The sequence below is a fragment of the Zootoca vivipara genome, chromosome 10 (assembly GCF_965207765.1).
Source record: "Zootoca vivipara chromosome 10, rZooViv2.hap1.1, whole genome shotgun sequence".
Lineage (NCBI taxonomy): Eukaryota > Metazoa > Chordata > Lepidosauria > Squamata > Lacertidae > Zootoca > Zootoca vivipara.
Genome location: NC_142593.1, coordinates 3213289 through 3357093, shown reverse-complemented (window position 1 = coordinate 3357093; position 143805 = coordinate 3213289). Strand labels below are relative to the sequence as shown.

The following is a 143805-nucleotide window of genomic DNA, read 5'->3' as shown; positions in this document are numbered from 1 at the left end:
AGACCAGTGGTCAGGAATGATGGGAATTGTAGTCCAAAAACAGCTGGAGGCACAAGGTTGGGAAACACTGGCCTAGAGCACAAGCCGCATTAGGATGGTGTTACTGAGAAGCTCATTTCAACTGCAAATCTGAGCGTGCCCACATGTGTTTCTTTTGCTTTTGCTCTGAGCCATGTGGCTGGCTCTACTGCAGTTGTGGGGAACCTTTGTCCCTCAAGATATTTGCCAAATTATAACTCCCACCATCCCTGGCCATTGGCCATGCTTTACTATGGCTGATGGGAGTTGTAGTTCAGCATCCTTTGGAGGGCCAAAGGTTCCCCACTTCTGTTCTATTGTAAGGAATGAGAAGAAGTTACAGTAGTTCAAGCTAAAAATTCTCTCAGCAGAGGGTAACACAATACAGGGCAGCTTCTGGGCAGGTGCGCCAACTCGGGTAGGAGATGGGGGGGCTGATGTTATGTGACATCACATCCAGGCGTTGCATGGCAGCTCATTTTCCATGGCCTGTGGTACCAGCAGCTTCTCCTCCTCCTGCCGTTGCCATGGGCTGGGGGCTGCTTCCCCTCTGCGGCTGGAGGAGGAGGAGGAAGAGCCACTGTGACCTGCTGTGAGCCACTGCAGCTGCACTACCACATTGGTGTTGGTGTTTTAGCAGGCCTTCCTTAGGATGTCCCTGTTTTCACTGGAGAAATGTTGGAGGGTATGGGACACTGGTTTACCCTCACATAGCTACAGTTTCCAGCATCCTTAAATAGCAGCTTCAGTCCCCTGGATTCTTTGAAAGAAACCATGTAATTTAAATGTGATTTAATTGTATGCTGTGGATATGATCTCATATCCCAATTTAAAGTAGGCTTTTTTGTTTTCAGAAAACAACTCTTCTGGGCAGCAAGCCAGTGCCCTAGAAGCAATGGTGCTTTCATTGGGCCCACTCTGACTGTACCAATGCTTGTGTGTCAACAATCCAAAGGAGATGCTTAGGTGCAATGGAGGCTGCTCAGATACATATTTGATATTATTCCTCTTATCAACTGATAGTTGCAGTTCCTAATCAGTTCCCAGTGGTTTCAAAATGATTTTGTAGAAATGACCAGAGGGTGAACATACCAAGTCAGTCAGTCTTAGCTCAGCATTGACTACACTGACTGGTAGCACCTCTTCAGGCAAGGGAAGCTTCCAGGCTTACCTGGAGATGGCCAGGGATTGAACTTCAGGCCTTTTCTACCACAGTGCTACATCCCTTCAAACTATCAATTGTTCGAGCTGACAGGTTTGTCTGTCTATCATGTCCTTCCTCCAAGGAGCATATAGAATCATAGAGTTGGAAGGGACCCAAGGGTCTTCTAGTTCAACCCCCTGCAATGCAGAAAATGTGTTGCCCCCTTCAAATTTATCTTCACAACAGACCTGTGAGGTTCATTCCAGTGGACGGCCCGTGAGCTTCATGGCTGTGCAGACATTTGACCTTGAGTACTACATCACTGCCCACCTAGCAGTTCGAAAGCACCTCAAAGTGCAAGTAGATAAATAGGTACCACTCCAAGCAGGAAGGTAAACGGCGTTTCCGTGCGCTGCTCTGGTTCACCAGAAGCGGCTTTGTCATGCTGGCCACATGACCCAGAAGCTGTCTGCGGACAAATGCCGGCTCTTTAAAATAAATAAATAAATAAATAAATATCTCCAAGGGGCGGCCAGTGTGTTAATAAAATAAAATACTTTGACTTGGTACACATCCTTTTGAAGGGAAAATAGATCATTTGGGGATGACATTACTTTTTTAAAAAACCAAGTTTGATCGTTTAACAGAGCAGTGTTCCCAAATCACCTTCTGTGTTTGTGGTAAAGCTAGAAATATTCTGTTAATGTTCCTCTTCCTCTCCCCATCCCACCCCTATTTTTCCTTTGGAATATCCCACGGACTTCCTCTTCCTCCTCAGAGTGCTAATGATTCAGAACCTGCAGTCTCAAATAATTCTCAATGAGCATGCAGAATAAGGGCTTATAATAATGTTGACTTCACTGGCTGGCGCCTCCTGATCCAAGAATAACATCCCATTCTGAAAGAACAGCACCAGATGTTATTCTCCTCACCAGACATTAGAGCTAACTCTGCATAGGGAATAATATATGCTAGTTTAGCTAGAGAGCATCCTATAATCCTCCTCTTTATGAGTCCCATGTGCTGAACTCTGCACATAGCCTAGAGTATTATCTCACCCAGGACGATGTGTGTGGCTTAGATGGTGAACCTGCTCATTAAATAAGTGCACACCTTTGCCGAGATGAGTGAAGGCTGGCATCTTCCCTTTGTGCTTTGTATCTCTTATAGGAAAAGAGTTTTGAATGAAAACCCCTTTCCCACATCCAGGGACTAATATACATGTGCCACACTCTGACCTAGTCCTAAATGGGACAGGGCCTTAATACACAAAAACAGGCACTTAGAGTCATTTCAGGTAACACGTCCCTCACCCCAAGTTAGCTAAGTATATCTAAAAAATGTTGCAATCCCTAACTGGAAGAGGCAAAGCAATAAGATTATATCAGTACTTTAAAAATAAATAAGCATCTGGTTACGTTGATCAAGAGAAAACGGAAAGTTGGACTGATAAAGCAAATCAATTTCCTCCCCATAACATCGTAGGTACAGTGGAACCTTGGTTTATGAACACCTCGGTTTAAGAATTTTCAGTTTACGAACGCCGCGGACCCACCTGGAACGGATTAATTCACTGCCCATTACTTTCAATGGGAAAGTTCGCTTCAGTTTATGAACGCTTCAGTTTATGAACAGACTTCCAGAACAAATTACACCCATGCTTCGAGTTAAGTACGCTTCAGGTTGAGTACTCCGCGGACCCGTCTGGAATGGATTAATCCACTTTCCATTACTTTCAATGGGAAAGTTCACTTCAGTTTATGAACGCTTCAGTTTATGAACAGACTTCTGGAACCAATTGTGTTCTTAAACCGAGGTACCACTGTATAGCATGCATCATTCAAGTCATATCCCCAGATGGGTGTTATAGTAAGAGTAGTACACACCATTGCTGCTTTGAGGGAGGCAAAGTGTACTCAAAACTGACAGAACGCAGCTGCTAAAATATGTAATTGTAAGACATGCAGCACAACCCTATGTTTACTCAGAGGTGCATTCAATGGGATTAATTCCCATGTAACTACCGGTAAATTTAGAACTGTGCTTGATGAATAGAAACTGGCCATAAAGGATGTCTTGCATCAAGAAGCCAGAACAGGGGTAGCAAAGATGCAGAAAAGGAGGGATATTACCTATTGCTTAAGGTGGGGCACTGTTGAAAGAAGAAAGATAGGCTTTAAAAAGGCATACTTGATGGACATTCTTGTAGCCTTAGGCCGGGCCACACTGACTTGTGATAATGATAAGGGTGTGAATTCTGTCACAGCATTTAGGAGGCCAAAATGATCCTCATGATGTTTGGCAAGCTGTTTTCAAAGCAGTAGAGATTCACTTGCAAATCATCTTTTTAGGTTGTCTTGTGCTAAGGACTGTGTAAACTGACATTCTGTAAAATAATAGTGTTAGTGACCCTCTCTCTCTCTCTCTCTCCCCCCCCCCACGCTTCTGAAACCTCATCATTGATCATCCAGACCAGTCAGGAATTGCCTTTTATAAGGCTCATCTGTAACAAAAGGCAAACAATGGACAGAAGTTGCCAAACTCAGCTGTGCAACTGTAGCAGCTTTATTTGTTTTTCCATGTTCAAATGGCCTCAGTAGATGTAGGGCTGAGTAAGCACACTAGCCAATCTCTTCCACATATAATCGCCTTGCCTGACCTCTGCTTGCTGCTGCTGCTGCTATCTTTTCCCTACATTTAGGTCACTTCTATGGATCCCAGAAATGCTGAGCTGCCTTCCTGAAATGCCAATGGATTTCTACTGCTGTTCTCAAATGGAATGGGAATGTGTAGAAGTTTATTTTAGGAAAAATAATATAAAAACTGAGTTAGCGATCTGTTGGGATTAGAGTAGCATGGGGAAATATATATCAGGGGAACTATAAGGATGGGGAAAGTTAGATCTAGTAGAAGAACAACAAAAATGGTAATGCAAGTAATAGGAGAATTTATAAGGAAAGCGATATATAATTGGTTTGGAAGAAATTTTAATTTGAGTGTATTAATGGTTTTTTGTAGAACTGTATTGTTTGTTTGTTTGTCTTTTTTGTATTTATATCTTTTTTGTTTGTAGGTTTGTATTGGTTTGTCTGTTGATATTGTTGGTTTTAAAAGTGAGAAATAAAGTTTATTTTAAAAAAAAATTAAAAAAAGGATTTCTACTGCTGTTTCCCCACTTGGCCAAACATTCCTTAGTTGACAGCCTGAAGTCATGGAAACCACCTGCCTTCTGTAAACTACAGATGCAAATAAACTGCTTCTCTTTGCAATGACCTCCCTCCAGCGCCCAAGGAGTGACCAATTAATAATATAAAAGAATAAACAAAATCTGAGGGAGCTGATTTTGCTAAAATAAATCAAAGCTAGAAATTCAAAATAACCAACACTTACTACAGAAAGTAAAACACTTCCAATAATGCAAAGACAGAGCTATCTAGTGCTAGTCCTACTCAGAGTAAATTGAAATTAATGAACCTAGGTTAGTCAGGTCCACTAACTTCCATGGGTCTAATCTGAATAAAACTAGCATTGAATACAACCCACAGAATTGTATGATTGCAGGTGAATCATAGTGTTGTTTCATATCCAAATGCCCCTAAAAGATTATACCAAATTCAAATGACAAAATTGTGGTGTTGAAAATATAAAACCCACCTGGGTTAAGGTGAAAGATTATTTTCTTGAAAGGTACATCCTTCTGGCTTGCCCAGCTCCCAGGCAGAAACACTCAGTCAAACGGCTGCAGTGCTAGCCCAGAAAATGCCACCTCCTCTGCATGTACTCAAGAAGCATAACAAACAGGAAAAAAAATTGGTTTCTTAAATAAGTGAAATGCCAGGGTTAAAGATGTGATTGTATTGATGACTACAGCTGAGAACAGAGTCATGAATGAATCCACAGATGTAAGTGGGACTTAAATGCCCACAACTATGCCAGCTCCCCAGATGGTGCAATGAAGAGGCCCAAATCAGGTCCATTGCTGTCACATGGTGGAAGAAAAATTGGCAGATGATCCTGCAGGTTCTGTGCTATCCCTGTCATTCTTCAACCCCCCCCCCCAAAAAAAACCTGCTTGGATTTATGTGTAGCATTCACTGGGGTGATATAATTCTAGTAAGAAACCAAATACAAATTATTATGAACTTCTGTTTCCATTGTTTAGTTTCCAAGACTTTCATTTTTTTTAAAAAAACAGTAGATGAGCTAGTAATCTGTATATTATTTTAATTCTGTATATGGGCATATATATTCTTCCTTTTTGAATATATTTCATTAATGCTTAAAAGAAGACATACAACAATTATTTTCAACTGCAAAAAATATTTTTATAATGCAACAAAATTAAAAAGGTAACACCCAACTATTGTACTTTCTATAAACCAGTATTTTCTTCAATCCTCAAATTCAGATATCACAAGTTCACTTTCTTTTCCACGCAAAAAAGTCCATAAGGGGTTTCTAATCACTGATAAATATCAGCAATGATTTTTTTTCTAATTAAACAGGCCATTTCCGCCAATAATTTTAGCAATCATTCCTCCATAGTAGGCATTGATAAATCTTCCCATAGTGCATATTCTTCCTAACAACTTCCTAACAACAGAATTTTGAGTGAACCTGAAATCCTTATGCTTCCAATGGCAACCTAGTCACTTGTGTAATCCACAGGATTCTATCCCAATTCTATTTTCCTAAAGAAAACCCACTGAATGAACTAAAATTTGTTCAGTTCTTTGTGCTCACTGATAGTTCACTGCTTTGTCAATTGTTTGAGATAGCATTAAAATAACACTGTTATTGCACACATTCTGTTTTGCAGTTGCACAACACCAAGGTTTGGCAGAGAGGAGCATGTCTCTGAAGGTTGTTTTACTCTGCTCTATAGTTTTGCATCTGTTGGATGCCTTGTGTTGCTACCCTTTCTTGCAGTTCAAAAAATATTAGAATCAAAATTAGGTAAACATCTGACCACAGCTGTATACATGTGGTTGTGGGGACAGGTGTTTCCAGGTGGGGATGTGTGGATCCAGAATTGGCCTCCACAGTCACTTACGGACACACTGCTATTCATGGAAGACAATTTTACTTGGCTACGAGTGGTCGCCAAAGAAGAGCATACGGTTGTGCTTATTGTATTGTATCGTGGTGCTTGTAAAAGATAAGGAAAAATCTGAAACACCCAAGCTGATGGGATATCTACCCACTTGCCTTGTAAGAGAACAAAAAGACACTGGAGTATAATTGTGCATACACATTGTATGTGGCTGATGTCCCCAGTGCGGGCACCACAGGACCTTCAGACCCCACTGTTGGACCTGCCCCTTCCCATATTTTTAAAGGAGGGCTTGAGATAGATTGGTTGCTATTGCCTCTTTTATGGCTGGAGTGTCTCCTACTTCTTTGTTTTTGGGAGGTGTAGTTGCTTAGCCTGTCTGGATTATTTGGAGGAAGTGTTAAGCAGCACTGGATTTTGTGGTGCCCACAACAGTTTATGAGATTTCCAAATCTGCTCCTTGTACTGAAAAGTTTGGGAACCCTTGGTCCATGGTTTCCAGGCCTCTGTAGAGATGTCCCATGGTATTACTTACAATGATCTAAAGCCAACAATCTCCAGGCACTATATTTGAAATGCCACTTGGCTCTAGCATATTCTTTTTGGTGGGCAGTTTTCTATTCTGCACATCTTCTCCATGTCATTAGTCTTATGCTAGCATATGCCCTGCTCAGTCACACAGGTGTTAGGTATTGGCAAGTACTGTGTATACAGCTTTCCTCTTAAGCAAGCATCAAACTCAAATATTTCTTTGATTTCAGCACACTTCATGCTGGTTGGATTGCTAGCATTTTCTTGAGGTGGCTGCTGCTTCGTTTGCTATTTTATCATACTTCTGAAGCAATAACTTTGCATTGTGAGGCTAACCATCTCTTTGTTTTCATTACACAATGCACAACATTTTTAGCAGTGCCTTCTGAGAACAAATATTCCCTGTTCCAGGAGATTACCAGCACTCTAGAGTTTGATAAAAAAAAAGCAATAACTCATTGAGGGTGAAAGTATTTTCCTGCTGGACTTAGAAATCAACATTAGTGAACCAAATTGCACTTTTTACACATCTGGAAAAGTTAAATATATTTTACACACCCTTGGTTGACAAAGATATCCTTCTGCAATCCACCTTTCCACCTTTTAACATTTTTATTCTTCCCTGATGTTCTGCAAAACTACAATAAAATCATAGACCTACAGCCCTTAAGTAACACTGGCCCCAGAGAAGGGCTGCCTGGCCACTTTCTTACAAATAAATATAGTTTTATTTGTGCTGCTTACTATAGATGCAGCAGTCAGGTCTACGACCCAAGCAAATAGGCAAGTAGTTCTGAGCATGCACATGCCATGCAGCTTTTTAGAGCAATTGCTTGTGACTAAAAAAAAGTGTAAAGAGTAAAGCTGATGAAATCTCCATCTATTAAAGGTGAGGAATCCTACCCTCTTTTCCACCTGGCCACCGTATTTTCAAATACTTTTGAAGGCTAAGGTATACTGCAGTAGAGTAATATTGAGCAGAAGTTAGATGGGAAAATGTAGTTGCTTCTAAGCTACTGATAAATAAAAACAAGTATTTCTTTACTGTCATTAGCTAAAATCACATCCAATATGGATCAAATGTTTTACTTGACTATTCCTCTTTACTGTATTTGGCCTAGGGAAATAGTTTAAAGAGCTTCTGAGCTACATCTTTCTGACAATATTAGTTTGCAGTGAAACAGCAAATAAATTAGCTTCTCTCTAGGCTTAAACTTTCATTAGTGATGCTTTATCATTGCATAGAAAAAAAAAACCTTAGAAAACATCTATTTAGATAAATATCCCTATCACAGGTAGAAGGACAACTTTTATTCTGGTGGTTGTGAGGCAATTCAGGATTAATAATAAAACGGCCAAGGACATTTGAGGTTGAATTGTGCCTTCTGATTATTTTGAAATAAACGTTTCTTGTGCTGTAATCCTAGAGCAAGGCATCCTGAGCCAGCAATTCCCTTCTTCACACTGCATGAAACATCTTCCACACATGCTGAATCCCACTGTACAGAGAAAACAAGATCGGCTTCATTGCTCTGACTTCCTCCTTGCATAGAAATGTACATGGGATCTCACTAATCAAAAGAAAGGAATCCCATGTAGCATCTCAGGGAGGCAGTCATTTCCTTCAGACTGTATCAATCCATATTCATAATGGTAGTGCAAATACATTTCCACATTGAAGTGCAATCTGACGTAAGCCTAACACACAAGGCTTCCTGGGTAACGTCATTGCAGTAATGTCATTGCTGTCAATAGTAAGTCTGTCCTACAGAAAATGGATCAGCATCTCAACGTTATTATTTGGTTCCAGATTAAGGCACAATAGGAAATTCATCTCTGAGGTTTGTGGGAATGTTAAGGATAGTTTTGAAGATGCCTGTGTGTGAATTTGTTTTATTGGTGGAGATCAGAGCACGCTGACCAACGCACAGTCTTCACAGTAAGGCGCTATTCTGATGGCATGAGTATCACAATGGCCAGTAGATTCCTATCTGCTGCAGCCTTCATCCGCCTTCACAGCCATTGTAACATACTGCTTGTTATCTTCCACCTGTTCTGCCATTGGATCATTCTTTCTAGCTCCTTCCCTTTGACCTTACCACCTTGGGTGACCCTGATGGGAGTATGAGACTGCCGATGGCTTCGCTCACAGGGATAATAGAAACGGGCAAGCCCACTCACCATAAGGTGGTGATCCTGCAAGTGAGCATACAATGAAAAACAATAACCAGAAGAGAAACTTTACAGCTTCTATTCATGGGAATACTTATTTTGGTGTGAGCATACAGAGGTTATTTTTTACTGAACCTACCTTTGGAGCCCAAACATCAATCTAGCATTGCAGCCTTGTTTCTCTGACCTTATCTGCGGAGTGGTACACTTTAAAATAGTTCAATGTTTAGATTAGTTAGCAGCAGTTGAAAAAAACCAGTGTGCTTCTGTGACAGATGTGTCAGACTAAGACCAGGAAACCTGGATTAGAAGTCCAGCGATAGCTCAGTCGGTGGAGCATGAGACTCTTAATCTCAGGGCCGTGGGTTTGAGCCCCACATTGGGCAAAAGATTCCTGCACTGCAGGAGGTGGCTCTCGATGATCCCTTCCAACTCTACCGTTCTATGATTCTCTCTCAATATGAACCTGCCTCTCAGTGTGTCATGGGGATATTATGAGGGCTGGGAAGAAGAATCACGTACGCTGCTCTGACTTCTCTAGAGTACTGGAGGCACTCTTTTCAGCCTCAGAGCCACTTTCCCTTCTGGGCACCCTTCTGAGGGGCACATTTCTGTGGAAGGCAAAGAGAGAGAGGGAAAGCGGGTGGGAAGAAAATGTGAATTTTACTGGTAAATTTTACCAGTAGGCTTGTTTTGATACACACTCACAAACAACTCTGTATCTTCCATTAAGATAAGCAAGGTGCTTCAACAGAGTTCAAACACACATTCCAGTCAGGCAGAAACTCTCATCAAAGTGAGATGAGTGAGGGGTATGGCCTGCAGAGAGAGGCCAAGGGCCAGAGAGAGGGAGAGCTGGAGGGCCACATTCTGTCCCTGGGCCTGAGGTACCCCTGCTCTGGAGGAAGGATAGGCTTTTAAGGGGGAAATGTAAATAAAAGATAAAGAGTACTTACATATAAATTGAACCTAAATATATAGATATATTTGTAAAACTTCCTATTAAATTCATATATAACAACATTTTCTTTCTCTCTGCTCCTTCCTTCTGTTTAACACCAGGACTACTGTCCCATGTTAATCTCATTCTTATAATGCATCACTGTGCTCTAGAATTTGATTTATAATGCACATATTTATCATCAAACCACTAGCAAATGGGAGAGTTAATTAGCAGATCCATTTCTTTTATCACAGTTCACATCCCAGTGCCATCTAGGCAATATTTCAACTTGATATATTTAAATGATAATCAACTGTATAGCAGTCTATAAATGAAGGATGAGCAGGATCCTGCGCATCATAGATGAGCATAAAAACTAATCTTTGGGTGGCTTCTGGAGCTTGAAAGCAGCCCAGAGAAGGGTCAGAATTATGGTATGAGGTGCCATGCAAGGTACCTTAAAAATGCAGGTTGGGCTTTTCCAGCCCCTCTTGTAGATCTTTCCTGCATCAGGCAGCCTGCCAGCTACCTGGTAAGAACCTGGTGGGGCTGAAGCTGAACTTGTGCTGGGGAGTCGCCCCCCCCAACATGGATTGGATGCCACAACCCTACACAGGCCACAACTGGGAGAGGTGCATTGGCCCATTGGTGCCCCAGTGGACGGAATGATCCCTCCTGGACCCCTCTAATGGGGTACCCATGTGACTAAGGTTCCAGCCTAATGCCTAGTCGAGCTGGAAGATGGCAGCCTCCCTGGACCCTCCACAGCCACTTCATGCAGCAACGGCCGTTCTCCCAGAGTCCCAGGTGAGTGGATATTTCAGTCCAACTGCTCAGAAAACACTTGTGGAGAATTAAGTGATCCATTGTTTACCCGCCTTAAACTGTAATGGCTGTCATTGCAGAAAAAGCAACTTCTGAACTCTGGCAAGATTCATGTTCTCTGAGGAGGTGACAGTATCTGCCAATTTCATCCAATCCCACCCCCAAAGAAAAAGATTTTTAGACATTTCCTTTTAAAAGATAAAGCTTTAAAGTTGTCCGGCCCCAAAGCCCTTGGACCTATTTGCCTGTAATTTTTCACGCTTTATCTACCCTGTTTCTCATATTTTAAGACATACCCATAAAATAAGCCATAGCAGGATTTTTAAGCATTCAAGGAATATAAGCCATACCCCGAAAATAAGACATAGTGATAGGCGCAGCAGCAATGCCGGCCACGGCAGGAGGAGGAGGAAAAAAATAAGACATCCCTTGAAAATAAGCCATAGTGTGTTTTTTTGAGGAAAAAATAAATATAAGACATGTCTTATAATATGAGAAACACGGTAGTCTGTAGAGGCTACTATTACTTCACATTTCATCCACTTTTGTCAAAAAGGAAAAAAGGTGTAGCCTTCTTTTATTTCCCAATGGGGTGGGGGGAATGAAGCAGACTTGAACAGACATCAAGCCAAATCAGGCATCCTACAAAACACTTTGGGTGGAGGTGAGCAGTTTTCTGAAGTGCCAAATTAGGGTGCAAACAAACAAACAAACAAACAAAGCCTCCCAGGGCAGCTTAGAAAAGCAAGACATTTCCCCTGGTTATGCTATTGTTTGTTTTGCAGCTTTCCTGTTTCCAGGTTTCCTGGTGTAAAGTATAATTCTTCCTTATTTTACTCAAGAGTCAAACGAGCATGGCTAGCATGGAAGGAAACTCAATTAAAATGAATAGATGTATTTATTGTTGCCACCAGCAAACAGTCTGAAAGAGTTTGAAATCCTAATATAGGATTGCACAATGAAAATAACAAAATAGAACAGTATTATTTGATCAACCATTTCCAAAGTCACAATACCAAAATACCCCTCCTCTTTCAATAGCAGCAGCAGGAACTCCCAGATTAAGTCAGAGTGACACAATTCTCTCTTTTCCCCTGAAAGCAGTGTGGCAAAGAAGACAGCCAGAAGCCCCCCAAACAGAGAAACCTCGCTGGGTATGTGCAGCTTGAAGTGATTACTGCCTTCTATAATCAAAGGGCAGGGTTACAAAAGCTGTTAGGTGTGCTCCCAAAAAATTATTTCCCAACAATTTGCCGTTGAAAGCAATTGGCTCAGGAACTATCTTCTGCTTTATCTCGGAGAGTGCTAGAATCTAGTTTTACATTCCTCTGCTTCTAGGTTTGCTTATTTTCAATGTTTCTGTGCCAGGCTTTTCAGCCTTATCTGCCTCTAAAGTCAGTTCATTTCATGGAAGAAAAGAACACAATTCACTAAACTCATTTTCTACTGGACAGCTGACGCTATCAGAAAAAGGCACCATCATCATCATCATCCTCAGAAAACCCAAGCACCAATGTAGAAACTGAGGTTGACATAACATCAAGAAAAGCATGTAAGCACAAAAACTTTTATACCCCAAAGAAAACATGGAAAACCCCCTGGGTTTTGCACTACCACATGAAGGTCTGCAAGATGTCTGGGGAGTGGGGATTAAAATTTAAACATTCACAAACATCAGGAGCTTTGGGTCTAAAGATCTTTACATGCAAAAATCATACAAGCTTTTTTTTCCTTTGGGGGACAAAAATTAAGGAGCATACTAATAATATTACAAAGCATGGCATTGTGTTGGCAGGCTCAGCCTTGAGGTACATGCATTCTTTCTCACGTCTGCAGTGTGCCTTCACACATTGCATGTTGTAACATCTGGTCGAATGCTTGCATGCTGGATGCAGAGCCTGGCCACCCCCCTGTGCATGAGGATATAAAAGGATATTGGCTTGGATAACTAGCATCGCTTATTCCCCATGTGCTGTGGAAGCTGACCCATTAGGCCAAATGGGTCTGTCCTCAGCCAGCTCCCACCTGCCTGCCTTCTTACTAGTGACATAGTTGTCTGGGGTTTGGCTCCGGCTCTCAGCTTCATCCTTCTTAGTCTCAGTGTTGCCATTATAGAACTCAGCAGGGGCAAAACCTGAATGAGTTGGCTTGCTCTTGGCTCGCCCTGCCTCTCTATTTTCCACCCTAGTGGTTCCAATGGGCCTCAGGCTTGTGTCATACGTGGATCACACTGGGCTGTCCATTCCAACAGAAACTACAGGAATCTGAAAACAGTAATGGAAGGATAAGGAATAGAAGAGCCCCAGGAGCTCGAAATCTGATTCTTTCCAAACTCTTTCACTACAGCTTAATCTTGCTCATTTTCAACTGTTTCTGTTTTTCTACTTTTTCCCTATGTGTTATTGTCACTGTGTAGAAGTCCCAAATGTCTTTTTGGCCAGAGCACTCAGAATAAGGAATTACCACCCACAGAGTCCCTAAAAAGACCATCTGGGTAACAACATCAAACATGAGCCAGGAGGTCTTCACAGCTGGCCTAGTGCACAAACCTTCTGCCACTTCATTGAACCTTTGCAGACTCTCCTCTGGTTCCTTTACATTAGTCACTTGTCTTTTTCTCACCCTGGAAATTCTTTAAGTCACTTGTCTTTATAAAGTTGTCTCTCCAGTAACCTTTGGAGTGGCATCTTATTTGTTGAAGTGGAGAGGTGCACATGGAAGCCTTACTCCTGACTTATCACCATCCGTTTTGGCTGTGGATGGAGTCTCATCTTAGCAAAAACCATTAAACAGCTCAGAATGTGGTTGGGCAATCTGTGCCTGCACTAGTACACCTCTATTAAAAACCCTATAATTTTTGCTCCGTTCCTTGTTTTCCCCATGTTGTAACTGCTGATGAGGGTGGGGGAGCATTTTTGGAAGGGGGTTAACCCTTTCTTCCCCAGATACATTGCTCCAGAAAATGCCCCCCCCAAATTAGGCTTGAAAAATGGTTTTCAATGGTTTTTTTCTTTTATTTCTGCAGGGAGGGTGGGTGAGGGTTAGGATGAGGCTAGTGATGGGGCTGGTGCTGTGGCTGCCAATGCTTTTTTTCCTCTCTCTAGAAAAATAGGTGCTGGTATTCACCATGAAGTTGTTATAGTAAGTGCCATACTTTTTAACAACAAAAAGGGTGCTGGTACTGCGTACCCTTTAGCACCTCCTGAAAAAAAGCCCTGGTGGCTGCAATGGGCTTATTCAACACTATTTATTCAACAATCACTCTGTTTTGCTTTCACAGAGGTTAGACTGCTACAGTCCCCATTCCACAAATAAAGCATATTTTCACTATCAAGCTGTCATTGCCTCCTAAAAGAGGAAGAAAAGCACTCTCACCCTGTGTATGAGCTCTTGGCTTGATTTTCTGTGCACTTCCCAATTGTTTTGCCTTGAAGAGCACTCGCAAGGAACAGCACTGAAAAGATGGCCATTCTGACTATGTCCATAGAATTTCAACATACTCTCATTACATTGCATAGAACTACTAAATTTCAGCTGCCATCTGGTATCAGGCCATAGCTTTTATATACTTTGCATGAGTGTTCTACTTGGCAGAAGTAACAGGCACATAATTCAATCATTTTTCATGAGATCACCAGTTTGGAAAATGATCCAGGTTAACTGTATACTATTGTCCTTATTTTGGGATGGCTCCACAGGGCTCTCTGTAAACTGAACAGTGTAGCTTAGACAGACACCTATGGGCAGGTAACCATGTCACAAAACTATTCTTACTCTATAATTGATATCTTGTGGGCTTGCATGAGACAAGGATACTGAACTGCATCATTATCCTTTTTCAGTTTCTTCATTGATAAAAAAACTGGTGTACTTTATAGGCCTTTGGGAGCAGATACACACAGCTGCTGTCATTTGCCTAGACATACTTTGCATTGATGTGAATTTCTAAACTAGGAATGTCAGCTCAGCATTGCTCAAAATATTTAGTCATGGGGCAGGGGGCTAACAACCCACATACATCATTAGCCTCAATGCCAGTGGTGGTTGGTAGCTATTGGCCATGACTTCATTTCAGCTGCAGCCTCATTTTGTGTGTGTGCATCCTATTCAACCTAAGAAGAGCAACTGCTGGATCAGACCCATGGGCCATGTAGTCCAACATGCTATTCTCACAGTGACCAACTGAGTTTCTTGCCACTGAGTTTCTTGCATACTACTTAGAAAGAATTGTAATTCAGCGGTATATAATTTGTTAAAACAAACAAACAAACAATTGGAAGTAAGAATCCTGATCTACCTCCTGCCTGCCTACCCCCAGTGTCAATTGCAGATCTGTTTTCCAAAAATGATATATTAATTGTTATTAAACTAAATGGTGACAGAGTCTGTCCTGGGTTTACAGGCAGTGTTGGGCTTTGACTACAGGAGGAATCAAGGAATGAGATTCACAGGGAGACAGTTCAGTGGGTTGACCCAGTGTCACCAGAGTTCAAGCTGGGGTCAATAGCCAGGAGGTATGTCCAAGGGGTTGGGGGTTGGGAATGTGAAGCAAGTCTTGGCAGACAGGTAAACAGAGAAGAATAGCTGTTGAGGGACAAGCCAGCAAGGCTGAGTTGGAGAGAAGCAGCAGAAATCTGCTTTGGGACAAAGTTGATGCTATGACAGCATCTAATGGCGGGGCAGTGGCCACTTAAATCGCAGCCTAGGTAGCAGGAATGAAATGCTGGATCCCCACCTGTACATTTTGCAATGAAATCTTTAATATGGATGGTGTTATCTTGGTTCTTATACCTATACCAGAAAAAAGCACCTAGAAAGAGGCAGTTGGGGATGGGGGCACATGGTTCAGACCCCCCCCCTCCAGGGTGCTAATGTTGACCTCTAAATCACCCCAGGGGTGTAGCATGGGGGGGATGGACCAGTCGGTCCATGGCCCCAGACATGATTTTTTTTTTAGTGGGCACAAAGCAGGCACCCCACACATAACCCAGCATGGCCTGGCCCAGCCTAACCCGGCACTCCTCTTCCGGCATCGGAAGAACTGATGCTCATGGAGAGGAGCACTGGGCTGGACCACACTAGGGCAGCCAGTGTGGGATTGCCTGGTTTGCACCAGCCAAGTTCCGCATCAGCTGTCTGGGCTCTCCTCTGCGCAGGTGGGAGGTGGAACAACACAGCTCTGCTTGGCTCCAGGGTGGGTGGGTTTCTCCCGTGGTGTTGGTGTCGAGGGCTGGGGTGTCGTGGTAGGATCCTTCACCCTCCGTGGTCTGTGCCCTGCCCCCACATGCATACCCCACCCAGCATGCATGCTTGACCCCCAGTTTGTGCATGTGGGCATACCACCACTTTATTTAAAATCAAAGGCAACTCTGACACACACCGATCTGCCACGATCAAATGTAGTTTGCCTCTGTGTTCACTGTGGAGAATCTTAGGCCCAGCGAGTAAGATTCAGTCTTCCTGTCTGGCCCTAGAGACTCTTGCTAAGACTCTTCATTTCCCAGAACATCTGCCTCTCCTCACACCATGCCTCTCCTTGGCCCTCCTCCTTGAGCACTGTTGACTGGCTGAAGTGTGTCATGGAACTGGAATAATGTCTCTTGCTTGTCTGGATGGAGAGAGTGGTGTGTGCGTTTAAGCATCTTTGATTTTTGCATGACTGGAATGTAAGCTACTATATAAGGAAAGAGGCACTTAGATTACTCCACCTACCATTGGCACTTGCCCGTTGGAAATGTTTGTTGTTGTTGTTTAGTCGTTTAGTCGTGTCCGACTCTTCGTGACCCCATGGACCAGAGCACACCAGGCACTCCTGTCTTCCACTGCCTCCCACAGTTTGGTCAGACTCATGTTCGTAGCTTTGAGAACACTGTCCAACCATCTCATCCTCTGTCGTCCCCTTCTCCTTGTGCCCTCCATCTTTCCCAACATCAGGGTCTTTTCCAGGGAGTCTTCTCTTCTCATGAGGTGGCCAAAGTATTAGAGCCTCCGCATCAGGATCTGTCCTTCCAGTGAGCACTCAGGCTGATTTCCTTCAGAATGGATAGGTTTGATCTTCTTTCAGTCCATGGGACTCTCAAGAGTCTCCTCCAGCACCAGAATTCAAAAGCATCAATTCTTCGGCGTTCAGCCTTCTTTATGGTCCAGCTCTCACTTCCATACATCACTACTGGGAAAACCATAGCTTTAACTATACGGACCTTTGTCGGAAAGGTGATGTATTTGCTTTTTAAGATGCTGTCTAGGTTTGTCATTGCTTTTCTCCCAAGAAGCAGGCGTCTTTTAATTTCGTGACTGCTTTCACCATCTGCAGTGATCATGGAACCCAAGAAAGTAAAATCTCTCACTGCCTCCATTGCTTCCCCTTCTATTTGCCAGGAGGTGATGGGACCAGTGGCCATGATCTTGGTTTTTTTTATGTCAACCTTCAGACCATATTTTGCGCTCTCCTCTTTCACCCTCATTAAAAGGTTCTTTAATGTCACTTTCTGACATCAAGGTTGTGTCATCAGCATATCTGAGGTTGTTGATATTTCTTCCAGCGATCTTAATTCCGGCTTGGGAGTCATCCAGTCCAGCCTTTCTCATGATGAATTCTGCATATAACTTAAATAAGCAGGGAGACAATATACAGCCTTGTCGTACTCCTTTCCCAATTTTGAACCAATCAGTTATTCCGTATCCAGGTGGAAATGTTCCCCTCCACCAAAGCTAGAAAAGATTCACTACCTGTGCTCTATGTTGACTACTGTTCAGGCAAGCTCATAAAACTGCTCCATAACCATAGAGATGAACCAACCATTTTTTCTTATAAAAGAATTGAGTCCCTTCTCCTGAAAGCCATGCCTTAACTTGGCTCAACAGGGAGGAGATCCTGACTGAGTTGCAGAACACCTGGTCCTGATACAGAAAGAGAAAGGAGGCTTTGCTATATTTCTAAAATTAATATGATTATCAGTAGATTGATCTTTAAAACCGGGCTGAGAAACCAGCAACCCTCCTGCTGTTGGTGGAGCTCCTCCCGTCATTCATGACATTTGGTCATGTTGGGTTTTGCTGTTGGGAGCTGGAAAGCCACAGGTTCCACATCCCTCCCATAAGAGAACATAATTCTGATATTTTAAAATACAAAGCCAATTCAGTATTTCGAAAATACACTCAAATGTCTATTAGGGCCATGCACTTTGTCTCATCCTCTCAATAATTTCCCCATTGTATACCCCGTCTCCTTTAACTTTGCAGCATTTTCTTCCACTGCTATTTTCTCATACAACGAAAACAGATTTTACTTATGACATCCTGGTAACAAAAGCATCCAATGATGAGAATACTAGCATAGCAGCTGTAGTGAAGAAACTGCAGGGAAGTCTGATTCAGAGGAGTGAAAGTGAATTGTTCATGGTGCACATACTCATCCCGTTTAATTTAAAGCACGTGTTTGCTGGATAAGCATGCTCAGTATCACACAATAGGCTCCTAAGCTGCCTAAAGGCCATTGCTTGCTTTGATCTGGGTTATTGTTCTTTTGCCAGACAGATGTACTGTGAGAAGCCAACTTTAGAAGCAACGACTTTGGAATCTGCACAGCGCATTTATTATGTCTCAGACAGGAGATATGCAAACGTGCTTTGTATTAGGTAAAAAAAAAAACGAGCAAAGCCAGGTGCAGGAATGGCTAGACAACAGCAAGTCTTTCTGCATCACATAATGCCATTTGAAAACACTTTCATATTCAGACGAAAGTCATGATGATAAGTTATCACTGCAGCTGGCAAATCCCCCTTTCCTAGGTTCGCAATTCTTGCTTTCTTTCTTGACTTGAGGAACACTCATTTTAATCAGACACAGTAAACTCCAGGCTGCCCTTTCTTCCATTAGCATGTCTTGATGCTGAGGGTTACACATATCATTGGAACGGTTCTTTTGCTTAGATCTCCACACAATGCCATTTTTTTGACATGACTTGTTTTTTGTGTGGCTTACGTGAAGTAAATATAAATACCAAGACAACCTTACTATAGAATCATAGAATTGTTGGAAGGGAACCTGAGGGTCATCTCTGCAATGCAGGAATCTCAACTGAAAGCATCCAGGACAAGTGGCCACCCAGCCTCTGCTTTAGAATCTCTATTCTTTCTTGAGGCCCTGAGGATCATGCCGTCTGACCCCCTGCAATGCAGGAATATGGAATTGAACCTGTGACCTTGGCGTTATCAGCACCAGCTCTAACCAACTGAGCTATGCATAATTGTCTGCTTTTGTGTCTTCAATATTTCACCTTTAAGAAATTCCCATCCTTCATAAGCCAACCCAATAAAAAAACTAATCTAAACAGAAACAGAAAAAGGAAGAGGAAGAGGAAGAAGAAGAATGCAAAGCCCTCTCTCCCAGGTAGATCTTAACCCTCGCCTCACACAGAAAGAGGTGGACCCAGCCTGAGAAATCTCCCCTCCCTGTTTCTCTCACACACAGTCCCTTACCAGCCTTTCATCACCTTCATCTGCATACAATCCCTTCATTAACCCAGAGTCGAGGACATCAAAAACACAAAATAGAAGCAAGAGCAAAGCAAAGCAAAGAAGGGAAAGAAAAAGTAGCAGTAAGACAGAAATAATAAAGAAATGAAAAGAGGGGAAATATAAGGAAATAAAAAGAGATAAAAAGGGTTTCCAATTCTCCATCTGTCAGTTGTGTATATGAAAATTATTCAAAATATTCAAAGTGTCCACTGCAAGATTTCTACTTCTGCTAGGTGATGTTTTTCCAGTCTTTAGATCCAGACATCTCAAGTTCATTCATTTTCCCTTCCACACAAAATAATCTAAAAAAGGTTCTCCAATTACTATAATTGATAAATGTCAGCAATAGTCTTCCTCTAGTGCAACACAACTTTACCTCCAATACTGAGAAAAAATAAATCCTTTATCTTTATTTCCACAGGAGTCTCTTCACTGCGGTCATATATTAAAACAGTAACCCATGGTTATTTACTTACTGTATATTCATTAATTTACACCCAGTTCTGTATCTTCCAATCCCATTTCCTGTAGGCTGTGGTTTTCCATCCTAATTTAGAAAAGAAAAAACTTTCATTTCCTCATCTTCCATTCCCCCCCCCCCCCGCCCAAGAGTGTTGCTAGAGGCTTGGTAGCATTTTCTTTTAAATTCACTCTGAACTGTACATAAAGTCCTTTCTAGCTCTGCCAGCTCAGGATATTTCTTAATCTCGCTGTCCATGGTTTCATTCCACTCCTCCAACACCATAATTCCACTATTTGGCTGTTTCATGGTCCTCTCCATTTCCTGCTTCCAACTTAACCATTCTTATCTCCTTCTTCTGGCAGTCCCCCATCAATGTTTTCCAAAGGCTCTGTGTCTTCTTTAGCTTCAGCTTTGTCTGGTACATATTTATCCACCATTTTATACATATCTGCTCTGATGTCAGAGACATGGCCTGCAGAGGGAAGGAAGAGGCAGAGGAAAACAGGAACTTGGTTCATTCATACCACGAAAGTGAGATAAGCCCTTCTCGCTCTGGATTGCTGCCTGTAAGTTTTCGCAGCAACACAGAGATGAAGGAGCAGGATGCAGGTGGTAGGAGGGGTTTGGATTCAACTCCAGAGGAGGAGGAATTGGCTGCACCTGAGTCTCCAAGAAGTAGGAGGCGGAGCAAGCGATTAGAACAAAGGAAGACCATCAGGAAGCAGGGGCGGGCTTGTCGTATATCTGGCTTTGAAAGGGGCCGGAAGCCAATTGAGTCAACTGACTCCGATAGTGAAGTATGAGTTGTGGGAAGCCTGGATTGCTGAAAGTCTGTTGTGAATAATAAATCTCAACTAGTTGAACTGCCAGCATGTCGTGTCTTCTGTGGGAGAAGTGCTAAACCTGACATCTGAGCTCTTTCAGTTGCTCATCCAATAGTTGTTGCATGATACCAATGGTCAGTGAGGTGTCCAACAGTATTTTTGCCATACCAAGTGCTTTCAAGATCTGACAGTCTTTGCTTATCAAAGTACGATCCTTGCGTTTGTTTTTCACAGTGACATAGTGATGTAGTTTCACTTTGCAATCAGCACATTCACCAATGAGGCAGAGGATTTAAAATAAAATAAAATAAAGATTTCTCATAGTTGGAACACCTCTTAGCTGTTTAGAATCTTTATTAGGTACAGTTAAAACATGCTTTTTGTTTTGTTTTCAGCCTTTTAGTTGCCATCTATTCTTAAGCCAGCAGTCGGGTAGCCTTTCAGATGCACATTTCAATTGACAGATAACCACAGTCTCACAAGTAATTGAAGAAAGGGAGGTTTAGCTGACCCTTAGGATTATTATATGGTGTTCAGGCAAGATTGAGGTTCTTCTTCTGGTCTTGATCACCCACTCCCCCCCAAAAAAATCTGAGTCCCTTAAAAGTTTCTCAGTCCCTTGGCATGGCAAGCAATCTTTTCAGAGCATTGGAAGTTAATCCCTTTTATCTCTATTTTCCCAGATAATGCAATAACCAAGGTTTATGGCTTTACTACCATTAATCACTACATAATCATCTTTGTCGACGGAGTGTCCACAGAAGACAACTAGTCCATCATGACTCCTCCCTAGAAGTATTTCTGACCATGGGACTTCACCCAGTAGTTCCTTCAGCTTTTTGAAATCAGACTTCTTAAAGTCCAAGTGCATATCCAACTATAGTCAGCTTTTCCTTCCCTCTATATAATGAAACTCAAGAGGATTTGATCACTTCCTCTCAAAGTTCCCTCTACTTTACTTCATCAATCAGTTCCTCCCTGTTGGTGAGGACTGTGGGAATGTTCAGGGATGCAAGAGAGGTTATATTGTTTGATTATATCCTTTCCAACTTGTGTTACCAAGTTCTACAATTTAGCAGAATAACATTCCCCTTTTTAAACTTGCACAGCGGATGTGTTTGCTCAGGCTCGCTAAAGCCTCTAAAATAAGTTACCTGGTTATTTTACCTTATTCCCTCACAAAAGATAAGACATGACGACACAGTCTTCTATAAAAGTATAAAAAGAGTTTGCTCACACATTCTGTTCACAAATGGATCCCAGAAGGCAGACTTAAGTTAGAAAAGTAATATAGACCTGGAAACTATCCCATAAGGAGACAGCTCCTTTGTCCTCTCTTAGCTGGAAGCCGAGAGAGCATCTTAGGCTAAGCAGATGTTGCTTCTTTGACGAATGTGGTCAGAGAGAGAGAGATGGCTGACCAGTCCTGCTCTTTTGTTACCTGGGCATGTGAGGTCACACCCACCTCTAGTCACATGCAGAGGAAGTCTGTCCCAGCCCAGGAGAAACAGGAAGTTCCAACTGGCTGGTCCAGACATCCCCTTTTATGTCCACTCTAGGGGTATTGTACTTGACTGCTCTTGTGTTTCACATCCCACAAGGACCAGGTCCAAGAGAGATGACCCCCACCTGTTGCTTCATATATTTTATAGGAAATGAAATTGTCAGTGAGGCAATAGAGGAATTTGTTGGACCTTACATTCTTACACACACTCACACACTCCAACAATGGTGTTACCTGCATGAAGGAGAAACATGCATATGAAGTCTTGAAGGGTGCATTTAGCCTTGCCCCATCACCCTAAGGCTTATTGCCACAGGAGGCCTTCTGAAACAGGGAAACTATGATATGAAGGCCCTGCAACCCATTCCACTGACTCTTCCAATGAACACTAATGTGATGTAGTCATGTAGGAAGCTGACCTGCACAATTATGAGGTGACTCAAAAGGTGATCAAACTGGCATCCAGGAACCTTCTATAAGCCAGTCAAGGATGAATACAGGGTATAAAAGGGGGAAACTATACATGTGACGCGGTTAAACCACAGAGCCTAGGGCTTGCCAATCAGAAGGTCGCAGTTCGAATCCCCCCAATGGGGTAAGCTCCCGTTGCTCGGTCCCAGCTCCTGCCAACCTAGCAGTTCGAAAGCACGTCAAAGCGCAAGTAGGTAAATAGGTGGGAAGGTAAACAGCATTTCCATGCACTGCTCTGGTTCGCCAGAAGCAGCTTAGTCATGCTGGCCACATGACCTGGAAGCTCCCTCGGCCAATAAAACGAGATGACTGCCGCAACCCCAGAGTCATCCGCGACTGGACCTAATGGTCAGGGATCCCTTTACCTTTATACATGTGAAATGAGTTATAATTGTAACTGTTAGGTTTAAGCAACTATTCTGACTTCTACCACTTCTGTAAGTGAATTCCTATTCCTGTGCCACATAGCTGTTTAGAAGTGAAGTGGGACTAGTTACCCAAAGGTCCCTACTTCACTCACACAAAAATTATGTTCCTGTTCTGTATTTCTCTGCTTTCCTTTCAGCCTTCTTTTACACAGAGCCACCCACCACAAATCAGTACCAGCTTTTGAGATCCTGTAACATAATACCATACTCACAAACCCTTATGCAATTATTCTGTACATGATAGGTTTAGAAAAATAAGCAAGTTTGAAGAAACATAATTTTGAAAATAACAGGTGTCTTAATGGCAAGAAGGGTGGTCTTTAATGTTTTATAGCAAGCCTGCATTCTCCCTTCTGTACCAGGAAGGGAGCAGTAAGACAGTGTCTGCCTGAGCCCAAATGCTTCCACTCTTTGATCTCAGAAGTTCTATTTTTCTTTTTCTTCACAAGATAAAAGTGGAACCATTTGATTAAAGATGCACTGACTGTGTTTTGTTATGCTGGGATTCAGGGCATACTAAGACACTTTAAATACAATATTTCATTTAACAGCATGACCGGGATGAGTGAATATTTATTGAGCTTTTTTTCTCTTCGCCTTGAGGTTTCCTTTGTAAGCTCTCAGATTTTTTTTCATTGATATAAATTTCTTATTTACCATATCAGAGCAGGTAATAGCCATGGTTGCTGATCTCTACTGAACAGGTGTTATGATATGGCGCTCTGTTTGTTACTTTTATTGTAGACAGCAAAAGAACATCTGCAACAGCTTGCATAACTAAAGATACATAATCTGTGGCATAATTTATAAATACCAAATATAAATATAATTATAATTATAAATAAATAGAAATAGTTGAAAACAGCTGGAGTTATGTTTTTTCCTTGATACACTCTGGCACACTAGTCCTAAATGCATTTGTGTGGCATTAAGTCTTGCACCCAGGCTTACTTGCATCTTCTGAATAAAGGGATCAGGGCGGGACAGCAGCTTCAAACTATAGTTGCTGCTTTTGAGCATCCTCAGATGCTTTCAGGATGCTCAGGGTACCCCAATATGACAAATAAAGAGTTTCCTGACACTCCACTTCTCCCTCATGTGGCAAACATACTTCTCAGCAGGCAGTGTATAGCGTACTGCCCTGCTGCTGAACCATAGTGACCTCTAAATCTTTCAACCATTGTTTTGGGGTTGGTTTTTTTTACTTGCTGGTTGACTGTGGAGCAGCTCCCTGCTGATCCTTTAGTGCTGGGTCATAGCAGAGGTTCTGTGCAACATCTTTTTTTGTCTCCCAGAAAATTTATGTCAGGCTGGATTCTATAACATTGTGTCCATCTACTTTTGTGGACCTCTAGTTGTTTGACATGGGCTGTTAAGGAGTCTTCTGGTGGAACAACTTCATTTGCACATTAGAATTACTTAGAACACAAGATGAGTGACCATCTGCTCAGAAGTAATAAGGCTGTATTTCTCTTTAGCTCATTCTACTGCAGTAGGAAGGCTGAAGCCGTGATCAATTAATTAGTGTGATTAATCAATTCACTCAGTTACAGGTTAGAACTGTGGGTTTTAATTGCTGTTCCCTGCTGTGAAAGGATATTCTCTGTGGATGCATTTATTGTGACTTGCAGACCTCCTTAGTCAGTAAAAGAGGGTGTGACTTGATTTGTTTCTCAAACAATAAATTGTTCATTTGTGGTGTTTACGTACAAGGCACTTCTTAAAACATTACCCACTCCAGCATGTAAAAATAACACAGCAAAGCAGTTAAATTAAAATATTTAATTGGTTTGGCCTCCCCACTGACTCCTTTTAGAAGGGCAATTAGAAGTCATTCTGATTCCCGCAATGTGTGCAAATGAGGGTGTTGCAGAAAATAGAAATATATAGACTGTCTGAAAGGCTTGGGGCCCTCCAGAGCAGAGTTGGAAGTTGTGCGGAGAAAGGAGAGGGAGGGATTATGCCCCAGCTTTAGATACAACCTATTATATGATGAAATAGTTCCTGCTTTCTGTCTCACTTCCGCCTGGACTGGGAGAGCACAGCCCTGCTGTCTTCAGCTAGTGGCTGAAGGTGGCTCATTAATTGTGCCTAGAATATTTTTATATGTTTAGGGGAAATTGTATGGTCTGAAAGCACATGGAGGTACCACCTTGGTGAAACTGGTCTGCATGGGAGTGCCTGCATGGGAGACCACTTGTGGCCTAGGGTTCCATGAAGAAAGGTGGGATATTATTAATACATGGGAATAAAGAAATAAAACACTTAGGACTATTTTATGGTACCTGTCTAATCACAGTTCCCTGTTTTTGTGAGCTTCTTTGGACAAGCTGCATATAAATTGTGGATGAGTTTCAGTTAATTTTATTGGCTGATGATGCATTTTGTATATGCACAGCATGGCAAAAATGGCTGTGTCCATTTTATGACAGTCTCTTTTCCTGTCATAAAATGGACACAGCCAATTTTGCCATGCTGTGTGCACTGCATAGGGCCACGGGCAAGATAGAAGATTAATGGGGTGCTGAGGTGAAACATGATGGAAGAGTCTTCAGAGTGATATGCTAAGGGAGAAAGGTCTCAGAGAGATGCCAGCTAACACAGCAAGAAGAGCCCTACTGGGTCAGGCCAAAGGCCCATCTAGCCCAAATTTCACAGTGACCAGCCAGATGCCTATGGAGAGCCTGCAAGCAGGACCTGTGTGCAATTTGTGATTCCCACAACTGTTATTCAGAGGCATATTCCAATACTAGTAATAATGTCCCTAGATTGCTCCTACCCCTTTTATGTGGAGTTGCCTTAACAAGTAGTCCAGAAAGATCAGTTGTCATATACTAATGACTACTGGATTGGAATGTTAACAGGGTCTAGGAGGCCATATGAACACATTCTGCCCATGCTTTGTCATCTCCCCAAGTTCCCAGTCTTTGTCCAGACCCAATTAAAAGTTCTAGTTTGAACTTTAAAATGCTTCATGGCTTAGGACCTTGCTGACTGAAGAATTGCCTCCTTCCACATGTTCCTACCCAACCACTAAGGTTGCTATCTCTGGGAGCTTTCTCTGAATGCTGCCACCAAGTGTTGTGTGGCAGGTGGCAACAAGCGAAAAGGACTTCACAATACTGGCTCACCAGTTGTGGAATGTCACCTGGTACCTAAATGTCATTTCAGTATAAGAGGCACAAAAAACGGGACTGTCAGGAGCCATGGTGTGGAGCCACGCCCTTACCCTGGACACTGATTCTCAGCCAGAGAAGCAAGCATAGTACGGTAGTTACAGACTTCAGAACACGCCTTAGTGGCATTGGAAGATACAGGGTACATGATTCCTGCTGCTCACCAGAGAAGGAAGAGATGTGTGGTGGCAGGTTATTCTTGACGGAAGGGACAGAGACAGCAGTGTGTGGAGGAATAACTTGTGGTTTCAGTTTTCTCTACATGAATGCACAGAGTATGGGAAACAAGCAAGAAACACTGAACGATGGTGAATTTGACTTCATAGGTGTTACTGTAACCTGGTGGGATAAGACTCTTGACTGAGTGATACAACCTGTTCAAAAGGAATAGGTTTATATGTAATAGCATTATATGTAAAGAATGTCTACACTTGTGAAAAGATTCATGGTAAGAACCATTCCAGAGTGGAACAGTCTCCCTCAGGTGGTGGTGGGAGAGTGAAAACCCAGAGATTGGATGGCCATCTGTCATTACAGGTATATGATCTAGCTGAGATTCCTGCATTACAGAGTGTTGGACTAGATGACACTCGGGTCTCTTCCAACTCTGCAATTTTATGACCCTATGGCACTTACAGTATCTAGCTGTCCTGGGAATGGGAAAGCATTAAATGGATAATGTTCTCAGCAGCATATGCTAATAAATTAAATGTAACTGAGGTCAATATAATAAACATTTCCCTTGGTTAATGGTTAATTTATTATTATAGTAGAGCCAAATTAGTTTTCTTAGAGTGCCTTTCAGACTCAAGGTGTGTCAAAAAGCTTTCAATAGCAATGAGCTAGCTATCAGTGTGAATATGTCATTCATAAATGGCAGGTGTGGGGAGTCTTTGGCCAACCAACTGTTGTTGGACTCCAACACCCATTAGGCCCAGCCAGCATGGCTCATGATCAGGGTGATGAGAGCTCAAATCTTAACTATATCTGGAGGACCTCAGTTTCTCCAGTCCTGATGTAAGACAATGAGTATCATGTTGCTCTCAACAGTGGCTCAAATATTCAGGGGGCTCGCATCTCCCACTGCCTCCGATTGAGCGCTTAGCAGGGGTGGGAGGCATGGAGGATGATTTTCACCCTCCATGTTCCCCACCACAATCGTCAGAGTGCCTTCCGGGAAGGTGCTCTGGTGATCCTCAAAGGGACGCGTCCTGACAGCCCTGGCTGGACTGGGGCAGGGGCATTGCACATGTAATGTCATGCATGTGCAATGCCCCCCCCAATGTTGGGCTCAAATCAGTGTGCCTGCCAGGTGCTAATAGTTGGTGGGCAACAAGACCCCTCCTTTTCCTTCTTATAGTGAGAGAATGGGGGAAGTTCTTCACATCTGTGGGTATCAGAAAAGTTACAACAGAGCCAGGGCCGTCTTAAGCATACCTGGTGCCGTGGTGCGATGGATCCCTCCGGCGCCCCCACCCCGTTTTCCATCGGGGAGCCCTGCACAACCCAGCCTGGCCGTAGGGCCGGCCCTGGGCCAGGGGGTGCTGCCCGCCCCGTTGCGACGCCCCTGCGCGCGGCGGAGGCGACACCAGAGAGCGGCCTGAAGCTACTGAACAGCTGAGAGGCGCTCCTGGGGTGGCCTCCGCTGCGCCTCTCAGTGGGTGCAGCAGGCGCAGCGGCGCCCCTGGTGGCCTGGCGCCCTGGCGCCCCGCGCCACCAGACCCAGGCCTAGAGATGGCCCTGAACAGAGCTGTGATTGGCTAAGGCTTCATAAGAGACATAATAAATGCAAGGGGGGATGAAGTTTTCATGCAGTCATGCAAAGGTCTTCACAAAGAGTCCTTGTGTGTACAGTTGTTTGCACAGTGGCCCCTCTCTGCATGAATGGGAACCCTGCTTTTCCAAGGTTCCTGATTTCATGAAGTGAGAGCCCTTCTCATATACAGTCCTGCACACAGAGGCTCTTTTTCAGCCCTTTAAAAACAAAAATACCAGCAGGCAGTAAATAAATGGTGTGGATTAGGGACCGAGCTTGCTGTTGCAGTCTCTCCCACACATATTCATTGCACACTTACAGAACATCTGAAAGGGATGGGCTTACTATGAGAATGCCTGGTGGCAAGCCCAAATATCAGATTTGCAGGCAGGGGGCTATGTGAGGCATTGTTTGGCAGCTAGTTGTTTAATTGTAGATCCAGAGAGGAATGCAATGTCCTATTCCTCTGATTGGACTAGATTATCCTTGGGGGTCCCTTCCAACTCCACAATTCTTTGATTGTTCTGCCAGTTCAAGTATTTCAACTTGCCAGAAGAAATGACCCCCCTCTCCTTGCACACTGTTCTCCCAACATCCCCTGGAGCCAATTGTGTGTGTGGGGGGGAGAGATGCAGAGGAGGAGAGGGGGAAGCCCTCTTGCACAAGCAGATATCCTTGTACAGGGCTTCCATTGATGGGACTCATTAGATGACTCCTGCCCATAGTAAATTCTATATATGCGCTGCAATTGTGCTCCACTCCCTGCTTGACTATTTGTTAAGCTGAGTGTAGAACAGCTCATAATACCCATAATTTATTAAAGTAAGTTCCTTTGGACTATAAGATATACATTTCTCATTTGGCTAAGAAACATGAAACTGCTTTCCATTTAATGGGGGTGTGTGGCTGGGGGAATAACTCTGATGGCTTATGGCTCCCCCCAAATGCATTGCTGGGCATGGCTTTCAAGCACATTGTGTTTAGACTCTGTGCCCAGCTTTCACAATCCATAAAGTTGAGTCTAAACCTGTATGTAAGCTAGTAAAAAAATAATCTAATGGTATTAAAATGTTAATGATGCTATCATATCTGTTTACAACAGAATCTAAACTCACTGAGATGAAAAGGATGCCTTGGAAGAGCACAAAGAATAAAGGAATTGAGAGTATTTCAAATTCTGAGGAAGTGTTTTGATATTGATTTGCATTTAAATGAGTTTTAGGAGGGAAACATAAGAAGGGCTCAAACAAGAGACATTTCAGCCAGTGGATTATCCAGGATGGGATTTAAGTGGACAATATATGAGTATGCAACTGAGGATTTTCTGGAAGAAAGTTTGGTGGAAGAAAATGCCATTGATAGAATAGATTGTTTTGTCTTCCTAGCAAAAAGCATTGCTTTATGTCCCAGAAGCCTTCTTGTGTATGTTAAATATTTGCCTCTCATATCTTTGGGTTCTGTTTTTGTTTTATTTTTCATCTTAGCCTGTCACATGGGAGTCCTGAGCAATCTTCTCTTTTCGGGTTCCCTTTCCTGTGGAATAGTGGCTGTATGCCAAGACCCTTCTAACTCCTGGATCCAGTAAGTGTTAAACTATAACTAGCTTCCTAGTAAAGTGATCAACTGAGTGATGAGCCATTAAGGGGAACAAAGGCAGGGTCAACCAGGGGTCAGCAAACTTTTTTAGCAGGGGGCTGGTCCATTGCTCCTCAGATCTTGTGGGGGGCTGGACTATATTTGGGGGGGGTGATGCAAGAGCACCACGAGCCCCGGTGACTGCTTACCTGTGTCTTGTGAGCGGCAGGGGGTGGCGGTGGCGGAGGGACGATGAGCAGCACACGAAAGGGATCCGGAGAGGGGCTGCTTAAAATGGCAGCCGCTTGAGCGCTGCTGCTGGCACCAAGCCCAGCCCCCTTCGTCCTCTTGGGAGGGTGGTGAGAAGCCAGGAGGAGGGAGGGAGGAGGTGCCGGCGCCGTATGAGGGAGAGGGAGGGAGAGGGAAAGAATGTGCATGCTAGCGATCCATGCGGCGATTCCCGGACCGTCCACGGGACGGATCCAGAAGCCAATTGGGCCTGATCTGGCCCGCGGGCCTTAATTTGCCTACCCATGAACTAGACTTTCTGACTCAGTTTGGCACCCCCACCCCATGCACATTTGCATACACACACCTGTGCACACGTCAACAGATTTGTTTTTAAAGGGCATAATAATAATAATAATAATAATAATAATAATAATAATAATAATAATACAGTGGTACCTCTGTTTAAGAACAGCCCTGTTTACAAACTATTCAGTTAGCGAACTCCACAAAACTGGAGGTAGATAGTGTCCCAGTTTGCGAACTTTACCACTGTCTAAGAACAGAATCCGATCGGTGGAAGGGCACTGTCAGCGGGAGGCCTCATTAGGGAAAGCATGCCTCGGTTTAAGAATGGTGTCGGTTAAAGAACGGACTTCCGGAACTGATTAAGTTCGTAAAACAAGGTATCGCTGTGACAACAATAACAATAACAACAAATTACTTATACCCCACACATCTGGCTGGGTCTCCCCAGCCACTCTGGGCGGCTTCCAACAGAATATTAAAAATACAATAAAGCATTAAACATTAAAAACTTCCCTGAACAGGGCTGCCTTGAGCATCTTCTAAAAGTCAGATAGTTGTTTATTTCCTTGATGGGAGGGTGTTCCACAGGGCTGGTGCCACTACCGAGAAGGCGCTCTGCCTGGTTCCCTGTAACCTAACTTCGCACAGTGAGGGAGCCCCCAGAAGGCCCTCAGAGCTGGATTTCAGTGCCCGGGCATAATGAGGGAAGATTTGAGATTGGGGAATAGTTGGCCATATTGGCTGGGTCCAAAGAAGTTTTTTTAAGAAGCAGTTTAATGACCGCCTCTTTCAGCAGGTCTGGGAAGGCTCCCTCACAGATGGAAGCATTCACCACCCCGCAGAGCCCAGCCTTTCCTGGCTCGCTTTTGTGAGCCAGGGTGGGCAAGGATCAAGGAAACAGGTGGTTGGTTTCACTCATCCAAGTGGTCTGTCCACATCCTTGGAGGTAACAGATTGGAATTGATCCCATGCAACTTGACAGGACTCTCCTACCCTGGCCCTGCTCTCAGGGTGGAGTCTACCTCTTTTCAAATCTGAGCAACTTTATCTGCAAAAAAAACTTTGCAAAATTATTGCAGGAGATCTTGGGGTCCTTACCAGGCTCCAATGGCGAATGTGGTTCCGTTAGATTGTGAACCACCTGAAAGAGTCTCCTGCTGCTGTTTTCTGCAGATGCAATAGAGGCGGTGAAGAAGGTCCTCTATCACCACTTGGTAGACTCAACATTGAACTCTAACCCATGCCCGGTCCGATTCAGAATGAGTTTTTCGCCACCAGCGCTCTAGCCGTCTCAGCGATTGTTTCAATGCTCTCAGCCCTGGAGAAAACCATGGGGCTGTCTGGGCTCCATGCAATCGGAGAGGGTGCTTCGGAGTCAGACAGTTGATAGCCCTGGTTCCGCATTCCAGTGGGCCACCAGGGAATCAGCTGAAAGGCCATCAACATGGGATAAAACGTCCCCTACCATTCTCTGGAAACCATTTGGATCCATTAAGTGGTGGGGGCGGACCATCTGAATCAGTCCCACCTCCCTGCAGAGGGGAAGGGTCGCAGAGAAGTCCAGTTGCACCAGGAAGTGATCCGACCATGGCACTTCTTTTGTTTCACTTTTACTTAGTGTCAGATCACCCACATCCATAGAGGTAAACACCAGGTCCAAGGCATGTCCGCGGCTATGAGTTGGGTGAAACTTATTCAGGGACTGCCCCATGGAGGCCATGCTTTCCACGAAGTCCCAAGTGGAACCTTGTAAGGTTATGTCAGCATAGATGTTAAAATCCCCTAGGAAAGGGATGTCCAACTCCCGACAGATTGCAATCTACTCACAGAATAAAAAACTGGCACTGATCTACCCCTTTTTGGTGGGTTCAGGTCAAAGTTGGTGAGCTTTTTTTAGAGAGCTTTGTTGACCTTTTGGGGGGCATAGCTAAGATTGGTATATTATTTGAATGCAATGTTTTATTTTTTATATAACATTTTTATTGATTCCTTGTGTTTTCTTTCAGCCCCCTTCCTCTTATGTAAGGAAGGCAGGTGTGGTTATTTGCACCGAGCCAACCATTCCACCCACCCCCAAGAAAAGCAGTAAAGAACACCCTAACTTGCAAAGTTAGCTCTGAGCTTCTGAAATTACTCCCCCCCCCACCGAACACATGTTTTTGAGCTGGGGCGACCAAGCGGCCTGACACAGGATCAGGCAGATCCATCCATGCATGGGTGTGTGTTTCCCTCCTTCACATATTGGAAAGGCAGTTCCCACTTCTCCCCAGGAAACGCTCTCCTCAGCACCAAAATATAAATATAATAATAATGGAAAGTGAGAATGATAAAGCACATAACAGTGAGTCCTATTGGGCTTAGTAGGACATACTTCTGAGTAAAAATGCTTAGGATTGCAGTATAAGACTGCACAATCTTTACACAGTTACCTGGGATGAAGCTCCATTGAATTCAGTGGGTTTTACTTCTGAGTAGACATGTTGTAGTCAAAGGCTCAATTTACAATAAACACTCCTCTGCTGGCTGTTGAACCATTGCAATTAAATAATTGAGCTACGTTTTCCTTCAAAATTATAGGAAATGCTTCATCAGCCCTGATGGCTGCTTCCTCCCTTTATGTACAGCCTGGTTCACATTAGCCTTTTTGGTCATCTACACCTGCACTGATCTAACAGTGTAAACCTACCCTTAGTTTCCAGCGACTGCAAAAGAGGCCTTCTCCAGCCTTTGGAACTGCCTTGATTTTACAGTTTCCAGCCTTGAAAACATAAAATTAGAGAACTATGCAGAAATAGGAGTGTAGAACTGCATTTGGCGATTCTCCCAAAATGACTCTGGAAGACTCACATCTTTCTAAGAACCAAGGCACATATCCTAGTTCTGACATTAATTTTTCATAGACATCAGGACATGGTTGTAATACCTAAGAGGCCTCAAACATAACAGAAATGATCTAAGTCTTTGTGATCATTGCCTCTTGTAATATAACCAGTGGGTCAGAATACTTGTGCTAACAGTGTGTCAATTAATTGAGAGAAAGAGAATAAAATTAAAAGTTCTGTATGTTTTATTCAAACAAAATGGACAGAGGAGGAGAAAATGTCAGAAAACTGAATAATATTATCATCAGATACCTCCTTTTACTCCATTTGCTTTCAGTGAAAGTTGCAATTACTTCCCGTATTTCAGTTCTGACTTTGGCTTCTAACTCTCATGAATATGTTGACCTCTGCACACTTCAAAAAAAGGAAAGGAAAGGAGCTAGCTGTTCTTTGATAAGTGCTTCTTGTATATTTTATGGTTTGCTCAGATAGCCTCTGATTTAGCCATTTGTGTATATCAAGCAGGTGGCTGTTAAACTTTATTTGCACTTTCCCATGTCTCGGTGTGCACTGTTGCACATCACATTATAATCCAATGAATCTGTGATACCAGGTTTATTCATGTTTTTATTATGGTTTCATTTAGGAAGAATTAGTTTCTTATATTGCCGTATTAACTTGTAGCAATGCTATAATGCCCTGTTATGAGTAAATGAATGCATCCATTCAACAACTAACGTTAAGTACCTTTTTATCATCTTGAAATTATGGATTATAAATTCACAGCTCAACACAAGTGCTTAGAATGAAGGATACCAATACGTATGGCAGAAGGATTACATAAATCAGGTCCTCCCTCAAAGAGGGCACATGTTGCAGTGAGACCTGGAAACTGACACCCTGTGTTGTGGGTGAATAAGATTGGTCAGCCACAACACCCGATTGGTAGGTCCCTCGATGTGTCCTCTGTGCAACCGAGAGAGAGAGAGCGATTTACCTTTGACGGATCGTCCTGGTGATCTTTTCCCTTTCTTCCCCTTTCTTCCCCTTGATTCTCCCAATAGTTATTATTCCCTCCTGGTTAATTCCCTTCCTTTCCTTGCCTTTCCCTTCCCCCCAGAGGGGCTTCAGCCCCATGAGCGCTCCCGGTCCATGGAGCTTGCTGCTGCCTGTTAATTGTTGGCTTTCGCCCAGCGGCTTTTCCTTATGGTCCCGGCTGCAGCTGCAGCCTTGGGGGCTTGGAAAATTTGTTGGGCAGCCAATCGTTTGAGGCTTTGCTGAGAGTTCCCTCTCCGAGCGAGTTGCTTTTGCTATTCTTCTGCTTAAGGGGCTGGTGGGGGATTTCCCGGGGCCGGAATCCCCTCCCTCCCCCAGTTTTAACATGATCACCATTTTACCTTCTTTCAAGGGGGAGGTCTTCACCCAACTAATTTGGTGGGAGCGCCATCTTGCTTTGGCAGGAGCGTCATTTTGATTTTAATACTGTTTGTATTTCTGTAATTCCCCTTGTTTTATTGAGAAGGTTTCGGGATACCTATTAAGAGGAATCCCAGTCCTGCTCTCCCCTCCAAAAGGGTGATTGGAGGCCCGTCTTAGTCACTGCGTTCAGCACCTCCCCAGTGGTCCCCCAGCATATGCTGGATCGTTTGGGTGCAATTATGGCTGATATTGGATCAGATCCTATGGCCATGTCAAGGTTTAATACTGAGCTGGAGTCTTTGGCTCAGCAGTTTGGAAGGCAGCCTGTGTTTTTGAAGCCCATGGTCCTTTGGATGTGAGTGAAGTGAGTGAGGCTTTTGATTCTTCTGGTGCCTTGTTCTCCCAATTCCAACCTTCCAGGATCCCAGTCCCAGCTAGTCCTAGGGGTCATCCTAGGAGTATCGGGGCTATGATGCAGCGGTCCTTCCAGTCTGGACTGCCTCGTTCGCAATCAGCACCACCGGGGCCTGGGGGTTCAGGGCCTCAAGTTGTACATTATGTGGGGGGGGGTCTTCTTCCCAGCCAAGCTCCTCGCATGTTTTTGGTTCCGTGCAGGTCCGGTCTGCTCCTTCAAGGGAGGCGCTCAGCATCCAGTCTTCCAAGGAGGATCTTCTGGTGCCCAGAGTCCCTTCCTCGGGTGACAAGTGGCAGAAGAGTCATTGCTCCAAATGCCAAGAAGTGCAGAGATGGTGATTCCTCCTCTTCTACTGGTACGTCTTCTCAGACCTCTGATGGTGATTCAGATGTGGCGTTGGGCCTGTATTGGGGTCATGGTGAGGGGGCTTCGGGCCTTCCTAGGTGGGCATGGCAGCATAGAACCAACACCCACAGGGCCAGGTATGGCCTACCTTTGGAATGCATTGATGGCAAACCGATCAAAGATGTTAAAGTTTCAACCAATGCTGTTAGGGATATTATCCCAGGTGCGCATTTGCCTTCCAGAATGAGAAAACAGGATATTCAACGGTCGCTACATGGATATTTTTGAACTCCTTCCCCCTAATAAATGCCCAGACAAGGATAAGCAGGTTGTTTCGGGCAAGGGCAAGGCTAGCTCCCTTAAAGTGGAGAGGACCTTTGAGAAGTGGCTTGGTGCTTTCCAAGTATTTGCTGGGGTGATTTCTGCAGCTTACCACAAGAGAAGTTTGCACCTGTGGATTTATCAATTGTTGGTGCGTAAGGCTTTTACATTGGCCAGTATGGCGGCAGCTATAAGCTAAGATGAGAGTATTCGTCATTGGGCCACCAAGATCCCTTCCGCTCGATGGGATCGTAAGGATCTTGATGTGTGTGTTTTATAAGGAGGGATTTAAAAATAACTCAGAAAGTGAGGAGTGTTTTCTGTTTCTCTCTCTCCTTCTACCCCGAACATCCCTCTTCCCTCTTCTTCTCTACCTCTCCCCCTAGCCAACCCCCTCCTCCTTGACAGTCAACCAGCTTTATGAGAACAGGGAGCATGTTCCAGGAAAGGACTATGTCTGCATGTGTGTCCTGTGCTGTGTGTTTCACACTTTCTTTCAGTGCAGTAACAAAATATTCCTGCTTCTGAACTTAATTATTGTTTTGCCCTCTCCAGCATCCCCCCCATGTGCACCCTAATTTTGGGAAAGGCAGGCTGGGGCTCCCATGTGGAGTGTGTCAGCTTGGCCCTGCAGAGCAGTGGCATTGCTTGGGTTTCCATCAACACATGCACTCCCATTTACATGCATGCCAAAAATGCCCCCAAAAGGGGCAGGGTCAAATGGGGGAATCCCCTCTTATGCGTAACAGAACCTCAGTTCTCCCACAGGGGAGCCACAGAAAAAATATGGTTGGTCAAGGGAGCCATGGTCTTGAAAAGGTTGAAAACTTATGATCTAGGGATACTAAAGTGTTCCAAACTTTAAAGGGTTTGAATTGAACATGAAGAATAATGGGTAAAGTCATGGATGAGATAAAATAATATCTAACTCTTCCAATTTTGCAAGACCCGAATTTTAGGATGTTTAAACCATACCAAACAAAATCCTGCTGCCTTAATGTTGATAGCAGTTCTGCTACTGAGCATCAGAGGCCTGCGGTTCTTTGCTTTCTTTAACCGACATTGGTTTGCAGCCATTCTTTATAGCACTGCTGTCATCGTTGCTGGCTCTCTTTTTTATGAGGGATTCTGTAGCATCTAGCAGAAAACCACTTTCTCATCATTTATCCTAAACCTGAAGTATCCTTGGCTTTATAATTCATTTGGAGCAGAGAAACGATAATGGGTTATAGTGCGTGCTAGGAAAGAGAAATATATCTTAAAAGAGATGGGAAGAGTGAGAAGCAGTTGGGCAGCAGTGCAGCAGCAAAGACCCAAGAAGGCATGGGCTCGAGGTCATGGCATATTTCAAGAAAAGAAAAGAAGAAAGCCTAAAAGCACGGTCAGAAGGAAAGAAAATATTCAGAATATGGCATAATACCAGACCCTCCAAGTGTTCCTATTTTCCAGGGATGTCCCTGATGTAAAGAAGCCATCCCGGTCTCTGATTTAATCCTGAAATATCCCACTTTTCCTTAGGACACCCCCATTTTCATCAAAGAAACATTGGAGGGTATGGAGTTATCCGACCCCCGAGCCGCCTATAGGGAAGGTTTTAAATGTTTAATTTTTTATTATGTTTTTATATATGTTGGAAGGTGCCCAGAGTGACTGGGGCAACCTAGTCAGATGGATGGGGTATAATTAGAAAATTATCATTATGGATTAAGACGTCTTTATTTGCAAGGGAGAAATGGTGGAAGGTGTGTAATGTTAGGATTAAGAGTGCCAGTATAGTGTTTTAAGCAGCAGTGGGGAAACTCTGGCCTATATGCCTAATATGGTCTGTGCAGTCAGTTCAGACCAATCATGCCCACCCACCAGTCACATGACATCAGGCATGGGAGAAGAAGGGCAGCTCTTTTGGGTAGTAGGAGTTCTTCTGGAGCAGGTCCCAGTCGTCGTCTTCTTCTTCTTCTCCTTCTGCTGCATTGTGAATCTGCTCAAGGAAGTAAAATGTTGGTGGAGAGCAGAACTGTGAATGCTGGGAAGTAAGGGGCCAGCACATTTCTTCCCCAAGTACTGTCCGAAGGGAATTCCAGCGAGGTCTGCAGAAGCTAATATGGCAGCCACAGTCCCCTGCTCCATGAGGGTTTTGCTGAGAGCAGCAGGGAAGAACAGCGTTGTTGGGTGACCTGCTGCCCCCACAATTTCCTCCTCCCTCCTTAGTTGGGCTCTATTCCAGCAGTGGCAGCTTAAAGGTAAATCCCTATTGCACCTGCCCCCACAGCAGCAGCCACCAGCTCTGCCTCCAGGTGTGGAGAGAATTAATATTGGTTTTGCTTAATGTGCAGCCACCACCAGAGAAAAGCACATTTCTGTTTCTCTGAGTTGAATGTCAGCTTCAAAGATAAGGCAGAGGGAGCAGGATGCCTCATGTCTTTGGTGCACTTCCCGGCAGACCTGCCTTTCCAATGCAAGGAAATCCCCTTCCTGCTGTTTAAGTGAAAATCTAGGTCCATAAAGCTGCAACGGTTTTAGGAATCCCCACAAATATTGGTTTTATTTTCATGGGGGTTGAAAGCTTTCAGTTGTCTTTAGGAAACCGAGTCTTGAATGTGTGTGCACATGTGATATATATAGGATGCCAGAGCAGCAGCACAGAGGAGTGCTGGAATTTTTCTTTACTTTTTCTTTATTTGTTTTAATTTATTTATCTGGAGGGTATTTTCTTTCTGAGTTTGTTTCCCTTTACTTCTCTTGGCCCACCCACTTTGGCCCCACCCACTTCTACCTTTGGTCCCACCCACCTATTTAGCATATTTGAGGAAGTTAACGTCAGGAAGGCAAACTTTCAAAATTCACTAAAACTTAGAGGCAGACCAAAATTAGTCAGTCTTAAAATGCAGTTCACTACCGGGAGCAAAGTAAATGGCTTCTCCGAACACTGAGAAACTTACAAGAAAGGTGCATTTACCTTAAAATGATTGACAGTGTATCTTTCGAAGTCTTCTAAGATTAACAGTCAAGTCAACTCACCCATCTTCCGCTGCAACGAGAGTAATATATTGTGGATTCACAACTGCACACACTCCCAGCATTCCTCCAGAAATGTTGTCTCACCTCTCTCCAGAGTGAAATGAATAGTTTCAGTCCTATATGACGCTTAATGCATTACCTCACTTGATCACTATTGCCATCCCTGTGTAAACAAGCACCACAATGTGAAAAGCATGTTAAAGGGTAACAAGAACATTGTGTTTCTGAAGTAAGAGCTCAAAATGACATAAAGCAGGCAATTGTCTTCAACAAGGATTTAAATAGTTCTTTCTCGCAAAAGCCCAGTAATTCCAGACTTGACCAGCATCCAAAAAAGCTGTATCCAGACACATCATCTTACTTTTAAATCGCTTTCCTAAGGGGAAAGTAAGGATGTTCAGCATTTGCAATACCTCCTCCTCTTGCCTGACACTGATGTTCTCATTAAGTTATGATAGCTCAAAAATTCCACTTGGGAAGCTTAGATTTTTCAAATACTCTATTTCATTTTTTACTACTCTGTCCAGGGTTTCTCCGGAGCTATGAGATGACATTTGCCTGTGTACTGAAAGATTAGAGTTGGGTCAAATGCTACTCTCTTTATGGATCACTGTATTTAAAAGACTCTGGAGGTCTGGGGGTGCATTTTGTTGACGGTCTTAAGCAAAATTAAAATAGATGCAGTTGTCAAAGTTCAGATTTGGCATTACAGACAGTGCTTCTATTGATTATTATTTTTATTAAAAAATTACATTGTTTTCTTAGGTAAACAAATAGACCTTGCTGAATGTGGAATAAAGCAAACAGTCCTTCAGAAATATCACATTTCAAAAACATGATTCATTTGGGTTGATGCATGTAAAATTGAAGGCATCTTACCCCTTTTACAATTTTGACTTTTCATTTGTTTCAATAACATACAAGGCCAGCATGGGTTGTAAGAAAATTCATAATACTGGTAGCCTCAAGGCCCACAAAAATTCTGTAATGTAGATTTCAAAGGCAACAGGTTGAGGGAAGTTGTGTTGTGGATGTGAATTCAACCAGTTTATAGGGCAGAAAACGGGAAATGTTATATAACTGAAGATGGATTCCCTCAAGTCGACTTCCTCTGGATTTTAAAGAATTTTTTTTTCTGTCTACAGAGCAAGGGTCACATACCCATGGGGAATCTGGATACAGGAACAGAATGCCCTGTTAATTCTGGGCCGTTTAATGGAGAATGACCGCTCCCCACATTAAAAGGGGGGCATTTTTTGCGTGGTTGAGCTCAGCCCCCTGGACCACAAAGTGGCTACCTGGTAGTTTGGATCTGGTCACCACCTCTCCAGGCAGGCTACCTGGGGTCTCCGCCTACCCCAGCCAATCGTCCAATCCCGCCTGGAGAGATGTTGCCAGGGGACAGGCCAGGTAAGGGGGAGGGACTGTCCAGCTCACACAATAGGATTTGAATCTTACCTGCAAGCAGCAGTCGGCTCCAGAACTTCTCCCACCCTCCACACCCTACCTGAAGTTTTCTTTTGCAGGTGCACGGGCGCTGCTATGTCAGGGTCGCTGTTGAAGGGCCGGAAAGGAATTTTCCTGCATTGGCAGCTTTTGCCTTTCCTTAGCAATACATCACAACTTTGGTGGTTTCGAGCCTTGGGCAATTCCTTTTGGCTATCTTCCTAAAGGGGAGGGGTGTGAGGCGGTGACCTCACCCCCTTTGCGGCATCAAGATCAGGGTTAAGATAAGATCATCTTTGTTGTCATTGCCCCCTTGCGGAAACAACGAAATTACTCAACCTGAGCAGAGTTGCAAGAATTGTCAAGAATGGGAGGACTTGTCATTGTGCCAAGGATTCCAGATGGTTGGATTCACCTCAACCTGGCTGGCCATCTCCAGATAGAACAATGTCTGAAAGAAAGTGAGATGAGCATGCTTCTGTAGTTCTTTTAACAGTGCAAGCATTAACACCTCAAAGGAGGCTTTGGGGAGATGGGGCAGGGGGTGATAATGCATTGCATGTGAGCCTGAGAATGCTAGGCTTGGTTTGCGTCTCAGCCACAGCTTTTGGGAAAGCAGGCTCACTCCTTCAGCACCCCTGGTGTCTCCAAAGTGGTTCAGACATTGTGCTGGGGCAGGATTTTTGCAGATGGAGCTGTTCCCACTTTTGCAGTCATGTGAGCCCTTTAAGCATATGAGCCAGTGGCTCACAGATCACAGCTGTCACAACATCTAGGGCTTAGGAGGCAGTGACTTGGGAACAATTATGATCTACTTCACAAGATTGCTGTGAAAATGAATGACACGCAGCTTATATAGTATTGTGCTGTACTTCCTTCCCTGCTCGCCTGTTCCCCTTGCAGCAGCTGTTGCAGGCTGTTGCCTTTCCCCCATATCTCTTGAAGTTGCTTCTGCTCTCGTGAATAAAATTCCTTTAAAATATTATGAGACTATACCAAGTAATATGGGGTACTTTCATCTTGGAATTTTAGTTTCCTTCTTTTGTTATATTTTCGTTTATTAGCTCTTAGATTGCATGCACAAACAACTATAATTTCATTTGTATTTTTTCCTTGTAGCGTAGAAATGCTGGGTATACAAACCAGCCAAAGTTACGCTGGTGTTCAGCCTTCTGCTGTTGAAATCAACGGGGCTTTAAAGTGATTAGATTTGGCTGGGTTTCATCCAGTGTTTTTATTGAAGAGAGCGATGATTCTGCAGCCAAGATCGGCTTGAATTTCACCCTTGCATATCTACCGGTAAGATGCTGGAGACTCAGCCGTCTGTTCTAAATAAGAAGGCATTGCTTTCAGTCTGAAGCAGCTGAAGTTTACTGTATAAAACTGAATAAAATCTTTCTGCAGTCATGGAGAAGGTACATAGTTAAGATACATGGAATGTTTAAGTAACCCCATTCCTTTGATCAAGAGATCTAACTTAATTTGAAAACATATGGCAGTGGTGATGTCTGGGTTGATCAGTCTAGACGGGCAATGTGTGTGGGCCAGATGCAAAGTTTGGCTGTTCTCTCTGCTGAAATCTTTGTTGCCTTCCTTTAAAAATTCTGAAGGGTTAGAATAGGAGTGGTATGTTTGTGTGCACACAAACTTCTTTTATGTTGAGTTAAAAACCAGCCAGTCAGCTGGTGCTTGTGTAATTGCAAACAGCCACCAAATCTCCTGGATTTTGTTGTGGCATGAAAGGTGGAAGAAGCTGGATTTAGTTTTATTTTGTTAATTAACCTCACATACTTCGGAAACCTCCTCTTTCTTTTTTTTCTTTCTTTTTTGTACTGTGTGTTGAAAAGTTGCAATACAAAATTGTTTTAAAAAGAACCCTTCTGAGGAAAGGGTGGATGGTTTATTTACAATCAATCAATCAATCAATCAATAAAAGCCATGAGGAATTGAACTGTGATCCTTTCCTGGCAAGACAGCACAGAGGCCAAGATCGCTTCAGCATGATCAACTGGAGCCAATGGACCTCAGGCAACAATACATCCACTGCTGGAATCGACTCTCTGGAAGCCGACTGTGTGTGAACTCTCTGCATCAGGCCAGCTGTTCAGTGCATTGGCTTGAGTCCTAGCCTGACCTTCAAGCCATCTTTCCTAGCCAGAAAGCTGCTATTTTCCTTGAGCACTGAACAGGCAGCTCCTCATGGTCTCCTTTTTAGTTCATTTACCCAAACATGATGCATGAACATGTCACAGTCATGCTGCTTCAGCAGGGTGGAAAGGTGCACTAATGTATTTCTGAGATTATTATTTTTTAAGCCCTCTCAGGAATGAGGGCTAAGTGTGAAGAGTGCCTAAACTGGCTCATACTAAATAAATATCAAAACAGTGCAGAGCTCCCCAAGGAAATATGAAAATTCTGGATCCTGAGAAACACTCCCAATGATCTCTGTCTCAGAGATCAAAACTTTATTCATGGGCGTACCCACCATGGGGCAGGGGTAAGCAGCTGCCCCCCCTAGAAGTAGGGCAGCTGGAGAGGACAGGCAGGGACACTGCCTGCTATGCTCTGCCTCAGCCTGCTTGGCTGAAACAAAACAGCAGCAGTGGCAGCAAAGCTGCCTCTGTTGAAAAAAACCTGGACCTAAACCTGGGCTAACTTCAGCCCACACTCTTTCAAGTCACAGCAAGCACAACACAGAAAGTGCTGCCCCACAATGCTCTGTGGCACCTCATTTGCATGTATGCAGCACAATGCTCTGTGGCACCTCATTTGCACACTCTTTCAAGTCACTTTCTGTGCTGTGCTCGCTGTGACTTGAAAGAGTGTGGGCTGAAGTTAGCCCAGGTTTAGGTCCAGGTTTTTTTCAACGGAAGCAGCTGCTGCCTCATTTTAGTCACTGCTGCCATTAAAGGAGCAGGCAAGGCAGGAGTGCAAGTGCTGGTGGCTCAGTGTGCTGCCTTGTAAATGGCCCCCTTTTCTCTGGGGTGTGTGGACATTGACCATGCCTCCTGGGGGGGATCCTGGCCATGTCATTGCCAGCTAGGCAGTTGGGTGGCTGGGGGCATGGCTGGTGTGCCCCCTCCTAGCTTTGATCCTGGGTACGCCCATGACTTTCTCTCTCTCTCTCTCTCTCTCTCTCTCTCTCCCTCTCCCTCCCTCCCTCCCTCCCCTCACTCAAACTCTCATATGCAAGCTACCTAGGCACCTGGAAGATTACAGCAACCCTTGCATTTAGCAAACACACATTCTGCTCTCAAACCACATGATTATAAGTAGGTTTATTAAGAACTAGCTGTACCCAGCCACGCGTTGCTGTGGCTCATCCCTGTGACTCCCCCCACCCCGTCCCGACCCATGACCCATCCTGACCCCACCCCCAATGCAGGCGAGTCCCCACCTTCACTCCCTGCAAACCTAAGCTGAGGTGTTTTGGAGAGAGAGCGGCGTGGCGGCAGCGGCGGCGAGGTGCAGCCTGTCTCTGACGGTGGGACGTGGGTGGCTAGGGGCAGGATCCCAGCGTGGCCCTTTGTGGAGGAATGGCCATTGTGGCGGTTATAGCATATTGGTTCCTGACTTTATGATCTGCCCTGCCCTGTGAGATGCAGCTTCTGGCTTCTATTTCCCAGCATGCACTTTTGTCTGAGTGGTGTGTTATGGAACACGGGGTTCGGGGGGTTTAACCTGGCATTGTTGTAATGTCTGTCTACGCAAATGGAATGTGGTCACTCACGTATTCGCATGTTATGTTGTGTCCAAATTTGAACGCAATCAGTCAAGTGGTTTTGGTGAAAAGTGGAGACAAACAAACATGGTCGGTTTACATTTATAGATTAGATAGATGATAGATGATAGATAGATAGATAGATAGATAGATAGATAGATAGATAGATAGATAGATAGAGATAGATAGATAGATAGATAGATGATAGATAGATAGATAGCAAGAAATGAAGATTGAAAATGGACAAAGCTGTGACTCAAGTCTACCTGTGTTGACTTAAGAACTGGCTTCTCAGTCTACTTAGAGAGTCAGTTCATGTTGGTCAGGGATAGATGATGAACCCCAATGGTAGGGAGGGGCAGTGGCATAGCGTGGGTTGCTGGTGCCTGGGGTGGTGCAAGTGTTGTGCCTCCTGATGGACTGGGCAGCTGGGGGGGATACACCAGGGAGGCATACATGGAGCCTGCGTGGAGGGTGAGCTGAGTCCGCCTCCAGCAGGCTCCTTGCCCACAAAGAACAAGCAAACAAAATCCCAATCATAATTTCAGAATCAGGTTGCAGATATAAAGGACGGCCATGTTTGTTCTTTAAAGTCTTGAATATGCTTCAGTTGATTGGAGCCCTTAGCTTCCTGGAAAGTTATTAGTGAGGGACCTGGAGTTGTAAAGTTGAAACATTTTGTGTGCTGTTGTTTTAAAACAAGAGAGCTGGGAATATGGGATGCAAAATTTGAAATAACTTTATAATTGCATGAGCAGCCTTACTGTAACACTACACAGTCTTTGAGGGAACAAATGAAGTAGTAATTTAGCCTAGAGGTAGCGCTCATTAATATCAAACATAGAAGCAAAGCGCAAAGGGTGTTTTAAATCCAATAGCAATGGAGAACCCCCTGGACTGCACTTCGATGCTCATTTTATAGTTCAGACCAAATGTAGTTGTTCTGACTTCATTAACATTTGCAGGAAAATTGAAATTGTAAAAGTGAACTGGCTGGATAATAGAATTCCACTGACAGTGTGATCCTTGTGCAGGACAAATAGATTGGCATTCACATGGCAGTTTATTCCTTTTTCATGTCTATTCCCTGTTAAGTTCTACATTATACTTAAGCTTCCACATGGTGTAATAGCTTCTTCCAGGACTATAGTGGAATAGGGTGCTAGCGCAGTGCTCATTTCCATGCTATCTGCTTCCAGGGGGAAAATATAGCTTGTTTGCAAATGATATGAAAATAGTGCTGAGCTTGTGCTGTATTCCACTGTAGTTCCAGAAGTAGCTTATATACATCATGTGAAAGCTCCACTCTGCAGCCTTCCTAGGTGCCCACATTTCAATCAAAGTCCAGGGGAAGGCATCAGGAGGTAACTCCTCCCATGGGGCTTTTTCAGATCAGGAAACATGGGCACCTGGGGGGATTGCAGAGTGCTGGAGAAAAGTTTACTGGAAACAAAAACGCAAAACTATTACCTTGGGAACCTCTCTCTACCAACATTTTAAAGACGTTCTGAAGTCCCTGAGAATGAGGCCGGAACATGTAAGCCACTTTTTCAAGGGGGATTGAGAAATTGGAGGACACATTTTGGCATAGGGGTAATGGGTTCTGTAGTCTTGGAATGAACAAGTTTCCTTTGCACTGCTTGTGCTCTTTTAAGTGTTGTGGGCAAGCAGTACCATTAGGCAGAATGATACTGTAGAGCCCTCCTGCCCATCTCCCCTCCGTTCCCATTATTTTCTTGTGTTAGAGAAGAGAGCAGTGCCATGTGCCATGCTCTGCAGCTTCTCAGGTAGCGTGGGGACCATCTAATCCTTTGCCTCAGGCAGCAGATTCTCTTTGGCTGGCCCTACGAGTTCTTTGGATGGCAACATCTACCTTGCTGAAGAATTTTTTTATTTTTTTATTCAAAGAGGCATATGCAAAAGGTTATTTAGGACCCAGTATGAAGGCATGGAACAGGCCTTCCAGCAGCCAGACAAAAATATGTTTTTTTCACAGACAAAGAATCAAGAAGGTTGGGCAGCAAGCCTTCCATTAATGATTTTGAAATCACCCTGTAAAATAGTAGAGAGCGCCAGAAAAGATGAGATTATTTTAAAGTTACCCTGGGCTGTGTGTGGCTAGGTCAAGCATAGGTGAGATTCAAATTGCTCACATGTGACTATTATAAAGAAAATATTGAGCCAGAGATTGGCTCTTCCATTACAAGTCAGGAATAGTCTCTGTTGTTTTGCTACTCTTCTTCCTAAACACTATCTTTTGTGCCTGAAAAGCTGTCTTCCTCTCTACTGCCCTGAAAGGGCATTAATATCAGCAAATGGAACAACTATAAAATATATTAGCATCTTTGTTTTCTCAATTTTTTTAAAATCTGACTTTTCCCTGAAATTGAGGCATCTTTAGTGATGGAAGAAGAATGAATCTTTGTGCCAATTTTGCAATTATCAGCTAGCATATGTTTTCTGACTTATTTATGATAGGATTAAAATGCCATTTTGCTGATGTATACACCCTGTGTGTGCAGCTTCAGGAGCTGTTTCATTTTTAAAACACAAGACATGCAAGCAAACGCAAAGATGAAATGCAGCCCAGTCCTTCTCTTGCATGCATTTCCAATCTGCTGCACTAGAAATTAGCAATCAACAGCATTCCCTCAAACTTCTGCTCTCTTTTTATTGTACAAGTGATCTTCCCACCAATAATATTTCTAATATAATTTAACCTCGTGTAAGAAGAAACTCTGTGCAACATGAGCTATCACAAATTATACATGTGAGGGTTCTGTATCAAAGCAAAGTTGCTGTGTTTATCTCTAGCCTGCTTCTCAGTGAAGGCTACAAATAATTCATTAGAGGTAAGCAGCTATATTTGCCATGTGGTAATGGTGGTGTAAGATGGAAAGCAGATGTCACCTTCCCTGCAGTAAAACAAATAGTGTTTACCCCAGAAATAAATAAATACTGTTCTACTGTAATGTGTCCATAAGGAGTCTGATTGTCATTTTTGGTGCATTTTAGATGCTGTTACAGCAATGTGAGGCCTGCGCTTCCATGTGAAGGCAACTCCATGTGGCCAGGGGCTACATGTCTTCAATATGACCACATGTCTACAAGGATTTTCTACTTGAATTAGTATTTTGCATTACTCACTTTTATTGGCATTCCAAAGTTTTGAGATTTCTTTTCTAGAATATTTCACTGCACAGACAGCACCAAAGTTTCTCCTTGGTTCCCCTCCTGAGAACAGTGCTAGTTATTTGACCAAACTCACCAGTTTCCTTAAGAAATGTGTTTATTGAGCTGCATTTCCAAGTGAGGCCCACCAGTCTTGGATAGCCCCCACAACAAGGTAGAATTGTACACAGACAGACTTTGTATTTGTGGTCAACCTCAGGTGGAAGACATCACTCATTATCGGTTAGCCTGAAACCCAAGAGATCGCTTTCTGAAACCTTTGTTCAAACAAGCAAGCAGGTGCACCTCAGCAGGAATGGTTTGGTTTCTTCTGAGTGACAATAGTAGTTTCACAATACAAAGAGTGCTATGCACTGGCTGTAACTAACTAACTAACTAACTAACTAACTAACTAACTAACTAACAACTAACTAACTAACTAACTAACTAACTGGAAAAGGGAATCAAGCTAGATTTAAGCTTGTTGGTTTTCTCTGGTATCTTATCTCTTTTACATTGTGGATGTTATCTTGTGTTACGAATTTATGTTCTACAGTATAGTGATTTGTTGTTACTGTTGCTGCAGGTTTGTCATGCCCTTTGGCTAAAACAATAAACTTGTAGATCACTACACAGATAGTTTGAAGCGCTGGCCAACTTTTGAGATTGGTGATATGTATGTGAATTTCCCCCCTCCGCATTACTTTTACTAATCACACCTGAGTCATTGCTGTCAAATATATTGGCTATTTTAACCTAGTTATCAGCTTCAAGGTGATGCTTCACATGAACATGGCCAGCGTTTAAAAAACACAAAATAGCAGGTGATCTGCAGACAGATTAAGAAACATTTGGCATCTTACTGATAAGAAGCATAGGGCTAGCTCACATTCTGATGACTATGCCTTCAAGAGATGATTTGCATGTGTGAATGGGTCAGCACAGACACAACTGTACAGACAGGACTTTCACGTCATATCATATCAGAGGCAAGCAAGAGGAGACATGACAGAGGTGTATAGAACTATGTATGATCTGGGGAAGGTGGGCAAAGAAGCTTTTTTCTTGTCTCATAAAGTCCCTTCCGGCATAGCAGGAGGGGAGGTTGCGGATTGGCGGTTAGGCATTGGATTATCTCTGAAAGATTACAGTGGGGGGGGGGGTTGCTGCCATCACCTCCCCCAAAATGCTGAAGGGTACTCCCTTAAGGAGTCCAGGGGCGTGGCCATGTCCGAAGCCATGGAAGGTGAGGGCCTAAGGCACGCCCCCTATTGGTGGCCCCAGGGTGAGTTCCTAGCTGATCTGCATCGCAGGGCTCACCCAACGGTGGTTAACCCTTCACAGACTGCCAGCTCAACGGGCTGGAGTCGGATATAGTTGGTTAGATCCAATGCCTAAGCCAATACCTCTCTACACCCGTAATCAATAAAGTTGTGGCCGTTTATGCCCATTAACCTTATTCAACGTGTCCTGTGTCTTTATTTACTCCTGGAGGGATCTGGGTATCGCCACGCAACACTAGAACTCAGCAACATCCAATGAAGCTGAATATAATAAGATTCAGAATATAACATACGAAAGGAATGACTTATTCACAGTGCAAAACTATGGCATTCACTCCCACAAAAGGCCTTGAGGGCCACCAACTTGGATGGCTTTAAAAGAGGATCAGATAAGTTCACAGAAGATAAAGGTGGTAGAGTGAGGGTGGCTGGTAAAAGCACAGACTGGTCACTTTCTCAGCCTCCTTATTGCTTCAGTAGCAGTGAACAGAACTTGCTTACTAAGGGTAAGAAGAGTTGTATGGCAGAAGTGATTTTAACACATACTCCTTGCATTCTGACACATTTTCCCACCTAACTTCTACCACACTTGAAGGTTGTCACAGTAAGTTTCCCATAGCAATACGTGACAACTTTGGCGGTTTCAGGGCTTGGGCAGAATTCTTTGGCGACTTTCCTAGAGGGAGGGGCGTGAGGCGAAGACCTCACCCCCTTGAGGCAACAAGATCAGGGTATTGGGGGAAGTGTTGACCATACCAATAAGCGTCATTGCTTCCCCCTTCCAGTGGCGGCGAACGGGGGGGGGGCAGGCTCTCTCTGCTTGAACATATGTTCTCCAGAGCCAGCCCCAACCCCCATACATGTGGATAACTCCGAAGCCTCCCAGTATCCCAGCTGGGGACTGGGGAGGATAATGCCCAATGCCTGAGCCAAGGTCTCCCTACATCAGAATCTTAATTAAGTTGTGGCCAATTTGAATCCCATAGCACGTTGTCTTGTGTCTTTATTCTGCTCAGGGGGTTGCCTGGGTGTTTGGGGGACTCCGCCTGTCCGCACAAAGTGGAGGCACACCCGCATGCCCTTTTTACATTTATAGATAGATAGATAGATAGATAGATAGATAGATAGATAGATATTTGGTTGGGAGCCACCCAGAGTGGCTGGAGAAACCCAGCCAGATGGGTGGGGTATAAATAATAAATTTATTATTATTATTATTATTATTATTATTATTATTATTATTATTATTATTCAGGGGTCCTTTGCCTTTGCCTTTACCCTTTACCTTACAGCTTAAGATCACAATACAGTCCACAGCCTCCTGTGGGAGCAGGTGCCATAGTATAATTATGCGCTGTGTAAATAAGTGTTTTCTTTTATCTGCCCTGAATCATCCAACATTTAGCTTCATTGGATGTCCTTGAGTTCTTCTGTCCACCTAAGTTCTAGGTGGGGGAGTATCTGGATTCAGGAGTAAAACCCTAGTACTACAAAGAAATCGCCATAACTATATCTAACTGACATTTTCTCTTAACACCCCCTCCCCAAAGAACACCTGTGCAACACTCTAGCATAAAGGAAATAAAATATTTAGGCTCCCTGGGGAGCAGAGTTTCAAAACATACTTTTTCTAAGATGGTGATTGTGTCCTTCCCTGTCATTTCAAAGAGCCCGGCCTCCCTCCTTCAAGGCCAGGACAAGGTCCTTGCAGGTGATCCGATCAGACTGTTGAAAGTCCTAGAGAAACAGAGGTGAAAAAATGATTTACATGCTCTCATTGGCTTCTTTATTAGGGAAACAGATGTGGAGGTTTTACTGGCTGAAAGCATCGGCTGCCAAGATCGTCATCTGCTTTCCCTACGATGTGCCACAATTGTAAAAGAAATGTACATTCCAGAGATTACACGTTTTATTTTACATGCTGAAAGAAGAGGGAAAGAAGGGGAAATAGTATGATAGCTCTGCACAATGCTGACTGAAACATTTGTTTAGAGTGGAAGTTTGTTAACAGATGTTTTCTTCAGTCACGGTGTGTGGAGAAAGGCACAAGAAGTTAGGGGGCAATGGTGAAAGTTTTGTCTATTTTCTACACTCTTCCCTCCCTCCCTGTCAGCCTTCCTCTATTTACTTTCTTTTTTGCTCTCCCTCATCCTTCTCAGCAGTCTAGAAATTGCAGTCCCAAGAGCCAGGTTACAGAAATATCCAAAGGACAAGTTTGAACTGCAGAGAAATCTCCTCCACCTCGTGTTGATTCAGCCCCAGCTGTTTCCACATAGCAGTAAATATTATATGCTGTGTACATCAGAAAAAAAAGACGCAGGCTCCAGTACACTATTAAAACACACACATACATGAATTGGAGAAAAATGCCAGACAAGAGTCATGATTGACTTTAACTTTTTCCATGCTGTGGAACATGGTGGTGAATCTCTGGTCCTGGGCCAGATCCAACCCTCAGACTACTACTACTGGTCCACCAGCCAGCTGTCAAACTCAGACACTTCTTCATGCCTTGTAAAAGTGCCTCTTTTTCCTCTGGTATAACACCATCCCAAGAAGGTCTTTGAGGCTCAAGGAAACAGGAAAGAGCCTTGCTTCCTGTTTCCTGAGTTGCAAGAGATCGTGTCCTCCCTCAAAGAGGGCACGTGTTGCGGTGCGACCTGGCAACCGAACCCTGTGTTGTGTGTCGGTACGATTGGATAGCCACAACACCCTATTGCTAGGTTTAATCAGGCCAATGGGACGCCAGCCAAACCGATCAAGGGACCTATATATGCCCATGCATGTGACTCAGAGCTTCCTCTTTTGGTCAGTGCATCAGAACACCCGCCCACCTCTCCCTACTTTCAGGGCTTGTGCGCCTGACCTTGCTATGCCATCATGTGTCGTCTGTCGTTGGGACAGGGGCACGGCAGGAATTTCCCCCATGTACTTTGTAAACTTGCCACTGCTATGGAGCATCTGCAGTCACTCTGGCCTGGTTGGTCTCTCCTGGCCAACTCCTCAGTGTTAACAGCATGATTATTGGGTTGTGTGGAGGGCTTTTTAAGTTAGAACCAGAAACAAATGTAGTTCCCTTTAAAGACAGATCACATAAAAGAGTCAAATAGCATAAGTTACTGAGCATTCTTCAGAAAAGTGGGATGTCACACTTCTTTCCAATGACAGTTGAGCTAATATCCTAAGAATGCTGTGCTTTTTAAAGCAATGTAGTGTATCTGCAAGTGGCACTGTAGGATTCTCTAACCACATTATCCCATTGCTCAAGGGAATGAGCTGTGAATATATATATATATATATATATTCTGTCTGCCTTAGATAAGAAGAACTTGTCCAAAACTCCCTGGGGAGCTGAGGAACCCAAATAGAATAATAACTTTTCCAAATCTGTCATGACAAAGTAAAGCAACCTTGGTGGCTTCAGTTTCCTTTTCATAATTAAAATAAAATCCTGGGGCAAGCTATACCTAGTTTCTCTCTCCCCCCCCCTTTTGGGAGTGGGGGGTTTGGCTGTGTCCAGGTGCACCTGGAGCAGCTCAGCCTGAATGACAGTTCATTAGTACCGAATGGACTATGATAACAAAGAGTAAAATGATCCCAATTATTGGAGAGGTAGAATGCAAGGTGACAAGTTCAAATGAGTGATGGGATTGTTTGGTGAAGCAGCGGCAGCTGGCATCTATCACTAGAAAATGAAGTGTGTGCCTTTCCCGTGTCTTTGGTTCTGATACCTTTGTATCAGTCTGGCATTTCAGTCTGCTTTTGCCATGTCTCCTGCACTGACAAGCAGAGAATGAAATGGGAAGTGGTGTTTTTGTTTTCTGCCAGAAGTACAAAGTCTTGTGTGGCCACTTGGCTTGCAAAAGAAGCCTCTCTTAATTGCATCCAGTGCAGGCACAAAAAGGCTTCCTTAGGACAGAGAAATATCACTGACTGCCCTAGGGACACATTGCCCCTTGGGGAATGGGTTGTGGTGATACCCACACAGCTGCAGCCCTTGCCTTTGCTGAAGAACTCAGAGGGGCCAGTGATGTCTGCTCAGAGTGAAGCCAAGTTAGCTGCAAAGCCCCGGAAGGAAAGGAAATATTTGCACCACTGACAGAAACCCAGGGCAAGAGGAGTACCTGATGCTATAGGAATGCATTTTTGGAAGTCACAAGCCATAGGGAGGAACAAGCAAAGTTTTCAGCATAAAGGCACACACGTTTATTTATTTCCTTACTTTTACTTACATTGCTTCCAGGAGACCTGATTATTGAGCATTCCTCCTACAGTCAGTTATTAATGGAACATTCGTTCTGAGCTCTTTGCAGAGAGGTCAGACTCCGTCACATCAAGCATTATCCCACACTTTCCAGCACATTACCCCAACACTCTCCTCATTGCATAAAGTCTAATTTAGAGGGGAAGCAGATTTGTTGTAGAATAAGTCCAAGTCAACTTTAATTGTGCAACCCGAATTTGATAGGTTTTTATTTAATCCCACCTGAAAACAGCAGCCGTCTTGACGTGCCCTCGTACTGTGAAAAATACTTTTCTCAGGGAAAGCGACCACAGGTTTTTCAGGGTTGTCCATAAAAATGTCTCTCTGTCTTTTTTTCGAAATACATTTGCTCCTGTGTGCTCAGAGTCTGGCTTACAGTCTGGCTTACTCATATTCTTCCACCAATATTTCATAAGTTAGTGAGAGTCTTCAAATCCAGTTATGCCCATGCACTCCTTTGGAGATGGTGCCTATATGGCACAGTGGGGAGTCTTTAAATTCTTACTTTTATAGTATAGGATGGGGGGTAAGAACTCCCTACACACTGCCTGAGATGGCAGCACTAGTTGCTCAGCTGCTTTTATACTGTCAGGCAGGCTATTGACTGCTAGTGGAAATGACTGGTTGTTGCGTTCCTATCCCACGATGCCTCCAAGGAGCTCAAGGTTGAGTACATGGTCCTCACCCTCTTCCTTTTATTCTCCTAATAACCCTTGTAAAGAGAGGTCAGTGACAAGGTCGCTCATTGAGCTTCATGACAGAGACATACCTACCAAGTTCCTCTCTGAAAAATAAGGGACCGGACCGGAAGTAGCATACCGGAAGTAGCGCGGCGGCCATTTTGAAACTGGGCGGAGCATGCTCAGAAGTGACGCCAGAATAAACCGGGGGGAAACAAAAAAAATCAGTTTTTCCGGCTGGGGACAGCTGGAAAAACAGGGGTTTCCCGGGGAAAACGGGAGACTTGGCAGCTACGGACAGAGAAGAGATTTGAACCACTACACTCCAGTACAAACTCTGAATCCTCTCCCTCCACCATCAGGCTGTCAAAGCCATGAAGCTCCTTGTGCCCCATAATAGAGAGCTCTCTTGGTAGTTTTGCTGCCCTGGGAAGCATAGAGGATGAGGGCCCAATGGAGAAGGCATTTTCTGTGTATCAAGCCTGCTCATTATATAGTTTCCATAATTTGCTTAAGATTTACCCTGACTTCTGATTTTGAGGGGCTACTTTCAGGGACTCACTTTGGCCATGGAACATTCCTGAATGGTGTCACACCATGCAAGAGGCATGAGCTCCTACTGAAACATAGCTGTCAAGTCTCCTGTTTTTTCGCGGGAAACCCCCGTATTTTAAACCGTTTCCCGCTGACAGCCTGGATTGGGAAAAATCCCATAACCACCCCCACCCCCGGATTTCTTACCTGCCAGGGAGGCTCCATTTTGGGTCCTGGCGCCGCCCGATTTCCGGTGCCCAGACATGGGTATCGCGGCACCAGAAGTCACTTCTACACATGTCCAGACATGCGTAGAAGCGACTTCCGGTGCTGTGCCGCTGCTGATCCCGCATTTTTCAGCGGGAGACTTGGCAGCTATGTACTGAACACAGGAAACATTTCAAATCATTCTGCCTTGTTAAGCACAACATACTATCATGGACCATGTGCAGTAAAGCTGCTTGGTCACAACGATGCCCAGTTCCACTCAGCACCATTGTGTTAGGATGCAACAATAGGCCTATCAAGGTAGTGAAGGCTTTCCGAAGGGCATGGAAAAGAGAATGTGTATAAAAATGTGGTATAGAATCTGGACAGCTAATTTTTAAAAAAGGCATCATTCATAATGCACACAATCCAAATTGGAAGAGAGGGTTGCTGACAGACATTTGCCATTCCTTGGCCTTCAGGAGGCTTTAATGCATGCATAATCGCGTGGGGGGGGGAGCTTTTGTGTCAAGAATGCATAGGGAAAGGAACCTAGGATGCACTTGACAAGTGTTTAAACAGGAGTGACCTTATTTCAGAAGTGCTATGATTAGCAGACAAGCTCTTATTAACTTTAAAGGATTTTTCTGCCTTTTGTTTCCTGCTTTGATACAACATGATAGGTTTTAATCAAAATAGGATTTTTCATTACAATTGATCCACTCTCATTTGTGGAATAGCCTTTATTTTTATTTACAGGAAGTGCCAAGGCACTGCAGTTTTCCATCAGCAGATGGCCATATTGTCTTCAGTTTTTTCTCTCCCTCTTGGTTTGTTAAAATAACCTTTCAAAAGGCAGAAATTCTGAGCTTCTCTAGTGTGACCTCTTTTTGTTCTTTTAAGACATCAAATTGAGAGGGGCAAAGGAATTCCTGCATTGTGGAGTGTGCGCTGCAACCAGAACCTCTCAGTGCCGACCACCCAATGCATTTCTGTTTGCCTCAAAGTGCATTGACAGGTCATGGAGGAGAGGATGATTTTTGTATGTTGCATTACAGCAATATTCATAATTCCTGTACTGCATTCTTGCTGGCTTAAAGCAACATTAGTTGGTCTTTAAGGTGCTACTGAAGGAATTTTTTTAGTCACCAACAGGTTCAACAGCCAATCACCCATTCCCACCACCCTTCTGAGCAATACCCCTCCCCACCCTCTGATTATACATAAGGGTCTGGTGACTTCTGTTTCAGTGTATCTGAAGAAGTGTGCATGCACACGAAAGCTCATACCTATGACAAACTTAGTTGGTCTCTAAGGTGCTACTGGAAGGATTTTTTAATTGTGTTTTGGCTGCGTCAGACCAACACGGCTACCTACCTGTATCTAGTTCCTCTTGTAAGGAAGAGATAATTTGTTAGTTTGATGCATACGTGCCTAAAATGTATGGAGACCCGTGCGATATGTTCCTATTATTTCTGTAAATGTTGCCTTTGTAACATTTGAGGAAATGTCAAGAAGAGAAATTTTTGAAACAATCAAGAGATACTTTTTTTATAACAATCAAGATAAGCATCTTGGGTTCTTAATCACTTCTCTGTCAGCACAACATGAGGTGCTGTGTTTTTCTCCCTCCAATCTTTTTTCTCCAAAAATCAGTAGAAGCCAATTAAAAACTGCCCAGTGCCTCCTGCTGAAAAGTAATTGTTCCACAGATGGATGTCTTATATAGATGAATGTAATCTTAACACATCATAAAGATGCAAGCTATGCAGAGGTGATGCCAATTAACACAGACTTTCAGCAATCAACATTTGAGCAATACATGAGGGCAATGTCACCTTTTCAGTGTCAACCTTCTGTGAATGTTAATCAGAATTGGAGTTGAAATTGCAAATGAAGGCAGCTCCAAAGCCAGCGAAGAAATTGTCACATTTTGACAAAGCTGTTCAGTGAAAAATGGCAAAGTTATTTGAGATCAAAGAAAGAACTGATTGTTTTCCCACAAGCAAAAAAGCCTACATTACTTGTGTTTATAACTGCTTTACCCAGCACAAAAGACCTACGTGGGAGGCTGGGAGAAAATACTGCATGTAGCTTTTTTACATTATTTGAAATCATTACAAACAGTTTTCACTCCATTCACATGCTTTAGTAAACCATAGATTAGGATAGGCAGCCATCTTTTCTGTTGAGGGCTAAATTTCCTTGGGGATTAACATGCAGCCCTTACACATGGCCCAGCCTTGCCAAAGACAATTACATATCTGTACCAAGAGCACTCATTGTGAAAAACCTACCTGTGATCATTTCATTGTACAATACTGTACACGTATATATATATTTCCTGCATACAAAGGCTTTCTGTGTAAGACTCTTCATACACCATGTGTGATGGGCCTTTACATATGCACATATCAAGAACTAAATCCACACATGTGTGGTAATAGTAGACCAAACATATTCATTCATAAGGTGTATGCACTTTGGGGGTCATTAAAACATGGCGCTGTGGGTTAAACCACTGAGCCTAGGGCTTGCCAATCATAAGGTCGGCAGTTCCAATCCCTGCAACGGGGTGAGCTCCCGTTACTCGGTCCCAGCTCCTGCCAACCTAGCAGTTCGAAAGCACGTCGTCAAAGTGCAAGTAGATAAATAGGTACCGCTCCAAGCGGGAAGGTAAACGGCGTTTCCGTGTGCTGCTCTGGTTCACCAGAAGCGGCTTTGTCATGCTGGCCACATGACCTGGAAGCTATACGCTGGCTCCCTCGGCCAATAATGCGAGATGAGCGCCGCAACCCCAGAGTCAGTCACAACTGGACCTAATGGTCAGGGCTCCCTTTACCTTTACAACATAAACTTTCCATGCTTTCTGTTATGTACTGAGCTGAATCCTAGAACAATAGGATTCAGAATCAGCGGGAGCTACCCAATCCAACTCCAGGTGGAAGTGAATCCGCAACCTGATTGGCCTGCTGGAGCAGCCAATCAGGCTGCAGGCAAAAGTCAATCCACAATATAATTGGCCCACAGGTGTAGCCCTGAAGTAGCCAATCACGCAAGGCCCATTGTGTAAATAATGTATATAAGCAGATGGTTTTGGGAAAAGAGCCATTCGTCTTCTCTTCTTCTCCTTGATGAATATGAGCTGAATAAAGAGCATGAAATTCACTCTCGACTCCGAGTATATTTCACTTTCAAACCTCATGGAAATGCAGCTGTCAATTTCCCAATGCAGGTTAGCAGATAGCATGGAGGAACTCCAGAACTGGTTGAGAGCCAGCTTTACTTTTAGTTCTATCTACCATGAAAGAGGACGTGGATGGTGCTGTGGTCTAAACCACAGAGCCTAGGGCAGGCATCCCCAAATGGCGGCCCTCCCATGATCCCTAGCTAACAGGACCAGTGGTCAGGGATGATGGGAATTGTAGTCCAAAACATCTGGAGGGCCGAAGTTTGGGGATGCCTGGCCTAGGGCTTGCCGATCGGAAGGTCAGCGGTTTGGATCCCCGTGACGGGGTGAGCTCCCGTTGTTCGGTCCCAGCTCCTGTCCACCTAGCAGTTTGAAAGCACATCAAAGTGCAAGTACAGTGGTACCTTGGGTTACAGACGCTTCAGGTTACAGATGCTTCAGGTTACAGACACCACTAACCCAGAAATAGTACCTCGGGTTAAGAACTTTACTTCAGGATGAGAACAGAAATTGTGCGGCGGCGGCAGCAGCGGGAGGCCCCGTTAGCTAAAGTGGTACCTCAGGTTAAGAACTGTTTCAGGTTAAGAACGGACCTCCGGAACCAATTAAGTTCGTAACCCGAGGTACCACTGTAGAGAAATAGGTACCGCTTTGGTGGGAAGGTAAATGGTGTTTCCGTGCTCTGGTTTTGCCAGAAGCGGTTTAGTCCTGCTGGCCACATGACCCAGAAGCTGTCTATAGAGCGTGATGAGCACGCAACCCCAGAGTCGTCCGCAACTGGACCCAACGGTCAGGGGTACCTTTGCCTTTACCATCAAAACAGGTGGCTGATGAGTGCATACAATCTGTGCTTGATTTTTTTCTTGATCCAGCCAGAATACCAGAGCAGTTTGAGAAACTGCAAACTAACGGGTTCTAATTTTTATACTAGTGAGACATTCTGGAAATAAGAACTAGAAATTGATTTGGCTGTAAACATGTACTAAGGTTAGTCAGGTCCTGCCTGCAGACGTCCCATAGGCATCGGGGAGAACTGGGTGCCAGGATTGATGGGCCTTTGTCCTGATCCAGCAGAGCTTCTCTTATGATGACTTTTGTGAACATTAGGCCTCAGTCACTGGGTAGCTGTGCTATATTCCCTGGATCAAACTCAGGAGAAACATCTCCTCTCCTCTCCTCTCTCCCTCCCTCCCCCTTTTATTTTTTGGTGAAGGGCTGTGCACAGTGCTGATTAGTTGGACTCCCCCACACAGGTTTTCCATTTTAAAAACCTGATTAAACATCCTCAGATAAAAATGCAATGCTAGAAGAGATCACTATTGGATCCAATGCAAAGAGATGTTATATTTGGAGAGCAAAAATATCTACAATGCACTGGATTACTCCTGTACACAAAATCAAATCTCAAACCCTGGAGCTCCAGGAAGTGGTGGAGCATATGCTAGTGCTGCCCGGGGCAAGCATGCTGGGCACACCCCCAGGGGGGCGGGCAGGGGCGGGTGAGTCCGCTGCAACCGCACCAGCACAGCCCTTGCCTCTGCTTCAAGTGCGCACACGGCTCCTTCCACACAGGAGCCCAGCAGAGGAGAGGGGCGGCAACACTGCTGCCATCTCTCTGCCTCTGGGCCAGGCCTTACCCAGAATTGGAGCTGCGGCCGGCTGGCAGCATTGGACCATTGCACAAGGAAACTGCCCCTGCAGCTTCCTCGCGTGCCGCAGCCAGGCCCCAAATGCCCAGCCCAGGCACAGCTTTCCTTCCCGTGGCTCCGGCCTGAGGGAGCCTGTTGTGGGGGCGCCTGGTCACACCCCCTAAAAAAAATGTGCCCAAGGCCATGCCCTCCCCCAGAACCCCCACACTGTGCCACTGGCTCCAGGGATTAGGTGAGCTAAAACAGATTTGGACATACCCTTGGTAATCCTTCTTTTTCCAGATCACAGAAGCGATACACTTGAAATCTGTGGACAGAATCATGAGTTCCCTTCCCTTAGGCTTCTGTGTGTGCAGATATAAATCTTGTATATTTTTTGGTGCTCAGCTCATGACCAGGATAAAAGCTATCAACTAATAAGGCCTTAGGTTGCAGTGCCTGTCTTTCCTTGCCATTCCCTCCTGCAGTTGTTACCAGCAGTTAAAATGCTACAATCACTCCCTGCTCTTGCACATTGGCATTGTGTAAAAAGGAGGAAGCAACTTCACTTTAATTCAAGTAGGCAAATGCAAGCAAGCAAGCACAAACCAGCAGGCAAATAAGAATTTAGCTATCAGTATTAGTGTCAACGTCAACTAGTTCTCTTGTGTGTGGGGAGAGACAGCAGGTACCCCCTTTGCACTGCAAGTTGAGTGATTATTTCTCACCATTTAAGAGCTTATAAATGTAACTAAGGATGCTTCATCTGTGGTCAGGAACAGAAATCCAGCAAGCAAATATGATTGGTATTCCATTATTTCTTTCATATGCAATAGCAAAAGTACTCCTCCTTGCTCCACCACTTAAGTCCTGTTTGCGCCCGATTTCAAGACCTTCTGCCTCTAGTTGCCATAAGCCAGTCTGTATAAGCTTTAGCCTCTAACCCAGACAGACAAGGCTGCACTTTACTGTACTGTATGCCTAATGCACTTCTTGATCCTTTGGATGACCAATGGTTGGGGTAGAGAATCTGTGGCCCTCCCTATATTGTTGAAACCACTCCCATCAGCCTCAGCCAGCCCATCCATTGGCCAGGGTGATAGGAGCTGTAGTCCAGCAACCTCTGGATAGGATAGCTGCAGTTTCCTCTTCCCTGCTTTGTCACCCATGCTGTGGTTACCTCCAGGATGTATTACCGCAAGACATGTATACAACCTCACAGCCTTAACTCCCCAGAAGGTCTTGTTCCTCGCAGCCTTGGGCTCCAGCAGAAATCAAGCATGGCTCTCCCTCTCTAGCTACTGCCTGCTTCTCTCACACTCTCTAGCTCTGGCTTTTATCCTTCTCACTTCCAGCCAGCTGAGGGAGGTGGCTCACCCATTAGCCCTCAAGCACAGAACAACTACCTTTCTTATACTAAAGGTAAAGGTAAAGGGACCCCTGACCATTAGGTCCAGTCAAGGATGACTCTGGGGTTGCAGCGCTCATCTCATTTTACTGGTTGAGGGAGCCGGCGTACAGCTTCCAGGTCCTGTGACCACCATGACAAAGCCGCTTCTGGAAACGCCGTTTACCTTCCCACTTGGAGCGGTACCTATTTATCTACTTGCACTTTGACGTGCTTTTGAACTGCTAGGTTGGCAGGAGCTGGGACCGAGCAACGGGAGCTCACCCCGTCGCGGGGATTCGAACTGCCGATCTGATCAGCAAGCCCTAGGCTCTGTGGTTTAGACCACAGCGCCACCCGAATTTAGGGTCATTGCCAAGAAGCTGGCCTGGCTTCTTCAACAGTGGGATCCTCCATTAGATTGTAAACCTGGCTGGATCCAGGAATTAGAATGTATTTGGGCATACAGCCTAACCCCACCCCCAAATTCATAACAATATTGTAAATCACTTTGGGTTGCATCACAGAAAGTGATTCATAAATGATATAAATAAATAATAATTACAAACTACAAACTACAAATTACAAGCCTTCATTATCCCCCCCCCCTTTTGGAGGGGAGTTACGCAAATAGATTTCTGAGAAATTTCCCAAAAGTTATTTCTGTATGATACAGTTTTAAAGGTGCAATGCACATAGAATGACAAAAAGGAACTCTTAAGCACTTAGATAACAGCAAAAGAAGTAAGTCCTCTTAAGAAAGTTTGTCTGCGATTGTAGTCTGACTGCTCTTATTTTATATACAGTATATCCCCTTATCCAGGCAAAATAAGAGATGCGATACCCTGAATGAAGCTCCACATTTTTTTAAATTTAGTTTTTAATGTGCAATGCTTCTTCTTGTGTGATTTTTAAACTTTTGACCTCCAGTGATTATCAGGTGAGCACCTTATCAGTACTCATAAATGTAATTGTATTGCTTTTCATATTGCCTACAAAATCATGCACGGTAATGCTTGCACCTTTTTATCTGCACCAAAGAACAAACACTTCTAGAAATGTCTTTTAGTGAGAGAGATGATTTTGTGTCATTATAGATCCACGACACAGAAATCTCCAAGTATCTCTTAAAACTGTCTTTTTGCACAGAGCTGGAATGATGACGTATTCTCATAATAATACATTTTATCAAGAAGAGAAGAACAATTTTACATTAAAAAATAGCAATTTCTCTCTTGAAGAAGATACGGTAGCTCTCATTTTGCAGCCAGTGTGCATACTTCTTAAGGCTAAATGACATATGTAGCAATCCCTATGGACACTTTTTATAAAGAAAAGCAGCTCTGAGAGGAGGCAGTTTAGAAGGGAGAATTAAAAGGGGAGATGGGGTGCCTAGTCCCTCTCCCATCGATTCTCAGCTCTAGATTACCCCTCACAGACCTGCATTTTCTTATAGCTTGGTGTTTCCGAAATTTTTTACACATTACTTGGGAAGACAGGCGAACTAATATCAGTGTACTGGAAGAAGCAAAGATCTCCAGTGTGGAAGCAATGATTCTTCAACATCAACTTCATTGGACTGGTCATGTTGTGCTGATGCCTGATGATCGTCTTCCAAAGCTACTCTATTCCGAACTTAAAAATGGAAAGTGTAATGCTGGTGGTCAACAAAAGAGGTTTAAAGACTGTCTCAAGGCAAAAATGTAGTATAAACACTGACAACTGGGAAACACTGGTCTGCGAGCGCTCCAGTTTGAGAACAGCCTTTACCAAAGGTGTCATAGGTTTTAAAGACACTCGATCTCAGGACGCAAGGGAGAAACGTGCTAAGAGGAAGGCACACTTGGCAAATCCACACTGTGATCAACTCCCGCCCGGAAACCAATGTCCCCACTGTGGAAGGACGTGTGGATTCAGAATTGGCCATTGTTAAAACCGTGTTTATGGAAGACAATCTTACTCGGCTATGAGGGATCGCCAAAGCAGAAAGATTATTATGACAAAGGGATGACCTCCCAACCCCAAAAATCAATAAGAACTTTCTTACTGACATCAGTGAGGAAAAGATCAAGCCCCAATGCCACATTCGAATAAGCTTTACCCTTCACTGCAGCTGTGGTGTTGGGACAGCTGGCAGTACTTCCTTATTCTGAAATGTGAAGACAGATCAAAGACCGACCTATCCATCTTCAGCTTAGTTCACAGCACTGTCGACAACTGTTTATTTGACCCCATTGGCCTGTCTCTTCCAGGACCATGTGGAGAACAGCTGCTTCTGTGCCATATTTGACACTGAGGGACATTTCACAAGGAAGGGCCATTGCAGCAGTTGAAACTCAACACTGTCGGAAATGTACTTAACAGGCAGCAAAATACCACATGTTTTCTCCAGCAAAATATCTTATATGTTCTTCCTTGTTTTTATATTAATATTATCACAAAGTAATATTAGTGCGAAGTAACAGGGCGCAGAAAAGTCAATATTAAGCACATGTTTTTACACACCTTGTACTTTTCTCTCAAGTATTCCCACCTGCAGCCCCATGAAGAGGGCAGGGGCAGCTGGGTACACAAGCACCATCTCTGTGGGGCCCAGGCACCCACAAAAAATTCAGTGAGGGGGCTGGCTCCGGCAGGCCCTCCCATCTGCATTGGGAGGCCCCTCACTGAAATTTTTGTGGGTGCACCTCCTGTTGCAGCAGAGGGAGGGCCTGCCAGAGCTCGTCCTAGCGTGTGACCCACATGATGTCACATGCATGTGCTGGCCACCTACAATGTTGGATGGGACCCAGTGCGCCTGGCTGGGTATGCTTGCCCCAGGCCTCAGAGGGCTAAGCCAGCTGGGGGTCCTTGCCAGGGGCCTGCCAGACATAACGCTGTCTTGCCAAGAATACCCCATGCCTCCCAGCCAGCTGGGAAGTTCTGTCCTGGGCCTGGTCACATCCACAACATACATTTAGAGCACATGGCTTCCTCCAATGAATCCTGGGAATTGGTGATTCCCCTTCACAGAGATATAATTTCCTATACCCTTACAGACTATAGTTCCCAGAATTCTTTGGAGGAAGCTATGTGCTTAAAATTGCTTTACATGCATGGTGTGGATGTGACCCCCCCACCCCCACCCCAATACATACACTTGGAGAAGGACCAATGCCTCTGGCTATAGGACATGTTGAAGCACATACTGTCCATTACTTTCCAGCTATTCTGAGTTAAGAAAGGACCTCTAGTTTTTAAAAGACAGACTGGGAAAGACTTCTGCCTGAGACCCTGGAAAATGGCTGTCATTTGGAACAGACAGATTCAGGTTGGAGGAGCCAATGGTCTGATTCAGTATGTCAGCTTCATATGTTCATATGCATACCAGCACTGAAGAAAGGGAAGGGAGGGGAACAAAGGAGCAGAAGGACCCTTGAAATGGGAGTGCTGGCTTGAGAGGGAAAAGGGAGTGAGGGGGGATGGAAGTGGAAATGGCAGCTTCCCTCCTTCCTGCCCTCAGAAATCCCCACACCCTGCCTGTGTAATTTTATGAGCCCTCATCTTACAGGCTTATCAGATGGCGCCCCTCTAGAGTGCTGGATTTATAGTTCATTAACTGAAGTTGTGAATGGAGCAGGGCAGCCAATGCTGCTCTTCTTCCCATGATGTATCTATATATCAATGTGCTCTGCATTCATGGCTCAAGCCTGAAATCTCCTCTCTCTTGACAGACCTTGAGCCCTGGCCATTATTTTTATATTTTGTTGCTCAGCCATGCATAAAAGAAGAGAAACTTTGTAAAAAGAAGTCCTAGCATCAGCAAGCTTTCCGCCAAGCTGGCCTTAGTGGCTAATAGAAAACTACCAGCTAGAAACTCAGACAATGGAGGAAAGCAACATTGACCCAACATAGATATACTGTATCCTGTCTTAGTTACAGGTAGGTAGCCATGTTGGTCTGAGTCGAAGCAAAAATAAAAAAATTCCTTCAGTAGCACCTTAAAGACCAACTAAGTTTTTATTTTGGTATGAGCTTTCGTGTGCATGCTGTATCTGAGGAAGTGTGCATGCACACGAAAGCTCATACCAAAATAAAAACTTAGTTGGTCCTTAAAGTGCTACTGAATGAATTTTTTTATTTTTTGTATCCTGTCTTGTAATTAATAGGAGTTAAAACCAGAGGTGGTAGAGGTGTAAACTTCAACTTCCCTCATTATTTTTTACCTTTTATTCTACAATTTAGGAGAGGGAACCCTCAATTCCACACACAGATGCAAAACAAGCATGGTTTCCCCACACAGTTAATTTGGAAAAACTCACCTGAAGGGCCTGCCTTTGTTGATCCTAGGAAATAGCGCAGAATGTGGTGAATCAGGAGGTGATTAAGTGATGAATTGGTGCAGCAATAAAACTGCCAGCACATTTGCAAAGCTTAGCAGGGTCCAGTATGGTTGCAAATTGGATGGAAGTGTTGAGATTCCTGCGTTGAAGGGGATTAGACTGGACTCTACAGCGGTATATATGTTTAGAATGTGACCTGACATACTTTTTAGCTTCCAACACTGCTCTTCATATTATACTTTTTACAAACTTCTGCATGGCATTTTCCTCATGAAATCTATAACGTTCTATTTGAATGGGCTGTGGTGTTCCAAGTCAGATTCCTGTAGTGAGTGCCAATCTGTCTGAAATCTAGCAGCCCCACTTTCCCCCTTGGGCTCCTTTCCCCATCAGTTGATGTGAAATATACTGCATATGAACCCAATTTATCCATCTTGCACAAGAAAGATGTAGTAGCAATGCTATAAATTCTGCTGACATAGTTCTCGGCTGGTAAGGTGAATTGATTTTCCATTTGCCTGTCTTGGAGAGCTTATTTCCTTGAAAAGACACAAGTCTGGATGCAACCATGGAAAGCAGTAAATAAGTGGGGGGGGGGCTTCTTTCATTCTTGTTATATGGCTGCATCAGTTTCTGTGACAAGATTCTTTTATATATGTGTACAGTGGGGAGAGTATACAGAGTTTAAAAATTACACAGAGAGTTTGGATATTGTCAGCAGTGCAAAGGTATTTGAGGTTGAATCCTGACAAGACAGAAGTACTGTCCGTGGGGGACAGGGGGGTGGGCTGGTGTGGAGGACTCCCTGGTCCTGAATGGGGTAACTGTGCCTTTGAAGGACCAGGTGTGCAGCCTGGGAGTCATTTTAGACTCACAGCTGTCCATGGAGGCACAGGTCAGTTCTGTGTCTAGGGCAGCTGTTTACCAGCTCCATCTGGTACGCAGGCTGAGACCCTACCTGCCGGCGGACTGTCTCGCCAGAGTGGTGCATGCTCTAAGGTAGTTATCTCCCGCTTGGACTACTGCAATGCGCACCTTTGAAGGTGACCCAGAAACTACAACTAATCCAGAATGCGGCAGCTAAACTGGTGACTGGGAGCGGCCACCGAGACCATATAACACCAGTATTGAAAGACCTACATTGGCTCCCAGTACGTTTCCAAGCACAATTCAAAGTGTTGGTGCTGACCTTTAAAACCCTAAACGGCCTCGGCCCAGTATACCTGAAGGAGTGTCTCCACCCCCATTGTTCTGCCCGGACACTGAGGTCCAACACTGAAGGCCTTCTGGTGGTTCCCTCACTGCGAGAAGCAAAGTTACAGGGAACCAGGCAGAGGGCCTTCTTGGTAGTGGCGCCCTCACTCTCAATCAGGCATGGTATAGAAGGAGTTAACAAGGGATGTCAGTTGGAACCTAGGGGGGCGGAGTCAGGAGGCCTATAAAAAGCCCACCCCTGAGAGGAGTTGAGGAGGAGGGCAGATGGTTGTTTGAGCAGAGAACTGAGAGTTTGAGCTGAGTTGGAGTGACTGAGCGAGATATCGTGGCTTAGAGTCTGAAGGGAGGCATAGGTGGTTAATTAGCAGAAAGGATAGAGTGTTTGAAAGAATCATTAGTGGATTTTAGAGGTAATAGGCCGGTAATATAATTAGAGGTAATAGGCCAGTATAGGAACAACTGTTAAAAGAGTATTTGATGAACTTTACTATATTGAAACCACATGTGTATGTACCTTTAATAAAGAAACATCTTTTATTCCAAACCTCAACCTTGTCTGGAGTTACCAGTCTGATTACTGGCATAGCTGCCAAGTTAACCCTTTTTTAAAGGGAAATTCCATTATGCTGAATAGGCTTCCTCGCGAGAAAAGGGAAAAGTTGGCAGCTATGATTACTGGTTGGTGGTAGCGGGATAAAATAGACCGTGAAACGTCTGAGGGTCCTGCAAAGTCTAGGTGACTGCGACACCCTCCCATCAGAGGTCAAAGAGATAAACAACTACCTGACATTTAGAAAACATCTGAAGGCAGCCCTGTTTAGGGAAGTTTTTAATTTGTGACATTTTATTGTAGGTATTTTAATCTTTGCTGGAAGCCGCCCAGAGTGGCTGGGAAGACCCAGCCGGATGGGCGGGGTACAAATAATATATTATTATTATTATTATTATTATTATTATTATTATTATTATTATTGAACTAAATTTGCAGAGTAACACCCTACGCTAGTCATACTCAGAGAAGACCCATTGTAATCAGTGAACAAGCAATGTCTGTTTATTACAAGGGGCCCCAGGTTCCCTGATGTAAAGTGTATGTGAGGTTATAATGGACCTTGCAGCCCCTGACAAAAGAGGTAAGAATTTTAATAATTTCCTAAACCTTGAGTAACTTGCACACCACTCTGTTGGATCTTGCACTGCTCCCTTTTCAAGAGCTTGCTGGAAGTTCAGCAAGGTACCTACGGCACCACCTCTCCTGGTATGCCCCGCGGAGGACCTTAAGGTCCACAAATAACAACACTTTGGAGGTCCCAAGCCGCAAGGTGGTTAGATTGGTCTCAACTAGGGCCAGGGCCTTTTCGGTATTGGCCCCAACTTGGTGGAACGCTCTGTCACAAGAGACCAGGGCCCTGCAGGATTTGACATCTTTCCACAGGGCCTGCAAGATGGAGCTGTTCCGCCTGGCCTTTGGTTTGGACTCAGTCTGACCCTTACGTTTCCCTCCCCTTATGGTTTTGATTCATGGGCTACTACTAAAATGAGGCTGCATTTTAAATTGTATTTTAACCCGTATTTTAATTAACAGTTTTTTTCTTTTTCTATTACGTTTTATTGTAATTTTATTGGTGTTAGCCGCCTTGAGCCCGGTTCTGGCCGGGGAGGGTGGGGTATAAATAAATAAAAATGTTTGTTTGTTTGTTTGTTATAATCATGAGGCAAACCACCATCATAATTTGCTTGCTGCATCACTAAGGCTGCCCTCCTGTATTCACTTACCTGGGAGTAACTTCCATTGAACTCAATGGGGCTTACTTCTGAGCAGAATTTAATTTAAAGCTGAAACCATATTGTACTATTTTAACATGTCACAGGAGTACAAATAGACAACACTGAAATAAAACAACTTCCACAGGTAAAGAACTGCAGATTATCAAAAGGTGAGATTTAAATGTTGCTATTAGTGACCTCTAGTGTTTGGAACAAGACTCTCCAGACTACCAACCAACATTAAAAACTATGTTTTCCTATCTGGGATCAGAAATAAGGAATAATAATAAAAACTCATCCAGTATAAAACCTTATAAAAATCTTGACTAGTTCAGTACTTAACTTGACAGTAGCAGTTGGGGCTGCCATATAGCTGGTAATGAGATTGCTTCCAGAAGACATGATTATTGAGCATTCATCTGGCTTTGTTTGCAGGGTAGTTAGATGGCATGGGTTTTTTATTGACCTTTTTTCCTGATTTGTTTGCAGGGAGGTTGTATGATGTTGCAGCAGTGGCATAGCGTGGGTTGGCAGGGCCCAGGGCAGGCAAGCCACTGACACCACTGGAGTGCACACACACACCCCGGGAGCCAAGCAGGACCACACTGCGCTGCCTGCTTGCCTGCCTGCCTACCTGCCTTCCCAGGGAGGGGAAGCCCAGCTGGCTGCTGCAGTCCTTGGTGGGTGAATCCCCCCAACTCCCACAAAGTGCTGCTTTGGAGTCACCCCTTGCCCATCTCCCTTGGTCCGTCCTCACCCACTCACTGTGTCCCTGGGCAGCCCTGATGCCTGCACTGGGGCAGGGATCTCCGCAGAAGCCAGGGCCTGCATGGGGGTGCCTGGTTGGGCCTCCTCAGAATTTTGCACTCGGGGCCAAGGCCCGTTTGACTCCCCCACACTACGCCGTTGTGTTGCAGGAAGCAATTGCCTACACATTCCAGTGTACTTTCCTATCACTTTCATTACCTCAGAAAGACTGTTGCTTTTTTAAAAAGCAGGTTTGTTGTGCAAGAGCTCTAAAACCACTGTAGTTGTCCCAACTAAATTTGCTGGTATGTTGTTGAATCCCACCCACAAAATAGCAACATTCTGGAAGCATCCTGAGGTAAAATGTCAGAATCTTATCCGACATAGACCAGAGAGACCTATTTTGGAGGGAAAGTCTTCAAGGCCCCACAGAAAAACCCACTTCAGCTGAAGACCTGGAGGAATCACAGTAGTCTCCAGCCTGAAGACCCCCATGGGAAAGGATGTCTGTCTCACTTGGCTCCTCCAAAGAATCCCTCAGAATCCCTTGGTCCCCCATTATCTCCCACAGGCCTCAGGACTGAACATGGCGTGGACATGACAAGACAGCCGGAGTTGCCAGAGCAGAGACTGTTGGGCTGACTCTTTTGCTAGGGGTCTACTTGGGAAGAAGGGTCTGAGGAGGGTGCAAGCTATGAGTCAGGACAGGATGAGGCAAAGGAGGAGATGACAGGAACTAGAGAAGTCTCTCTGTCTCCTTGAGGCCTTGGCTGAAACAGCTCCGTTTTGAGCTCATTAAGCTCCTGCCTCCAGCTGAGGTACTGGCAGTGCCATGGCCATAAAGTACGGTAGCTTTTCTATTCCAGGAATTGACAAAAGGTGAGCTATATGCTGCTGTTTTTTTAGCAACCTCTAGTGGCTGATATGCAGATGACACAACCTTGATGGCAGAAAGTGAGGAGGAATTAAAGAACCTTTTGATGAGGGTGAAAGAGGAGAGCGCAAAATATGGTCTGAAGCTCAACATCAAAAAAACCAAGATCATGGCCACTGGTCCCATCACCTCCTGGCAAATAGAAGGGGAAGAAATGGAGGCAGTGAGAGATTTTACTTTCTTGGGTTCCATGATCACTGCAGATGGTGACAGCAGTCACGAAATTAAAAAACACCTGCTTCTTGGGAGAAAAGCAATGACAAACCTAGACAGCATCATAAAAAGCAGAGACATCACCTTGCCGACAAAGGTCCGTATAGTTAAAGCTATGGTTTTCCCAGTAGTGATGTATGGAAGTGAGAGCTGGACCATAAAGAAGGCTGATCGCCGAAGAATTGATGCTTTTGAATTATGGTGCTGGAGGAGACTCTTGAGAGTCCCATGGACTGCAAGAAGATCAAACCTATCCATTCTGAAGGAAATCAGCCCTGAGTGCTCACTGGAAGGGCAGATCGTGAAGCTGAGGCTCCAATACTTTGGCCACCTCATGAGAAGAGAAGACTCCCTGGAAAAGACCCTGATGTTGGGAAAGATGGAGGGCACAAGGAGAAGGGGACAACAGAGGACAAGATGGTTGGACAGTGTTCTCAAAGCTATGAACATGAGTCTGACCAAACTGCAGGAGGCAGTGGAAGACAGGAGTGCCTGGCGTGCTCTGGTCCATGGGGTCACGAAGAGTCGGACATGAGTAAACGACTAAACAACAACAAGTGGCTGAAAAAAGCAGCTGCCAATTTTCTTTTCCACAGAAAATATGTGAAACTAAAATGATAGAACTGAATAATGATATTGACCAGAACACTAAAAGGCAATCATATATGTGACCACTCACACATATATGTGACCACTTTCACAAGGTGAAAGCTGTAAATTAAAGGTTGTAATTCGAATGTTGGGAGGTGGCAGTGCCTTCTTAGCTCTGCTAACCTGTTATTTTTATTTTTTTTAAAAAAGCAGATAGCACTTCAGATACTGTACGTTACAATTTAGTCCCAGTTCCATGTCAATGTATAGTGTTTTGCATTCCATTTAGGAAATCTGTCTTTTTCACACTTTATTTTCAAGAAAAGTATAGGTGGTGTGTCTAGCTGCTAGTGAATAACCTGATTCGAGCTGGCTGATACGTTGGTCTACAAACTGGAACTCAGTGCTAACAAGGCCAGTTCTGTGAGTTTGTCTGTTTAGGGCAGGCTTCCTCAAAATCGGCCCTCCAGATGTTTTTGGCCTACAACTCCCATGATCCCTAGATACCAGGACCAGTGGTCAGGGATGATGGGAATCGTAGTCTCAAAACACCTGGAGGGCCAAGTTTGAGGACAGGGCCGTCTCAAGCAGGTCAGGCGCCCTGGCGCTGAAGCACGGAGATCGCTCCGGCGCCCCCGCCCTCGCAGCGCGCAGCATGGCTTCCGTGAGGCTTTGCAGCGCAGCGCCCCCCCCTGCCGGCCTGGCGCCCTGCACCACCAGGACTACACCTAGAGCCGGGCCTGTTTGAGGAAGCCTGGTTTAGGGAGACCCTGCTCAAGCAGCTCTGGCTGGAGTTGCACTCCCCAAAAGGATTAAGTTCCCAATCTGGGGGGAGCACTCCTGGACCCAGTCTTGCTGTGGAAGGTCCACGTGGCCTCTGTGGCAAGCAGTATTTTCATCAGTTTAGACTTGTGCACCCGCCGCAGCCTTTCCTGGACAAGGAGTCTCACTGCAGTTAGTCATGTCCTGGTAACATTTAGGCATGACTTCTGTAATGTAGTGTACATGGGGCTGCCTTCAAAGTCTGTCCAGAAAATACAGTTGATCCTGACTAGAGCTGTTAGGTTGCTATCTGTGCCTGGTCACTTTGAGATGTTGCTGGTTGTTAAAGAACTGCTTCAGTTGACAGACCACTTCCGAGTGCCAGTCCAAATGCTGGTGCCTCCTATTAAAGCGAGGGTGGGGGACCTGTGCCCTCCAGATGGTGCAAAGTTTCCACCACCTCTACCTGAGGAGAGCTGGCCTCCAACAGCATCCTGACGCCCTCAGGTTCTCCCTGAAGCCCTTTATGCGTTGAAGGATCCCATGCTTCCATTTCAACCTGCCTATGTATTGAGAGAGGTTTTGAGGCTCTACTGTTTCACAATATTGCAATGCTTTTTGAATTTTATGTTTTTTAAAAAGAAGTTCCTGGAACCCCTGCTTTAAAGTGTGTGCGCGTGTAATCAGGGCAGTCTCGAGCAGGTCGGGCGCCCTGGCGCTGAGGGGCAGAGATCGCTCCGGCGCCCCCGCCCTCGCAGGGCGCAGCATAGCTTCTGCACTGGCGCCCTGGCACCCCGTGCCACCGGGACTCTACCTAGAGCTGGGGGGGGGAAGGTATCTGCTCTAGATGCTTACTCTGCATTGCTTTTAAACTACCTTTAGCTGTCCTGTTTGTGTATGGTTTTTAAAGCTGCCCATCTCCCCCTTTAAGTAAACTACCTTGAGGCACATGTGTATGAATACATTAATTAATTAATCAAACAAATAAAAAATACTACTAATGCAATATACACAAGGAGTATACAAGTTAATTTTTTCTTGCATTTTTTGCTTGTGGGATTTTCTGCCCCTGAAGCCAGAATAACCTGGCCAGCCTTTAGTGTTCTGCAACTTGGGGTGGGGATGCTATTTGCACTTCTTCCTAAGTCAGCAAAATGTCTAGAACCAAACAGCTCAAGGAAAGGATTAAAACACACACCCCGGCCCTGGTGGTGCTGCTCAGAACTGATTTACAACTCTTTTTAATGCCATGTCTCGTTGAACCCTCAGACTCTGTGTGAACATATATTTTTTTAAAAGCAATGACTGGTATCTTTTAAAAATGGATAATTCTGTTTATAACAGTTTACTGTGTATTTATGTCAGTCAGTCAAACACCTCCATTGTATCCTACAATTAAATGTTCGCTGAGAAAGTGTAAAGATGAAAGATGCTTTCCTCTGGCAGACCATAAGTGCCTAACTTGCAGGTTGGTTACTCTATAATAAATACTATATACTAAAACTGCGTAATTTTGGTGTTAAACTTAAGTGCTGGGATTCCAATGAAACAAGTGGTGTGATGCCAGCATTGCATGTCTACTTTTGCTACAACATAAACAGAGAGGAACCATTATTGCTGTTTACTATGACTTTTGGGGGTAATTTGCTGACTTGCTCATGTATTTGCTCCAGGTTGAAGTTCTTCACAGTCAAGCATTTACATGCAAGTTTAAATTTACTTCACAATGAAAGTGAAGTAAAAAAAATTGTGTAAGTGCTTTGGTACTAATGCTAATGGGACCAAAGAAGTAGAACAAGGCATGTGCAGATGATCTGGAGTAGGCATCCCCAAACTGCGGCCCTCCAGATGTTTTGGCCTACAACTCCCATGATCCCTAGCTAACAGGACCAGTGGTCAGGGATGATGGGAACTGTAGTCCAAAACATCTGGAGGCCCGGAGTTTGGGGATGCCTGATCTGGAGGCTGACTTTGCTTTTATGGGATTATGCAGGCAGCCTCAAATTGTGGCTTGTTGGGCACTATGTAATTTGCTATCCCGCTAGTTATTCAAAATGGCAGAATGGGCCCTTCCTCATATTAATTCTCAACGGAGCCTGGGTGTCTGATACTACTACTTATGTATACTTATGTATACATGGGGTATATCAGGCATCCCCAAACTGCGGCCCTCCAGATGTTTTGTCCTACAACTCCCACGATCCCTATCTAGCAGGACCAGTGGTCGGGGAAGATGGGAATTGTAGTCCAAAACATCTGGAGGGCCGAAGTTTGGGGATGCCTGGGGTATATGCATTTGAATGTTCAAACATAAAAGTCGCAATCAAGCTGGTCAGCCATGGTGAAGCAGCAACCCTATGTCTGGGTTCTTGGACTTAAACCCTTTTGAATGTGGGCCCATGGGACTCACCTCCAAAGAAACAAGCACAGGACTGAGCCACACATTTCAATGAATACAGTAAGAATTGCAGATCAGATGAATGTGATGCGGTAGTTCTGTGATTAGAATTCCCAGCATATTTTTCTCTTCAAAAACCAGCCCTGGATTAGGACCATAGCACAAGAGCTCCCTGCGCTGTTTTCCTGCCAAAAATCTGTTATTTTCCATGTCTGTATGTCTGTGTTTTCCTACTGAACACACCATAGGTGATTTATGGTACTGCAATTAGTTATTTACTGTCGAGCTTGCATATTATTGACATGGTTATACTAACCTGTCAGGCTTTTTTATTTAAATGAAAGGGGAAATAAATAAATCCATGCCTACTCTGGCTTTTCCAGACCCTACATCCTGCCATGTCTTCCAGGTAGGATGTGGGTTCAAGGTCCTGGTATTAATATTCAACACTTGGGACCAGGGAGTCTAAAATATCATCTAACTCCTTAGATATACAACAGATAACTCTGCTCTGCAAAAGAGGGGCCTCCTGCAGCTTCCATATTTTCTGGAGGTCCAATCTATATGATGTAGGAATTGGGCCTTGAGTGTGGCGACAAACATGCTTTGGAATAGCCTCCCATTGAACATCAGATTCACACCATTTCAGTCATCTTTTCAGACCTTCCTCTTTCAACATCTGTATTCTTGGTAGTAGCGCCCGCCCTGTGGAATGCCCTCCAACCAGATGTCAAAGAAATAAACAACTACAGTGGTACCTCGACTTACGAACGACTCGACAACCGAATTTTTCGACTTACGAATGGGGGTAATGGCGTGCGCTTACGAATGTCTCGATATCTGAAAGGAAACGGCGGCCGTTTTAGATAGGGATTTTTCGACTTACGAATTTTTAGATAGGGTTGCTTCGACTAACGAATTTCTCCGTTTCCAATGCATTCCTATGGGAAATCGCGTTTCCAATGGCGTTTTTCGACTTACAATATCTGACTTTTACAAAACATCTGAAGGCAGCCCTGTTTAGGGAAGCTTTTAATATTTGATGAATTATTGTATTTTAATATTTTGCTGGAAGCCACCCAGAGTGGCTGGGGAAACCCAGCCAGATGGGTGGGGTATAAATAATAATAATAATAATAATAATAATAATAATAATAATAGACTTGAAATTGTTTTATATGTGAAATTGTGTGTGTATTCTAAATTGTGAAGTCTCTAGTCTGGGCCACTGTTTTTCAGTTGGATGCTTGTCAACACTACCCTGAGCCTTGGAAAAATGAGTAAGAAATAAGTAATGAATACAGTTAAAGAGAAATTCAACATAGATCACTCACTACCTAACATGAGGGTGATGCCCTATAATTGGGAGTTCTTGAAACATACTTGGCACACTCTGACCATTTAAACATTGCTGATGAAGAATTGTCGAAACAGGGCCTTGTCCTGGGATTTTTTCACTGGAATTTATCTTTATTTGCCTCACTATCATACTGGAATTGATTCCTATTTGAATTCATCTTATCATTACATAAATAAAACCTTTTGAAGACTTACTTGAAATTCATCTTCCTCCTGGCCCGAATTCTTGCAATTTACTGTTTATTTCTGAACTCTATAATTGGGAGTGACACAACCATAACTTGGTCAATATCTATATTTCCAAGTATAGGTTTTTGGGAAGAATGTCAAGGTGACTGTATCATACTGACTGTATCTCATCAGCCTTTGGTTTGTTTAGAATAACTTTTTAAAAATAACAGATATTCATGGTAAAATAAATTATGTTGTGCAAATAAACCCATAATAAATATCCTTCAGGGGAGATCTGCTGGGTAATATGAAAAACTGACTGCTGCAATGAAACGAAATTGCTTGTATGCACTTCTTACAGCTCAAAGTATTATCTTCAATATGCAGATAAGGCAGGAACATAAAATGAAAACCTCATAAAATCCAGAGTACTAATCCAGGGGGTTGCATCTGGAGCGGAAAGAGCCTTGTAAAATAAGCCAAAAAATGTAAGAACTTAATTATGTATGCAAAAGAGGAGAAGAATTCATTTCAGCGCAGTGTGAATTTTCTGGTAGTCATAAATTAATGTGAAACAACAATTAAGCCCCGCAGTAAAGTTTGCATCAAACTTATAATGTAGGAATATTTTTTAAAAATGGATTTATGATTGCAAGTTCCTCACTCCCATTTCGTGGGCATCTTCAGTAGTCTAACTATGTTGAGATTGCAGCTGTAATCTCCCAAACATTAGTGCCATAGAGTCTGTGTGGTGCAGTGGTTAAGAGCGGTAAACTCGTAATCTGGTGAACTGGGTTCGCTTCCCTGCTCCTCCACATGCAGCAGCTGGGTGACCTTGGGCTAGTCACACTTCTCAGCCCCACTCACCTCACAGAAGTTTGTTGTGGGGGAGGAAGGGAAAGGAGATTGTTAGCCGCTTTGAGACTCCTTCGGGTAGTGATAAAGCAGGATATCAAATCCAAACTCCTCCTCCTCCTCCTCCTCCTCCTCCTCCTCCTCTCTTCTTCTTCTTCTTCTTCTTCTTCTTCTTCTTCTTCTTCTTCTTCTTCTTCTTCTTCTTCTTCTTCTTCTTCTTCTTCTTCTTCTTCTTCTTCTTCTTCTTCTTCTTCTTCTTCTTCTTCTTCTTCTTCTATTAATTCCAACCCAGGCAAAAGCTTGCATTCTCAAGGAGGAAATGTAATCTAAGTTTCAAAGCATTTAAAATATTTATTCAATATTATTTCTGAATATACTTTTGGTTTGTGGCATCCCACCAATAAATGATTTCAGAAACACACCAGCTCTTGAGGTGAAATACTTTAGGGCAGGGGGGGGGGACACAGAAATGCACAAAAAGAGCAAGAATCTCTGGCAGAGAAGAGGAAGAACACCCCTTGCCTCCATGGGACAGACATGAACACAAAAGCCCAACGAGTTAAAGAATAAGTTCCTTGTCTATATAAATTCCCTGATTGGACTGGGTGGCAATCCTTCTGTACACTTATCCTGCGCTGGATGGGGAACCTTGTGAATGAAGACTTGTGCACCTTCTCTCGGGTCAGCTGCTGGGACTGTGCATGCAACAGAATGGTTGCTTGGGAGGAGAAGCAAAGGGGGGCTGGATATAACCCCCCCCCCACACACACATTCCACCTCCCATTTAAGTGCTGATTAACATGATTATGAAAAAGGGTTATGGAGCTTTAATGCCTTCTACTGCCTTGGGTCTTTAGAAGTGAGCCGTAAAGATTAATGGGCAAAGGAGCATCCTCTCCCACCCACTGGAATGCAACTTTTAAATCACACACACACACCCCACCCTACACACAGCAGGGACTTTATGAAGCTCATGTGAGGGGGTCAGGTGAGAGAAATCCCTCCTGCACTCTCAGTCATTTCAGAGGAAAAGGAAGCCCATCCTTTGTCTCTGTGTGATCATTACAGGAGTTGGGAGTTGGGCTCAAATGGCACCAGAGTCTGATTTCTCCCTACAGTCATTCAAAGGGGAAATGGAGACACAAGCTTCCATTCACCCTCTAAGCAACTACTGGGCAGAGAGATTTGTTGCTTCCTGTGCTGGCTAATGCTTCCTGTGCTTGCTGCTTTCTCTCACCCAATACGACTCACTCCCTGTTACTGTACAAGGCTAGATTTGCATACAAAACTGCCGTGGGTAATCCCAAGCGACCACAGTAAATGTGTATAATCAGAACCAGTTCGTGGGAAACTGGAATATCTCTTCAACTCCAGTCCCCTTAAGGGTATGTTCCTGATAGAAAGTATTTTCATTCCATGACTCCAGTTTGGGCTCTCAATGTATAAACACGCCCGGAACTAACACCCATATGTGTGTGTGTGTGTGTGTGTGTGTGCGTGCGTGCGTGTAAATAAAATACACATAAACATGCACACAAGTGAATATGTGTTGTAAGGAAAACCAATCACTCTTCTACCTGATCTATTTCTTTCGGTAAAAGTAAAATAAAACTAGCACGGTGTAGCATTGAAGGTGGCCATTTGTCCTGCAAAAAACCCAATGTCTGCAGAGATATATTAACACTTCTTCTTAAAGGGTAAAGTCTATTTGCAGTGTATAATGGCAAAAGCCATCAAACATATACTCTCACCTAGCCAATTTAATTAAAAGCAACTAGAGAATTTTTGGACCTTAAGTACTGGGGAGAAGGGGCATATTTTGACCCTGTGAAAGGGATAGCTATGATGTTACATTACTATGTATATGAGAAAAGTACACTTTTGTAGTCAGAGGAACAATTTGAGAAAGGTGGAAGCACAAAAAGCTGTACATTTTTAGACAGTATTAAGGCAGTTCAATCGGAGTCTTCATCATCAAGGTATTCCTCTGCATTGCTTAAGGTTCGCATTATGTCTAGAAGAAAGAGCAACAAACATTTAAAAAAATGTAAATTTAGGGTGCAACCCAACAGCTAAGCCAGAGGAATAAGAAACAGTGGCAGTTCCAATATGCAGAAGGTGTTTCAATGGCCGTGGTGGAGGAAAGGGGCATGTTGGGGCGGGCAAGAGCGAAAATAGTTGACTTTCCCTCCTCGATGATGTGAATGAGAAGATCAATTTACAACATGGAAAAGGGCAGGAGTGTGGCTGGGTAGAGGAGCGACACAAACCACCACCACTCCTCCTCCTTGGACTGGAGTGAGTGAACAGGGCATATAGCAAGTGACATGGATTCAATCACCCCAGCAGCATTGCTCTGTTAAGAGCAGGGCCAGTCATTTTGAGTGTGCTCAAAATCTGTTACCAGAGCTGTCACCCCTTGTGCGCCAAATTTCTAGCAAGACAATTGCAGGAAGTTTTTTATTAGACGTATTATTAAAATAATTGCAATAATTAAAAAGGCTTCCTCCCACAACAGCTTGGCATTCCTCCGCAGCTACAATCACGTCTCTCTGTGTACCTGAGAACTTATTATTCTTCAAGCTCTACGAAAAGGAGTGCCTTCTGTAGGGTTTCATCACAACTTGTCCTAGGTCACTGTCCTTAAGCAAAAAATGGATTTTCTAACTGCCTCGCATAATCCCACTTTCAGCAACGGTTATGGGGATATTCATAAGTCACTTACTGATGCAGCATATTGGAAAATACATCAAAAAATGTGAAAAACAAACAAACCCTCACCTTGTCCTTGTTTCTTTTTAAGCAGAGAAGCACATGCTGCATTAGTAGCCATGTCAAAAGCCAATTTCTTCTCATTGTTTCTTAAATCTGTTCTAGCACCTTTGTGAAAACAAAATAGAGGACACCGCAATTAGAAATTCAGAGGTGAAACTATCAGGGCAGGAGTGGATCCCCTGTGGTGCTCCTGATGGACCTTCTGTACTTTCAGCTCCCATCAGGTTCAGCCAATTCCCCAGTGGTCATGGATGATGGGAGTTGTAGACCAGCAGTGTCTGGAGGACCACAGCTTAGTCACTCCTGTGTTAGCTGCGTATCTTTGCCATGCTTATTAGCAACTTTCGTCTAAAATTAAACTAGTTTTCCATTCTAACTTCCAATGCAAAATTTCTATCCTAATAGAGATTCTAAGGAACAGAATGATGCCGCCATCTACAAAGAATCACAGCACAAGTGATCGTGGCTTTCATTTTTTAACAAAAGTTCAGATTGTTTGTTGGTGGGGAATGAGTGTATAAAATGTGCACTAGGGGTAGAATTCAACACAGCACTCAACGTGGAATGTGGGGTGGGGGAGGAGGTCCACTCTTGCAACAAGACGTTTCCATCCTCTCCTCACCTCGTATGTCTCCTCAACCTGTTCTGCATTTCCCCTCAAACCCCCAGAGCGGAGTAGGGGGCATGGAAGAAGATAAGAGATAAAAAGTCCTGTGTGCAAGTGTCACGGTGGCCGGAGTGGACTACTTCAGAGTAACGAAGCCACGCAGCTCTGCATTTTATTCTTTTATTGGTGCTGCGTATTTACAGTGCTCAAGTCATTGCTATTTACACGGAGCGATGTTGTCAGTCGGTTTCAGAACCTCCTAATGGCTTTTGGCGCGTCTTTCTCCAACACAAAAGCTTTGGCAGACCCATCCTCTTGCCCCTCCTCTTCCTGCGTAATTCTGGAGTTGGGGGGATGGGTCTTCCCCCCTTGCTTGCCCCTTCCTGTCCCACCTGGGACCCTGGCTCCTCTACCTTGCCTGAGCCTCGGACACGACTTCCTGCTTCCCCACTGGAATCGGAACTCTCCCTGCTTTCCCCTTTGCTCGGGGACGGGCTTGAACTCAGGAGGGGAGGGACTTCGCGATATCCCCTGTCCCTCACATCCACCCCCCTCCCAAGCTCTCCTTCACCCCTCCCCAGGCCCCCCCCATGTGTCGGTGACGACTGGAAGCCTAAGAACTCAGTGCTCTCCGAGCCCGTTGGTGTGAATACCTCCCCCCAGTCCTGCGAGCCCCCCCCTTCCGCCTGGGCGGACGGGAATCCCAAAAAGTCCGTGGCGTCAGAGCTGGTGGGGGTAAAAATGTTCTGCCAATCTGCTCCTTCCTCTGACTGGGTGGATCTCGGTGACACCCATACCTCATCCTCTGGTTCCTCAAACTCCGCTTCCCAGCGCCATGGTGAGCTGCTCTCCCGTGCCTCCTCCTCCTCCCCCTCCCTTTCCATGTGCCAGGGCTTGGGTCTGTGGGGAAAGAGGGCGTGAAATTCTTCCACCAAGAATTCCTCCTGTATCTGAGTGGCTGGGACCCATTCATTCTGGGACGGTGGAGCATCCTCCCATGCCATGAGGTACTCCAGTCCCCCCACCCCCCACCTTGAATCCAGGATGGCCGTGGCCTCATTGAGTTGCTCCCTGCCTTCCCTCTCCCCCCCTCCCTCGGGGGTTTGTTCGCTGTCTCGGAGCCTGCTGCTTTCCCTGTACGGCGACAGCAGCGATCTATGAAACACTGGATGCACCCTCATGTCCTCTGGCAGTGCCAGCCTGTATGCCACCGGGTTTACCTGTTGCGTGACCGTGAAGGGGCCCAGCCTTTTGGGTGCCAGCTTTTTGCACCTCCCTCTGGTGGGAAGGCCCTCCGAGGACAACCACACCTTGTCCCCCACCCTGATGACCTCCCCTAGTCGCCTGTGGCGATCTGCCCCCTTTTTGTACGCTTCCTTGGCCCTCTCCAAGTGTTCTCTGAGCTGCTGGTGCACCGTCTCCAGTTCCTCTGCCCAATCCTCAGCCTGTGGGCCCTCCTCCTCCTCCTCCCCCTCCCTCTCTGGGAAAGATCTGAGGTCGCGCCCGTAATTGGCCTTAAAGGGCGACACCCCTGTGGAGACGTGCACTGCATTGTTGTAGGCAAATTCTGCTAGTGGCAGGCGATCCACCCAGTCCGTTTGCCTCTGGCTGACGTAGCATCTCAGGTACTGCTGCAGAATGGCGTTGACCCTCTCCGCTTGTCCGTTGGTCTGCGGGTGTCTAGCCGTCGACAAGCTGACCTCCACCTGCAGGAGGTTCATGAGCCGCCGCCAGAACCTGGAAACAAATTGGCGGCCACGATCCGAAATAACCCTTAAAGGTAATCCATGCAGTCTGAAAACGTGATCAACAAACAGTTTGGCTGTCTCTTCTGCAGAGACTGCCCTGGCACACGGTATAAAGTGGCACATTTTGGACATGAGGTCCACCACCACCAACACTGCGGTCTTACCCCGGGAAGAAGGCAGATCTGTGATGAAGTCCATGGACAGCACTTCCCACGGCCTGTGTGGCGTGGCTAAGGGCTCCAGCAACCCTGGTGGCGCTGCTCTGACCACCTTTGCCCGCTGGCAGGTGTCACAGCCCCGTACATAGTCTCGAACATCTTCCCTCACCCCTGGCCACCAGAAGTGTCTCATGACTAGGTGAGTGGTCTTGTCCCTTCCAAAATGCCCCGCCGTTGGGTTGTCGTGCATCTGTTTGAGGACCGTACGTCTGAGCTGGGTGGTGGGCAGGTACAGTGCCCCCTTGTAGAAAAGCAGCCCTCTGCGTTCTGCAAAGTCTTTTGCCTGCTCCCTCCCCCCTCTCAGTTCGCTGAAGATGCGGTTGGCAAAGTCATCCGCTGCCGTCAGTGCTGTGAGTTCTGCCTCGCTCACCACTGCTGCTCCGCAGGACCATGCCGACGGGGGGAAAATGTGCCTTGGGGCTGGTGGTTCCTCCTCCTCCATGTACTCTGGCTTGCGGGAGAGGGCATCCGCCCTGACGTTCTGCTCTCCCGGGATGTAGTGTATGGAGAAGTTGAAATTCGAGAAGAACTCTGCCCACCGTATCTGCCGCTGGTTGAGCACCCTGGCAGTTCTCCAGAACTCCAGGTTCTTGTGGTCTGTGCACACCTGGATGGGGTGCTTGGCGCCCACCAGGAAGTGTCTCCAATGTTTGAACGCAGCGTGGATCGCAAGAAGTTCTTTGTCAAACACGGTGTAGTTGCGCTCGGGCTGTGTCAACTTCCTGGAGAAGAAGGCACAGGGTCTCCACTCCCTGTTGGCGTCCAGTTGCAACAAAATGGCGCCCACAGCTTTCTCAGAAGCATCTGTCTCAATGCGTAGGGGCGCGTCCTGGACCACGTGGAACAGGTTCTGGTCCGAGGCGAACACCCTCTTGAGGCTTTCGAACGCTGCTTGCGCCTCTGGTGTCCACCTGAACTTCTGCTTGCCTCTCAGGCAGTCAGTGATGGGAGCCGTAACGCGAGAGAAGTTCTTGATGAACTTCCTGTAGAAGTTGGCGAAGCCTAGTAGGCGTTGGGCATCTTTGCGCGTCCTGGGGCTGTGCCAGTCCAGGATGGCCTGTACCTTGTCCTTGTCCATCGCTAGCCCCTTGTCTGACAGCTTGTAGCCCAGGAAGTCCACCTCCTTGGTGTGAAACTTGCACTTCTCCAGCTTCACATACAGGTGGTTCTCCTTCAGGCGCTGCAACACTTCCCTGACATCTTTCACATGCTGCACTGGGTCATTGGAATAGATAAGGATGTCATCCAGAAAGACCAGGCAGTTCTTGAAGAGGAGGGACCCCAGGACGTGGTGCATGAAGGCCTGGAAGCAGGCTGAGCCCCCTTGCAACCCGAAGGGCATCACCAGATATTCAAAAGAGCCCAGAGGCGTGAACATCGTGGTCTTCCATTCATCGCCTTCCCGGATCCTGATCAAGTTGTACGCCCCCCTCAGGTCTAGCTTGGTGAAAATCTTGCCCCTGCGTGCTGCTGTCAGGAGATCATCCACTCTGGGCATGGGGAAAGCCACTGGCTCTGTCACCGAATTCAGCCGTCTAAAATCCACCACCAGGCGGCGCTGTTGCGTGTCTTTCTTGTCCACCCAGAAGACCGGGCTGCCCCCTGCTGCCTTGCTTTCTCTGATGAACCCCCGCTTGAGGTTCTTGTCGATGAAAGCGCGCAGATCCTCCAGTTCCTGGTCTGACATGGCGTACAGCTTGGCTGGGGGTATAGTTGCCCCTGGCACCAGGTTGATCTGGCAGTCAAAAGGCCTGTGTGGGGGTAGGTGGTCGGACTCCGCTTCGCTGAAGACCTCCTGCAGGTCCCAGTACGGCTTGGGTATCGCCTCACCCCCTTTGACGTGCATGGTGGCCACCGTGGCTATCGGAGGCCCCTCCCCTGGTTGGTGCTGCATGCAATGTTCCAGGCAAAAGTCCGATCCAAAAGTGATGCATCTCTGGTGCCAACTGATGGAGGGGTCGTGGCGCGCCAGCCAGCTCATGCCCAAGACGATGGGGGGGTCTGAGATGGTGGTGACGTTGAATGCCAGTGTCTCTGAGTGCCTTCCCACCGTCATTCTCATGGGGGGGGTTTGATGAGTGATGGCCCCCCCCAGCAGCTCTCTGCCGTCAATGGGTGCCACGTGAAGGGGAAAATCCAGCTGCAGAAGCTGGATCTGGTGCTCTTCTGCAAAGTTTCTCGAGAAGAAGTTGGCTGAGGCACCACTGTCAATTAAGGCAAGGACTGTCAGGGGATAGCCATTTGGGAGCGTTAGCGTGACTTCTAGAACCACTCCTGCTCTGGGAGGGGTGGGCTGGCTCTGCTCCTCTCTGTGCGGGTGGGTGGGCTGGGGCTGTTGTCTGCTGACTGTGCCTGGCTGCTGCCCCTTGTCTCCTGCAGCCAGGCTTTCCCGTTTCCCTGCTGTGGTGCTGCGTCAGTGGGGGAGGGCACCACCGTTCCCGCCCTTCCTTGCCACTCCCTGCGATGTGGGCAGTCTCTGACGAGATGCTGGGGGGAGTTGCAGAGAAAGCAATTCCCGCCCTTTCCCTCCTTGCGTCTTGGCGCCGCTGGGGTTTGAAAAGCCCGCGCGCGCGCGCTATCAATCTGCATGGGTTCCTGGTCCTGGCTGGCCCCAGGCGTGGCTTGAAAGGGTTGTTGGGGGAGTGGTTTCTCCTGCGACCGTGGGAACCAAGCCCGCTTTGCGCGCGTTGCTTGTTTGTCGCTCCACCGGGATTCCTGTCTCACCCCCACCGCCAGAGCCGCTTTGCTCAGCTGATCCATATCACTGGGCTTTGGACCTCTCGAGAGCTCATCCTTCACCTCCTCATGCAACCCCAAGTAGAACGCCGCTTGCATTGGGGGGGACCCCAGTTCCCACCCCAATCTGTGCACCAGCATGGTGAATTTCGCCCAATACGCGCGAACTGTCATATTTCCTTGGCGTAAATTATGAAGTTCCTCCTTAGTCTGGTCCATATGACTATCGGACGAATACATCGTTTTCAAACCTTCTAGAAATAGTTTGACATTCTTCATGCAAGGATTCCTTGTTGCAATTAACGGTCTTAGCCACTCCCTGGCTGCCCCGGTAAGGTGCTCCACAATAAACGCTACTCTGTGCTCATCATCAGGGAACTCATCGTGGTGCAGCTCAAGAGCATACACAATCTCAGTCTCAAAGCCTTGAAATTCCTTCGGGTCTCCATTGAACTTGCTAACTAGGGTCCCAGCTCTCCTTCCTGGCAGCACTTGGACTTGGGGTGCCCCTCCCGCCTTGTTTTTCTCTGCATCCAGCTTGTTTTGGAGGTCTACCGCCACCGCCCTTAATTGCTGCTCTTTTTCCTGAAGCTCTCTCACCTGTTCCGCAAGTTGTAGCCGGTCGTCCTGGACCTTCTTAGTCTCCTCTTTAGCTGCCTTCAATTCTCCCTGCGCCTGCAGCGACAGCTGCTGCAGTTCTAGCTGGGCTTGCTCCGCGATCTGCCGCCACTTCTCCGCCTCTGACACGCTCATCCCGGCAACTCCAAAGTAGCCCAAAAATGATTAGGAGGTTGCTGTCACGGTGGCCGGAGTGGACTACTTCAGAGTAACGAAGCCACGCAGCTCTGCATTTTATTCTTTTATTGGTGCTGCGTATTTACAGTGCTCAAGTCATTGCTATTTACACGGAGCGATGTTGTCAGTCGGTTTCAGAACCTCCTAATGGCTTTTGGCGCGTCTTTCTCCAACACAAAAGCTTTGGCAGACCCATCCTCTTGCCCCTCCTCTTCCTGCGTAATTCTGGAGTTGGGGGGATGGGTCTTCCCCCCTTGCTTGCCCCTTCCTGTCCCACCTGGGACCCTGGCTCCTCTACCTTGCCTGAGCCTCGGACACGACTTCCTGCTTCCCCACTGGAATCGGAACTCTCCCTGCTTTCCCCTTTGCTCGGGGACGGGCTTGAACTCAGGAGGGGAGGGACTTCGCGATATCCCCTGTCCCTCACAGCAAGTGAATGTCATTATGCACATGCAACAACATAGATTAATCCTGCCCTAGCTGTAAAATACCACCACAGCAAACACCTCAATATCAGTGGAATAATCCCTCACATAACTTTCATAATCCAGAACACAACTGGTCCTACCTGAAGAAGGAAGAAGAACAGGCTATGGAAAGAACCATCTAGTAGGGCTTCATGGGACACAAAACTCCACTAACAAAGGTGGCATTCAGGTGGCTAATGAACACAGCAAGGAAAGTTGCAGATTTGCTACTGCACTCTTCTTCTGTGGCTGTGGCATTCCAAGTCAGGGGCAGCCCATTCCATTTTGCCACCTGAGGCGAAAGTGGAATGTGCTGCTCCTGCCTCCTTGCTGCCATGCCCCCCATGTCCGCCATGCACCAGAACACTCCCCCACTTGCCCAAACTCAGCAAGAGGGAGGCATTGTGGAAGTGGTGGGAGCAATTGGGCAAGCAGGGCGCCTCCTTCTGCCCTTCCACCACCTAAGGCAGGTGCTTCATCCCGCCTCATTGGTGGGCCAGCTCTACTCTGAATAATTTCTTGACGGTCTAATAATAATAATAATAATAATAATATACAGTAATATTAATACCCCACCCATCTGGCTGGGTTTCCCCAGCCACTCTGGGTGGCTTACAGCATATATAAACACATAGTATTCTGTAATACTTGATAATGAGCTAGGACAGAACAATAGGAGCACAGAGAGCTTGATCCAAATCTCTTTGACATAAGGGGCAAACTGTGGAGCACTGTACATGTCTACACAAAATTATCTTATTGAGTTCAGTGGGGTTTGCTTTCAGGTAAGTGGCCATATGACTGCAAACCTAGGGAACTCTGAAGATCTATATTGTGATTTTTCTTTTCACAATATAGTATTATATATTATAATTATTATAATATAGAATACATAATTCAACTAGTATGCCAAGTGAGAAAATAATAACTGCATTATAGAAGATAAAACGAAGCCACAAAACCAGCTCGTTCACAGTATACATTGCAAACTGGGTGTGCAAATGTGTGCCTATGGCTCAGTTCAGATGCGCACATCTTGGCTTAATAAACTGAGAAATGTATGGGCCTTGTGCTCAACATGTTTCATCCTATCACCAATTCTCCTTTCTCAGTGTGCAAGATTTAACCCTGCAAGATTTCAATTAACCATGGCTTTGTATTTTGTCAGTAGCAGGAAATTATGGTTACCAGGAAAACAACAACTTTAAAAGCAACTTGACACTGTGATTCAGGATCCTAGCTCAATGCTGCCAACCATAGTTTCCCAGTTTAGATGTAACATTAATGGTTCATTACCACAAGAAGTGTTGAATCATTGTGTGGCAAGAAAGTGGAATGGAAAGGGAAGGTATGGGCACACCATGTGCAGGCATAAAACCCGTGCATTTGTCAGGTATACACATCTGACCAGGGCCCGTGCTTATGACGTTACAGGAATGTGTTGGTAAATACAATTACCTTTTGCCAGCAGTGTTTCTACGATATCTGCATAACCCTTCCATGCAGCAGCATGCAAAGCTGTGTCCCCCAGTTTATTCTGTGGATGCAGAAGTGGGGAAACCCATCAAGGTTAAAATGTGGCAACAGAAGTTTAGATCATGTCCATGGTGATCAATCACCATGATCACAAGACAATTCTGGAAAGCCATTCAGTGTGTGATTACTTACCTGTTGGTTTAGTTCTACATTTGGCTGCGTCAATAATACTTCCACTATATCTGCATAAAGTGAAAAAATTGGGAGTGGGGATATCATGAGAAACTGGAAGTTGCTTTGTTATATTCAAAATGTAGCAGGAAAGTCAGGATCTAGACTCAATCAGCTCAAAAAGTGAGTTTTGAAAGTTGAATTAACTTAAGAGAACTAATCTATGAAAGCTGATACAATCTCTTTTTAAAACCCACATTCTTAATTCAGGATCACCTTTCATTTCTTTTGTTTTCTGCTTCGCCATTATTAAGAGCACATGATTTTAGATCCATATTTATTTCCAGAGGGAATGCCGTGTTGAGTCTCTTCCAGCCAAAACAATGAAACTCTGTGGCACCTCAAAGGCTATTAAATTTATTATGGCACCAGATTTTGTGGTCCACTTATCAGGTGAGTTGTGGGTATATCTATATCTATAAAAATACACACACATGGTTGGCAAAGTGTGGGAGTGGGTGGAGAGGCAGGATGTAATCAGTAAGGTCAGGAGGAAATGCAGAAAAGTACAGAGAGTGTGTACGTGGGTGGTGCTGTGGGTTAAACCACTGAGCCTAGGGCTTGGTGATCAGAAGGTTGGTGGTTCGAATCCCCATGACGGGGTGAGCTCCCATTGCTCGGTCCCAGCTCCTGCCAACCTAGCAGTTCGAAAGCACATCAAGGTGCAAGGAGATAAATAGGTACCGCTCCGGCGGGAAGGTAAACGGCGATTCCGTATGCTGCTCTGGTTCACCAGAAGCGGCTTTGTCATGCTGGCCACATGACCTGGAAGCTATACGCCGGCTCCCTTGGCCAATAATGTGAGATGAGCGCCGCAACCCCAGAGTCGGTCACGACTGGACCTAATGGTCAGGGGTCCCTTTATCTTACAGAGAGTGATATCATAGAATCATAGAATTAGAGTTGGATGGGACCCCAAGGGTCATCTCATTCAAACCCCTGCAATGCAGGAATCTCAACAAGTGGTTCCCCATCTAATTTGAAAAGATACTGGACACTGCCTAGCTTTGCAAATGTGCAGGCAGTTTTCTTGCTGCACCACCCTGCAGGAATTCCTTGGGAGTGGCTGCCAAGAAGAGCAGACCCTACTGGGCTGTATCAATGGACACGCTGTCTGACTTGGAGCAAGGCAGCTTACTTTTCTTTTCTTTTTTAGTACTTCTGTACTGTCACATTGTAAAATATCAGGGCGGTGTGCAATGATTAAGACATGAAACACCATTTTAAAAAATACATGTAATCATTAAAGTGACTGGCTAAATAAATAATAATAATACAGAATAAAACAGTTTACAAAGGCCTGACAGCATAAAAAGGACCTCAAGAGAAAGGCTTGAAAGTGAGATGGCCTCTGCAGGAAGAGATGGGACCCGCACGGAACCCGCAACGCTTCATGTCTGGCTCTAGCTGAGGCCAATCCAATCTTATTTCTTAATTTCCCTCTCTCTTCCTAATTTAAATTGTATCATACAAGAATTCAGACCATTACTGATTACAGTAGAAGAGGAAATACTAGCTGGTCCATTAACCCAGTGAATGGAAGCTCCAAGAAGAAAGAGGTTCCTCTTCATTCACTTCTAATGTACCTTTGTGTCCACCATGGCATGCCCAGTACAAGGCTGTGCTCCCAGCTTTGTCTAAGCCATTGACACCAACTCTGTTATCCAAACACTCCCTCAGCCAGCTCAGGTTCCCTGAAACAGAAAAAGAAATATATTTTTCATGGAGCATAATTTCTTGGCGGAGGTGGGTACAGGGAGGAAATAAATTATTAAGCTAAATCATACTGAGAACGATGAGTCTCCCTGGAATGCAATGCATTTCAGTTCATCAACAACAACAACAACAAACCCAGATGCTACCAAATCACATTATTGTTGCATGAATGAAAATGTTATGCAAATTCTACTTCCATTCAATATTCTGTTTGGGAGACAACAGTCTTTTTAACAAGCAAGCTCCTTAGCTTTTAACAGCCTATACAGATGAACCAACTCATTATCAAATGTCACCTGTCCAGTAAGGAAAAAATTGTATGATGCAAGTCAAAATTATAACCAAGAATGACCATTCTACCTGAATCTTGCAAGAAAGGAGATTCCAACTAAAACTTTCTGACAGAAAGAGTTGCTCAGCAGTGGAATAGACTCCCATGAGAGGTGGTGGACTCTCCTTCCTTGGAGGTTTTTAAACCCATCTGTCCTGGGTGCTTTAGCTGAGATTCCTGCATTGCAGAGGGTTGGACTAGATGACCCTTGGGTCCCTTCCAACTCACAGTAAGCCAAATCAGGGTTTAGCTTGCACGTGTGAGGATGGGTACTCCCAGACAGCCACTTTGCTCTCCCTGGTTGTTTTGCGGCTGCAAGAACAAAAGGTTTGTTCTTGGCTTCCTACTCGTAAGTTAGTCTGGTGTTGGGTGCCATGCTAAGCCAAGCCATGGCTTAGCTGAGTGCAAAGCAACAGTGAGACAGCCAGGGAGGACTGAAGTGTCTGTCGTCTCCCTTGGGCAGCCTGGGCCTTCGCACTAAGCCACAGTTTGGCTTAGTACTGTATGATGTGTGAAGCTGGCCATGGAGGAGGGATAAGCCTGCAGTGGTGCCAACAACTAGGTTCTGAATACATCAATTTAAACTAGTAGGCACTTTAACTACGACTACTACGTCAGGAATTCTATATACATTTACCTTGAGGTAAGTTTCACTGAACGCAATGGCACTTACAACTGAGTACACATACACAGGGTTAGAAGGAATCCTCATTGAACTTAGTGGCAGTTGCTTCTAAATAAAAATGCATTGAAAGTTGAAATCTTTCCTGGTTTGCATCTGTATTAGAATGGCTTCTTAGGATATTTTCAGTGTTTTTATCACTTGCTGTTTGCCCCCTTCCTTCGAGAGGAAGGGTGGGAGATAAATGAAATGAATAAATAAATAAATAAATAAATAAATAATGCATTGAATTAGGGAGATTACCATTTTTAAAATTATATTTATGAAGTGCAAAAACAAAACAAAAAACCCGCAGGGGCCACTATATTATTAAAGTGTTATTGTATTCTGTGTATACAGTTTGATTATAACCTGGACTAATGTCATTACATCACATTGATTTGTTAAAACTAGTAAACTATTCATTACCATATACCTATGTTAGTATACCATCATTCTCAAACCAATTATTTAATATCTATTTGAAAATGTGTATTTAAATCTATATTTTCCAGAGAGCTTAAAAAAGAGAGCCATCAAACAAATATAAAACAGATCAAAAACATTAGAAATAAAAGTAATTATCATAGTAACTGTAAAAATACAAATTATTTCTATCCAGTTATTTAATCTGAAACCATTATTCCTTTCCCAGTACTAAAAGAATTAATCTATCGTGCCTATTTCTTTCAGCAAATAAATATATTTATTCTGCAAATCAAGACTATTTGTCCAAAATACTCAAGTCATGCAACAAACAATTAAACCCTCTCTCTTAGAAATAAAATGCCTTTATTGTCCCACACAGACATCCCACTCTCATAGCTTTCATATTTTAAAGAAACACCAACAACCCAATCTATTTCATCCCTCAACCCATTGGGAAGAGAACTGATGAATTGCTTCTGTGGCAACCCAGCTCTCTTTACTGCAGCCATGAGCTTGTAACTGAATACACAAGCCCAGGGGTGGATCTGATATACTGCAAACTTCGCCTGTACCCACCTCTCTTCGCAGCTTCATGTAGTGGGTTGTCAATGGATTCTGCTTGTTCAGCCACTAAAACAAAAGCAAAAACGCACGATATCTTAAGCAGGTGACTCCTTTGACTTCTGCACCTTCCGGAATGGGCCTGAGGTAACCGAGAGTGGTTAATTTCCTTCCTCCTTCTATGCACTAATATGTTTAATATTTATGAAAGGCCATGGATGTAATATACAGTGGTACCTCGACATCCGAATGCCTCGACTTCCAAAGGTTTCGACTTACGAAGTCAGCAAACCTGAAGTCTTTTCGCCGCACGTGCGGTCGGCGCCTGCACAGAAGCGCAAAATCGCGCTTTGCGCATGCACAAAACGGACGCTTCGACAACCGAAGGTTTTGACTTACGAAGAGCGCTGCGGAATGGATAGCCTTCGTAAGTTGAGGTACCAGTAACTCCTAATGGTGTGAACTATAAGTTTTGATCCCCAAGTTTCAAAACGCGGAAAACTTGCCTGTGCCAAAGAGAGCTCCTTGCAAAGCTTCTTTCAATTTAATGTTGGGGAAGCCCTGTATCTACAGCTTCCAAGGTGGCCATGGAAGAAGGGCATGGAAAGAGGTGATCTCTGCAGATGTTGCTTGTCATGCAAGTTATACACTCTGAAATTGTCTTGATCGAGACAACACAATGGCTCAGAACTGCCCTTCTGGCAGAAAGACATACAATGTCTGAGCCTCTTTCCAAAGCTCTTCTGGGTTTGGAGGATGTTCTGTCTGATGGAGAAGCAGGCCGCCTCCTAAAAGGAAAGCACTCCCACTGTTGCATCCAGGCAGCCCCACCCTCCCCCATCATTCTCCACGCCACCCCCCAAGAAAATGGCGGCAACGCGGGCTGTTGGAAGGCTAGCACTGCAGTGCCGCCTGACTGGGGTGAGCCCTTCCTGAACGGAAGGATGCTAAAAGGCTGCTGTGCATGCAGAGCTCAACAAAGAAGGCCTCGGATCTGGGCCCAAAATGCTGAGGGAACTGTGACTATTCTTGGGGTCTTTAAGATTTCTCAGGACTTATGCAAATCTACAATTCCCAGTTGTAAATGACACATCCAGCTTATAAATCCTACTTAGTTGTGAGTATTCTTCTATGCTTCAGCAGGAAAAGAAACATATTTAGCTTTTTTATTTTAAATATATATATCTGATCTCTCTCCAGCACTGTGCAGAAGTCTTTTTATTTTCCCAACATTTATGTTGATCTGTTTTATTCTGTCTCATATAATCTTTATGCTATTTTTAGAGACTTATCCTTTTCAGCATTATTATTATTATTATTATTCATGTGGTCCTAAAGTTTTATTGCATGCTCCCCCATAATAAGATTTTTTATTTAAATAAAAAATAAATACATTAAAAGCCATTTTAAAATTTGTGGGTTTTTTTTAATGCTTCTGTCTGTCCAGCAGATGGCACACAAGAGAACATGGATGCATTCTTCCAGTTAAAAGGCTTGTTCTCAAAGCAACTCTCTGCCATTAAACCACTTTTAATGCCCGGTTCTGGCATCACATTAGATGTGAGATACTATATTTCTTTGTATCTGGATCAGAGACAATCTCTTAAAAGTTACAAGCCGCATACATCCTTATACCTGTGCGTCTTATGGAGCGAAGGCACTGGACGGCAGCAGGATCCCTCGAGCGGAGGAATACCTCTGCCGCTGGAGCCATGGCTCCCAGCGGTGGCGGACGGACGAGCAGCCCGAAATCGGGCTGCTCCCCCCTCCGCTGCCACCGCCATTGATTCAGAATATTTTTTCTCTTGTTTTCCTCCTCTCAAAACTAAGTGTGTCTTATGGTCAGGTGCATCTTATGGAGCGAAAAAATGCGGCAGTCCACATCTGTGGTGGAGAGATATATCTTGAAAGGTAAAGCAAATCTGGAATATACCATAGTTGCTGGGGATTAGTCCAGTTCTTCCTTTACAGGTTCCCTTCCACCAATTTGTGTCACTCTGGAGGGAAAAGAAAGCAACGCTGAAAAAGGGGAACAATGACTCCACTTGAGATGTACTCTATTTATTTAGCACGGTCCATTTGTTAACATTTGTGTTTGATGAACTCACCATATCCGAAATGTAGATAATATCTCCTTCTTCAAAATACAGTTCATCTGGCTGGAAAAATAAAGAGGGTGTTTGAGTTTGCAGACCAATTTAAAGAATATTTTAGAAGAATATCATTAAGTTGCAGCCTTGCCTAACAACATTTTATGATTTTTCTTCATTCAGTTTGAGGAGGAGGTACAAACCATCAATCAAATGGAAACAGGGCCATGTGAATATACACCAACTCAAAACTCCACAGAAGGTCTGCTTGTGTCTTTGGGGAATTTATATTTAAAAGGCTGAGGTCTGTAAGAGACATTTCTGCTTTTCTTGCTAAGAAAATCTTTCCCTTCCACGGTTCCTTGCTCACAGGAAGGGAAACAGAGGCAAGGCTGACAGCAAATCAGCCATCTTCTGAGCCCCAACCAACAGGCTCTGCCATTTAAATTCTCCCACAATGCCTCTACAGTACAGTGGAACCTCGGTTTACGAACACCTCGGTTTACGAATTTTCGGTTTACGAATGCCGCGAACCCATCTGGAACATAGCTGCCAAGTTATCCCTCTTTTTAAGGGAAATTCCCTTATGCTGGATAGGCTTCCTCGTGAGAAAAGGGAAAACTTGGCAGCTATGATCTGGAATGGATTAATTCACTTTCCATTACTTTCAATGGGAAAGTTCGCTTCAGTTTATGAACAGACTTCTGGAACCAATTTCAACCATGCTTCGGGTTAAGTACGCTTCAGGTTGAGTACTCGTCTGGAACGGATTAATCCAGTTTCCATTACTTTCAATGGGAAAGTTCGCTTCAGTTTATGAACGCTTCAGTTTAAGTACTCCGCGGACCGTCTGGAACAGATTAATCCACTTTCCATTACTTTCAATGGGAAAGTTCGCTTCAGTTTATGAACGCTTCAGTTTAAGTACTCCGCGGACCGTCTGGAACAGATTAATCCAGTTTCCATTACTTTCAATGGGAAAGTTCGCTTCAGTTTATGAACGCTTCAGTTTATGAACAGACTTCCGGAACCAATTGTGTTCATAAACCAAGGTACCACTGTATTGCTCCTGAGCATTGTGGGACATCTTAAAGAGCAGGCAGCTTGCAGCCAGGTGAAAAGGGAGCCAGGGAGGACAGTTTGAAGGGGGGACCAGTACTCCTGGCGGGCCTGAAAAGAGGATCAAACAGGAAAGAATTCTTAATTCAATGAACTGCATTCCTAGCAACTTCTTTTACTTTTAAACCTTTCCATGCTTTCTACCCAGCACTAGGCAGCCTTTGCTAAAATCTACTGTGTAGCCTGTAAGCAAAAAGCAAGGCCACCACAGCCTTGGCCCCATAAGACATGCACTGAGGCAGTGAAGAGCTTATCTTGTACTGGGGAAGTGGAAGCTGAGAGCCCTGGGAAGGGAAGAAAGGGAGAGCAGCAAGAAGGTTGCTTCTGCCTCAAAAAAAGGCTGTGGCATCTCTGCCCCAACAGGGAAAGTAAAGGGAATGGGGCTTTTGCTGCCCCCTGTTGCCACCTGCTGGTTTGCCAGGGAATAATAAACCAGCCAACAGCTACAGTATTGAAGAGGCCCAACTACACATGATGTAGGAGATCTGGGAGTGGTTCACTTTACCGTACCTGAGATTTCACATATTTTTACTGCAGTTGTGGGGCTGGGAAGTGGGTGTCCCAAAGCTCCTGTTTGCACTGCAGTGGGAAGCGTGTGTGTGTGTGTGTGTGTGTTGAGCCTGCACTATTTGGAGCAAGGGGTCAGCACATCTGGCTGTTAACCAGAAGGTTGGTGGTTCAAGCACACCCAGGGATAGCTGCGGGCAGGATTCCTGCACTGCAGGGGGCCAGACTAGATGACCCTCCAGGTCCCTTCCAACTCTACAATTCTATGATTCTGTTATTTGCTTTGTGCTGCAGAGCTAATAGCAAATGGGGGAGGAAGGCAAGGATTTAAGAATCTTTGCTCCAAACAAATGGGGGGGCGGGCCCTCAAATCAGGCAATCCAGAGTCACAGGTCTTCATGTGTGCTTTGGCCCCTCCACCTCTGTCCTTGGCATAGGCAGGCTCAAGACTTTCAGAAATGCAGCATGGCATGGCCTGCAGGCTCCTTAGCAACATTCCCATCATTTCCTGCATCTGAGAGGCTAGCAGTATAAATAGCACCCGCTTCTCATCTAAGCCTCTCAAAGGGCGCCTCTGAAATCTGAAAGACCAAAGTCCACCCCAGTCTACCCAGTGCTTTTTTCCCTTAAAAATGTTTAGAGGGACTCTCACTTTCCTACTCATATTGAAATACTGCCCCTCAAAGAGGCCAAACTTAAGATTCACAAAATGTTTAGGGGTATGTAGACTGCTGCATCCCCCCTCCCCCCCAAAAAAGCACTGGGATCAAGGATGCCTTAGAAAGAGATGGAGAATTTACACTCCATTCTCTCAATCAAAGACACACAAGGAAACGTGCTGCTTGTTCTCTCCCACTCCTCAAACATGTCCATTTTTGAGAGGGGAGGGTGCATTTGGCTTTCCTTTCTTGCCCTCAGTTTCTCATAAAATGGGTTTGGAGGAGCAGAAGGAAAGAGAGTGGGGTGAGAACATGGGGCAGCAGAACATTCGACATGGGAGGCTTCCGAGAGCAGAGTTGCAAGATCACCCCAATATATTTAATTTACAGAGTAGCTTTAAAGTGGAAAAGTTGGACTAAGGCAGGAATAGGCAAACTCTGGCCCTCCAGATGTTTGGGACGACAATTCCCATCATCCCTGACCACTGGTCCTGTTAGCTAGGGATGATGAGAATTATATTCCCAAACATCTGGAGGGCCAGAGTTTTCCTGTGCCTGGACTAGGGAGTTTGTGGTGGTTCCATTTTTTTGCTTAGGACAAAGTTAATTATTAGCCAAAAGGCAGGCCCTAGAAAAAGTAATATGCCTCATCCATCCAGCATTATAGCGGAAGAAATCTCTGTTTGCTTATTCCGCTGTTCCTTACTGAAAGGATTTGTAAGGGAAGATTACCTTGTAAGCCTTTGGCAAGATGTAACTGCTCAGAAGGCATGCTGAATCAGCAAGAGAAAAGAGATTCCAGTATCTTAAAAGGGTGTTGTGCAGCTTGGTTAACACTTTCTCTTAATGGATTCAGACAAACATAAAGAGGATGCTCAAATTCTTGGATGTAATGACATTGCCAATCCACATCTCTCCGGGGGGGGGGGGGCAAAAGCAGAACAAAACACCCCCTCCAACTTTCCACCCTACTTCTCACTTTTCAAGCAGTTTGTTCAGAAACTAAAATATTTTTGCTGAAGTCAGTTGGATTTATAACTCCCTCCCTCATTCATTGTGTGACTAAGATGCACAGGCAATTGGTTAAAAGCCCAATACCGAGTTGGTCATATTGTGCACTCACAAGAAACACTGTTGTGTTGACAGACACCAGCGCATGCACAATTCAGGCCAAATCCTTGGTTAAGGTGCACATGGCCTGTCCACTTATTTAGTTGCCAAAACTACCACCTGTGCATGAGACCTTGTTCTTGAGCAAAGAGGAAGATCAAACTGCAGCACCAGTCTCTAAAAGGTTTAAATCTTTCATCTCTGTGGGTAAAATGTAAATATCAATTCATATGTTTTATTATCATAAGGGCGAGTTTGGGTTTAGCTGCTAAGTCATATTTAAAAACAACATTTCCTTATTTTAAAAAAATAACATTTCCTTTTTTTAAAAAAATAACATTTCCTTATTTTAGAGAGGAGGGGGGAAATAAAAATAAATACTTACAGTTCTGGGTTCAAATGTATACAAGGCTCTAAAAACTTTGACTTGTCCTAAATATACAGAAAGAAATAAACATTAACAGAATATTTTTTTCCTTTCCCTAAGTTTGAATGAATCAAACATCCATGTCCTAAACTCAGACAACATTTTAATTGCAAGAGCTCTAATGATGATCTAAAACCTGTTCATCAAGGACACATCAAGGGGGGAAGGCATAAAAACAAGTGAAACACTGGACCAGGGTCCCCCAAACTAAGGCCCGTGGGGAGGCTCATTTATGCAGCCTCCGGCGCCCCCGCCGCCTGCTTCCCCCGCCGACTCTTACTGGTGCGGCGCAGCGCAGCTGCCCACTTCCAGGTCGCCAGAGTATTGGAAATAGCTTGTCCGCCTGCGCAAGCGTCATTTCCGGCGCACTTCTGGGCTGGAGGAGGCCCATGCGCATACGCACAAGCTATTTCCGGTGTTCTGACAACCCAGAAGTGTGCCGAAAATCACGTGTGCGCATGCGTATGGGTGCGCGCTCCCGCATGCTCCAACCCTCAGCGCAATCGGCGCTGGTGGCACCACTGGCCCTTGGCGAGGTAAGTTTGGGGACCACTGCCCTGGACCCTCAACCTGTGGCTTATTCAGTCCATTTTGAAGGTAAAGAAGGTGTGAAAAATACATCTAAGTCTGAAGAAAAATGTACTCCAACCAAAACAGAAGACAGCATAGATTCAGCCACTTTACTGAGCAAACGTTCTGGATTGCAAAATGTACACTATGACAAGCTAATTGACAATCTTGTGCAAATGTCAAAGAATATCTATTAATATTTTATGAACATCTTTGCATTTTCATTCATTTTGTTCCTTTAAATAAAGTTCATTTTCAGATGAATACAAGTGTGTGGGGTTTTTAATTTTTTTTAAAATATGCATATATCATTAACTAGAAACAAAAACCACTGCTTAATAATATAATAGTACAAATAAAGATACGGTAACCCATGTTTTTAAGTAACTCATTAAGTAACTTAACCACTTAACCACATCATGGGGTTGCACTGTCCATATGCTAATCAAATAGACACCCTCTTTTACAGAAAACAGGACAAGGTATCACACAGCACAGGACAATATAATATAATTATTAATTGCAGGTTATATAATTGCAGTTTTTTGTATACCGCTTTAAGGGATTTTTAACAATCAAATGGTCTGTGTACTTCTTAAAGTGTCCACAGTAATTCTTACCACAATCCTGTAAAGCAGATCAGTGTACTGTTATCACCATATTGGAGAAGGGTAAACTGAGAGTGGCCTAGTTTGCACATAACACTAAAACATTACTTGGCTGTAAACTTTGCTGAAATACTAATAAATTGGTTTAGGAACAAGTGCTAATCTGCAAAGTATGTTGCAATTTTCACCTCTTTCATGCACATACCAAACCCATGAAATTAAGCTCCAATTATTTCCGTGTTTTCTTATGCTGATGTCAACAGCAACCACAACAGACTCAGACTGTTTTCCTTTAGACTTTTACGTTTTATGGCTCCCTTAAAGGGCCAGGCAGCAGACAAGAACAAGCAGCAGACAAAAACAAACCACGTTTTTCCAACTCAGAAGTTAGTTTGCTTGGAAATTATTGCTCATATGCAAAGTTTATAAAAACCGAGGGCTGTTAGAAACTAGCAGGGGTGATGGGATCAGAGCAACTGCAAAAAAAAAGAGAAGTAACTTCTAGTATTCATTTAATAATGTTTTTGCCACAATGCTGTTTTTTTTAATGGAAAAGGTGCTCTTTAAATGGTCTGAGATTATTTTAATTGCTGCAGCTGTTTGAGAAGGCTGCAGTCAACTCAAACAAACGGACTATTGTTTTTGAACCTATCCTGTATTTCCTTTAACTTCTTTGTAAGGCCTTGCAGATAATCATGGAAAGCTATGTTCCTCTGTCAATGTTTTCTATATGAAAGTGTTATTTTCCTCTTCATTTTGTTTCTGTACTCCATCCCCCCTACCCTGCACATAACAAAAGAGCACTTTTTAAACATATGTAGCTACTTTTATTGCAACATTTTGTTTGGGCCCAACTTCTCAGGAGGAAAAGCTTTCGACATTGGATGAGGGAACTGAAATTGCCCCTATTCTGCAAGGAAATGGTTCTGTGGTGGAGTCTTCGTGTCCACTGAGGAAATGATGTTGAACTAATGCAATGTTGCATTACATTAGGTACCTTACAGGCACTTGGGAACTGGCCTGGACTAATATAGTAATGTTCAGTTCTGCTCACATGCAGACAAGAGAATGCCAATGAATTTCTAAGGGTCATGCCCAGGCAAGGCAGCTCTAAAGTCTTATCAAATGATGGACTGACTGTGATTACCAGTTAAACATCTGGCTAGTTCAGATGACAACTTTGAGTTAGGTTAAGAACTTTGAGAACTTAAAAAAAAGAAGAAGTAATTTATCCAGGGAGAGTCCACATATATATGGGCTTATTCCTATTCCTCTTTTTCCTACTGGTGATGATGGAAATGTCAGGCACCATCCTGGCAACCAGGCATTTTCACTTGGTCGCAAGTGACAGATAGGTGTACAATGCTCCTGGCCCCTGGCTAATTTCAAACCTTGCCAAAATGGAAATTACCAGTAATAGCTGAAAATAGAAATATGACAAATGTGCTTGTCACCAAAAAACAGCTTCCCAGGGCACATTATTGTCCCTCAAATAATGGCTCTGGACTTGAGGGGAGGTTAAAAGCTTTTTGTTGACAGTGCGTTAGAAACTACAGTGGAACCTCGGTTTACGACTACCTCCGTTTACGAACGCTTCGATGAGTGAACGCTGCGGACCCAGAAGTGTTTACATCCGGGTTCTGCGGCGTCAGATGCGCAGAAGCGGTCTGCACATCTCGTGTGTACGCAGAAGCGCTCTATTGGCACTTCGCGCACGTGCAGAAGCGTGCCTTCGGCGAGCGAACGTCTCGGCGGAACGGATTGCGGTCGCAAACCGAGGTACCACTGTACATCTCTTCCTGATTTTGTATCTTTTCCACTAGGAAACTGAAACAATAGCTGGTTGCAACAGATTTGCCACAGTTACCAAGTTCAAAGGCTTTGCTAAGGGCCTTTGGTAAACCCTAGAGCAGGCACCCCCAAACTTCAGCCCTCAAGATGTTTTGGACTACAATTCCCATCATCCCTGACCACTGGTCCTGTTAGCCAGGGATCATGGGAATTGTAGGCCAAAACATCTGGAGGGCTGCAGTTCGGGGTGCCTGCCTGCCCTAGAGTTATTATACATCCTCCAAGAAGGTATGTAATCCCTGAAACATGTGCAATAAACTGTAATAATAGCTTCAATTAGTAGCTAATACACAGAATGAGCAATAAACTACTCTTTAATCTGTGCCATTTGCCCCTCTACCACCAAAGCCCTCAATGCCCATGCAATGGAATATCTTCATGAACACGAATATCTTGTATTAATATCTTTAATCTTACATGAGATTAAACTGAGATTAAAGATTTAGGGGTCGGTACCATTTGCCTCCTTGGCACTCAGTTTAATCTCAGTAGTGAATAAAAAAAATACAGCTTGCAGAGAAAATACATATTCAAAAAATATCAATTTAATCCAAGAGGAGCCCCAAATATCTTTGAAGGATCACCTCATATGTGCTCACTTGAATGCTGTGATCTGTGGCACTTGAACTTTAACAAGAGCCACAAAATATTCTTTCTGTACTTCCAAAAAATTGTTATTTTAGTGTAGCAGCACTAAAATTATTAAGCACGCACCTTCACCCTATTGTCTCTGGTGCCTGACTGATATCAGCAAACATTCTGTTTCCAGCCAGCCTAATCAGGTCTGTTGTTTTAGTTACTTTAAGCCAGGCATCCCCAAACTGCAGCCCTCCAGATGTTTTGGCCTACAACTCCCATGATCCCTGGCTAACAGGACCAGTGGTTGGGGAAGATGGGAACTGTAGTCCAAAACATCTGGAGGGCCGAAGTTTGGGAATGCCTGGTTTAGGCTATGTGTTTTACAATTACCAATTTTAAGTACCTTGTTTTTATTTTATTTTTTAAAGGGATATTTTAAATGAATTTTAAATGAATACTTTAGATGGACTTGTAAACCACTTAAGAGAATTTTTGTTCTACTAGGTAAAGATAAAGGTACCCCTGACCATTAGGTCCAGTCGTGGACGACTCTGGGGTTGCGGCGCTCATCTCACTCTATAGGCCGGCATGACTGAGACAGCTTCCAGGTCATGTGGCCAGCATAACAAAGCCGCTTCTGGCGAACCAGAGCAGCACACGGAAACACCGTTTACCTTCCCGCCAGAGCGGTACCTATTTATCTACTTGCACTTTGACGTGCTTTCGAACTGCTAGGTGGGCAGGAGCTGGGACCGAGTAACGGGAGCTCACCCCGTCACAGGGATTCGAACCGCCAACCTTCTGATCAGCAAGCCCTAGACTCTGTGGTTTAGACTGCAGCGCCACCCGCATCCCCCTTTGTTCTACTAAGCAGCATGTAAATATTGTTGTTGTTGCTGTTTTAAAATAAATAAATCCTGCAGTTCCTGGGCAACTACAACATGCATACATCTCTTGGTGGCTAAGGCACCAGATGAGTAATTAAGGCAGGCCTGTTAGACTACAATTCCCATCACCCCTGGCCATGCTGCCTTGGGCTGATAGGAGTCCTAACAATCTCTGGAAGGCCAAAGTCAGGTGGCAATGAGCCTTGCAGCTGACTGCTGAGCATCGTTTATCAGGATCTCAGCCCATGGGGCAAATGTTTCAGCTAGCAGCCTGTCCTATAGCGAGGAACAATTCAAAACCAATTCACTCTCCAGCATGATTCCGTTGAGGCCATTGGAACAAATGGGATAAATGGGAAAAGCTATACTTTGGCCACCTCATGAGAAGAGAAGACTCCCTGGAAAAGACCCTGATGTTGGGAAAGATTGAGGGCACTAGGAGAAGGGGACGGCAGAGGACGAGATGGTTGGACAGTGTTCTCGAAGCTACGAACATGAGTTTGACCAAACTGTGGGAGGCAGTGGAAGACAGGAGTGCCTGGTGTGTTCTGGTCCATGAGGTCACGAAGAGTCGGACACGACTAAACAACAACAATACCATATTTGAAATAGATAAAACAGGTCCTTGTCTGTTCAAAAGAGTGTGAGAAGAACCAACATATTTACAAAGCACAAGCGCACACCTTATAACTTTTCAGATTCATTTCTAGTAGTGAAGACAAATTCTGTGAAACAGGCGGGCCTTCAGTCTTCCCCAGATGCCAGACAGTGGATTGGGTTGGTAGAGAGCGAGACTCTTGATCTCAGGGTTGTGGGTTTGACCCCCACATTGGGCAAAAGATTCCTGCATTTCAGGGGGTTGGACTAGATGACCCTTATGGTGCCTTCCAACTCTACCATTTGGTGATTCTATGATAACGGATACAGTGGTGAAGCAGAAAGTCCGGGTTCAATCTTGGTGCCTCCAGGGGGGCTGTGAGAGGCCTCTGCCTGAAACCCTGGCCAGCCCCTGCCAGTCCACTGGCTGACCCCCGGGGCCTGGCTTGGTAAAAGGCATCTCCCTTTCCTCCTACCCAAGAGTTATCTTACTGCGGCACGATGGGCAAGTTGCCAAGGCTTGTCGGGACCTCTCTCCTCGCCTGCAGGCTCAGGGAGGCGAGGCAGCAGCTCCTCCAACTTTTAAGCTTCTGACATGCCTGGCTGGGCCATTGAAGGGGCGGGGGGGGGGCTCCTGTGCTCATATTGGCTGCCAACTGCTTGCCAAGCTGCATCAATGCACCAAAGCTCAAGCAGCAGCAGAGGATCCCACACGGGCGACGCCCCCGCCCCCCCCCGCTGGGAGAGCATCGCAAACTCGACGCCCTTCCCGTCCCGTCCCGACCCGGCCGGCGGCGGCGGCAGCGAGCGCTCTTTCCCCTTCTTCTTTTTGACAGTGACAGCCTCTCTCTTTCTCTCTCTCTTTCGAGAGCCCCACCCCGGGTCGCAGGGGGGAAGCCCATCGCTCCAGAGGCAGCGACCCCGTCGCACGCGCAACGCCAGGGAACGGGAGGCCGGCGGGCGGCCGGGCGAGGATCGCGTCCAAGGCGGCTCCGAAGCGCGCAGTTCGGCCCGGGGCTTTACGGAAATGCCGCCTCGATGGCGCGGGCGGCGGGCGGGGGCGAGGGAAGCGGCGGTCCACGTGTCTCTCTCGCCTCGCGGGGTATCCCATGCCGGCGGCTGGCCCTTCCCGTCCGTCCCTTCCCACCCCGCTGGATGTGGCAGCGTCGGCGTCGGCGGGCGCCTCCCTTACCTGGCTTGGCCGGTTTCGGGGGCGGCTTGGACATCGCTGCACGAGCGGGATAGGAAGCCCTGCTGGTCCAAAGCGAGCGCCCAGGCGGCTGGCGAGCTGGCTGAGCGTGGGTCTCCGCGGCCCGTGGCACGGGCGCTTCCCGGAGAGAGAGAGCGAGCAAGGGCGGGCGGTGCGGACGAAAAGCCCCAGCCGAGCGCTCGGGGCGGGCGAAGCTGCTTTTGCAACCAGGAGGAGGAAGTGGGAATCGCAGCCGAAGCAGAAAAGGGGCTCGAGGGCGCCGCTCCCCCTAGCGGCCGAGGTCCAGCACTGCAGGCGCAGAGGGAGGGGGGAGGAGCAAGTCGCGAGCACGCCGTGAAGGGGCGGGGACTGCAGTAACGAGCCAATCGCGTCGCGCCTTCCTTCCTCAACAGAGAAGGGGAGGCTCCCTGGAACAAGGTGGCCGGACTGCGAGCCTTGACCAATCGTCAGGCAGCAAAGGGCTCGCCGTACGTGTCATATTTGCATAGAGCGCCGTCGGCCTGCGTCCGTCCCGCCCCTTTTCTGAAAGGGGGCGGGGCATGGCGCCTGGCTTATGAAGGGGGCTCTAACTTTCTCGGGGCGCTGCTCGGCGCGTCTGGCTTCGAGGGCGAAGGTAGGGGCGGACAGGGGGTTTTGTGGGACTGCGTGGGCCGTGGGCTGGTCCAAGGAGGAGATGGCGCCCCTCTCAGTTGCACGTGCAGAAGCCGACTGAACCGGGGGTGGAATCGCATCCGCCGCTACACCGGAGGCAGCAGCAGGCTCGGTTAGGGGGCCCGTGGCAAGAGCGGGAGCGTGGGAAGGGGGTTGAGGAGAAATAGCCAGAAGCTCGTCTCACTCTGCTTCATGGATGCATGCATCTATGCCATCACATACCCGCATCCTGCATTTTGCCTAACTGCCAGCGTTTTCTTAATATTTTCAAAAAGTACCTCAATGCTAATTCAGTGCTTCAAGGATATTTTTTTGACAATTGGCGTATCAAAGCTTTTGAGAAAAAATGCATGTGAAATGTTTTGAACATCTTGGCTGCTATTGATAGGCTCCCTTAGTCCCAACTTAAACCAGTGTTTGCACTGCACTCTCTTATAAGTACCCTAAGTGTAAAGTCGCTTTGCCTGACATCCCCTGGCTCACCTGCTTGTGTAAAAGTTGTTCAAGGCTACTAATCTAAAAGTGCTTGCTAGGAAACAAACTGTATTCCATTTGGTGGGACTAGGATTGGAGTGCCAAGATGCCCTCTAAGTGAAAACTGTAATTGTATTGTGATCACTTTTAAACATAGCATGTTATGGTCATAAAGAGCCAGTGTGTAGTGGTTAGAGTGCTGGACTAGGATCTTGGAGGCCAGGGTTCAAATCCCCACTTGGTCATGAAGCTCATTGAGTGACTTTGGGCCAGTCACTGCTTCTTAGCTCAACCTACCTCACAGGGCTGTTGGGGGTATTAAATGAGGGGAAACCCATGTGACCATGTTGAGTCCTTTGGAGAAAAAAGATGGGATATAAATGCCAATAACAATAATAACAACGCAGTTCAGAACTATTGGCTGCAATCTTACTCTTACAGAGATTGGTGTTAATGGTTTGAGAATACTTCTGGGTCAGAGCAGAACCAAACTGTGTGCCACTGACAATTGGGTAGAATAAAACTCACAGAAACTCTTCTTTACTATATAACATTCCCCTTTGATGTATATTTGTTTTGTTTTGGACCCATGCACTGCTGACCTGGAATCTTAAAATTGCGTCACTGTCTATACAACAGAGTTCAAAGCCCTTCATCTTTGGATAGTTGGCAAATGCCTGGGCAGTAGCTGTTTCCAAATGGGTGAGAGATTAACAAACAACAATCCAGTAGCATTAATCTTTGCCCATATTTTTAGTAATAGCCCTGAACTGATCCTAACTTTCTCACCAGTGAGCACTGAAGTGTTGACTTTAATTAAATTCATCACATGGCCACATATATTGTTTAGTATTGTTTCTGGTTGTAGCATTTGAAGCACTGTTTGTCTATGTGTGCCATATTTTACATATATTCACGTAAACATGGTGCCATTGGGCTTACAGTATTGAGCTCTTTGCATTACAGTCGTACCTTGGATCCCAAATGCTTTGTGAGTCGAATGTTTTGGCTCCTGAATGCCGCAAACCAGGAAGTGAGTGTTCTGGTTTGCAAACGTTCTTTGGAACCCGAATATCCAACACAGCTTTTGATTGGCTGCAGGAGCTTCCTACAGCCAATCGGAAGCTGCGCCTTGGTTTCCAAATGTTTTGGAAGTCGAATGGACTTCCGGAACAGATTCCGTTCGATCTCCGAGTTATAACTGTATACATATTTGGGCAATCTTGTGTTGAGATTAGAAACCCTAGGATTGCTGATGGGGAGGATCATTTAATACAGATTTTATACTATTTACGATCCATCACAGTAGTGAAGAATATTTGTTCACAGGTGCATGAACTGCAATGGAATTTCTATAGCTCAATCTGTCCAAATATTACTAGAACCCTGTAAGACAGCAGGCTTGATACTTGTGGTTCACATGTGGTGGAAATAGCTTTGAAGTTTAGCAGACAAATCTTGATGCAATAAGCAGTTCATTTATCATGAGTCTTGATGCTGCTATGACCTCCCAGAAATTCATGGTTAATAGGAGCAATACTATATCAAGATATGTGAGGAAGAACAGGATTAGGATCTAGTAGATCTCTGGCAGAGTTTTGACATCTTAACCTCCCCATCTTTGTCCCAGCCAGAAATATTTTATTCCACAGTCAAAAAACAATAACCCTGGAATTAAAAAATACAGGAGATCAGTCTACTTGTACCTATTTCCAAATATTTGTACCCATTTCTTCGTCACTAGATTTTAGCTTGACATAAGGCATTGCATTCTTAAAATAAATTGGTGGCAAAATCATCAGAGGCTTGTCACAGCATGCTTGGCTTTCATTGGAATGCCACATTGAGAGATTCCTTAAGGATACAGTTAATGTTGACACCTACTTGACAATGTTCATAATTAGGGGAAATGTGGTGCCAAGTTCCATCTTTCCGTACTTCATACCACATGGCTTGGTGTTTTGATGTTCATGGGTGAGCATGTTGTGTACAGTGAGGTTTGACATCTTTCCCTTTCCTACTACAGTATTTGTATTTCTCAGTCACTTGGAGAGCGGAATCCAGTGATGACCCTCATGTGTCACAGGTTAGTTGCCCATTTCCATAGTGTCCAATGTTAACTCAGGAGAGCCAGTTCTTCCTTTCCATTGCAAGTCATCAAATGATGTAAATTCACCTCCAAACATGAGAGAAAATCTGAAACCAGCTGCTAATTTGGAAGAAAGGCCTGTTGAACTTCGCTTCCTCTTTAGTAGGCATGTGTAAGATTGCACTGAGACTCAAACCCAATGGATTTTGATTTCATTATAATTTGGTTTTGATGTCAAGCAATTTTTAGCCACCTTCCTCACAACTGGCTAGAAGCTTACCTGAGACCTTTAGTCCAAAATCCCATCAGCTGAACATAGTAGCTCATGGACAAAATGTTATTCACTCCTACTACAAGGATTCTTTCTCAATTTGATTTTTAGGTTGTGAAAGAACTGTGAAAATGTTGGTCATTGGACTTGGAGGGTAAGTGAATGGGTAGTTGGTTAAAATCCAGTTTTGCTTTAGATCAAGGATGGGGAACCTGGGACCCTCATGATGATCATGGAATCATAGAATTGGAGAGTTGGAAGGGATCACAAGGGTCATCTAGTCCAACTCCTTGCAGTGCAGGAATCTTTTTGTCCAACGTAGGACTCAAACCCACAATCCTGAGATTACAGTAAGAGTCTCATGCTCTGCTAACTGAGCTATGATGTATCTGAAGAAGTGTGCATGCACACGAAAGCTCATACCAAAATATAAACTCAGTTGGTCTTTAAGGTGCTACTGAAGGAATTTTTTTATTTTGCTTCGACTCAGACCAACACGGCTACCTACCTGTAACTTGAGCTATGATGCTTGAGTACAACTCCCACCAGCCCTGGCTACTGGCCATGCTGGCTGGGGCAGATAGAAGCTAGCCTCAAATATTTGGAGGGTCCCATTATTGCCTTAGGTGTTTAGATCTACCCAATAGCTGAGAGTGGAATAATTTGCTTTTTGTGTGCTATTACTGCTTTCTGGTCACTTTTCAGGATGGTGGGAAAAACATACTGGTAATTGTATTACTGCAGGCATATCCATTTCGAGGGCCTAATTCAGCCCGCTGGTCAGTTTAACCCAGCCCCTGTGGCAGTTTACTTCCCAGGGTAAAATCCTAACCTCAACAACTTTAATCCTAAAAAAAAGCCCAACAACTTTTTCCTTAAAAAAAGGTTAACAACTTTGGTTGGCCCTTTGGCCGACCCTCACGGCTTTTCACTTCATCAAATCTGGCCCTCTTTGAAAAAAGTTTGGACACTACTGTATTTTGCCGGTGCTAACCTTGATGGGGGGGGGAGGGAATAATTGCTACCTGGCACTTCTCGTTCCTGTCTCTTCTATGAGGGGGGTACAGTAGCTAAAATGAGCCTATGACACTCATGTAGTTGAAAATACTTGAATGTTTGCAAAAGGTATAGTAACTAAGGAGGGTGGGTGGGAGGGAGGTACCGTGTTTCCCCTATTTTAAGACGTAGTCATTATATAAGCCATAGCAGGATTTTAAGCGTTTAGGAAATAAAAGCCATACCCTGAAAATAAGCCATATCTTAAAACCTTGTACAAGCCTACGTGCGCTGAAGTGGCCTCTAGTGCATAGAAGCGGACGCCACAATAATAGCACGCGGAATGCAATGGGGGTCGACGCCCACAAAAGGATTGCAACCAGCCTAAATCCCGCGCAGCGCAAGCCCGCGCGGGCTTCCGCGCAAATAATCCCCAGCGTGTGCAATGGAGCAAGTGCGTCGAGGACTGCAACTTTGCAGCGCCATCCCAACTAGGTCGAATTCTGTGGGTCTTGTAGCCACGCCACCCCCACCCCCAGGTAAATGGGGCCGGGATTCAAGGGGCCACGAGGAAGTCCCTCGGACGCGAACAGGCAAAGCGAAAGAAGCGCGGCTTTCCTTACTAGCGCTCGGTCATCCTCCAGCTTCCCACATAAGATCAGTGCGCCTGCTGCGATCCCACGACGGCGACGGCATTCCCATATTCTTCCGGCTTAAGGAAACCTTGGAGGACGGCGAGGCGGCTCGCTCATGGCGCTCCCGAGCGGCCTCTCGGCGGGAATGGAAGCAGCCAAGCGCCTCGGTCGCTCTCGGCGGCGTTGCGCAACTCTCCGCCTCCTTCCTTTGTGTAGGTCCGGGAGAGGGGCAGGAGAGACACCCCCGGCGGGAGCTGCCTCTTTCCACGTCGGGGACTGGCTGCAAAGGAGGCTCCCCAAGCGGCTGGGTCTGGGCCGCAGGCGGCGGCGGCGCTGAGCGCACGGAGACGGCCCACGAGGCGCGAGGAAACGGCCCGCCTCTCTGGCGAGCCTCTCCGGGCGCTGCAGCATCTCCGTGCCCACGGCTGCTCTGCGCGGCGGGAAGAGGGAGCAAGAGGACGCTGGCGAAGGCTCGCCGCGAACTGCTGCCCTCTCCCGGGTGCCGCGGGCGTAGCCGATTTGGCAAAGGGCCCCCGGGACCACCGGGGAAGATCAAAGGCAGCTTAATTAAAAGCAGCGTCCTGAGAATCAAGGCGCCTCTGCGGAGTGAGCCTTAAGGTACAAGACATCCCCTGAAAATAAGACACCGTGTGTTTTTTTGAGTAAAAAAAAGAATAAGACGGTGTCTTAAAAAGGGGGAAACACGGTAACATTATTTTTTCTAGTTTCAAAATACTTTTGAGTTCTGGGGAAATGACTCCTTGCAAACAGGAATTTTTGAGGGAAGATACTATGATTCCCTGCAACAACTGAGTAGCCATTGTGCATTTATCATGCAAAAGGTAACAAAAAAGTTGTCTGAGATGATGATAAATGTGCTTTTGGCCATTATAGCATATGCTATCTGAAAACATTAAAATAATTAGGTAAATGCATTTGCCAAGTTACAATGTAGATACTATAGTAAACAAATTATCAAAATGATGTTTTTACGTACTGTATAGTGTGCTACTCTGTAACCTGCTATAGTTCTGCCATTCTTTTCTACAATTCAGTATAACAAATGGAGGGAAAACAACTCTGGCAAAAAGGCTTAAGAAACAGCTTCCAAACTGTACTATACTTTCTCAAGATGACTATTTTAAGGTAAACAATTAAAGGAACTTTATGAGTTAAAGTAGAATATTTCCAGGTTAGAAGCAGAATACAGTGTGTTTCCAAATAATCAAGTAAAATAATGTTATGGGATGAGTCATGGGATGATTCTTGTGTATTCTGAACAGCTTCCTGTATTTTCAACTTGCCAGCTCCTGCCAATCTAGCAGTTCGAAAAGCATGTCAAAGTGCAAGTAGATAAATAGGTACCGCTCCGGTGGGAAGGTAAACAGTGTTTCAGTGCGCTGCTCTGGTTTGCCAGAAGCGGCTTTGTCATGCTGGCCACATGACCTGGAAGCTGTACGCCGGCTCCCTCGGCCAATAATGCGAGATGAGCACGCAACCCCAGAGTCGGTCACGACTGGACCTAATGGTCAGGGGTCCCTAAATATCATGACACGGGGACGCAGGTGGAGCTGTGGTCTAAACCACTGAGCCTCTTGGGCTTGCCGATCAGAAGGTTGGTGGTTTGAATCTCTGCAACAGGGTGAGCTCCCGTTGCTTGGTCCCTGCTCCTGCCAACCTAGCAGTTCGAAAGCATGTCAAAGTGCAAGTAGATAAATAGGTACCGTTCCGGTGGGAAGGTAAACAGTGTTTCCGTGCGCTGCTCTGGTTTGCCAGAAGCGGCTTTGTCATGCTGGCCACATGACCTGGAAGCTGTACGCCAGCTCCCTCGGCCAATAACGCGAGATGAGGGCCGCAACCCCAGTCAGTCACAACTGGACCTAATGGTCAGGGGTCCCTTTACCCTTTACCTATCTTGTATTTGTACTTTTATCACTTCAGTTTTTGATATTTATCATCCTGGTCCATGCTGATTTTAGTTGGATTTAAATAATACTCTACTTTTTAATAACAGGAATGTGCATGCATGGCATTTTCAAAACTTACAGGATTTGGAGTTACTTGGTATAGTATTATCAGGAAGTTTATTGTTTGTTCTGACTTGAAATGTATTGCTGTGTTCATTTAAAATTCTAAACTGTTCTGGGTGCTGCTGCCTCTCACATTATTTGCCTTCCTATGCAGTGGCCCATTTTCAATTGTGTTGTCGCCATCTACCCCTAAAATTGCTGACTCCACTACGGCTATGTATGATAAGAAGTCTAAATTTCATTTCCCCCTTCAAGTTCCCCCAACAATATTAACAATATTGTTGTTGTTTTTTCTAGCCAGAATCTGAAGTGGCTGTAGATGACCGTGGATTTTTGCAGTATGATGGTTAGTAGACCCAATACTTTTTTAAGTCTGAGTTTTGAAAGCAAAGTAAGCAAAATTGTAATATTTGAAGAACCACTACATTTCCAGCAAACATTTGTCTATACAAATATTTTTGTATTTTTATTTTTGACTAGATATTTCTTCTTAAAATAGCAAAAGTGGCATTCTTGGTGCCTTCAACACACACACACACACACACACACACGAGAAAATGGGAACTGGATAAGCAAGAAAGAGTTCCAGTGGTTGAACAACTATGCAGCGAAGTGTTAAATCAAATAATTCTAAAAATGGATTTGTGACCCCCCCCAAGCTATATATGAAGCAAGCTGCTATGCAGCAGCCAAAAATACCATTTATGCAGCCCAGATATTGATTCCAGTGGTTTGATTTTTTTTAAAGCTTGCAGTATGTCAATAAATGGACAGCAGCAGGGAGTCAGTGCTGGCAGTAATAGATGGAAGGTTTTAAGTTTGTTAATTCTAATAGATAGGAAGTGCTTCGCAGCATCTTTTATTAAGTTTGGGGATTTCTTCAAGAAGCAGTTTTGCGGAACTAGTCAAAATACATGCAAAGCATCTCCACAAACCAGTAATAGTGAACTCAGCTAAAACTGAGCAGGCATCTGGCTCAGTAACAGTTTAAACTGCACAACTATTTCCATATGATCATTGCTATCTGGGCAATATAAGTAGTGAACTTTGGACTTCAGTCAGATGTGGTAATAATATAATGCATTTTCGTATTCAGGCATTGCAGGAAACTCCCCCTCCTTTGTATTTCAAGTTAAGTTTAAACCAAACTGTGACATCTAGTGCATAAAAAAGTTCAAACTGAAGATTGTTGGCTAACTTCCTCCACGCAGCTATTGCAGAATTAATTGTAACCAGACATCCTGTGTGTTTGTGTGTGGACAATGTTCCTAGCAGCTGATCTTTCTTGCTGAAAAGAGGCACCAATATTCCACTCCAAATCTATAATTCATTATACAAATTCTTACAAGTACAGCCCACCTATAACAAACCAAAAACATTGTGTTCTCTTGGTATTGAATGCAAACAATTTATCTGCCCTCTTTTCCTCCTCTGTAATTTGTTCAATCACTCCATTTCCCACTCTTTGAATCTTCCTTTCAAAACAACCATGCCTGTTTTGAGAAAACCTCACAGATTTAGGAACTAGAGCACAATCCTTTGACCTCTTTGCTGTTCCTCCATACTCCAAGCACTTCTCATTGGCACAGCCCTGGTTTCTCTCTCCAACTATTACCATTCTTGATTAATAACAGTAGAATGCTCAAATTTTGGTTTATGCGACCGCTGCCAATACTGACTCCCAAAGATCATGAAAACAGCTACATCGTAATGGAATGTTTTTCCATTCTCTTCATGATATACCTCTAGCATTTTATTTTGCAGACTGTAATTCTTGCCTTTAATTTTAAGATAACATTGTTTCTTCTAGTACTTGATGCCCTGCATATGGAAAAAATGGTGGCAGACATACGCTCTTGGATGACAAACCTACAAGACTCTGCATTGACAAGGCCACTGCATGATAATCAGAAGGGAGAAAAAGACAACCATATCTTAATTGTTGAGGGCTTCCTTCTGTATAACTACAAGTAAGCAAGCTTAGCATGTTAAAGTAAAAATAATGCCTACTGAATAAGCACATCTTACTTGGTTCTTTATTATTGCAGGCCTCTCAGTGATATATGGAATAAAAAGTATTTCCTAACAATTCCTTATGAAGAATGCAAGAAGAGAAGAAGGTACTGTGTTCCGAAAATCATTGCCCAATATTCTACTGTTTGCTCATAGCTGTATGTTCCCACACCTACATAGGGACCCCTGACCATTAGGTCCAGTCGTGACCAACTCTGGGGTTGTGGCGCTCATCTCACATTATTGGCCAAGGGAGCTTCCAGGTCATGTGGCCAGCATGACAAAGCCGCTTCTGGCGAACCAGAGCAGCACACGGAAACACTGTTTACCTTACCGCCAGAACGGTACCTATTTATCTACTTGCACTTTGACGTGCTTTCAAACTGCTAGGTTGGCAGGAGCTGAGACCGAGCAACGGGAGCTCACTCCGTCATGGGCATTTGAACCGCCGACCTTCTGATCAGCAAGCCCTAGGCTCTGTGGTTTAACCCACAGCACCACCCATGTCCCTCCACACCTACATACTGCAATCTAATAAGGGAATTACAAAGCAGATAACCAGATCTATTCCCAGTTAGTCTTTTAAAAGAAACTTGTTCAGTTTTAGAATTACGCAATTTGGAACAATGCACTGTATTTTTGAAAAAATGATGACGATGTCTTGCAAAATTCTGGAACGGTATTGCTGTATATATCCAAGGAAATCACAGGTTCCAACACCACGAGTTCCTGTAAATCAGAGCCTCAAAATCTGGCAAAGAGACAAGTAAAGGCAGATTCTCTCTGCTCTGTCTGTGCTTTCATGCCACTAGCAAAGTCATAAGCAAGGAGTCAGTGCAACAAACTTGGCAGCTTAAATGCTTTTAACTTTGTACTGACTCGTGGTCTAAGAGAATGCTATGGGGTTTTTAAAAATTACATTTATATCCCACCATTTTTTCCAAGGAGTGCAACATGGTGTATACACTTCTCCCCCTTTGAGGTATGCATTCAGGTGTTTAAAGCCCTCTAATTGTTATCTATATCATTTGAACAATTTTGATCCCTGTGTATTTTTAGCTATAAGAAAACCATTAGTGCTGGTGTGCTAGCAAGTGGTGCCTTACTTGACACCAGAGTCCTTCGTTTCAAGCAGGCAAACTTTCTGTTTCTATATACAGTGGTACCTCGGGTTACGAACGCGATCCGTTCCGGGTTGCAGTTTGTAACCCGAAAAGTTCGTAACCCGAAAAGGGCCCGAACCGCTGTTTTGCGCAAGCGCAAAGCGCACGCGCCGCTTCTGCGCATGCGCGCGCGACGAAAACACTTCCGGGTTTGCGCAGTTCGTAACCCGAGTTGTTCGCAAACCGAGGTGTTCGCAACCCGAGGTACGACTGTATTAAGACTTGTATTAAGACTTGTATATGTTGTTACAAATGAAGCTAACATTGTTGCAGTACACAAACTGAAGAAAGAGCATGCTGTTCGTCTACCCTGTACGTACTAGGCACTGTAAAAAGCAAGTTTTGTTTTGCTTTTTACTCATTAAGTCTTTTCTCCAGGCTATAAATGTATGTTTTAATAACCTAGACTTTAGGTTTTCATTGAAAGAGCCCAAACACAGTACGCTTACTCCAGCAAGGCTTCTTTGAATTCAGTGGGGCTTAGTCCAAAGTAGATCTATACAGAACTGTAGCCTTGCGCTTCAATTTTTAAAGCCATAGGTACATTGAACTAAGTCATAAAAGAAAGCAGTAGCCCTCATTTAAGATAACCATTTTCTAGATTAGGCTGCAAGCACATTCTACCTTACAATGTACAATGGTGTTTTAAAAAAACCAACCTTCAATTAAAGCTTATGGAGGATACTTCGTGCCCCTGAATACATTAGGAAAATAGGAAGCTGCCTTATACTGACTGAGTCAGACCATTGGTCTATCTAGCTGACTGACAGTGGCTCTCCAGGGTTTATAGGTGGGGAAAATTCTCAGCTCTGCTTGGGAGATGTCAGGGATTAAACCCAATATATTTTACATTCAAAGCAGATGCCACACCACTGCGATACATCAGTACACACATAGGCTTTACTAAGGGTCTGAGGTCTGAGGTCCTGTCCAGTACACCTGAGGAGGGGGCAGCTGTCAGAAAATCAAAATCTGTGTTAGTAAAGTGGGTTAGAGGAATTTGCACCAAGTCTTTGGTATTGGACACCTTGAGATTGTGTCCTTCTGAGTTTGAAGAAACTACTGAAGAAACATTTTATTAAGAAATTACCATGTTAACTAAAGATATAAATATTCAGTCAGCAGTAGATCAGACCACTAGAGGCTTTTGATATTTTTGGATATAAATTCTTGCTAAGCAAGATGTCTGAGTAAAGCTTCTCTTCTTATACAGCACACGAATTTATAACCCACCAGACCCACCTGGATACTTCGATGGGCATGTATGGCCAATGTATCTGAAACATAGGAGAGAGATGGAAGAAAATGAAACTGGCATCGGTATGGCAAACACATTTATATATAATATATACATATAGCTCATACACGTAGCTCATTCAAGTAGAGAATGCTGGCAAAAGTAGTGACATTACCTAGTTCAGGTTCAAAAGACTGGCCTTGTTGGCAGGGGTGGATTTTGAACTTTTAAATTTCAGCAGTGCCCTTTGCAAGGCCAAATTTGGTGCCACCCCACCTCTTGCATTCTGTTTTGCTCTATTCACAACAGGCTCCTCTCCCCCTTGCTCATGATCAACATGTGTGACTATGTATACGAATGACACCAAGAAATAAATGAATAAATAGATTCAAACAAGGAAATGGCATGAGAGTTGGAGAGTCCTCATGACTCACGAGGAGACCCTCCCCAGAGCCTGAAGAGGACTTCAGTGAGGGCAGAGGAAGCCCCAGAGACTGGAGGTGCAGTGAGACTTTGTTTAGGCTGCTCAGCCTCCCCACCTAGAGACTTACATCACATTTTTGCACAGCCTCCAGCCGGCCCCAGAGCTTCTAGTAGAAGAGAGTTGTGTGGAGAATGTGAGAGAGCTGGAGAGGAGGGAAAAAACAGGTCTTTTTTGACGGTGTTCCCTACTTACACAATTTTTGCATACACGAGTGGGAGCTTAGAACGTAAACCCTGCTTAAAGGGGGGGGGCATTTGTCATTGTTGTGATGCCCTGCAGCACCCCCTAGGCTCAGCGCCCAGTGAGGCAAAACTGGTTGCACTGCCCTAAATCCATCTCTTTTGTCAGAATGCTTCAGCATCTGTCTCATGGGGTAAATGTGGATGGGAACGTGTGGGTATCTGAAGATGGATAAACAAATAGTAACAAAACAAAAATAAAGATCGCTATTACAGTTCATTAATTACATTCCATTTATAATTGACCTGCCTAACGACAAATAAATACAGTTACAACAAATAAAGGCTTGACATACCTTGCTTTGCATGTCATGCATCTATCTCATATATTGGTTTCACCTTTTAAGTTGCATTACTGAAATAAATGCACTTTTTGACGATATTCTAATTTTCCAAGTTTCACCTGTATATATGCCTGCAGCTTTTTAAAAATTCCCCTAAAAAAAAAGTAAGTACGTAAAGCTTATGTGAGTTGTGAATGGAATGTGGGTTGCACTGGAAGGTAGCCTATTGAAAGTTTCTGGCTGTACTGAAGATGTTTTGACTACTTCACTGGTCTTCTTGCAGTTTATTTGGATGGAACTCAATCACAGGAAGACCTTTATTCAAAGCTATACGATGATATAGTACAAGAACTGAAAAAGTCAAGTAAGTAACTAACTACTGTAGTGGAAAGAAGAGTACTACACTGTGTACATGCTCCTTCAGAGGGAGTACAACTCCCATCTAGGAGTTGCGTAATTCGCAGAACTAGGAACCTTTCAAGCCAGGAGGGATTCAATCTAACTTAATTTGATGGTATAAGCTTTTTATGATTCTATCCAACATTTAAAAAAGCTATAAAAACTAATGAGTGATTATAAAGAAGCTATAGCCCAGTGTTTGTGAATGTGTGTTTTTTCTCTTCCAACCTTTCAGATTATCGTGGTGCTATTGTGCACGTATAAAGCCTTGGCCTCGATGAGAGCAATAACAAACCTCATACATGAATATTTTAATACATTGTGGCTAAAACAATGTTTTAAGAAGCTAACTGAAGCCCTTCCAAAGCAGCACCAAACCGAGAGTGTATGTGACATTCTCATGGATATGCTTTCCAGCTAGTTTATTTAGAGTTACTGTTCTCTTGCTATGGTGTCATCCATTTGGAATAAAAACCCTAAAACTTTCAGAGTTTACTAAGAATGTTTGGACAGAAGAGAAATTATGTATCATCTCATAGATGCTTTCTCCCAGGTGCTCAACAGTCTCTCCTCCTTGCTTAATGCAACAGTGAGCCTAGACCAGGCATCCCCAAACTTCGGCCCTCCAGATGTTTGGGACTACAATTCCCATCTTCCCTGACCACTGGTCCTGTTAGCTAGGGATCATGGGAGTTGTAGGCCAAAACATCTGGAGGGCCGCAGTTTGGGAATGCCTGGCCTAGACACATCCACTGTCCTTTTCCTCCAACGTAACAAAGAGGGGCAAACTTTCTATTACCCTACCTGCACCTCAGTGTTTTCCACTCTACTGTCCTGAGTGCATCCTTTGTGATACAGCTGTCCCTCCAATGTGAATGGCATTGCAAGCAAGGCACCTTTCAGTGGAGCATCAGGATACTTTTGTAAGGCTCAGTAACTTAAATATATTTTAGATATCTAAAATCTGCTTGCAGGAAGCTGATTTTTAAAAATATATTGTTTAATAAAAAAATCAATTCTGAATTACAGGCAAGTTGTCATGATACATAACCATATTGATTTAATTAAAAGGGGAAAACAATTAGAGTAGAATGTAGTAAACCCTTTTTAGCACAGTCAGATACTCTGCACATTGATCAGGAGTAAGAGAAATGCCAATATCTTCTTTGCAAGGCTGCCTAAAATCATACAGGCTGTTCTGTTTATAACTATGGGAGTCTATGGAAGAGAAGTCAAAACATTACAAAAAAACAAGAGAAACAAGCACTGGTCTTCATATACGGTACTTGTTTCTCAAATTGGCAATAGCTAAAATATGCTCTAGGGACGCGGGTGGCGCTATGGGTTAAACCACAGAGCCTAGGGCAGGCATTTCCAAACTACGGCCCGGGGGCTGGATATGGCCCGAAGGGCTCATTTATCCAGCCTGCTGCCGCCGCCCACTACAACCACCCACTAATACTGGCGTGGCACAGTGCAGCGCGGGCGCAGAGCATCGGAAATAGCTTTCGCGCATGCAAAAGCTTCATTTCTGGCGCACTTCCAGGTGGGGGGCCGGTGTGCATGCGCACAAGCTATTTCCGGCTCCTGTGCGCCGAAAATAGTGTGTGTGCATGAGTATGGGTGCGCGCTCCCCGACCCTTTGGCCCATTGAGGCATCGGCGCTGCAGGCACCGGCCCAAAGCGCCGTAAGTTGGGAGACCCCTGGCCTAGGGCTTGCCGATCAAGGTTGGTGGTTCAAATCCCTGCGACGGGGTGAGCTCCCGTTGCTCGGTCCCAGCTCCTGCCAACCTAGCAGTTCAAAAGCACATCAAAGTGCAAGTAAATAGTTACTGCTACAGTGGGAAGGTAAACGGTGTTTCTGTGTGCTGCTATGGTTTGCCAGAAGCGGCTTTGTCATGCTGGCCACATGACCTGGAAGCTGTACGCCGGCTCCCGCGGCCAATAACACAAGATGAGCACCGCAACCCCAGAGTTGGTCACGACTGGACCTAATGGTCAGGGGTCGCTTTACCTTTTAAAAATATGCTCTGATGGAAACAGGGCTGATCATTTAATGATTGATTCCCCATCCCCTTGAATTCTCAACAGAGGCCAATAGGTACAGGTGAAACTCGTAAAATTAGAATATTGTCAAAAAGTGAATTTATTTCAGTAATGCAACTTAAAAGGTGATAGCAATACAGTGGTCCCTTGACTTACAAAGTACTCTACTTAGAAATTTCGAGTTAAGAATGGGGGGGGAAAAGGCTGCACGCTTACGTTTTTTTGACATCCGAAAGGAAAACCATTGCGGTTTAGATGGGGTTTACTCGACTTACGAATTTTAGATGCAGTTTACTCGACTTACGAATTTTTCAGTTTCCAATGCATTCCTATGGGAAATGGCTTTTTTCGGCTTACAAACTTTTCAACCTACGAATGTGCATTCGGAACGGATTAAATTCGTAAGTTGAGGGACCACTGTATATGAAATAGATGTATGACATGCAAAGCAAGATATGTCAAGCCTTTATTTGTTGTAATTGCAATTATTTGTCGTTAGGCAACAAATTATAAATGGAATGTAATTAATGAAATGTAATAGTGATGTTTATTATTGTAACTATTTGTTTTATTACTATGGAATTTCCAAAAGGAAGCATTTGTTAAAATTAAAAAATAATTTGCATTACTGAAATAAATGCACTTTTCAACAATATTCTAATTTTACGAGTTTCACCTGTATGTACCGATAGGTTCCACAAGCTTTAGCTCCAAGTCTGCAAAATGCATTTTGCAACAGATGTATTTTGTAGTATAGTAAGAAAATATTTTTTTAAAAAAATATAATACCTAGATTGGTAGTTGGTACATGGTAGTACCAGCATTCTAGTTGCAGAGTAATGGACTGTTACATTTTGTTCCCTCTTCCTATAAGTAGTGGGATGCTGTTGTCATTACAAGAAATTTAGATATCTCGCATTAAAATATCAAGGACTGCAGCAGCTGTAGCTAGATACACTTTATTTATTTATATTTATTTCATAAAAATTTATACATGGCTTGACTGTAGAAAAAACAAAGTGGATACTATTAAATACACATTGTTGTTGTTGTTTAGTCGTTTAGTCGTGTCCGACTCTTCGTGACCCCATGGACCATAGCACGCCAGGCACTCCTGTCTCGCACTGCCTCCCGCAGTTTGGTCAAACTCATGTTCGTAGCTTCGAGAACACTGTCCAACCATCTTGTCCTCTGTCGTCCCCTTCTCCTAGTGCCCTCAATCTTTCCCAACATCAGGGTCTTTTCCAAGGATTCTTCTCTTCTCATGAGGTGGCCAAAGTATTGGAGCCTCAGCTTCACGATCTGTCCTTCCAGGGAGCACTCAGGGCTGATTTCCTTAAGAATGGATAGGTTTGATCTTCTTGCAGTCCATGGGACTCTCAAGAGTCTCCTCCAGCACCATAATTCAAATCATCAATTCTTCGGCGATCAGCCTTCTTTATGGTCCAACTCTCACTTCCATACATCACTACTGGGAAAACCATAGCTTTAACTATACGATTAAATACACATATACACGCTAATTAATTTTGTCAGCTTTAGATGAAGGAAAATACATCACAATGTAGACAAGGTTAATTTTCCCCAGAGGTCTCTAATGCTTCTGTATCCAAAGCAGCTTTTGGAATCCATTCGCATGCTTTGAACCAACCTGGCCCATGCCACTTTACTCGCTTGTGGACTTACCACGGGCGCGCTTTTGGCCGCAGAGAAAAGGCTGGACCGAGTCTTCAGCCTGACCAGCAGGGCTCCCACGTGGTGCCCGTGTAATGCAGAGCCCTTCGCGGTCCATAGGGTGGGATTTCAAGGCCGGAACCCCGAGGGCCGTGTCACCCACGCCAAGCCCCTTTAGCGGGGCCTCGATCTCTGCGGCTGCTGTTCGTGGGAGAAAGGCGGGAGGCCGAGGCCCTTCTTCCCTCGCGGACACGGAAGGTTCACGGGCAGTCAGATCGTGGGCCCGCCAGGGAGGGAGCCAGGCGAGCCTGGTTCGCCTCAGCCGCGCGGAGCTGCCTCGCTCCCTATGGAACTCAGCGCGCTGAAGGAGGAGCCGCACCACGAACGCAGCCTTCGGCGGCCCTTCCCGACCGGCTCGTATCTTCCCGCGAGAATTCGTTCGTCCGTTCGCGCGTGCGCGGGGACCCTCGCGGCGCAACGCGCCTGCGCAGTCTTGCTTCTTTCGGCGGAGATCTTTCTGCGCGTGCGCACACGGCCTGAGGCGGGAGGAGGAGTCGGCGCCGCCGCGCTGGGCGAGATACGGTTGGTCGCGATGCTGACGGCGGCCGCTTCTCTATGAAGCAGGAAGCGCGAGCGAGGAGCGTCAGCCGTTGCGCGTCGGGAGGGAGCGGGATGTCGGCCGCTGCCGCCGCGTGCACTTTGTCCCGGAAAAGGCAGCTGCAGCCGCCGGGGAAGGCGATGCGCAGGGGGAGCCGGCGGAGCGGGCCCGGCGGAGAGGCCGAGGAGGCGGAGTGGGAAGGGGAAGCGGCGCTCGGCAGCGAGGGGCGCAAGCGGGAAGCGCAGCAGGTTCCGCTGCAGACCCAGCCAGCGGCGGAGGGCGGAAAAGAGGAGGCGGAGGAGGAGGAGGAGTTGGAGAGGGAGCACTTCCGGAGAATCATCAACGCCTTCCGTTACTACGGGTAACCGGCTCCCCCCCCCCCCGCCCCGAGGCTGCCTCCCAGAGCCTGGGCCTTTGGAGTAGCGCCCGCTGGATCCACTGGCTGCCCAATAAGCGCGCCAGGAGGACGGTGGCGCTGCCATCCCATAGTACAAGGGGGATTGCTCCTCTCCAAGGAACCCTGAGAGCTACTTCAGGATGGAGGAGCAGTCAGACAACTTGCAGCAGCTTCTCCAAACTAAAGTTGCCACGAGTGTTTGAGGGAAAGTCGTGATGTTTAACCTGGGATAAAGTGGGAACAGGGTAAATCAGACATCCCCAAACTGCGGCCCTCCAGATGTTTTGGCCTACAACTCCCATGATCCCTAGCTAACAGGACCAGTGGTTGAGGAAGATGGGAATTGTAGTCCAAAAATCTGGAGGGCCGAAGTTTGGGGATGCCTGGGGTAAATAAAACTTTGTACTGCAGTTAGTTCTGGATATTAGAGGCAGATTGGTAAGCACCCAATTCAGTACAGCTAATTAACAATAGGATCAAAAAGCTTGAAACCTTTGAATTAAAGTACCTGCCTTATTGTTTGTGCCATGCTAACAGTAAATACTTGTGTGGGACTGCTTGCATGCATCCACACATTTCAACTTCAGACATCAGACTGGGAGGATGCATCCAGACAAAAATAAGTGTAGCTTTTCCAAAGCTTGCTACATAAACACCTAATAGAATTCTAATGAATACAAATATGTCTCTTTATCTTATAGATTAAATAGTGCTTTTGGTTCTGTTCGGCCTCTCAGTATTCAGTACCTTGGTAGTTCCTGTCATTCATTGGGTGGTGTTGGGCAACTCCTATTTGATATCTTGGCCTTTGACACTTGGTGTCCCTCAAGCATATGAAACAAATAAAGTTAAACCAACAGTAGGTGGCAACCCATAACAATTCCATAATAATTGTTTGCTTTTGGTTGCATGGTGAGATGTACAGAACTCGTATACCTGTATCTTATACAAGTAACCATATGAATATAGAATTAAAAATGGTCCCAAAGTAGGAATCCTCAGTGGGTTTACAATACTAATACAGAACTTCAGCTTAATTTTTGTTTATATTTGTTTCTGATGTTCATTTTGTTTTTTTAAATTCTAGAATTAATATGCATGAAAGAGTCAATCGTGCAGAAAGACAGTTCAGATCCCTTCCAGCCATTCAACAGAAATTGCTTCCTCAGTTCCTTCCTCATCTTGACAAGATTCGGAAATGTATTGACCATAATCAAGGAATCTTGCAGACAGTTGTGAATGACTGCACACACATGTTTGAAAATAAAGAATATGGTGATGATGTATGTATAAATTGTATTTCAATACCAACTATTTGCTACTTTCCCTCTTTTATCAGTTTTATTTCTTATCTCATCATAAATGTGTGTTTTCTTTTCTATAATTTATGTATGTTTTACAGAGGGATGGGGAACCTGTAGCCTTTTATATCTTGTTGGACTCTTAACTTCTGTCATTCTCAGCTTGCATGTTCAAATGCAAGAAATAATGTTAGAAACTCAGGTGTATAATCTAATCGCCAAATGGCACCTCAAACCTAGATTATGGTTGCCGCAATGGAATGTCTGGGTGCCATTTTTTTAAATAATGAAGTTTATTGATGTTGTTAATGTCATTTCTATACCGCTTTAGATTTTAAAGTACAAATCTCAAAGCAGTTGACAACACATTAAAACATCAAATGAAACCAGAATAAAACAAATTCAAGCTTCAAGTAAAATATTTCAGATCCTTCTCTAAGGGACATTTTGCTTTCCCCTGTTACCTCCTGGCATCCAGAGATCTCCACAAGGTTGCAATTGGACTATCGCCAGTTGCATAACACACCTGGCTAGTTTCAAATACTGTAGAAAGGCAAGAACTCTGGCCACACAAGCAAAATTGTGTTGGACTAATAGTTCGAATGATCCAATTTTTCCAAATAGTCTCTTATGGATAGATTAATTTTTTGAAGTTTATATGCCAGGTGAAGTTTATGCGTCAGGACATGACCCTGTTTCGAAAATTCTTCAGCATATAGTCTTAAAGTCAACGTGTACTGGTAGCTTAGAGTTCTATGTAAGCTTCAATCAAGAACTCTAACTTCTTTAGTTTCTAACACTGGCAAGAAATTATGGGAATTGGAGTCCAACAAAATCAGGAGGGCCACTGGGCTAATCAGTTATGAATATTATTTTTGTTCCTTGATACATATTAAATCATTTGATTAGAGCACTTGGTGGTTGTGTCCAGCATTAGTAACTATATTCTTACAGTTAAATAAGCATAAAATTTCAATCTTTGTAAGTTAACTATTAATGCACATTTGTTCTATCATTTGGGCTGTATCACTCACCTCATAATTCATTTTAAATGCTTCTTTTCCTTGCAAAGCTTTTCTTTGATTTCATGGACTACATATAATTTCAAATGGCTCAAGTTCAAACTTCTCAGTGAAGTCTTGCAGTGTGTGGAAGAGCCCCTTACTGAGATAAAATATGCAGTTTCCATGCTAGCTTAGCCTTCCACAAGTATTACTAGTCCATATGTAGTTTCCACAGGCCAATTTGCCCAAACTTCTGTGTTCTCAACTTATAAAGCACACCAATTAAAAAGGCCTCTGCTTCTTTGCCTAGAACAGATTCTTACTTGCCACATGTGGTGAAGTAAGGGGCTATTTATGTCTATGTTTTCCTATTTTACTTAATAACTGCCCTACTTTCTATAAAGAAGTATATTCAGAGAATGGTACAGTATGTTAAGGGTAGATGTGATGTTTTCACGCTTACTTCATTTATGATTCAGTTACAGTGGTGCCTTGCTAGACGAATTTAATTCGTTCCATGGGTCTTTTCTTATAACGAAAAATTCGTCTAGCGAATCCCATAGGAATGCATTGAATTTTTAGTTTGATTTTTTTTTGCCCATAGGAACGCATTAATTGAATTTCAATGCATTCCTATGGGAAAGCGCGATTCGCTAGACAAATTTTTCATAAAACGAATTCGTCTAGCGAGGCAACCTCCGCTCAAAAAATCCTTTTGTTAAGCGGAAATTTCATTAAGCAGGGCATTCGTTAAGCGAGGCACCACTGTATGCATATAGATGAGTCTCAACCCGGAGGTGAGAAGGAAAGGGCATATCAACTAACTGCCCAACAGTCCAATATACCTGAAGGAGCGTCTCCACCCCCATCGTTCTGCCTGGACACTGAGGTCCAGCACTGCGGACCTTCTGGCGGTTCCCTCGCTGCGAGAAGCCAAGTTACAGGGAACCAGGCAGAGGGCCTTCTCAGTAGTGGCACCCGCCCTGTGGAACGCCCTCCCACCAGATGTCAAAGAGAAAAATAACTACCAGACTTTTAGAGGACATCTGAAGGCAGCCCTGTTTAGGGAAGCTTTTAATGTTTAATAGATTATTGTATTTTAATATTCTGTTGGAAGCTGCCTAGAGTGGCTGGGGAAACCCAGCCAGATGGGCGGGGTATAAATATTACTATTATTATTTACTTGATTTTTCTGGTTTTGCACTTTTCTCAGGAAAATGGAAAAATTACACCAGCTTCAACTTTTGATATGGATAAATTAAAGTCCACCTTGAAACAATTTGTAAGAGACTGGAGTGAAACTGGGAAACCGGAGCGAGATTCCTGCTATCAGCCAATCATTAATGAAATTGTAAAGAACTTTCCAAAAGACAGATGGTAAATCATTTTTTAAAGATGTATTTGAAAGGAAGGTATGCAGAAGAATGCATTTGTTGCCAATAATCTTTAGACTGGAAAAAACTATAAAATACTATTAGAATTGATCTTTAAAAATGTCCATGTTAGCTGCACAAGGAGAAGTTATAATAAACTTCGGCACACCTTACTAATATGATTTTGCTCAAAATGTTAAGGTTCAGCAGTTCAAAATTATGGCTGCACAGACAACACTCCAATTAAGTTTGATAGGATAACATACTGGATTAGCACCAAGAAAACATAATGCATACTATTTATATTTTATCATGTGGAAGAACATGTTAGATATAACAGTATGATTCTCCTACAATCAGAAGGACTTAATGGCTATCTAATCTAGTCCTCTTTTCTAAAATAGAATAAGTACAGTGTATGACAAGTGGAGAACAGATACACTATTAGAAGATACTTATATCATCAGTTTCTAAATAAATATTGCAGGAGGTGAAGCTGCACATTGGAGGAGAAGCTGAAAGGTGTCTTAAAGCAAAATAGAATAATTAAAGAAACACTATCACATAATATTTTTATTTTTTGCTTTTTATTTCCATAAATGTGAGGTCTGATTACACTGGTTATAAATAGCTAGCAATAGTATAGCATTGGTTTCCTTACAGAATCGAAACGGCACTTCAGTCTTGATTCAGAGTGCCTCTTCTAAGTTGTCACTTGGCTCTGTTGACAGAATTCCTGTTACAACAATGGTGGGCTAGTCCAAAATAACCAGCCATCTCCAATCTCACTTTTAACTTAGCTTGCAGTCAGTGTTGCTGCATTACCTAACAAACAAGAGTTTTAAAGAAGATAAACGCTCAAAAGCTCATTCAAAATATAACATGAATACCCTTCCCTTGTTAGATTCAAGGCATTCAAGAATGTCTTCAATTGTAGAAAAATATACGGTAAGTTTTTATACATCTAAATAAAAAGGTGTTTTGCTTTGTTCTAAATAATCGCATTCTCCCCCAGCTTAGTTGAAAATGGAATGTTTCCAAATTTTGGGTAATTTAAAGTTGTGTAGAAATGCTTATAGCTGCAGATCAGCATTGTACATTTTCTGTCTTCCTACAATGTACTCTTTTTGTTGTTGTTCTATTTCTTTTATAAATTTACTGATATTTGACCTTCCACTTGTTCAAGGCAAGGGCAACTTTTTGCTGATCACCCCATTCACTACTGTTCAGTGACCCCCCACAAAACAGGTCCTGATGGTTTGGGGAATCCTCGAAAACAGTATGGGATATGGTGCAGAGGACTACAGTCAGTACAGAAGGTTTGAGAAAATGAGATGTCCTGACTTGCACAAGTAGAGGCCCTTTCTGCTACTGCAAAGCTATAATTGGACATAATCTACTGGGCACAGTTATGTATCATAGGACGTTATGGTTATATTGTACCATGAAAGTACAGATTGTTCCTTCTTTGCTCCTCCTTGCTAATAAGCAGAAGCAGCAAACCACAGCACATGACTTAGTGTTATGTCTGAATAAGGAACCATGGTAATTTTGCGCCAGACAAACCATACTCTTTGTTCTTGGCTTCCTGGCATAACACAAAGGATTGTGGTTTGTTGCTCCCACTCACTAGTGAGAAGGAGCAAAGGGGAGACAATCTGCTTTTCAACATTAACCACTGCTTATGCTATGATGCATGAATACAACCACTGTATTTTAGCATTTTAGCATTCTAAAGCAGGTGCATATGCATCTTAAAATGTTTGGCTAGCCCAAGCAAGTGTTAAAAGAAAAAAATACAGGACTGTTGAACAGTATTCTGATTAAACAAGTAATTTTTCGTAACTAGGGTGGAATTCAACATAGCACTAAGGTTCCATCACCACAATAATTTCTCCTTATGCAACAGAACAGTGTCCCCTTTTCCTCTCCTTCTATGCCCCCTAAGTCTGTTCTAGGATTTCTCTCAATCCTCTGGAGCAGATTTAGAGATGGCGTGGGTCATGGGGAGTCCTGTTACACAAGTGGAAGTTCTCCTCATGTAGTTATTTAGTTGAATACATCCAGTGTTAGAAACTAAGATATGAAAGCTAGGAGCTAAATGGCATCTTAAATCTAGGTTATGGGCGCCACAACAGAATGTCTAAGCACAGTTTTTTAATAACAAAAATACAAAGCTGAAAATGAATGAACTGCAGCTAAAATCTTACCTTCACATGGTCTAGTCCTCATCTGATGACTGCAAAAAACAAAGCCCTGGTTCCCCTGCCCGTCCCCCTAATATTCTTAAGAGGGTTCCTTCTCCAGTCTTCAGAGAATGGCTGGAAGTGGGGAGGCAGAAAAAGGTCTTCATTTCCTTCCACTCTGCAGACAAGCTCTGGATTTTCCCTACCCCCCCTTTCATTCATATAAATATATCTTTTTGGTGCCACAATTAACACATATTACAGGCCTATACAACTGATGGCAGAGACACCCACCTTGAGTGTCCAGTTCACAAATCTAAGACTTCAGTGTCCTTCAGTAATCCCACTCCAAAATTCGTTTTGATTTTAATCATCACTGAGAGAGTCTGAGGTAGATAACATTTTAACATGAACTAATTAAACCAAAACTATTTAAGCCACAGAGCACAAAACACTACCTTTCTGTAAGGCCAGCTGAGAGGTGGAACCTATCAACTTGCTTGACGCTGCAGCAATCTCTAGGAAGTCCAGCGGGGAGGAATTTCTCCTTTCATGCCCTCAGTGTAAGCAGTGGCAGATTTAATCTGATATCTTAGGCGCAGTACTGCACCCAGAGCTCAGAAACTACTTGCTCTAATGAAATTCCCTGTCGCAAAACATGCCTAGAACAATGGGAGTTTCGAACGTTGAATACATCCCACAATTTTGAAATACCAATGTGACAAAAGCAAATTTGTTGAGCTAATTCTTGGGAGAATGTTTTTTCTTTATACATTCTTTTTCCAAATCATAACATTCTCTGAACAAGCCAAAATATATTACCAAATCTGAATTCTTAGGTTTCAGGCAATATTTGTAGTCTGAAATAAGTAGCTTATCTGTTTCTTCCATTTTTTTGGGTGGTGCTGTTGAATTAATGGATGTAACTTCTACTACCTTTTGATTTGTTTGTAAATTTTGAGGAAATTGAAAATAATAGCTATATAAGTTTATTATTCCACTAAGATAAATCTTAAAATGCTTGAAAATGTTTAAACATTTTCAAACAATCCTGTTTGACCGTTGCCAGTGTTCTGTTCTAATTTTTCCCACGTTAAACATAATTAGTAGCATCTACATTTGGGAATTATGGGGCAGTTTTATGATGTAAAATACAATAACTGTCTCAGATTTATTTTACTGTTAGATGTTGCAGTCATCCCCACCCCCCGTATGATGAAGAAAGAGAGTTGCATTACGAGGAACTTGGTTGACTTCTTAAATCTGAAATATAGTTTGGGATAGTTCAACAAAGAAAATATGCTGGAAGCCTATGTTTGCCTTAGGATAGGGAAAGCTGACCTGGTGCTCCCTAGATGTTGCTGAACTCCAGTCACCATCAGCACCAGTCAGGATGGCCAGTGGTTAGGAATGATGGATGTCCTACAACATTTTGGGGACACCATGTTGGCTGCATGTAACTTAGAACATGCCTCCAAAGACAATAATCAAATGTTTAAACTACTTTCAGGACTTTGGGATACAGGTAAAGTATTTGTGTTTGCAACAGATTAGAAAATTTGTATTGTTAAGACTTGCAACTGAATACGATTTGTCTTGGTGGTTATAGAATGAGAATGGTGATATGAGAAGGCATCTATCAGAGCTAATTGTGTAGGTAAAATCCAAACAGCAGCAGTAAAAATACATTTGCTGTAATCAGCTGAAAGTCATAATGTAGTGACAAAGGTCCCACTACGCGTTAGTATAGCCTTACTGAACCTGGTACTCTGTAGATGTTTTGGACTACAATTCCCATCACTCCAGCCAGCACAGCCCTATAATGCTGGGGCTGCTGAGAGTTTGTAGTTGTAGTCCAAAACCTCTGGAGCGCAAGAAGTTGCTGAAGGCTGCGATCAAAGAAACAATGGCTTCTCCCCCTTTTGAAAATGAAGCCAGTAGTCAGAACATTCAGGTCCTTTGGGAGATAGAGAACAGAAAGAAAGAAAGCATTGAAATTCATGTAGGAGGAGATCTGGAGATACTAAGTAAATATAAACCAAATTTAATATTATTTATCTGCTAAACTTAATTTGGGAAATAGCACAAATTATCCATATAAATGTGATCAAATACCTGCAAGATGTAAAAACCCTTTACAGGGCTCTTCATTCTATCAAATATATTTATTAAAGGATTAACAATTATTTTTGTTGTGTTACAGGGATCTCTCCAAAGTTAATATCCTGGTACCTGGTGCTGGGCTAGGTAGATTGGCCTGGGAAATAGCTATGCTTGGTTATACTTGCCAAGGAAATGAATGGAGCCTCTTTATGCTCTTTTCTTCTAATTTTGTGCTCAACAGGTACTTAAACTTGTTTTCAGTTGTTGGTTGCTTCTTTATACATGTAGTTCTGTATTTATATCTCTGTTTTGGCCAATGTCTAGACTTGTTTAAACCACAATTTCCCATTATTTTTGAATTGGGAAACTGTTGGGTGATCAATCCATGCTTATTAACTATGAAATGATAATGGTTTCCTATCCAGGTTAATAAGCAGAGGTTAAACTACAGTTATCCAGAGCATGGAAAAATAATTGGAAACTATGTAATGTGTAAGCAACCCACCATATCAGCGTGAAAACAGGGAGCACAAGGAGAGGAGGGCAGGAGCAGGGCAAGAAGGGAGTATATGGGCATGTAGTTCATTCTAGGATTCATCCATTTATCAGCCAAAATTCATTGTGTCTGGATCAAGCTCCTGTGTGTACATCTTTATAAATCAGTAGATGGAACTGCTTAAAACATGAAATTGAAAAACATTTGATACTTTATTATTCATTTATGTACATAATTTATACCATGACTTTAATAGGAGGGAGGAGGGGGAAATTAAGTTAAATCTTGGGGAGAGCATATAACTTCAGGTATGAATCTGTACACAGTTATTATAATTTGAATAATTTGAAGATAGGTTCATGAGGAGAAAGCATATTGGAGAACTGCATTACCTGAAGCTATCAAAACCTTAATTTTTAAAAATGTTAATAGGATTAATCACCAACAAAAATTAAAGCTAACCTCAGTCTATTGCTTTAAGAATCTTAGAATTTACTACATTTTCAGAAGTAGAACCAGACTTTTAAATGGTGAATGGTTTTATCTGATTGCGTCTTTTGTAACTCTTTATATTATATTGTTATATTATATATAACAATATAATATATATTGTTATATATATAACATATGTTATATATTATATTGTTGGGATGCAGGTGGCACTGTGGGTTAAACCACTGAGCCTAGGGCTTGCTGATCAGAAGGCCGGCAGTTCGAATCCCTGTGACAGGGTGATCTCCCGTTGCTTGGTCCCAGCTCCTGCCAACCTAGCAGTTCGAAAGCACCTCAAAGTGCAAGTAGATAAATAGGTACCGCTACAGCAGGAAGGTAAACAGCGTTTCTGTGTGCTGCTCTGGTTCGCCAGAAGCGGCTTTGTCATGCTGGCCACATGACCTGGAAGCTGTATGCCGGCTCCCTCGGCCAATAATGTGAGACGAGCACCGCAACCCCAGAGTCGGTCATGACTGGACCTAATGGTCAGGGGTCCCTTTACCTTATATTATATTGTTAATGAATAATGGACTGTCAGGATGATGTTAAATTAACTACCTCTAAAATGCAGATTGACACTCCCTATCAGCTTGTGTTACTGAAAGTCAAACTAAAAATTTTAAGCTTTGCAATGTTTGCAAGATTCTTTTCTGAGTGGCAAGGTGAAATTGTTCTTTTGATAATCATATGTTACAGATGCTCTGAAACTAATTCACACAAACTATATCCCTGGATACATCAGTTTAGCAATAACAAGAGATCTGCTGATCAGATACAGCCAGTTTATTTCCCTGATGTTGATCCTCACAGTCTTCCTCCTGATGCAAACTTTTCTATGACAGCGGGAGATTTTCAAGAAATCTACTCTGAGTGTAGTAAGTAAGAAAAAAATACTCAGACAATAAAATTTATGCCATTTTTCAATCCTTACTAGAAAAACTGTAAAACAAAACTGATTATGTGACAGATACTACTGTGTTTTATTAAGTATTTTAATGCAAAGAAAAATCAGTCCTTATGTTGTAAAATAATTTTCTACTTCTTAAATTTATTTATTTTTAAAACTTGAATAAGTTTATCTTCTTTAAATGTTTGTTTCCCCTGATTCAAAAGTTAAGAACGTGAATTTGTTTACTGGCTAATATTCAGTTACTAGAGGCATGCACAGATGGTTATAATTGAAGATTAGGTGTGATCTATTCCTCACTGAGAGTGAGCAGGGCATATTCAGTAAGCAGTGAACACTTGTGCTTAACCTGTGTCAGTCTCTGAGAGGCTGCAGCTAGAATCATCGCTTAGAAAATTTGGGCTGCCCTTGCTGTGCATTTTCATGTCCTAGACTAGCTCTCTTGTCTGAATACAAAATTCATCTAATACCAAGGTCTAGATGTCAAATTAATATTTTGTAAAAGGGACTTTGCTTCAAGATTACTTCTATATGATTTACTTCTGTATCATTGGCAGTGTTAGCATATCATTTGAAACCATGTTTTAGTGTAGAGGTTACCAATCCTTTTGTCTCATTGAACATAAGAATGTAAGAAGTGCCTTCTGGATCAGGCGAGTGGCCAATCTCGGCCAACACCCTATTCTCACAGTGGCCAACCAGAGGCCTGTGGGAGACCTGAAAGTTGGACATGAAACAGCAGCATTCTGCCCACCTGCAATTCCCAGCAGTGGAGGCAATAACTATTGATAGCCTTACTCTCCATGAATTTGATGTGCAAATGTGGCAATTTTGTACAACTACTAGAGGGAGTTTTTTGGGCAGGGCTAGCCAACATGCCTTCCCCCCAAGATTTGAACTACTGTTCCCATCAGTTTAATGGGCCATCGGTCAGGGATGATGAGAATTAATGCTGAAAATACCTGGAAGACACCATAGTGTATCTGAAGAAGTGTGCATGCACACGAAAGCTCATACCAAAATAAAAACTTAGTTGGTCTTTAAGGTGCTACTGAAAGAATTTTTTTTATTTTGGAAGACACCATGTTGGCTATCTCTGTCTTAGGCCCAACAGAACAAAAAGCAATAAAAAGTGAGTAATAATGTGAAATCTCCTCCATTTCTTTTGGAGGCATGAATATATGGTTCAGTTATGTGTGAAATGAGACTGCCTCCCCCACTCCCTACAAAAAAGCTGCTCCTCTGGAACACTGTTTGATGCACTGCAGAGGGTTGCAGCTGGGGAAGGAAGAGGGAGAGGGAGGAACCTCCACTAAGCAGGGCGAAGTGCTTTTCTGAAAGTATCTCTCAGTTCTAAAAGTGCAGGTAACAATGCGCAGTAAAATATTGAAAGCTAGGTTACTTTCTGTCTTTATACAGATATATGGGACTGCATAGCAACCTGCTTCTTCATAGACACGGCACATAATGTCATAGACTACATTGACACAATATGGAAAATACTCAAACCAGGAGGAATATGGATCAATTTAGGTAACTTGCTATTTTGTTGAGTAATTTTAGCAGAAAAAAACTAATGTTAGAACTAGAGTCAACTTGGTCTGTACTTCTGGAACTAAGTGGATTTTAAATATTAGACTTGTTCTATTTTAATGCCAATCCATTTTGTCAACATTTTCTCTAAAATTGGACCTACATGGATTCAACAAAAGGATGCCAATGAGCATATGAGGTTTGGACTTGTTTGTTCCATCCCGCAGGGGTTGGGGACCCATTTAGATAGTCTGCTCCTGGAAACTAATGGAATCCAGTGGATTTCTGATTGCTCTGTAGTATTTTTTTGGGTGGATAGAGTGGGCCAAGTTTAAAGGTTCTGCTGTTACTATATGAAGCCCTAAGCAATTTGGAATCGGCCTACTTGAGAGACTTTCTGCTCTGTTATTGACCTTGCCTGGTCACGGAGATCATCTGAAGAGTTCTTCACCGTCCAGGTATTGTTATATGCTCCTGGGGTCTTTTTGGTGGTTATTCAGAGCAGGGCCTTTAGGAAGATGGCACCCTCTGTGGGAAACATTCCTCTTGCATTTTAGACATGCACTGATGATTTTCAGAGTGTTGTTGTTTTTTTAAAAAATAAACCTCTTTGTTTATACAAGTCTTCCCAGAGGAGTGACAGTAGTCACATTTTTTATTTTGACCAGGGTGGATTCCACTAGCTTTTCACAGTCTGTGTTTCTTTAAAAAATTATACCTTGCTTTGGGAATTTTTAATATGTTAAGTGGTTTATAAGTATAAATAAAACAATTAAAAACAAAATCTAGATTTATAATGTTGTATTAAGATGCACTCAGTTCTGTCCTTGATCTATAAGATAAGATAAGATAAGAAATCAGTAGTTGTTTCAGGGTTGGCAGAATTTATGAGTATCAGATACATTTGACAAGTTAATTTTACTGACCTTTTCATTGTATCGTAGGTCCTCTTCTTTACCATTTTGAAAATTTAGCAAATGAATTATCTATTGAGTTAAGCTATGAAGATATAAAAAGCGTTATATTGCAATATGGATTCCATATAGAGGTAAGTATTTTTCTGTTATATTAGCAGAATAACTAATCTAAAACATTGGCTATTAGATTTCAGATAGTGCCCCACCAAATTTTGTCTTCCATCAGCCCTGTGTCATTAAGATGCGCTTTCAGTCATCACAAATACTAATACTGATATTGGGTGTTCAAGTGCCTATCAGTTTGGCCGCAAAACACAGCAGCCCAATATAAGGTAGTGATTTCTGCATAATGGATCCATTGGCCTTATCCATATTATGCTGGTGTTGAAATATCTGGGTTGGCTGCCTGTTAGCTACCAAGCCAAGTTCCAGGTTTTGTTGTAGAAATTTGAAGGCCTAAAAAACTTGGGACCAGGATTTTTTAATGTTCCCGTATCTTTTTTATCTTTATTATTGCCTGCTATTTGTTGTTTTAAGACAATAAAACAATTCAACTTTTGATGTATTGCTGCCTTTTAATGTTTGGGTTGGATCCAAATTTAGTCACACATAAAGTAGACCCACTGAAACCAATGGGACTAACTTAAATCCTGTTGATTTCGTTGGGTCTATGCTAAGCATGGCCAATTCTGGATCCATGCGAACATAAGAAGAGCAGGCCTGGTCAAAGCAAACAAGATGAATTTTAACAAGGAGAAATGTAAAGTACTACACTTGGGCAAAAAAAATGAAAGGCACAAATACAGGATGGGAGACACCTGGCTTGAGAGCAGTACATGTGAAAAGGATCTAGGAGTCTTGGTAGACCACAAACTTGACATGAGTCAACAGTGTGATGCAGCAGCTAAAAAAGCCAATGCAATTCTGGGCTGCATCAATAGGAGTATAGCATCTAGATCAAGGGAAGTAATAGTACCGCTGTATTCTGCTCTGGTCAGACCTCACCTGGAGTACTGTGTCCAGTTCTGGGCACCACAGTTCAAGAAGGATACTGACAAGCTGGAACGTGTCCAGAGGAGGGCAACCAAAATGGTCAAAGGCCTGGAAACGATGCCTTATGAGGAACGGCTTAGGGAGCTGGGTATGTTTAGCCTGGAGAAGAGAAGGTTAAGGGGTGATATGATAGCCATGTTCAAATATATAAAAGGATGTCATATAGAGGAGGGAGGGAGGTTGTTTTCTGCTGCTCCAGAGAAGCGGACACAGAGCAATGGATTCAAACTACAAGAAAGAAGATTCCACCTAAACATTAGGAAGAGCTTCCTGACAGTAAGAGCTGTTCGGCAGTGGAATTTGCTACCAGGGAGTGTGGCGGAGTCTCCTTCTTTGGAGGTCTTTAAGCAGAGGCTTGACAGCCATATGCCAAGAATGCTTTGATGGTGTTTCCTGCTTGGCAGGGGGTTGGACTGGATGGCCCTTGTGGTCTCTTCCAACTCTATGATTCTATGATTCTATGATTCAATGTATCAATACATTGTTCAGGGCTGGTGGGAGGGGCAGACTGTGATAGCGCAGGTGAAATTGACGGCGCTCCTGTGTCCCTCTGCTACCTGTGCCGCTTTCAACATCGGGCTGCTGGTAGTAAAGGGACTCAAGAGCAAACAGCAGGGACATTGAGGCTTGCTCAGCTAAGGAGCCGGAACTTACCCGCTCCCCCAGCTGAGCAGTGCAAACAAGCTGTGTTGTCCCGGCCCTCAAGGTGCTGGGGTGGTTGCACCTCAGTTCCTGCAGTGAGAGCTGCGGCAGTTTCACCCCACACCTCTCAGGCTGGGGCCAAAGCAGCTTCTTGTTTCAACATTGTGGTGTATCACCAGATCCGTGATGTTTGGCTGGTGATACAATGTGATGTTGAAAATCTGACATTGCCCAGCCCTAAAGAAGAGCCTGCTGGATCAGGCCAAAGACCCTTTTAGTCCAGTATCCTGTTATCGCAGTGGCCAACCAGATACTTGTGCGAAAGCAAGGAGCAAAACGTGAGCAGAAGAAAGGACTTCTTTTTTATGTATTTATATTTCATTTGTTTTTGTACCTATTGGAATTTCAATTGAAGGGAGGTATATTAATTTCTACAATAGCAGTAATAATAACATATATGAATGAAATGCCTACAAGGGTTTTCAAGAAAGTGTTGTTTATTTTCAGGTGGAGAATGAATCTGTTTTGACCACATACACTGTGAATGAGCTATCTATGATGAAATATTACTATGAATGTGTGATGTTTGTGGTTAGGAAACCAGGAAGCAGTGTCTGAAGTGGATTATCCAAGAAGAAAAATGCACAGTGGCTTCTGGAATTATGACTGAACACAACCTCATATCAGTGGTGCCTTTTTATTCATCGCAGAATGTAGCTCTGTTGTCTATTTTTTTATCTATCCTATAATCTCCAGATGTGTACTTCTGGATATTTGTATCTGTGTAATGAACGTAGAGAGCAAACACTCCTGTATCATTTCTTCAAATTCCGATTAATGGGGTTTTTTTCTGACGGGTACTACTTTGCAAATGCCATTACTAACACTTGCAGTTCTCTGTAAGGTATAAAATGGTCTAAGGTTTTCTCTGAAATAATATCTAATGTCATATTGGATACACAATTCATTTTTTGTCCCATGTTGTACAGAAAACAAGACCACTCCTCATCTTAGCATATTTAAATACTATTTGGGTGACTTTACTCCCCATAGAAATTTTGGTCTTCTGCAGTCTGATAAGCAGCATCATGTGAACTTGGTCTTCTACTTATCAAACACTTGTAAAAATGTAAAGAGTTTATAAAAATAACACGTGCATTCACAAGAAAATATTACCGTGAATCTGACTGATATTTGTGGCCGATGCATTTATATATATACATATACTACACACACACACACACACACACACACACACACACACACACACACACACACAATTATACTATTCTTCATGCCATCTTAAGCATTTGATGGGTAATTTGAAGTAATATGTGGCTGAAGTCACTTAAAATAAGATCTAAATTAAGACTAACAGTAATGTTTGTACATGAGTACTTTGATCCCATTAAGGGTGTTCTAATCAAGACTGAAATTGATGAGTTTAAGTACAGTGAAAAAATTTTACAAGACGAATGCGCCTTGCGATCTGATGGTGACTCGCAAGATAAATTCATTTTGCGAAAAATTTGTCTTGCAAATCATGGTTTCAAATAGGAATGCATTGAAATTTAGTTAATGCATTCCTATGGGCAAAAAAAGAAATTTTAGTGCATTCCTATGGGAAACCGCGATTCACAAGACGAATGTTTCGCAAAACGAATTGACTTGCGGAACGAATTAAATTTGTCTTGCGAGGCACCACTGTATGTTAGCTGTGGGTTTACAATTTTAAGAAATTTTTTGATGGCATTAACCACACAAAGTGAAACAAATATGGGCAGAGCAGTCCCATTCCACCACAGTGTAGTGGGTTGTTTTTAGGTGCAGGTATTGCTTCACCCAGCTGTCCATATTCTGATGCACAGAACTTCCAATGGAGCCTGCTTAAGCCACAGGGGAAAGCCACTCTTAGCAGGATTTAGAATCATAGAATCAAAGAGTTGGAAGAGACCACAAGGGCCATCCAGTCCAACCCCCTGCCAAGCAGGAAACACCATCAAAGCATTCCTGACAGATGGCTGTCAAGCCTCTGCTTGAAGACCTCCAAAGAAGGAGACTCCACCACACTCCTTGGCAGCAAATTACACTGCCAAACAGCTCTTACTGTCAGGATGTTCTTCCTAATGTGTAGGTGGAATCTTCTTTCTTGTACAGTGGTACCTCTACTTATGAATTTAATGCATTCCGAATGCACATTCGTAAGTCGAAAAAAATTGTAAGTCGAATCCCATAGGAATGCATTGGGAGAAAAAATTCGTGAGTCAAAGCAACCCTATCTAAAAATTCGTAAGTAGAAAAAATCCTATCTAAACCACATCCAAGATGGCGGACGGAGCTCCATTCGTAAGTAGAGGTACCACTGTAGTTTGAATCCGTTGCTCCATGTCCGCTTCTCTGGAGCAGCAGAAAACAATCTTTCTCCCTCCTCTTTATGGCATCCTTTAATATATTTGAACATGGCTATCATATCACCCCTTAACCTTCTCTTCTCCAGGCTAAACATACCCAGCTCCCCAAGCCGTTCCTCATAAGGCATCGTTTCCAGGCCTTTGACCATTTTGGTTGCCCTCTTCTGGACACGTTCCAGCTCGTCAGTATCCTTCTTGAACTGTGGTGCCCAGAACTGGACACGGTATTCCAGGTGAGGTCTGTCTTTGGAGCTTGGATGCTAAAGATTCATGGGATCCTGAGCCTGTCCCTCCAGTATCAACAGGCCTAGAGCTGTTGCAAACAAAAAGAAAAGAAAAATTAGAAGTTTTCTTCCTGCTGCTCCCCCCCTTCTGCCCTAGCCAGTGCAAGCAGCCATGCTCCAGGTGCAGTTGGTGCTCCTACTTTGTGCTAAGCCCTACTGCTGTTGCTGTTGCAGTTTGAATTTCTTTCTAAGTTACTGTTTTAGGCCCATAGTATTTGCAGTTCTACCGAATCCACCTGCACATGTGAAGAAGCCACCTGACATCCATGCTTATGAGCTACTGCCATTCAGCTTGCTACCTGCTTGTTAGCTATTCTTAACTGAATGTCATGCTAATCAACCGCCTGGCCAATTTACACTTTCATAATTCTTTTTGGAGTTATACTAAGGTTACCAGACATCCCTGTTTCCTGGGGACTGTTCCTGGATTTACAAATCAGTCCCCATACAAAATCCATTGAAGTTGAAAAGTATCCCCAGATTCATTGGAAAAAGTCTGGTAACCTTAAGTTATACCCATTGATGTCTGATAGGTTGAGTTTCCAAATTGTGTACAGGTTTTCTTTAAGATTAATTACAGTTAGATTTACAACTTAAATTAATGATCAGATCCAGATATTGCAAGACATGAGATATGCTGGGTGCTTTTTCTGCACACCAAGTATGATGACCTGACAAATGCAATCCAAACTGATGGGGAAACTAAGCACAATGGCTTCATTTTCAAAAATACTTTTAAATTATTAAAGTTATACTGAGGAATTGGTGAAATCTAGGACTACCTTTTGCTGAGGATATCAAATAACACAAGTTTGTCAAATGGTTAGGTTTGTGGTTATGTGCTAGCAAAAGTCTGAATGTCCAGTTATTATTTTATTCATTTTAAAGGGAAAGATTTAACTTAAAATTCAATGTAGAAGTTTAGCATTGATTTCTTAATTTACAAAGTCAACCCATATGCAGCTGATATAACAAAGAACTGTTTACAGCAACTACTTAATTAGCTAATTAGACGCACTTGCTTCACCCTCTCTGTTCCATGCTCTCAAGTGCTTTTGCCTAGCTGAAACTTGTTCATGAACTGTGGTAAGTTTCTTCCTTGCCTGCATGAAGAACGGGGGGGGGGGGTTAGAAGCCACAATTTTCCGAGGGTGCCATTCATTCCGTCGCTCCCTGCCACCCTCCCTCCCTCCCTCCCCCTGCCTGGTTTTGCTTCTGGCATTGCCCACCATCCTTGGGCAGCGCGGGGGGGGGGCGAGGCCTTATCCCTTGCGCTGAGAGTGATCCTAAGAATGTGCACTCGGAAGTAACTCCCATTGCACGCCAGGAAGCTTGCTTTCTTCTGAACGTGTCTAGGGTTGCAGCGTTCACAAGGCGCATGTGGCGCTATAGCTGGCCAGCGCTGGCGGGGAACGCTACTCCCGTCACACCCTTGAGGCGCGTCTCCGCCAGGGGGCGCCGGCGAGCGCGAAGGCCCCGCCCTCTCCCCGCGCGTGCGCGCTTGGGGCGTGGAGCGCGGCGGCGGCGGCGGCCCCCATGGCGAACCGCGGCGCGGCGGCGGCGTTGGCGTGTCACGCGCCCGGGTGCGAGAGCTTTGCGGCTGCCGCGCCGCTCCTGAAGCGCCGCCGGGGCGATCCGGAGAGGAAGGAGGAGCCGCGAGGCGGAGGAGGAGGCGGAGGCCTGAAGCGCCAGAGGGCGGAGGAGGGCGAAGAGGCGGAGGCGGCGGCGCGGGCCGCGAAGAGGGGCAGAGGCGCCACGGCGCTCTCGCGGCAGCAGCGGCCACAGGGCTGCGGGTCGGCGAGGGGAGGCCGCCCCAAGGCGCCTCTCGAGGAGGTAAAGAGGCCGGGGGGGGAGGGCTCCCTGAATCCGCACAACAGCCCTGCGAGGTCGGCCAGGCGGAGAGGATGCCGCCCTCGGGGATCCTCTGCCGGGGAGAAGAAGGTTGCTGTGGGCGAAGAACCAGGTTGCAGCAGCGCCCCCCCCCCCCAAAGTAGCTAACACAAGTGAGGAAAGGGGTAAATGGGGCGAAGGCTTCTGAAGTAAATCCCTTTATTTTGCGAAGCTTAGCCCAACTTTGGTAAAAAGCGGCGCACTGTCTGAAGGAGTCCAGCAGCACATAATATTCATATGCAGGTGCCCCATTTCCAACAACGTCCAGCCAGTTGCGCCCCCCCCAAAGGGTGTTTCCAGAGGGCGGTTCACATGTCAGAAATTGGGGTTTCTGCAGAAAGAGTGAAAAGGGTGTGAGAGGGACCTTTCTGTGGTGATCCCCCAAAGTGCACCTGGCGTTGTCATTATAAATTTTTAAACACACCTTTCTGCACGTGCTTTTGGGACCAGAGGATGCAATCAGAATATTCCTCCCATTTAATGTAAATGTATTGCACGTGGTTTAATTGTATTGAGCTGTATGTAACCTGCCATGGTACTGTGGTGAAATATGTAAATAGAAATTATGGGTTGACATTTTGATGCTGACCTCGCAGTATAGATGATGTGAAAAATTTGTATCCATGAGCAGCACTGATCCCACGATAAACACCTACAACGAGTAGCCCATAGGTAGAGCCATGAAGGTGGCACTTTGTCAGCAACTGATTCAGTTTCTCAGTCCACGTTATATTTAGATATCATGGCTACCGTAGTTGGTAAACCTTTCATAAATTTATGTAAATTTAAAGCTATATATCATAATGGTTATCACCACAGTAAATTTTATTAATGAATTATGCATTTGTGAAATACTTTAATTTGTTTCTCTAATATATTGTTAATTAATTTCATTAGCTGATCCTGAGTTAGGCTACTATTGCTAAAGGATAATATTTCCCCTATTGCACCATTCATTATTTTATATATCTCTATTGGCTTCATCAGCATGTTACTTTAAACCACAGTTTAAAATAAACTATGGTATAAAGTGAACAAGCAGTGTGCATGCTGCTAAAATCAAGTGAAGTGGGTTTCAGGAAAATTTTGAATTTGCATTGGAACATTTTCTGATGACCTAGAAGGTGATAGAATGTAACATGTTTATCTTACTTATATTTAGTAAACAAAATCTGTCATGTATGATCGAGTTGTGATTCCTGCATTGCAAGGGGTTTGACTAGATGACCCTCAGGGTCTGTTCCAGCTCTATAATTCTTGTTCCATATGATTCTTTGTTCCTATTTGATGTCTTCAATCTGTGGAATTGACCCTTTTACATAAAGGTCCTTCCTCAAATACATGTTTGGATTAAAATATTGAAAACTGTTGCCTTAAAGAAATAATCCTTGCTATTTGCAATTTTTATACATTCCCCCCCCCTCAAAATGTAATAATACAACAGTAGCTTATTTTAGCAGCGAGAACTGTTACAGTGAGAACAACTGGTTCTAGGCCTAATGGACAAAATAAAAACTGAAAAATCACTGGGTCTGGATAGTATCAATCCCAATGTTCCAAAAGAACTCAAATGTAAAATTGCTGATCTGTTAACAAAAGTATGTGATTTGTCCCTAAAGCAGGCTGCATACCTGAGGAGTGGAAAGTGGCCATTGTAACACAATTTTTTCAAAGAGAATATGGGCAATCCCGGATATTACAGGCCAGCTATCTTAATGTCTGTCCTGGGAATACGGGTGGAAAATATTGTTAAACATAGTAACCAAACATACAGAAGAAGAGGTCTTGCTGAAGGAAAACAAGCATGGCTTCTACAAGGTCATGGACCGTCTCACTAGCCTGTTAAGAGTTTTTTAAGAGTGTGAAAAGCTTATAGATAAAGGTGATCCAGTTGACATTGTGTACTTGAACTTTCAAAAAGCTGTTAACAAGAGTCCTGATTAAGTTTTGCAGTCATGGAATAAGAGGTAAGGGACTCTTGTGGGTTAAGTGACATGAAGAGTAGAAATAAATTGACAGTTCTACTGATAGAGCGATGAAGAAATTGAGGTGTCTCCAAGGATTGGTATTGGGACATGTGCTTTTTAATTTGTTTGTAAATGATCTAGAGTTCGTTATGAGCAGTGCGGTGGCCAGATTTGCTGATGATTTTAATTTGTTCGGGATCATTAAAATAGAAAGGATTGTGAAGAGTTCCAAAAACACCTCTCCATACTGAGTGGATGGCTGTAAAAAGGCCAATGCAGTTCAATGTAAACAAGTGTTAGTGCAACCAAAATGATCAAGGAGCTGGAGCAACTTCCCCTATAGGTTACTCACCTTTTTTCTAAACGAAACAGTCCCAAACACTGCATCCTTTCCTCATAGTGGACAGACAAACAAAAGTACCTCACGCAGCACATAATTAAACTATGGAACTCTCTCCCACAGGAGGCAGTGATGGCCACCAACTTAGACTGCTTTGAAAGAGGATTAGAAAAAATCATGGAAGATAAGTCTAGCAGTGGCTGCTAGCCATGGTTGCTTTGCTCTGCTTCCACAGTCAAAGATAGTATGCTTCTGAATTCCAGTTTGCTGGAAACTGTGTCATGCTTGTAGGTTTCCCAGAGGCATCTGAGAACATGATGCTGCACTAGCTGGACCATTGGCCTGATCCAGCAGACTCTCCTTGTGTTCTTAGGATAAATGTTTGCCTGTTTGTGTGATTCTCTCTCTATTGCACATGTTCTTTGCTTTAGATCCTGGCTCTTAATTTTTACTAAACTATTGAATTTTTCATAAATAGAGATTCTTAAGCTGTAGATTTGGCTTGTCATTTCAAAGTGCTTTTTTAGAGGTGTTCATTTAATGTTTAATAGATTATTTTATTTTTCTGTTGGGAGCCACCCAGAGGGCGGGGTATAAATAATAAATTATTATTATTATTTTCTGCTACAGTGATATCTGTTAATTACATTTTATTTTTCTAGCATGAAGATGATGTTTGGCGCTACAACTCCTTCCAGTACTGGAGGTCTCCATTGCCTGCTATTGATCTGTCTGATATTCTGGATTTAGAAAAAGATGATACAATAGATGCAAGACAGTCCAGCAGTGTTTGTCTCTCAGAAATGGAAACCTGAAACCTGATTAATTCTCAAGTTACTTTGCCGAAGTTGGTTTCTTCTTTTGCTTGGAAAAGTAAGCAGAGATGATAGCCTGCTGGAGAAAAATATGTTTTGAAGGAAGGAGAGCTTCTTAAAAAGGAAGAATGGCAAAAGAACCATCATTGGACTGTCTAGAAAATTGATGGTATACAGAATGAAGGGAGCATGAAGCTTTGAGAACTATTGAAATATTTGAAAATGGATGTATTCTGACAAAAAAAAACCACGTACTGTAGTTGGTACTTACTTCATTGAAAGAAAGTCAGAAGGGTGTGTCCTAAGTTGAACCTGGTCAGATAACTCAGTTGAGATCTGTGCTGTCTTTGTTGGTAGACAAAAAATATTGTCGCTTAACCAAAAAATATTTTTTATAAATCCACACTTCTATGCAAAATGATGGCAATGGATATCATTTTTTTGCCAATGCCACTGTACAAGTTTCTTTAAGCATTTCTGAGAATGGTGTGAGGGTAAAAATGATGTCAGGAGCTGATTGCATTTTGGCTTGAGCCAGCAAATACATGGACTGCGATGGACAAGGAAAAAGAACCATGCTGTGCAATGTGAGACTATTGGGCACATTTCTTGGGGCTTCTTGCTGGACTCCTCCAATCCTACCTAGTTAATATGTTTGATTCTTTGTGTTTTGTATCATGTGCTTGTCAGATATTGGACTTAAGTATGAATGTCACCATTTTATATTCTTTGCTAGGAATGACTACATGAAACTAGAGAGTTTACCAGTAGACTTCAACTTCAGATCTGCTAATCATTTCATAGTGTTATTCAAGTTGAATGGCATTTCTTTATTAATACACCATAACTTTGGCATATTTGTGGAAATACTTTTCACTGTGTAATAAAATCTCCAGTATGTTTTTTTAAATAAAAAAACCCTTCTGAAGTAATGCTCATGTTGATTATCTCATTTGAATACTTTCTCTGTGTGCCTGGATGCTTTATCAGTAAGCTTTTCTGGGGTTGGGGGTGGCTTTTAAAAATGTACATTCAGTGTTAACAGTGTACACATTTTACTTTTTCCTGAGCTGTAGAAAGGAAAATATGATTAGACTATCACAGCCCAAGTTTTTATTGTTTCCAGTGTTCTACACACCATCTTTTACTTTTAAGTCAAAATGTAAACGTATGTACATTTCTTGGACTAGAGGTATCCCTCCTAGAAATGTTACAACAGAAAAGGAGGCAGGCTCCAAGTGAAAAGCTAGGCCTTTACTGAAATACAAATAATGTATAGGGACAGCCTCAGCAATTAGCAAGAGGCTGTAAAGGACCACTTCCAAAGCGATGGGTTTTTTAAATACATTTTCAGATTACACACATGGTTTCTATTCACCAGTCAAAGGATCACAGCAATCTTAATACAGTGGTACCTCTACTTATGAATTTAATGTGTTCCGAACGCACATTTGTAAGTCGAAAAAAATTGTAAGTCGAATCCCATAGGAATGCATTGGGAGAAGAAATTCGTAAGTCGAAGCAACCCTATCTAAAAATTCGTAAATAGAAAAAAAAATCCTATCTAAACTGCATCCAAGATGGCGGACGGAGCTCCATTCGTAAGTAGAAACATTCGTAAGTAGAGTTATTCGTAAGTAGAGGTACCACTGTAGATGCAACCAAATGTCATCTTCCTGAACCAATCAAAATCATTTGGCTCTTCGTATCAGCCCTTATCATAATATCATATGATTACAGTGGTACCTCTACTTACGAATTTAATGTGTTCCGAATGCACATTCGTAAGTTGAAAAATTTTGTAAGTCGAATCCCATAGGAATGCATTAGGAGAAAAAAATCGTAAGTAGAAGCAACCCTATCTAAAAATTCGTAAGTAGAAAAAATCCTATCTAAACCGCATCCAAGATGGCGGACGGAGCTCCATTTGTAAGTAGAAACATTCGTAAGTAGAGTTATTCGTAAGTAGAGGTACCACTGTACACATAAATTCTTTTCAGTGTCTTTCTTTATTGACTGTTTTTCCTATTCATTAAATGTCTCCCAGTATCCTCTTTAATCTGTCTACAAAACAATTGCTTAGCCAGTTCTCTTTTCATGCATACAATGGCCACCATAGATTCTAACAGTTTATTCTTTTCATTGTTCTGGAACAGACATTCACTGCCTACAGTACCTAAAAGCAGCTAGTTTTGTACTGTAAAAGGTAGGCAGGTACAGACCTTTTCAGTTTAGCTAGGTCATAGACTCAAAAGAAAATGGAATCATCAAAATGATACAGTATGAAATTATTTTCTCTACCACATTTTTATATAGCTTTAA

At 44.0% G+C, this 143805-nt stretch overlaps 4 protein-coding genes and 1 long non-coding RNA gene across 8 annotated transcripts; 3 read left to right on the top strand and 2 right to left on the bottom strand.

Moving 5' to 3' along the window:
* Nucleotides 1–75455: 75455 nt before the first annotated feature.
* Nucleotides 75456–102262, bottom strand: OSTF1 (osteoclast stimulating factor 1). The gene is made up of 10 exons (XM_035099739.3): nucleotides 102072–102262; nucleotides 95746–95792; nucleotides 91984–92034; nucleotides 91809–91872; nucleotides 89891–89944; nucleotides 87764–87871; nucleotides 86139–86188; nucleotides 85929–86007; nucleotides 77906–78004; nucleotides 75456–77138 (listed from the first exon to the last, which is right to left on the bottom strand). The coding sequence occupies exons 1-10, from the start codon at nucleotides 102103–102105 to the stop codon at nucleotides 77080–77082; spliced, it is 645 nt and encodes a 214-aa protein (XP_034955630.1). The 5' UTR covers nucleotides 102106–102262; the 3' UTR covers nucleotides 75456–77079.
* Nucleotides 102263–102618: 356 nt separating this feature from the next.
* Nucleotides 102619–116080, top strand: NMRK1 (nicotinamide riboside kinase 1). Of its 4 annotated transcripts, none has more exons than XM_035099735.3 (10): nucleotides 102619–102702; nucleotides 105241–105300; nucleotides 105686–105728; nucleotides 108261–108351; nucleotides 109533–109581; nucleotides 111046–111205; nucleotides 111284–111355; nucleotides 113625–113731; nucleotides 114939–115019; nucleotides 115290–116080. In XM_035099735.3, exons 3-10 carry the CDS (start codon nucleotides 105706–105708, stop codon nucleotides 115316–115318), a joined length of 612 nt encoding a protein of 203 aa, XP_034955626.3. In that variant the 5' UTR covers nucleotides 102619–102702; nucleotides 105241–105300; nucleotides 105686–105705; the 3' UTR covers nucleotides 115319–116080. The 4 variants fall into 4 exon arrangements, with proteins under 4 accessions (XP_034955626.3, XP_034955628.3, XP_060136041.2 ...); XM_035099737.3 differs by having other exon boundaries at nucleotides 102619–102852; XM_060280058.2 differs by lacking the exon at nucleotides 105241–105300.
* A 1963-nt stretch (nucleotides 116081–118043) lies between these two features.
* Nucleotides 118044–119206, bottom strand: LOC148684352 (uncharacterized). Its single transcript, XR_015946190.1, has 2 exons — nucleotides 118787–119206; nucleotides 118044–118568 (listed from the first exon to the last, which is right to left on the bottom strand). It is a non-coding gene; the product is annotated as an uncharacterized LOC148684352 (long non-coding RNA).
* A 97-nt stretch (nucleotides 119207–119303) lies between these two features.
* CARNMT1 (carnosine N-methyltransferase 1) lies at nucleotides 119304–134948 on the top strand. The gene is made up of 8 exons (XM_035100056.3): nucleotides 119304–119733; nucleotides 120857–121052; nucleotides 123288–123451; nucleotides 127837–127977; nucleotides 129421–129599; nucleotides 131051–131164; nucleotides 132109–132212; nucleotides 134284–134948. The coding sequence occupies exons 1-8, from the start codon at nucleotides 119390–119392 to the stop codon at nucleotides 134392–134394; spliced, it is 1353 nt and encodes a 450-aa protein (XP_034955947.3). The 5' UTR covers nucleotides 119304–119389; the 3' UTR covers nucleotides 134395–134948.
* Nucleotides 134949–137972: 3024 nt separating this feature from the next.
* On the top strand, nucleotides 137973–142415 carry C10H9orf40 (chromosome 10 C9orf40 homolog). The gene is made up of 2 exons (XM_060280205.2): nucleotides 137973–138304; nucleotides 141331–142415. The coding sequence occupies exons 1-2, from the start codon at nucleotides 138008–138010 to the stop codon at nucleotides 141481–141483; spliced, it is 450 nt and encodes a 149-aa protein (XP_060136188.2). The 5' UTR covers nucleotides 137973–138007; the 3' UTR covers nucleotides 141484–142415.
* Nucleotides 142416–143805: the final 1390 nt, after the last annotated feature.

Excerpts from the sequence above, each read along its gene's own strand:
- OSTF1 (XM_035099739.3), bottom strand. The coding sequence starts at position 102,105 with ATGTCCAAGCCGCCCCCGAAACCGGCCAAGCCAG. Across the intron at positions 92,035-95,745 it reads ATACATTTGAACCCAGAACT|CCAGATGAACTGTATTTTGA; the intron begins GTAAGTATTTAT and ends TTATTTTTCCAG. Across the intron at positions 89,945-91,808 it reads ACTAATCCCCAGCAACTATG|TGGCTGAACAAGCAGAATCC; the intron begins GTATATTCCAGA and ends CTTTTGTTTTAG.
- CARNMT1 (XM_035100056.3), top strand. The coding sequence starts at position 119,390 with ATGAAGCAGGAAGCGCGAGCGAGGAGCGTCAGCCGTTGCGCGTCGGGA. Across the intron at positions 127,978-129,420 it reads TCTAATTTTGTGCTCAACAG|ATGCTCTGAAACTAATTCAC; the intron begins GTACTTAAACTT and ends CATATGTTACAG. Across the intron at positions 132,213-134,283 it reads AATATGGATTCCATATAGAG|GTGGAGAATGAATCTGTTTT; the intron begins GTAAGTATTTTT and ends GTTTATTTTCAG.
- NMRK1 (XM_060280058.2), top strand. The coding sequence starts at position 105,706 with ATGTTGGTCATTGGACTTGGAGG. Across the intron at positions 109,582-111,045 it reads TGGATTTTTGCAGTATGATG|TACTTGATGCCCTGCATATG; the intron begins GTTAGTAGACCC and ends TGTTTCTTCTAG. Across the intron at positions 111,206-111,283 it reads TTCCTTCTGTATAACTACAA|GCCTCTCAGTGATATATGGA; the intron begins GTAAGCAAGCTT and ends TTATTATTGCAG.
- C10H9orf40 (XM_060280205.2), top strand. The coding sequence starts at position 138,008 with ATGGCGAACCGCGGCGCGGCGGCGGCGTTGGCGTGTCACGCGCCCGGG. Across the intron at positions 138,305-141,330 it reads CCAAGGCGCCTCTCGAGGAG|CATGAAGATGATGTTTGGCG; the intron begins GTAAAGAGGCCG and ends TTATTTTTCTAG.